Source organism: Corapipo altera, unplaced genomic scaffold, assembly GCF_003945725.1.
Source record: "Corapipo altera isolate COAL_440 unplaced genomic scaffold, ASM394572v1 59, whole genome shotgun sequence".
In the NCBI taxonomy this organism is placed as follows: domain Eukaryota; kingdom Metazoa; phylum Chordata; class Aves; order Passeriformes; family Pipridae; genus Corapipo; species Corapipo altera.
Genome location: NW_020884917.1, coordinates 3,569,981 through 3,714,159, shown reverse-complemented (window position 1 = coordinate 3,714,159; position 144,179 = coordinate 3,569,981). Strand labels below are relative to the sequence as shown.

At 41.3% G+C, this 144,179-nt stretch overlaps 3 protein-coding genes and 1 long non-coding RNA gene across 13 annotated transcripts in view; 2 read left to right on the top strand and 2 right to left on the bottom strand.

Moving 5' to 3' along the window:
* The window catches only part of BLVRA (biliverdin reductase A), a 38,642-nt gene extending 7,605 nt beyond the window's left edge, over positions 1–31,037 (top strand). For 3 of the 8 annotated variants that reach the window (XM_027655895.1, XM_027655893.1, XM_027655889.1), the window contains exons 2-7: positions 17,705–17,832; positions 19,527–19,646; positions 20,267–20,364; positions 21,687–21,794; positions 22,527–22,698; positions 27,739–31,037. In XM_027655895.1, coding sequence (XP_027511696.1) covers positions 17,714–17,832; positions 19,527–19,646; positions 20,267–20,364; positions 21,687–21,794; positions 22,527–22,698; positions 27,739–28,012 — 891 coding nt within the window. In that variant the 5' untranslated portion in view covers positions 17,705–17,713 and the 3' untranslated portion in view covers positions 28,013–31,037. Of the gene's footprint in view, positions 1–10,973; positions 11,087–12,316; positions 12,430–12,574; positions 12,653–13,967; positions 14,159–17,446; positions 17,581–17,704; positions 17,833–19,526; positions 19,647–20,266; positions 20,365–21,686; positions 21,795–22,526; positions 22,699–27,738 lie in introns of those variants that run through there. The other 5 variants (XM_027655892.1, XM_027655891.1, XM_027655896.1 and 2 more) reach the window with 5 other exon arrangements.
* Positions 7,789–13,288, bottom strand: LOC113953117. The gene is made up of 3 exons (XR_003529746.1): positions 13,255–13,288; positions 12,154–12,238; positions 7,789–9,466 (listed from the first exon to the last, which is right to left on the bottom strand). It is a non-coding gene; the product is annotated as an uncharacterized LOC113953117 (long non-coding RNA).
* A 28,429-nt stretch (positions 31,038–59,466) lies between the features above and the next one.
* VOPP1 (VOPP1, WBP1/VOPP1 family member) lies at positions 59,467–139,359 on the top strand. 3 transcript variants are annotated; one of them, XM_027656030.1, is made up of 6 exons: positions 77,088–77,525; positions 80,951–81,061; positions 119,828–119,886; positions 132,972–133,049; positions 135,090–135,226; positions 138,902–139,359. In XM_027656030.1, exons 1-6 carry the CDS (start codon positions 77,475–77,477, stop codon positions 139,081–139,083), a joined length of 618 nt encoding a protein of 205 aa, XP_027511831.1. In that variant the 5' UTR covers positions 77,088–77,474; the 3' UTR covers positions 139,084–139,359. The 3 variants fall into 3 exon arrangements, with proteins under 3 accessions (XP_027511833.1, XP_027511831.1, XP_027511832.1); XM_027656032.1 differs by lacking the exons at positions 77,088–77,525; positions 80,951–81,061 and adding an exon at positions 59,467–59,548; XM_027656031.1 differs by lacking the exon at positions 80,951–81,061 and having other exon boundaries at positions 77,205–77,525.
* Positions 139,360–143,820: 4,461 nt separating this feature from the next.
* Positions 143,821–144,179, bottom strand: part of LANCL2 (LanC like 2) — a 30,995-nt gene continuing 30,636 nt past the window's right edge. Inside the window, exon 9 of the mRNA XM_027655961.1 lies at positions 143,821–144,179. This exon is cut by the window's right edge and continues 2,794 nt beyond it. The gene's annotated coding sequence lies outside the window, so the exon portion shown is untranslated.

The following is a 144,179-nucleotide window of genomic DNA, read 5'->3' as shown; positions in this document are numbered from 1 at the left end:
TCTCCACTAAAAATGAACTGTCATGGTCAATACAAGTGAAGATAAATGGATACATTAACTGATCAGTTTTCAAATTAAAATGGGAATCACTTTCCATGTTATGCTTTGGTGTCAGGACTTCAGTAAGATGGAAGACTGGAATGCACATTGGCATTTCTGGTTTTTAATGATGACTCTGAAATAACCTCAGCTTCATCCATCTTGTAGAGAAGATATTGCACTGTATGTTGTGCAGATATGTTGTAGCAAGCTTCACTGGGTGTTTTCCATTACCACTGCTGCAGTCCATTGAAGCTCTGTCTGTGTTGCCATCCCTGGCTAGGTAAGCAGCAGTCAGGAGATAAAACTAAACCGAAGCTGGAAAGAAGTGGAGTAGATAACAGAAAGAGCTTGGATGGATTTGATAAAGCAGTTTTTGCAGTGGGAGAACAATTCCCTGGAAAGGAATTTCTGTGTTTCAAAAGGTAATAGAGCAACATCAACATATGCTGGACTGCAAATAACTTTTTCGCCTCTAATTTTCACACAGTCGTAGGTCTTTCTGAAACTTGCAGGTAGTGCTCGGTGTATTAAAATAACTTACATTATGCTTGTACTGCATGTTATTAAGCAAGACATCAAAAAGGTTGCTTCACTGAGGTGGGAGGGAATGGAGCTTAGGGAGGAAAACCAATCTGAAAGTCAAGACGCCAGCTTAATCCCCTAGTTAAAAAAAAAACCCCAAACCTCACTGGATGTATACATGTCATGTTGTAACTTAGTGGAACGAAGGTTGCTGAGGACCTATCCCACTTCTCTGGAGCTTGCCTTGAACTATGGTAAGTGTTCTCTCGCCTGTAAGGCCTAATTGTTGGGCTTACATCTTGAAACTTTATAAAATAATTTTAATTATAATAAAAAGATAAATATACATTTTACTTGGTTCCTCTCTACTAAGCAAAAGGAGCTTTGGCTTTTTATTTAACTGAACTTAAGTATTCCCTAGACTGCAACCCAGACAGAGCTCTACTGTCTAGTTAGAAAACATTGAAGAAAACACACCTGACTGGGAAAGATAATGAAATGCTTTCGCTAATCCTGTTCCTCCAGATGAGCACAATCCACCACTTTAACAACATGTGTTCAACAATTAGCATAAACAAAGCGGATGGGGTTTTTTGTGGGTTTTTTTTTTTGGTTTTTTTTTTTAAAATCTTCTTTCTTTTCAGTATACCATTACAAACCAGTTAGAAAGAGCCTGTTTGGGGCAACTAGTGTTCCTGTTGTGGTAACTATCCTAAATGCTAAATTAAAGGCTACACTACATTGGCTAATAAAACAAACTGTCTTGGCTCAATTAATGTTACCATGTTTATTAGCTTTCCCTGATAGTGAAAGGTATAGGCAAAAAGGTATATTTATTGTCTTGTCACTGCCTTTGTTCTGTGAATGAGAGGAGAGGAAAGCTGTGGGAAAGAACACGGAATTATTAAATATTCCCTAAATTACAGAAAGAAAGAAAGAAGTTGTACAGGATGTGAGGGGTAAAATTGAGACCACAATTGTTCTAGTTGAAATGCCATTCTTTGCTATGCTAGAAGCTATAAAGCTTTGTGACCCTTTCTGTTACTAGGGAGAGCAGCCCTTAGTCAGTATTTAGTGTCTTTTGTTGGCACCGACACAGATTAGCCACAGAAGACTGGTTAGTCTGTTATTTGGTGATGAACACAGAGACTGAGGTGGCTTGCTCATACTTGTCTTTGGAGTAATTTGCTAATTTTTCTCAGATGTAGCACAGTTGTGTGCAGCTGGAAGTGGGATCAGCAGGTTGGTATAGATCTCTCTGTACCTAGTCGTGGTGACAGAAGATACAAATGTATGAAAGACTGAGAATTTTTTTTTTTTTGGTTGCCATTACATCAGATTCATAAAATTTGGATGGAGCAGGCAAATTAGCTCCTGGTTTGTGTCTTCTTTTTTTTTTTTCATAAGTGGGAGTACATTTGAGTATCCCGGAGTGCACTATCTGTAAGAAACGGTCCTGAGGTGTCTGAGATCTTAGGTTCGTCATCCAGAAATCAGCATAACCGATCCCAGCAGCTGCTGAAAATGTTTACTCTGGGAAATGTGTTTTTCGTTTGGACTTTAGATATTTTTAAATCTATTTTACGTATACTGACTTGCATAGTAAAGTGAAATAGCTGTTCATGTATTAAGCCCAGTATTTACAAATTAAGGCAAACTGTCTGGTTTTATATGCCTGGCATCTGTAATGAGACCTTAAGACTGAGGGCTCTTGTAAAACTATTTTCAAATTAAATAGGTCATTTGCCTGACTGTTTAAAAATAGGAATATTCTGACAGGTGTTTCCAATGCAGTCCTTCCTGGATAGGTCCTGGTGACAGTCATCCTGGTCTAGTAATATTTGCAATATTGACACAATGAAGACACAGCGAAAGAACCATAAAAATAGCCATATTATATGATAATATAAACAGGACTTAATGTGGCTGGTCCCATGTTTTAGAGAAGATAAGAGCTTCACATCTTTTCTCCTCTTGCCCTCCAAGCAGGGAATGTGGCCATGTGATTCTCTGGCTGCTCTGAACCCAGTTTTTCTGTTAAGACTCCATCAGAGAGGATGCTGCTTTCTCAAGAGGGCAGAGATGAAGAACACAGTCTTTATTCCCTGGTGTCTTTAAAGAAGCCCTAATTTTGCACCAGGGATACGCATGAGACACCTTGTTTCCCTGGTGGAAGGTCAGCAGGTTTTTTGTATTCATGTACTGAGATTGAGAGCACCTTTCAGAAACAACTGCTGGTCTGTTGCATGTTACCATCCCTGTCATTTGGCTGGTACCTTTCGGCATCAAATGGCCTGTAATATCAGAAACAAAATGTTCCTCTTTTTAAAACACAGGAGGGAAAATCCTCCTATCCTAGATGCTGCTAAATTATCAACTTCTAAGAAGCATGAAGGTGCTGATAACACCAGAGATTGTTTCTTTTGGTTAAATGACTACTAAATGAGGCTTTATCTCTTCATCTTTTGCCTGTGGGATCTCATACTACTATGCTGACTGAGATGGCCTTTTTCATACAAAGAATCCTTATCAGCAGGGAGAACTCATGCAGTTGCCAAGTCACTCCATCATATTCAAAAAGTCATGGCAATCAGATGAAGCCCCCAGTGACTGGAAAAAGGAAACATCACACTTGCAGCAGGGGGATTGGACTAGAAGATCTTTAAAGGTTTCTTTCAACACAAACCATTCTGTTGTTCTAACAAAGTAGATTCCTTTACAGTGTGCCCATTATTATTATTTTTAATTTACAGCTCCTACATTACCTTATTTTTGTTTATTGGCCTATCTGGAATAAACTTTCCTATTCCAGATTGTGGAACTAAAATCCATTGGAAGGAAAAAGCATCCAACCTTACAGCAAGTGTTGTCAAATGGCTTGCCATCTGTAAGTCTGTCTCACAAGCCATTTTTGGGCCATTTTTTACTCTTTTTCTGACCCAGTCCTAAACAGAGCCAATGGATCTGAGTGGTCTCAGAGGATTATTACAGATTATTACAGACAGTTGTCATTTACATATTCTGAGCTGCTGAGGCTCCATTGCTGCCTTTATGTACACAAGTCTGACCATAGGAGGGAAGAACAGAGATTTAGTGTCCAATATCTGACAGGCATCTGTAAAACAATGACAGCTTACAGATGCCCATGTGTAGTGTTTGTGTTTATCATATTAATGTAAGATGCCTTGTGTTTTCCATTTCTAATAATAAAGAAAGAGATTGTTTGAAACTCATTTTATGGAGGGGCCAGAGTCATGCCTGAGATGTGGATGGCTTAAATAATAGATAATAAACTTAAAAGGTTAACTTTCTTCCCAGAACCTCAAAATGCTTTCTTGGGTTATGGTAGCAGAGAAGAAGGGATTTAGATGGGTGTTTTAAAAAGGAGCAAGGCTGAATAAAGCAGTAATCAGGATTGCTGTTACATTTTAAAATTACTATTGGTGGCACAGGATGGTGGTAGTTCAGCACAGTCACTCTCTTCAGAATGCAGTGACCTCTTTGGCTGTTTAAAGGAATGGTGCAGTTAAGGACGTGAACTTGAGTTGGGGACAAATCTCTTCTCCAATAAGAGTAACTGTTAAATCACTTCACCAAAATATTGCAGAAAAAATGGGGTGGATATATTCTAGTAAAATCCGGTTAATAGAGAGAAATGTCTACATTACATTTCAAATGCAAGTATTGCCTCTAAAAAATCTAGTGCTTCCATGATCCTGTTATTTTTCTACCTCTTTTACAAAGTATATTCCCCTCTTTCAGTGCCCTGAGTATTGTCTGCTCCTGAACCTTTGCAATAGCTGTTTTAGTTATTTCAAAGTTAGGTGCTTGTGCCGATTCTGTCTTTTATGGAATATTATCCATTTGTTCAGCCACAGTTGTTATAAATAACGTAGGAGTCCACACCGAGTACAGCAGTTGGCAGAGGAAAGAAGAAGAGCGATACTGGATCCTTTTATCCCAGTTGCATGGCCATGCTAGATCTGAATGAGTTGTGTATTTAAAATACTCCCCTGAGCAAGCAGTCAGCTTCACTAAAACCTTCCAGCTCCACATCTTTGAAGGCAGATTGTGAGGAATAAAGGGGAGCTGGGGGTGTTTAAGTCTATCAGCCAGTTATAGTTATTTTTACATAAATTTTGGAGAGGGTCTTGAGTTTTTGTAAGCTCTACCAGCAGCTTCGCTGTCCCCAAACTGACAGAATTTAACAAAGTATGTAGTATCTATGATGCCCTTAATATACTGGCACAATCCATCCTGTACCCTTCTCCAGGCTGTCCCTGCATGGACTCAATCATCAAGTCCATTTATGGTTTTTGATGAGTTTTGTATTCATTACAGATTCATGTGCAGGAGTTGAAATGTATATTCGTCTTTCACTTAACATGTTTTAAATAATAGATAGTTTGGGAGTGGCTTGAGCCAAGTTGAATCTTCTACTTTGTTTGAAGTTGGACCTAACTTGATGGCAGTTTTCTAGGTCCTTTTGGAGACTTTTTGGAACAATAAATCTGGGGATTGTGAATCTGTAAAGAGGAAGACAGTTGTAAATAGAAACCATTTTGTAGGTTGTTCTTTTTCTTGTTTATCAAGCCCAAGACTGAACATGTCAGGCTCTAGCTTGGCATGCTTGAAGGATCAGGTTTAGACATGCTCAGAGCTGACTGACTGTACAGGCAAATCAAACCTAGTGGTAATTTAGCCATGTTCTTGGCATATAAAACTGCATCTCTGCTCACAGAAATTGCAGTGTTTGATGTGGGTAGACCTAAGAATTGGAAGAGGAGATGTGGCGTTTGCTTCTGCATTGTGTTCAGTTATACACAAAGAAAGGATTGTTTTTCCTAAAACACTTTGCATAGAACCTTAATTGCTGTACTGTGGGAAATATGCTTTTACAGGTTTTCTGTAACCTTAAATTTTTTTTTTTATTTCATTTTCTTATCAGGTTTTAGGTAGGATACCAAATACCCCCTCTAGTGGCTGATACTTCAGTAAAGGTGTTTTGCTTTTTTGGGACAATTATAACAGATGAGTAGCACATCAGGACTACTTGACTGCTAAAGCACCTTGATTTACAGACTAACTCTTCATGAGAGAGAGGCTGGCCTATCTCATTCTTGAGTTTTGTGTTGCCCAGTAACATGAAAAATACTGAGCTCTAAAGTTAGGAGTGAATAACCTCAATTGTTAATCTTCATTCAAAAGCTTCTTTTTCCCTAGTCTTGAGCAATGTCTGACATTGGTAGATTTCCAAAATGTAATATGAATGGAGAGAAACCATTGCATTTTTCAGGCCTTACTACGGAGTTGTAGACTTGATAAAATGACAGAGGTGTTAGAGCATGATTTTTAAAAATAGAACATTATGCAAAACTTTATCAATTTCCTAAGTTGTCTCAATCTAGTTATTAAAAAAAAATCACTTTATCTTACTCTCAATTTATTTTAGAAGAGTGAAAACATTTTTTTACTGCTGGATAGAGGATGAGAAAGCTAAAAAAGTATGCTTGTCTGACTAGCTAAATTTTGTGTATATTGTTTGCTCTGAAGAGAGTATGGGGCAGGCCTCTGGTGTTATGAGTTGCTCTCATACTAACGATGCTGGCAGAGGATTTCATCAGCCATGGTAAGCAATATCTTTATGGTGACTGCAGCGTGTAGCAGGAGTGCTTTTTTTGTTTGGGGAATTCTCAAAATAGGTCAGCCTGTTACAGATCTGGGATGCAGTGACCTTTAGTGGACCGGAAGATAGGTATCATCTATTGGGTTGAGTCCATAAAGATATTAATGGAACATACTTGTAGCTGGATATGTGTTTTGTTCTTATGCCTACTAATATTACAGTAAACAGCAAGAGCTCTTATTTCTTAATGGGCTCGTAGGAGTATTCTCGTTGAAATCAATGGGATTACTTGCGATTAAAGCTAAGCATGCATATAATTCCTTTTAGGTTTCGAGTTTCAGATTAATTTAACAGCAAGAGAAGGGAAAGAAGAAATCTCTTTTTGTGTTATGCATTATAGGGCATTGTTTTATATAGATATTTCAATACAAACTTTAGTTACAGTCATATTTTCTAGATGTCTGTTCTGTGTGGGATTTCCTACAGAGAAGAAGAGAGGTTGTAGTAATACCTACTTCTTACATTACACTTATTGTCAGTAGGTCTGAGAATGCTCTACAGAGAGAGAGGTTTCTGCTGTTCTGGAACTGGGAGGAAAGGGGGTGTGATTTGCTTGCTTTAGGTCACCCAGTAAACTTCTCGGATAAAGTAAGAATACAGCCTGGAAATATGGGTTTCCTTCATCTGCCCAACACAGCTCTGTGTTCTTTAGGCCCTCTGAAGAATTAAGAGCTTGTAGAAAGGAGTGCAGTAATTGGCAGGAAAATTCAGGGGCAGATGTAATAATTGAGAAAATATTTCAGAACATTTTTCTGTAATTGTTCATCATCACTTCCAGTTGTATTACAACAAAAGGTTGGAAGCCTCTTTCGGAATTGGAGTTTACCTGCAAAGTACTTGTGAATCTATCAAGTGATGTGGAGAAGCCTCTTCTCTCAGTAGGTGATACAGCAAAAACACGATGAGCAGCATAAGGGAGGGAAGGGAATGGGCTGAGATTCTCCGGCATGTCTCAGCATCTTGCCCTCGTGATTAGCTCTGAGTAAAGTTTCCCCAGAAATGCAGGTATGGATAAGTAGTCCTCCAGTCATTGTTTTTACCAGAATATGAAAAGCTCTCAAAAAAAAAAAAAAGTGTAAGAGTCAGTACAAAACAATAATATCTTTGTATGAAATAGATGTTCAAGCAGTCTCAATTATTAGTGTTCAGAAACTTAGCTGTGCAGACACTTTATGCTGGGGGCTTTATTGCTCTGCAGGGAAGCCAGGAAACATGGTTCATGGTCCACAGGGACCTGGCAGAGTTCAACTTTGTGATAGCTCTAGTGTTTTATGTGGGTGTTAAATCAAAAAAAAGTGGTGGAGGATGTGTTGCATGCCTTTTTTTTTTTTTTTTTGCCTTTTTGAGTTAGAACCGTTTTTAGCTTTACAGGGGTTATTTTCTCAGGCACAGATTGGGACTGTAGCAATAATATTGTTTGATCTCATGGAAAATTAGGATCTGTGAATTGTTGATAGCTCCAAAACATAGCTCATTGTCCTGAATAGACTTTACTCCAAAGTAATTGGCTTGTTGCTTGTAAAAACACTCTTCTCTTCTTCTATCACTGGCTTTCAAAAAATGTTATAGCACATTAAAGGCTGAAATAAGTTTTGGGGGCATTTTTTTGTCTCTCTTTGTTTTAGGCATGTGCTAATTAGCCACATACAAGCAGCCTTTTGGTTAAAAAGTAGCTGTGATGAGGCTGCAGTTATGTGCAATTGTTTATTTGCCCACCAGAAGTTTCAGGAGACTTTCTGAAATTCACTCCAGGATAGTTCCTGGAAAATTACCATTATAAGTAAGGGTTTGCTTTTTTTTTTTTTTTTAAGGGAATATTTTTATAAAATAAAAAGTGGAGTCCTTCATGTCTTCCTCTTAATTAATTTTCAGGTGTCCCAAAGCAGGCTCAGTTCTTTCTTGGATAGTTTCAGCCTTAGCAGTGTAGGTATATCAAAATGTAATTTGACTCTCAGTTTTAAACAAAATGAGCCTGCCTGACCTATCTCAAAAGTGTTATTTGTCTTTGTTTTTCCTCTGCATACTAGCAACCAAATCTGAACCACAAAGTGTGAATACAGACAAGAGAACAGAATGAAATGGTCATTCATACCCATTCATGTCCCTCACAGAACTTCTGTTTCAGTCCTCCACAGGGTGGAATATATCACATATTAAAACCAGATCTTCAGGTTATTCTTTCAGTACTTCTCATGGTGTTATATTACTTTCATGAAATGGTTTTGCTTCAATTATGGAGTTGCAGGCTGTGGAAAGCAGCCCTACTGAGATGGGAGTCAGAACCACTGCAGACTCTGGAGTTAGCAGATTTAGCTTGCAGAACTATGTTCTAATAAAAGTTTTCCTTCTACTCAGGTATTAATGTTGGAGACAGCGTATCTGGTACAAGTGCAGTCCTTTATTATCAACGATCCACTGTGTAGACTAAAGGTACTTGTTTGGCAGCTGTAACACAGCATCTGGCCATATCTCAATATAACTATATCAACTTCGGCTTTGGCAGCCAGGGAAAACTGTAATTTAATTGGTGAACCTGCATAAAAATGTGAAACAATGCACGTGTATTGTTCAAATGGCATTTAAAATGCGGGAAGAAAAGTCCCCTCTGGCTCTTTCCGCAGTGGTGCCAGTCAGGATGAGAGACTGTTTTCCACCGGCAAACCTGTATAAGAGTTGGTGCCTTAAAGTTATAACTCATTCAGCAGAGCCTGTGTGCCTGCCAAGAGACTGTGGCCTGGGTTTTGATAGCCTGAAAGATGGGCAGGAGAGATGAAGAGGTGCTGGGAAGCATTGACATTTAAGGCTGTAACAAACGGCTTTCGAGGAAAACGTACACGCTTGCTGTACAACTTCTAAGTGCTGCTGTTTTCCTCTGAAATGTGGAAACTGTAAATGGTCTTGTCAGGTTTTCAAGACAAATTCTGACTTTATGTTCAGTTAATGTTTTGAAGAGAAGTAACAAAGAGTGTTGGGGGTTGCCTTCCTGTCTGTCTCTTTCTTGCAGAACACTTTACTTTTCTCTCTCTGTATTGCAGCAAATGCAGAGCAAAAACAATCCAGCATTTTGGCATTCAAACAATAATTTTCTTTGCCTTCATTTTTGCTTTGCCTTTTTCTTCAAGTCCTGCCTTTAGTGAGGATTCGTGAGGCCCGTACTGGGTCTACTTCCAGCAGGTCCTTCAGTACATGCAGAGGTTAAAGTGCCTAAATGGTTTCCTGCAGAACAAAGGGTATTTATGCGTCTGAATAGGCTGCTAAATTGGAGCGTTTGTGAATTTTTTCATACAAAAACCCCAACACTAACAGAAGCCACTCTGTTCAGCTTCTGCTTTCCCTGCTCCAGGCAGATGTTTCTTGCTAAGAGTAGACAATGAGAGTAAGATGTGATGGCACAGGCTGTATCATGTACAAACAACCTTGAGTACAGCATCTTCCATTTCTCTGGGTGTTTGAAATCAGTGAGTTAGGTGCGAAAGGAACTTCAAATTTTCAACTTGTTGAGTTTATAGTGACTGCTGCTGTCTGTCTGGTGTTCCCCTGAAAATTTCTGTTGAGGTTCTGCAACCCTCATCTCGGAGTGTCACTGCAGTAACAGGGAAAACATTTTGGAGGATGTCTAATCCACAAGTCTGTTCAAAGGGAGCTCCGGAAAACTTCCTCAGTCCAGCCTGGTTTATATTAGAAGAAAAGATCAGGTGGAATCCAACAGCCTGAAAGGAGCAAGACTTCGTATGACCTGTGGTCAGTATTTAGGCTGAAAACATATTTCCAGTCAGCACATGCACGCAGAACACACATGTACACCATGTATATGCATATATACATGGTCAGTCACAGATCACAGAGCACTCACAGAAACACAGACAGCACCAGCAGTCTCATCTTGTCCCCTTTCTGACTGAGCAAGCTGAAGGTCTGCTAAGTGAGAATATGTAAGTGAGAATATATGTGTATAAGGTGGATCCCTCCAGCAGCCAGCTCAAACACTCATGGTTCAACTTTTGACTATGCAAGAGTGAACTAACCTTGACAACAGTTTTTTCAGATTAAGTACTCATCTGTGAGGTTTCTGTTACTCTTGAGATATTTGTGGCGCTTGAAGTAGCACACTTAAAAAGACCCAGATGGCAGTGCTTCAGGAAAGCCTCTTGCATTAGTGTTATTTGTGACATGAACTACATGTTATTATATGTGACATGAACTACAAAATATTTTGATTTCTGATGTGAGTCACTCATTCATATCTGTGGGAACAAGACTGTGAAAACTGCAGGGAAAATGCATGAGGCTTACTGAAATTCTTTATATATCATGAGAGAAGGTACCCGTTCTCATTCTGTAATGTCTAAGTATGCCATGAAAAATTTTATTGAAAAAGAAATTGTTCTTAAGTTCTGACTTTTATCTTGCCTCTCCACGGACTTTGCACTGCCTTAGTGATGTTGCACAAAATAGAGGTAAGCCTCACTTCCCTTAAGCTTACCTCAGTAAGTGTAAACAGTTCTGAGATGTAGAGGCTGAAGTCCCAGTGTGATTGCATGGGGAGGAACACGCTTGCTGGGTGACTGATCCCTTTGGACATACTCCATTGTTTGCTTTGCTGCTGAATATTCTTGTTTCATTGCTAAATTTTGCAAGAATATTTGGGTATGGAGCAATTTTTTTTTTTTTTTTTTACTTCGGAGTAGCATAGATCTACTGCAGGAAATACACAGCAGAAGCACAGAAAGCTCAAGAGCAGAGGAGTGATGGGACAATGATATATCATGTAGGATAAATGATCTTCTTCAGCTGGATGCCTTTCTCAGACCTGTCATGCAGGGCTTGTCTGCATTGGTAAGAGGAGCCACTTGTGCTGGCTGTCAGTGGGGAAGAGCTCCCACTGCATTCGGCAGCCTCCATCCCCCCTATCCCACTTCAGAGGGCACCCCAGCGAAGCTGGCAGGCCTGCCTGCAACCTGGCCAGGGCGGGTCTTGCTGGGGTGTGGGAGGAATTCCCCACTCAGTGTGTGAGCATGAAGGTCATCTTTTTCTAATCTTCTCACCAGCCCCTTTGCTTTTGTACAGCCCATTAGGAAAGGGTGGGAAAAATGCTTTTGGACACTGGCTGATGTACTGTTATATCACTTATGGTACTTCTTTTTTTTCAGTATGATGGGAGCCAAAGTCCAGCAGCCTTGAAAATGCCTCTGAAATCTTTTTTGTCAAAGCTTTAGCCGAGGTCACTGATAGTAAGAAAAAAGCATGAAAGGCAGGCACAGCAGTTTATGATTTGGGCTTCCTACTTCCTCATTTTTTTGCTTGAAAGATAACTGTAGCTGTTATCCTCATGTAAAAGGTTTGAAATAAGGAGTAAATTTTTATATATTCATCAGATGAGTATTCTCTATTCTACTCTTACCTGGTTTGTAACAGTTCTGAAAAACATCTAATTTACTTTTCTCCCTGAGCAGCTGCAGATTTTGTTGTGTGAGCAAAATAAGGATAATAAAAAGTGGTAGCAGGGATGCAAACATAGCAATTTTTCTCTTAGCTATGTGTATAAGCAGTTGTTCTATAATATACATTTAGTAGCTGTCTCTTTCAGTATGGATACAGTATTAGCCTCCAAACCCTTAACCACCCTTGACTTGGACCAAATGGCTGGTTGCTATGGCAACAGGTTGCATAGTAACAGGTTTTGTTCTTAGCATGAAATAATCTTGCTTATCTTAAATATTACTTTTGAGGAGGTCAGAAGGTGTTCATCAGATTAAGCTAGGAAAGTTTATTTTCAAAAGAGGGGCAAAAATATTGATATTCAGCAACCTGAGCATCTGCAGAGAGATGTTCTTTGTTCATTGAAGAAGGTAGTCAGCTCCCCCACTTTATCCACTTAGTTGAAGCAGAAGTCAGCAGCTCACCAGCAAAAAAAAGCAGTTCTTGGAAACGAGATGACTGTAGGAGGTTCAGTGGAATTTGTTTGCTGTATGACTCCAACTCCCAATCCTGCTGAAGGCAATAGGCAAATATTAACAGCTTAACACTCTACTAACCTTGAAAATTTCTGAACTTAAAGTAAGCTCCTGTTTTCGAACTGTGCTACTTCTAGATCCTACTGACCTGGTCCTGATGCACACTTGGAGCTCTTTATGGATATAAATTTTAAAGAATTGCAACCATATACTTCAAAATGGCAGGTATTGTGGCTTTTTGATGGCTCTACTTGGCAAGTTCTAATGGAAGACTGCCCTGGGGGGTCAGAGAGGCTGAGTTTGATCTACAGGGGTGATCTCCCCAGAGCACAGGTGCCTGACTTCAGTGGGCAGGAAGCAGAGACAAGCATGGCAGAAAGCTGGCATGGATCAGCAGGGTTCTCCTGACTGCCCTCCAACACAAAACCCGAAGGCTTTCACTAGTAAGGTTTGTCCACAGACCTCCAGGTTTTCTGAGTCTACTAACAGACTCTATGGGAATGTTGTATTACTCACAGTAGAGGAAGATGGTGATATAGCTCTTGGATGTACAGCAGCCCCTGCCAGCAGACATAGTACATCCAAGAGTGGTAGGGACTTGCTTGATATCCCTATGAAGCCATTTGGTGATCAGGGAGGATCCTGATGGCTGGAAAGGGCAAGTATTGTGTTCGTCTTCAATACTGTTAAATGTGTTTATTAACCACCTGCACAATAGCCTGGAGTGTGACTTTGGTAAGTGTGTAGCTTTGGTAAGTCTGTGGATGAAATCCAGCTGGAGGGAGTGGTCAATACATCAGAGAGGCCTGGGCAGACAGGAACATCATGATGTTCAGCAAAGGCAAATGTAGAATAACCCTGGGAGGGGTTCGAGACATGGTGAAGCCTGAAAACCATACACTGTTAAAAGCTTAACAAAAACCAATATTTATTACCAAGAGGTGGCCAACAAAACGAACAAACACAAAAGGGAGGAAGGAAGAGAGAAATAAGCCCCCAGCACGACCTCCCCAGTTACCCAGCTGTTGCCCATAAAGTTATCTTACCGACCTAGCATACCTATAATTACCCATAGCAGAAGCTGCATCCTTGGAGAGTCAGTAAGTTCACAAACTGGCAGGCGTCCCCACCAAAAGGCAACGTTGTCCCTAGTGTGAAGATTAGCTCCTCTCCAATAAAGCACTATCTGCTTTTATACAATTAACTGAGTGACCACAACCTCCCAGGTGTGGCCAGCACCGCCCAGCCAGAGGCCCTCAGCCCCACCTCCTGGTTCTGTAAGTGCATAACCCCCTGGTTCTTCTGCACGCACGTGAGAACTTTGGAAATCCCCTCACAGACGCGCAGTATGCTTTGGAGGTCTTTCTTAGTTGAGTCTGGGGGCGAGCCTTCCTCCCCTCCTCATCAAATTCTCTTTCAAATGCCCTTGGAAGAGATTTAGCCAATTACAGAACACCAATTAAAATAGTTTATACAGAAGTTCTCCCTCCAAGGACGAATTCACTGTTTTATCAGTGAACTTGGCAGGGAGTATATAAACTACTGCAGATGGCTGGGGCCAAACACAGACCAAAAGTATCAGCAGAAATTCACCCTGGTACACCTTTGCATCAGTACAGGTTGGGCACTACGTGGCTAGAAAGTCAGAAGCTGCCCTGCAGCTACTAATGGACAAGTTGAACCTCAGGCCACAACATGCTCTTGTGGCATGCTCTGGACTGCATTAACAAGAGTGTAGCTGACAGGACCTGGCTACATCCGTCTGCAGTGCTGTGTCCAGTACCCTGGTACGAGAAATAAGTTCAAGGATCACCTCCTCTGAGCTCAGGAGTGATGCATCTCAACAAAGAGGAAGTCAGGCAAAAACACCAGGAGGCCTGCATGGATGAACAAGGAGCTCCTGGACACACTCAAACACAAAAAGGAAACCTACAGAGTATGGAAGCAAGAACAGGTAGTATGGAAGGAATACAGAGACATTGTCAGAGCAACCAGGGAGCAGATTAGGAAAGCTAAAGCCCCGATACAATTAAAGCTGACCAGGGCTGTCAAAGGCAACAAGAAAAGCTTCTACAGGTATGATAACAGTAAGACTAGAGAAAATGTGGGTCCTCCCTGGAAGAAAATGGGAGACCTGGCTGGGATATGGAGAAGTCTGGGACATAATGACTTTTTTTTCCCTGGTCTTCATTGGCAAGTGCTCCAGGCACACTACCCGAGTCTCAGAAGGCAAAGGCAGGGACTGAGAGAATGAAGAACTGCCCACTGTAGGTGTTTTTGAACCTGACCTTTTCCTAAGGAACCTGAAAGTGCACAAGTCCATGGGACTTCTGAGGCTTTTGAGGGAACTGGCAGATGGTGGACCTGGCAGGGCCAATAGTTCCTGACATATTTGATGGCCTTCTATGATGGAATTACAGTGTTGGTGGATGGGGAAGAGCAACTGATGGCATCTACCTCGGTTTGTGCAAAGCATTTGACACTGTCCTGCACACATCCATGTGTCTGAACTGGAGAGACGTGGGTTTGATGGAAAGATCACTCAGCAGATAAGAATTGTTTGGATGGTTGCACTCAACAACATAATGTCCACCAGTGATGAGGGGTATTCCTCAAGGGTCAGTATTGGGACTGACACTGTCAGTCTTTGGGACATCTTTGTCCCAGGACAGTGGGATCAAGTGCACCTTAAGCAATGCACTTGCCAATGACACCAAGCTGGGTGGTGCAGTCAGTATACTGGAGGAGAGGGATAATGCCATCCAGAGGGCCCTTTTCAGGCTCAAAAAATGGGCCTATGCAAACCTCATGGAGTTCAGTGAGGCCAAGTGCACCTGGATTGGAGTGATCCCAAGTGCGAATACAGGCTGGATGGAGAATGCATTGATTGATGAGAAGCTTGACATCACCTGGCAATGTGCACTTGCAGACCAGAAAGCCAACTGTATTCTGGGCTGCATCATTCTGGGCTGCGTGGCCAGCAGGTCAAAGGAGGGGATTCTCACCATCTACTCTGCTCTTGTGAGACCCCACTAGCAGTGCTGCGTCTGGCTCTGGGCCTTCAACATGAGAAAGATATTGACCTGTTGGAGCAGTTCTAGAGGAGACCATAAAGATGCTCAGAGGGCTGGAGCACCTCTCCTAAAAAAACAGGATGAGAGAGTTGGTGTTGTTCAACCTGGAGAAGAGAAGGCTCTGGGCAGACCTTATAGCAGCCTTCCACTACCTAAAGGGGGCTACAAGAGAGCTAGAGAGGAACTTTTTACAGGGGCCTATAGGGGTGAGAAAAGATTAGATTAGATATTAGGAAGAAATTCTTTACTGAGAGGGTGGTGAGGCGCTGGAACAGGTTGCCCAGAGAAGTTGTGGATGCCCCATCCCTGGAAGTGTTAAAGGCCAGTTTGGTTGGGACTTTGAGCACCCTGGTCTAGTGAAAGGTGTCCTTGCATGTGGGGGCTGGAGGTTGAAAATAGAGGATCTTTAAGGTCCTTTTCAACCCAAATTATTCTATGATTCTCTGATGAAATACAGGAGTGAGTCCTGTGGAGAGCTATGATGATGGTAAATGGCTCAAGGAGATGATGAATGAGGGCAGGCTTAGGGAACTCGGTTTTTCCCACTTGCAGAAAAGAAATGTAAAGGGCATTATTATTGCTGCCTACAGCTTTCTGATGGAAGCATGTAGAGGAACTGGAACCACACTCTTTTGGAGATGTGCTATGAAATGGCAAAAGGCAACACAGGAAACTTTTGTAGATGCTAGGAAGAAGTTCTTGTTGTGAGAGCGGTCAAACACTGCAGCAGGGGCCTGAGAGGTTGGAGGATTGCCAACCAATGGAACAGAACTCAGAACTCAGCATGGCCGTGGTGCAACTGAATAGGTTTTGGATCAAGTGACCTTCTGGGCCTCCTCACAGCTGAGATCATTCTGAAAGTCTCAGTCTCTTTTCTCTTTGGCCACAGAGAAAAGCAAATGTAACAGAGTCCAGACCAAGACTCTGCCTGTGGCTGGTCCTGAAAATGGGTTGTGTGGTTATATTGCCCTCCTTTCCCCTCACCTCTCTCTCAGCCCTCTTTTCTCTGGTGAACAGTGTCATCATGTTATACCTCAAATATTTGGTAATGAAATGTCACTGTAATGCCCATGGAGGACTCTTCAGTATATAATTGATTTTTTCTTTTACATTAAACATGCTGCTCTGTGTTTTATCTTTGTACCCTTTTGGCATATATGAAGGGAATGGAGTTCAGCCCTGGTAGGAATATAGGCAGGAGCTTATAAGAAAACAAAATCCAGACAAGGCATGTGATTGGAGACAGGATCTTTTTTTTCTTTGTCCCAGTTGATGTAATTTCTTAGCAGCTGTCAGCCTCTCAGACTACCAGAACAGTCATTTATGGCTGTGATGCTGCACTGTCCATCTATCCGTTTCAGTGTCAGAAGGATGTAAAGGGCTGCAGTAAATCTAAACAATCTAAAGAGTTCACTCAGATGAAGGGATTGGCAGTGGTGGGAAGGAGAAGACCAAGACAGAAGAAATAGAATTTGAATGGGTGTTTTCTTGGGATGGAAGGAACAAAAAATACAGAGGACATGATGTGATTGTTTTAGGCCATTTTTCCTGTAAATTTTCAATTACTTTACAAAGTGTTGCTAGTTGTCAGGGTGCTGGAGCAGTACAGGTTTGAAAGGTTTCACCAGTTGCTCAGTGCTTCTGCAAATCAATAGCAAATCAAAACCAACAGAAAAATTTGTTACCTGTACCCAGCAGCCCAGCCAGTGAGTGCAATACCTGTCTTGCCCTCCACGTTGTGGCAGAAATGTGCATTTGGGAGATGTAGATCTTGAAGACATGCCTGCTTGTCATTAAAGAGTTGGCAGAGCTTTCTTTGTGCATGGAAATGTGAAGCAAGTATCTTCACCAGATTATTAGATGGTTGGTTACAGCTTGACATTGTAGGACGTGCCAGTGGTTACATGGGACAAGAAAAGATGCTCTTTGCTTCCTGTCCCAAAGTATTCCAGCTATGCTGCTGTACTCTGTGACTGACTGTGTGGCAGCCCGGGGCCCACTGTACTGCAGACACTCAGGAAGTCAGCAGGGTTTATATAAAGCTCTGCTGGTTTTGCAGAACCTTTTGGCTCCTTTCCAGGGTGGAAGTACCAATATAAATAGAAGAATGTCTCACTTTTAAAGCCTGCTTTCTATTCACGGAAAGGAAGAACTTTGCTGGAGCTGTGATTTCATAGCTGTTTAATACAAGTCTCAAGACCAGTCCTTTGACAGGCTGAACCGCTTGACCACATTTCAATGGGATGCAAGTGAGTTCAGTAGCATATAGCATCACATCTCTGTTAGCTGACATCTCAATAAGGTTTGGCTGTATGAAAGCAGAGTTCAAGAATAATCCATTCTCTCACCTTCCTTCCCAGTTGCTCTTCTCCCTGCTTAAAAAAAAAAAAAACAAGGTTACCTTTTTTTTTTTTTTTTTTGGACAGTCTAGCAAAATGTTTGGGACAGTAGTGGTTGGAGTTGGAATTGCTGGCTTAGCACGAATCCGAGACTTGATGAATCCGACGCCTTCCAGCCCTTCTGAGCACCTGAAACTCCTTGGATTCGTATCCAGGTTAGAAATTTCATCTTATCATGTTTAATATGTATATTGCAATGTTTCATTTTTCTGGTGCATGTATCTTTCCAGGTGGAGGACAACTATCTGAGGGGGTCAGGGATGAGATCCAAAGTTTTATTTTTCTCTTATAATTAAGGCTGGCTGAAAAGGGAAAGTTTATGCAAGTATGCCTATCATTCTAAGTGGCAGCTCAGAAATGAACACAGAAAGCTTTGCAAGAGGGAAGAAATAGGTTACCTTAGTGAAATACCTTTCAGAAATTACTAAAGTAAAAGCTGAGAGATGTTCTTGCTGTAGGTTCTGTATGACAGGAAGAAATTGCAATTCTGTCTGACTGAAATTTCCTATTGGTTTAAGGTAGTGCGACAACAACTACATTAATGACATATTGTTTGAATAATGTTTGTAGAAATGTTTTTAAAAAGAAGTTTTACAGAGTTTAAAAAAGCTTTTTTTACAAAAGCATATGCTGTAAAGCTCCCAATACTACAACTTCATCACAAAATTGTATTTTTTTAAAAGCCAGATATTGAACCTGTAGATACCTTTAAAGAAAATCCCATGATTTAGTACATACAATAAGGTTGCTTCTTAGAGATCAACAGTTTTTCTCACTAGGTTGGAGCTAGTGGATATTTAGTGGAAATTTAGTATGTATTTCCTCTGAGCATTCCTGCTACACTGTCTGCCCCATTACAGTGGATCATAAAAGTTTTAAATAGTTAGGCAGTACATGGATGGGTCTCAGATTGTGAATGTGTATTTCCAGCTGTGTTTAAATTATGCAGGGTTGTCTGAGACTGAATCGACTCATTAGGTCACTCCCTTTATCTCCCTGCCAAATACACTTTTGTCCTCTGATGCCTCTGCCAGAGCTACAGCTAGTCTTGAAGTGCACTGAAGACAGGGTTTCCACTACTTCTTTTAAGAAACAGTGCTGTTGAAATGCATGATTCAGCGTAATCTTGCTTGTATCCCAATCACACTCAAACATTACCTGTCTGCTTTCAAGTTCTGCTTGTGGCCTGCTTTCATGCCTTCTGTCACCTATCCTAATACTGTCAAGGTGCCTGTTCCACTCTTTAGTAATGCCAAGGGCTTTTGGGGAGAGTGTGTGTGTTTAATTTTCAGTTGGAGATGTGCTCAAATTGCTGGCCAAAAGAGCTTTCCCCTTAGCACTGACATGCTGTGTATGTTGCCAGGTGCGAGCTATCACAGCCAAACATCTGCTTTGTCCTTCTCCTGCTTGTCTGTACTTGTAGTTGTGTGTGGCCCTGCCAGCTCAAGTGCTTTTGCCCACTTTGTCCAGGACAGTGGGGAGAAGTTCTCCCATAGGAGCACTGTGCTCTTTCAAGTCACTCTTTTACAAAGGCTCTTTGGTAATGATGCTCATTAAAAACTAAAATGCCAGAATCAGAAAGCACTTTACACTTCAATAGCAGGCCAGTGTCTGTACTGATACCACCACCTACACACTGGCACATCTGTTTGTTTCTCTTGTGCACTCCACTTCTGTCTGTAAGTGCTCACACTCTTCCTGGATAACTGAGTTGCCTTTGTTTTACCCTGCTTGAGCTCAGTGAGGCTGGTCCATGGGAACAATTTTTAAGTACTGCTATACAACATGCAGTTGTGAAGAATGGACTGTGACAGTTATAGTCTGGTTGTATTTATGCTAAATAATGCAGGAGAAGTTTTGGAAATATTAATGAGGCCAAGCAGATTAGCCTGGAAGATGCTCTAAGAAGCAAAGAGGTCCATGCAGCCTTCATCAGCACAGAGAACAGAAGCCATGAAGAAACCATCAGGTATTTTGATGGATTTTGCCCTCCTTTTCACACCCTTTCCCTTGTATTTTGGAAGCACAGAGGAGCTGTGTAAACTGTTGCAGGAGAGGATGCAGACACTGAAGAAGAGACTGCCAGACTAGAGGCCTGAAATGAATGATAGTGTGTTCCCTAGAGCACCCAATAAGCTCTGGAAGAGAATAGGATTTAAGATGCATTCATTTCCCAAGTAATTCCATTTGCATACATTTAGGCCTGTGTTTGATGGACAGGCAGCTTAAAACAGGATTCAAAGCCTTTCCTCACAGATCATATAGCAGGAGGATATGCCAGTGCCCCTCTCCAGCTACTTAGGTGTCTGTAAGTTAGAAGTTGTAGTGGTCAATTCTGTGGTATTTTAGCAGCTGGAGTGAGGGAATTCTGTGGAAAAAGAAGACTTAAACCCCAGTTTCTGTGCTGTTTAAATGTGTGATGTAGCCATCACACCATTCTTGCTAGGAAATTTGCCATTTATTTCTGTTACTCCATATTGAGCATTTCTCCTTATGGAGCTGGCTGTGGGAATGAGAAGCAACTTGCACAGTGGTAAGAGATGATTACAATAAAATTCTCTGTAATGACTGATCTTTTATCCCTTTCAGAATGTTTTTAGAAGCTGGGAAACATGTCCTTGTTGAATATCCCATGGCTTTGTCTGCTAAGGCAGCCCATGAGCTCTGGGAGATGGCTGAGCAGAAAGGTAACACATTTGTTCTCAAGAGTGTAAAGTACTACCTGTTGAGTAGTAGGCATCAAACTCAAAGGTGTCTCCAGCCTACTATAAGTCATCACATTCAAGAGAGTATTCCTGTCTCAGAAATGTGTGAATCTAGGATTTAAGACATGTGCCAGTAAGGAAACAAACACACAAATGTCAGTGCTAAGAGTAAGTTATGTTTGCCCTCACAAAAACATGCTCTCTGTTTGTGACACTGAGAGTGCAGTTAAAGAAGAAAACTTCTGTCACAGTGATAGTAAAGCACTTGGTGAGTGCAGCCATTAGACTTGAGCACTTCCCTGTCCTCTCTCTCCCTTGAAATGGAACTGTAAACAGCTCCCTTAGCTTCTAGCATTTGTGATGTGCTGGTCACATACAGCTGCTCATGCTATTGTGGGGCAGCAAGGCATCCCTGTCTGAAAGACAATTTATCTCTAAGTAAAATCTTTTTATTTCTGGGAAGTGTGTAGTACCATCCCTTTGGTGACAAGGGTCAGAAGCTGGCAGTTCAGTTGAGGCCAGTGGGGATGAATGGGGCTGCCAGGGAAAGAGCAGTCCTGGGTATACCACTGCTTCTTAAAAATTTCCTTTGTGACTTTTATCCTGAAACACCAGAGGTATAGGATTTCTGCTACGCCACTTACTGTCTTGTTGCTCACCAAATGGTTTCCCATTGAGCAGAATTTATGCATCTTCTCTTGAAGCAGCAGCAGTTACTGTCAACAGCCTAAACTGACTCTCCTGGAAATCTTCCACAAAAACATATTGAATGAGGGCCACATTCAACTCGGATAACCTCTATTCCAAAGCAACTCAATTAATTGCAATGGAGGGAGGTACTCCTTAACATATTGTTCCAATCTGGGTCTGAGCATTATACTATTTTTTCCCTTCCCTTTTTCTTTCCTACTACCCTGGGAGGAAAAAGGCAGAACAAGGAAATGTGAGGAAAAAGAGGCCAAGAATTAATCCATCCGTTACTCTGAAGACTCATGTGTCAGCCTTAGTTGGGTATTGAGTTTCATTACAGAGTTTCTGTTAAACATAAACTACTGTTTCCGTAGTCTTTATATTTGTTGTCTACCGAAAATCCTTAACCCAGATTGATGCCTCAGCACAGGGCGCATGTTTGGTTTTCTTTCTGACATCACTTTGCCAGCCATACATGAGAATATTTCTAAGTGAGTTCCCACTGGTGGTTGGTGAAGTCTTCACTGTGTAGACATGCCTTTGATTCACACAGAAAGCTTTTATTTAATCTGTCCTGATTTTTGGCTTGTTTTTTGTTTTTTTTTTACTGGCAGATAAAGTGCTTCATGTGGAGCACATTGAACTTCTTACTGAAGAGTACAAGCAGCTGAAAAAAGAAGTGGCTGGGAAAGACCTGGTGAAGGGAACGCTGCATTTCACAGGTCAGTAGCTCTGAGGAAATCAAAGTACATCTGGACTTGTGTGCCGGCTCCACAGGGATGCCAGTCCTTCCAGGCTTCATTCAGTCCTTTTACACATGAGTCTGTCTATAAACTGAGTAGGGACACAGGTTTTGGTTCTGGATATTTCCATGAAACAATGGAACTGTCTGGAAAGCAGCTTTGCCTTAACAGTTGTGTTCTAAGGACTGTTGCTTTGCTACTTTCTTTCTGCTATCTGGTGAGGGGTGCAAGCCCATGCCTTGGTGTATGGAGGAGAGAGCACTCCTTCAGACCTTCTTGTACCCTGGTGTGAGTGACAAATTTCTCATTCATATTGGCCTTGAAGAGGAGGTTGAGTGCTGAGGAAGCATTCCAATTTCTATGGGGGACCTTTAGTCTTCAATACTGATGTTTGGCCACAGAAGACCTTGAAGAGATTTTTTTTATCTGTTTTTTTTCCTCCCTGCTTTATACCCTTGTTGAATCCTCCTGTCCTCAGCATGTCCCGAAGGGTTTGTTGTATATGTACTTTGTGCAGCCTTCTCTGCCACAGGTCACCAACTTGTCCGTTTCAAGGCTGTGTTTGTTGACTTTCCTACTCAGTCCATCCACTCGTGACCTTTCTACAGTCAGATCTCTAAGTCTACAACTCTGCAGTTTCTTCATCCTTTCCTATGCAGAAGGCATTATTCTTTTTCATATTTCTCAAGAGTTTTTATTATGTTGCACCAGGTAGTGTCCTTGATGAAAACAAATCAGGATTCCCAGCTTTCAGTGGAATTGCCCGGCTGACTTGGCTGATTGACCTCTTTGGAGACCTCACTGTTACCTCTGCCACCAGAGAAAAACAGAAGGATAAGAATTATTCCAGAATGACTGTTCACTTCCAGACGGCAAATAAGAAGTGAGTAATGGCTGTGGCAGCAGGTGAGCCAGGCTCCTCATTGTCTGCAGGAATTCTGCATCCTCTCTTCCTCTTGAGGAAACAGTGGTTGGATGCTGACATGAAAGTGTACAAGAGAAAACTCTTTTGATGATGCATTTTATAGTATTGAGTTTGATCTCCTTTTTACCATATGATAACAATATCTTTTCTTTCAAATAGGATATTTTTAATGGCCTTGCTATAAAATAACATATTTTAAAATATTTTATGACTATGAAGTAGGTCATCAGTGTTTCATACTGTGGATTGAGTACTCAGCTTGGTCCAAAGTCTGGTAAAAACTCTCAGGTTTGGTTATTCTGGACCATCTGTACAGAGATTATGTCCTTTCTGATAGGCTGAAGTTACTGATGATGACAGATTAATGTGTGCTATAGATGCAACTTGAGAATTATCTGATGTGAAAAGGTACAGAGAAGTTACCCAAGCTTTGCGTGTTTCCTGGGAGGTAGAAAGAGTGATGGAACAATTTGTTCCTTTCTTTTTACTCCTATTTTCTTAGTTTTCTATATAGGATGCTCTGCCTTTGAGATAGATGACCCCTTATAGGCATATGACAAGAAATATATTGAAAAGACTGGAGAGGAGGGGAAAATAAGACCCCATGGGAAAATATTCTGGCCTATGTTCATTTGTAACATAATAGCCCTTTTTTTGTTGCATACATCTTGCTAGAACTCTTAAAAAAACCCAAAGCCAACACAGAATTTTAGGAAACTGTTTAGGTAAAGTAATAACCTGAAGGACTAGTATTTGGGGAGGGAATAATCAGGGCTCCTTTGAACTGTTAGTTTCACCACAGGTCTATTTAAGCATTTTATCAGCCACTCCTACAAAGCCCACTGGTGTTTATCTTGGGATTGACATCTTGTTTTAGCAATTTTGCTCTCTCTTTAAATAAAACATCCTTTCCAATTCCTTTTAAAATGTGGTTGTGAGAGGACAGAACTCTGTATACAAGCTCTGTTTACCCTCTTAGCAGTTTGCTAGTAACACAAGTAGCTGTAAAGATCTTGATAGAGTGAGATTTTGAACTAATTCCAGCAGGTGGAACTAGCGGGTGGTTTAAACATTTCCCTTGCTGTCCTGTCTCCTGGGTAGTCCTTAGCTGCTATATATGAGATTTGCTGGATACAGAACTGCTTCTGTTTTACTGGGTTTTTTTTCCTGCTCCACACCACTAACCAATACCTGCTTTTCTTAGCCCTTGGATGGATCAGTAAGTGTTTTGTCACCATGAGTGTTTTAATGACTTTGGAGACAGTCAGTTTTATGCCTCTGGGATAATTTATGCCAGTTGGAAAGTTACATAGTGTTCCTGTATTCTGTTCAGTGCTGAGGCCATATTTCCTGCTGACCTTCCCCTGTTGACGTCAATGGAGTTACTGCAGCAGAGAATTTGGCCCGCTCTCTGTCAAGTGAGGTTATGGCCCAGCAGCAATGGTGATGGTGTTACAGCTCTAATTTGCCCAATCTTCATTTTACTGAAGGATGGGAAAGGTCTACCCCTTTCCTGAGAGCTATCCCATACTTTTTTGAAAGACATGAATGCACTATCTTGAGAAAACAGATTAATTCATCCTATTTTCTGCCTTGGAAAATACAGCAGGTGCAGAGTACAGGAGCCTGTATTCTGCTTGTTAAGCAGGGATTTGTGCAAAGGGTATAGCCTGTCTCTGCTGCACAGCCCACCCTGGCTGCTTGTCTGTCTCTGGGTGAATTTTGGAGGTGTGTGTTAATGCCTGGCACCCAGCTATTTGAGAGATGACCTCTGCCTCTGTTGTGTTTCCAAGAAGGCTGAGCTAACAGCCTCTCTGTGATAAAACATTGAGCAATCATGGAAAAGCCAAACCTCTACTGACAGCGCGTCTGGTTTGGGACTGCAGTTCCTGTCCAAGGATTACAGAGCTTGGATTCAGTAAATGTCACAAATCAATTTTTAGTGCAAGCTGGAGAGATAATGATTTGGACAACATCTCTTTTGATGTTAACCAGGGGTAGGGTCCAATTGTCTAATTCCCATCCAAGCTGAGGGAGACCCTCATTGACTGCATGACAAATAAAAAATATTGGCATTTTCAAAGAGTGAAAAGGAAAATTTTTAAAAGAAATTGAAGACATTTTCTGAACACATATTCTGACAGTAAACATTTGAAATTATGTTTTTATGGACATCTAAGCTTACAGAGTCTAATAAGATAGCTTCAAATTGAACTTTCATTGAAAATCATGTAATACATGCTTTCTGCAGAAGTTGCTGCATAAAATATTAAGCTGAGTGTACCCAGAATTCTTTCAAGCATGAAGCCAGCTTAATTCTTCTGGAGATACAAAGAATGCTTGCTTCATTTTGGTTTATTGAGCTAATGCAGTCCAGCAAGGGCCACTCATTATTTGAGGAACCAGGGAATCAGAAAAGCAGAAAGTCTCTTCCTATCTCTGAATAAAATGTAGCTAGGATATCTCTGCCAGTTTGCAATCTGGAAAGACAGAAAGTCAGGGTGGTTTCTTCTCTGCAGACTGCTTTGCAAAAAGTCGGTATAAAAGTGGTTTGTTAATGCTTGGTAAATTTTCTTTGTCTTCTTCTTCTTTAAATATCTAACATATTTAATGTGGCCTTATTCAGCTATCAAAAATGTTGGATTTGTTGCTTCTAAGTAACACTTCTAACACTTCTAAATAACTAAATACATCTGTAGCCAGACAATACTTTAATACAAAACTTTAATGAAAGTGGGTAAATTGTCTATGAAAAAAGCAGCAGCCCTTCACAGTTTTCTGACATAAAATATAAGCCTGTTTCTTAAGCTACAAAATTGGTTAAATAATGTGTGGACTTACAATACACTTATTTTTATAGCAAAATAAGAGACTAATTTTAGAGTAGAAGTTGTTGTCAATTAAAAAGAATATGTTTTGATTACCAATCAAGTAACATCAAGCTCTCTTTGGGAAGATGACTATAATTCCAATTGCAGAAGAAGATAAATCTATTAGTAAACCCAGCATTTTCCTGCTCACTGATCTAAATCAGTCATTCTAATAATTTTGATTAAATTCTGCCTGCTCTGCATGATTGTGCTTCTGGTTCAGTGGCTTACCCAAGCTAGAGCAGAAGGCGTACACTTGAGCCTGATCACTGATGTGCATCTGCTCTAGATCATCCCAGGGAGGTGACTCTGCATTGACAGGGCCTGTTTTGGATCATATTGTGAACTCCTTGCTATTACATGATGGAGATCTTTACCTGTACCTGCCCAGTGGTTTCTTCATATCTGCCTACCTGAGCTAAAGCAGCTTTGAATAACAGTGACCTGAACCCTCTGTGGCTGTTTGCTATCATAGGAATATAAAACCAGCTCTGTCAAGTCAGAGCAAAGCCTTGCTTGCTCAGCAGCCTCTGACCCAGATCAACAGCCTTTACCTCAGGGAAGGAGGATGAGAACACAGAAAACACTGAGTGATATGGCCCTCAAGCACCCTTCTGGCTTGCAGCGACATGTAGCCTTGAGACTTCCTAAAACCCGTGGTGTCTCTGCATTTATTAGTCCTCTGAGGATTTTTTTGGTGTGTTCTTGCAGGCTGTGATTTAGGTATTTCCCCCCCCTCCAGTTATTTTATTCTGTTCAGGCAGATTCTTCTGGCCATGCTTGATTTTTAGAGGGGGTGTGGTGTGGCAGTACAGATGAGCAAAGAATAGTTGATACAATGATGTAAATATAGAAAATGAATCCTAAAGTATAAAAGATGAGAAGTGCAGAATCATTAAGCTGAGTGCTCTGCAGAATGCATTTAGGGTAGATTGACAAGGACTTTCCTTCCAGATCTAATGATACCGAAGATTTAATGGGCAGTACTTGGAAACAGAATTTTTTCTTCCAGGCTATTGATGCCTTCATAATTTGTGAATGGCAGACTAAAGTGGGATATAAAGGACTGTGGAAGGGCCATCAATAACCAAGTAAGAAAAATAATGTGCATCCTCTAAACAGAGGCAGTAGTGAGTGCTGATGAATGAGCTGCAGAAGGGTAATGGCATGGTTCAGGCAGTTGAGAAAGAGCAGGAAGGGAGGACTGTGACTGTCGCTAGTGTTGAGGACCATTCCTCAAAGCCTCTGCAAGCACTTGCAGTGTTGCTTCAGGGAGTCTGAGTACCCTGAAGTGATGCAGCATGTCCCATGGCTCCTCTTTCCTCAGCCAATATGGGAAGCTGGGGGGGAAAGGGCAAGCTATGCAGGTCAATAGCCAATACCACCAGCGCTTGGTTTAGAGACTGTGGCTATCAAGTTGGCATAAGACAGGACTCTACTCTGATGAAGAAAGATCAGCCTGAGAACTGAAATAGGAAAAATTGTCATTTTCTGGTATAATTTTTAGGATCAGCTCAGTGGTCCCAGTGTAGAGAAAGAAACATATTTTCAAAGTTCAGAGAGTATGGACACTTGTGTCTGTGTGAGTGAACTTGCCACCTGTCCAGCTTATCCCAAAGGGGTGAGGTTCAGCTCACTCTGTGGCACTTGGATCATCATTATGTACCTGATCGACCTGAATTTATTCTTGCTAGAGGAATGACTAGATATTGAGGGGCTTGTGGGATTAGCTGTTATTGAATCATGTACAAAATATTTGAATGTTTCGCTGCACTTTTCATCCAAGTCCACAAACAAACAGATTAAACTTCCCTTTTCCCTGTGAGCTGGCTAGACATTACTGGCTTCACTTTGTGCATGGCAAAAACAAAGCTGGAGAGAGCTTAGATGGTGTGCTAAAAGTCATGGAGTGAAGAAATGGCAGAGTTAAGACTCTTAGTTGCTGTTGAGCTCTGTAACCACAAGGCGCATTTTTTCAGAACATGTTGCCTGAATATGCGATGACTGATATTTAAAAATGGTGCATTTATTAGAGCACTTTCTGTAAATGTTGAGGAAAAAAGCACATAAATTAGAGCTGTTGATTCCATTTCTTAATAAATACTCTTCCTCTGTTCCTTCACACTAGACCTCTGACTTGGATTGAAGAAAGGGGACCAGGGATGAGACGTGAAAAGAAAATCAACTTCTGTTTCACAAGTGGTTGCCTGGAGAACTTCCCTGAAGCCCCAAGGTCTTCAGTGGGACTTTTCATGCAGGATCAGAACCTCTTTGCCAAAAAACTGCTGGGCCAGGTATCCAAGGAAGAGCTGGCTGCTGAGAAATGGAGAATTTTGCGGTGCCTTGACCTTGCTGAGGTGATCCAACAGTACTGTGAAGAGCCAGAGAAAATCTATTCCTGAGACTGCTCTTAGGGAAGGAAGAACACGGCAGACAGAAAAGCTGTAGGGCTAGAACTCACTGTTGCCATCAAGCAGTTGCTATTTCTGTTTCATTACCTTCTTTTTGACTACTTGTGATTCCTAGACTCTCTGGGTGGTCTGGAGAGCCTGGGCTATACCGTGTGCCTTCTGGTTTGCACCCGAACAAAGCAGCATTCACCTACACCGATGCATTGCTGTCCTTTCAGGTAGATAGGAACCTAGCAACAACAAGCTTTCTTGTGATTCAGTTGGAAATATCCCTGAGAGCAGATCCTAGAGAACTGTAAATACTATATATAATTTTCTCTTCTAAGATGTGTTCCCCCACTCCAGATATGTCTGAAAATGAGATATGTCTTGGTAGTATTCATGTACTATTTTCTAGAAAAAAGTATTAGCTACAATGAAGTTCTTGTTGAGTTTTCCACCTCTTTACTTGATATGCAGAACTTGTGCCACCACAGTTCTGACCTTTTCTTCCAGATGCCCTGAATTGTTCTGTGTGTTTGCTCTAATTAGTTGTTGTGCCTGTTAGGTTTGGGGGTGTTTTTTGTGTGTGGTTTCATTTTTTGGGGAGGTGGGTAGTTTTCACACTGGAAGTCATCTACCTTCAAATAGAATCCTTATTCGTATCAAATCAGAATAGGAGAAAAATCTTGTCTCTTGATAGTTGCCGTGTTAGTTCACTCAATTTCTCCAGTGTCCTGTGCCAACACAGAAATCTTTTCCCAGCAGAGATTAGGTACATACATTAAACTAATGAATTGCCTGCTTGCTTTCTACTGAATATAAATATTTTTCTTCTGTTGTACTGGAAGCAGCATATTATTGTGCCTGATTTGTGTTCTGTATCTAATTTAGCATGTGAATGGGTAACGGTGAAAAATAATAAATATCCTGCCTTTAAGAAAAAAAGTAACTAATGTGCTCCTGGAAACAGGGAAATTCATTAGAAATAGTGATAAATTTAGAATAGAACTGTAGAAAATGGAGCAATTTGCAAATATAGCCAGACAGTTATGTCATGGTTCAACCCCAGCTGGCAGCTAAGCACCATGCAGCTGCTTGCTCAGTGAGATGGGGAAGAGAATCAGAAAGGTAATAGTGAGAAAAAAAAAGGTGTGTTGAGATAATGACAGTTTACCAGACAAAGCAAAAGCCACATGTGCTAGCAAAGTGAAACAGGGAATTAATTCACCACTTGCCGTGGGCAGGCAGGTGTTCAGCCATCCCAAGGAAAGCTGGGCTCTATCGTGAACAGTGGCTACTTGGGAAAACAAATGCCCTCATTCTGAATATCCTCCCCTTCCTTCTTCTTCCTCAGCTTTATATGCTCAGCATGACACCCTATGGCATGGGATATGCCTTTGGTCATTTAGGGTCAACTGTCTTGGCTGCGTCCCCTCTCAAATTCTTGTGAACCTCCAGCCTACTTGCCGGTGGGAGGGGATGAGAAACAGAAGAGGTCTTGAGGCCATGCAAGCACAACTCAGCAATAACTAAAACATCCCTGTTTTATCAACACTGTTTCCAGCACAAATTCAAAACACAGGCCCATATTAGCTACTGTGACTCGATTTAACTCTACCCCAGCCAAAAACAGCACAGGTTATAGCATGTGACACTTGTGGGAATGCGTCTTTAGCATTTATACTGTAGTCACGGGATCACATATGAAAATATTATCACTTCCCTAAAGAAGCATTTTAGTTTTAGAAGCCTAAACACTGCACAAAACTATTAACAATTCCTCTGGTTGCCTTTTACTTTCTAATTCCAGCATCTCTTGGTGCTACATTAATATAGTAGCAAACTGCAGTCTGTGCAGTTATTCTTTCAAACCAGAAGCATTTTTTTTTCCACCTTATCACTTGGGCAATCTTTTAATAAGGGAACATATATGTTGTGAATGTATTATACATAATTACAGCCAGTCAATATTGATGGAAAAAAAGTCTTCCTTTGGATAAATTGTGTTCATTCAGAAGTTAGATACTGTTCAGTTAGCTGGAAACAAGGAAGGAAAGTCCATATATTTTCTTCCAAATCAGTCAGGTTTTAGGAACGACTGGAGTTTGATGTGTGAATGAATTCTGCATGTGGCATTTGTTTAAATCTACCCTATCTGTTAAAATCAGTGAGAACCCTCCTATTACCTTCAATGGATTGAAACCCATGTGGGTTGGCAGCAGATTTGTGCAGGCAGATCCTGTGGTTGTCCACCCAAATGGACACCCTACTGAGCATTCACAGGGACTTCTGTGCCAATGTGATGGACATGGTGTGGGCAGATCTGATGCTGTATGAGGTGGAAAAGTGGGGTTTTGGCAAAATGCAGAAAGTCCATCAGGGATTAGAATGAAATTAGAATTTTCTCTGTGTGTCTGTCTCCTATGTATGACAGCCTGTGAAAGGTCCTGTTTCTTGATAAACTCCTCATCTGTGAATATGGGGTGAATGCCACTGGTTTACATGCTAATTCAAAATGGGTAGCTGTGGAGGGAAGGCAAAGGGAACAGAGATTCACACATCCCTAGGCATCAAAATTAGCCAACACATTTCCCTGGGCATGCTCTGCATTTGCTGGTGAGAGCATTAGTATTCTTCTAAGAAACAGGAAATAAATTCACAAGAGCTCTGTAGAGCAGCAGTATAACACTGTGCAGTGAATTGCCCTCTGGAGAAACTTGTTTCTGTAGAGAGTACCTGGGGAAATTAGTTGGCTAATTTGAGCTAGGGAAAGCAGATGCCTAGAGCTGGATATCTCACACTCTCCTCCATCCCCCTTCTATTAGTTAGGTAAGCTAACCTGCTTACCTACTACTGTCTGCCCTGCTCCTGGGAGCCTGCAGCTTTTAAATGGCTTTTCCTTCTGCACTGTGAATTTGCCAAGGTACTGTGATGGTTTGTATATGAGAGCTACTGGCTGCCCAGTTTCAAATGTATGTATGTATTGTTTAACCAGATTCCAAACTCACCAATAAAGTATTGGAACTCTTAATCATTCCTTTTAGTTCCCTTTTTCCTTCATTAGCAGTTCCCATTGCCTGTGCTGAAAGTGTCTCTGTCCCAACTGGTTCTTTTCCCCCCTTTCACTCCTCAAGGCCTGTGAAATCCTGCCAGTGACTACAGGCTGTGATAATATCCTAAAGCCCTCAGCTGCCTCCTTCTCCTGTTTCAAAGTTCTGAATACAGGTGTGGTAGGGTGTGAGACCTTACCTCAACTCACGAGCTCTCCCGCAAAATTCCTGCCCTTCCTATACCATCTGACACCTGCCCAAGAGTACTAGCAAGTCTAAATCTCACTGTACACTTCCAGTTTCCCATTCACAACAACCCAGTGTATTTGAGCAACGTTTTTGAATCTGCTAGGTAGAATCTAAAACAGGTATTGAAATGGGTTTTCTGGTGCTTTTAATAAACAGCTTTGTCATAGCAGAAATGACAGAGTTTTTTAGCTAGCATTTGGCATAACCTGAACCCAGACAGTTTTAGAGTTGCAGAGGTATGGAAAGGAAAGTAGAAGATGTGACATGGGCGGGTTAGTATATCACCCTCTTTGGAGGTGGCTGCTTTTATGCTCTTGCTGCTGGAAATGGGTGTGATTTTGGGATCAAGTGTTTATCCAAAAGCCTGTTTTGTGGGTCCTGGGAATGGGGACTTATTTACCTATGTGATTACTGAGGAGTATCAGGAATGGTATGGTAACATTGGAGGTGGGAAGAGGGGGAAAGCAAAGAGAACCAGGGGACACCTCAGGAGCTGATTGAGCTGGCATTATTTATGAGGAGGACGTCATTGGAACTGCCCCCAGAGCAGATCAAACAGACAAGGAAGGAGGAAGGCAAGGGTTGGCAGCTGTGCAGACCAGGGGTTTTCAAAATGTCTTACTGTATCAAAATGAGCTGTTTTGAAATGAGCTGTATATATGGCAGCTGAGTAAAACTGCAGGGCTGAGTTACAGAAAGTGTTTTGGGGATTGCAGGTCCTCCAGCAGCCTGTAGAGGGGTCAGGGTGGTAAGGACTGAACTGTACACCTATTTGCAGTTGTCATTCAAAATATTTGATTCCTTCAGGTTGGTGGTATGATCTAGAGCCTTGGACACCCTCACAGTTTGCTGATGAGTGATCCCCCAGAAGTGATCTTGGCTGGATGTTGGCTCCAGGGAGATTTGTAGTACTGTGTGCTGATGTATGTCATGCAGTAGCATTTACTGCTCCCCAAGGTATGTGATATGCTCTGTGTAATAGTAATAAAACACAACACCAGGAAGCTAAGGGTCTCCAGTAAAATAATAACTCCAGGCTTTTGACAGAGATAGCAAGATACTTGGTTAGCCTTAAATGCTGCAAGGTGGTATTTGTAGAGGCTGAATTAAATGAGGTTGCAGGACTCTGTTGAGAGACCCGTTAGAATTTTTGTTTAAAGAAGAAATGTAGCGGAGGTATTCTCAGTAGCAGACTTCAGGCCTAACCCAGAAGAACCAAGCCTTATAATGGGAAGACAGAAGATGTCCATGCAATACAATGTAGTTCAATACAAAATACTGGAGCCAGATCCAGTTCTTAACCACATTCTAAACCACAAGGGCTGGCTTGCAACGTAATTTCATCTGACCAGATGTGCCCTGATTCTCAGCAGATCTGGGTGGCCTGCATGGAGCACTGAGCTGAGTCATTAGGCCATGTATACATCCCCACAGCTCAGCCTGAAGTGCCCCTTTGGCTTCTGGCCTGGCAGCATTGATAGTAACTTTCTCCTGTTTACACTTACCTTTTGGGCATAAAAGGGAACCCAAACATAGCTTCCAACCTGTACCTTCTGATTTCTTCCTGACCAAACTTGTTAACACAGATAGCTTTTTTTCTCACCCTCAAACTAAACATAAAGCTCAGGAGTTACAGGGCTGCTGTGTGGTGATGCCCACAAAGGCTGCAGGGATCATTCTGGTGTAATAGGTAACAGAGCCCAGTGCTTGTCTTCCACATCTTGGCAATAAACACATCTTACTGTTACTATTTACCTGCACGCAGGTAAATAAGGAGGGAAACTTCAAAGCAATAATTTAAGTAAAAAAATACCACCATCAGAAGCTCTGAGTAGTAGCCTGGAGATATGCGTGCTAGAGCTTACAGCAGTAAATGTATCCTGACCTAATAAAAATCATTTAGTCTAGGTTACTGCTTCAAAAAACTTCTCTAAAACTTCGTACTTGGGGCATCCTAGATGATGCTTAATGTGAGCTAACTTTCTGATTTTACTACTGCTGTTAATGTTACAACCTGCCTACTAACATTCTTGTCTACCACACGTAGTGTGTTGTACCATCCTGCCTGACCTCCAAGGAGTTATTTATTTTCTCTGATAACAATTAACTTACAAAGAATGTGATAACATGTCTATAAAACAGCTAGATTACCTTAATGTAGTGAATAACTAATTCATTGAATTAGGGCTTTCTGATGTTTTGTGCATGGGTGTTATTCAAGTAGCAGATAAGTAAAAATAATTTTAAAATGCTAGGTTAAATATTAGCAGAAAGTCAAGAGACACTCAACAGAGGAATAATAATAATAATAACAATAATAATAATAATAATGTCAGAAATAATGTCCCTTTGTGAATAATCTGTCTCTGAGGAGTTCTAAAACAGCCCAAAAACAGATAGAATAAAGCTCTGTAGTAGTAGAAAGCAGAACCATTAGCTCTTATTTTTCTCTTACATAATTCAAATGTACTCTGCAATTCAAATACAGTTCTAATTCAAATAGTCTCTTCAAATGATTTGGGAAGGAGCACAGCAGTACAGTGTTTGGGTTTTTTATTTGATGTATTCGATACCAGGATTTACAGCTGGTGTCCCAAGCTGGGTAGAGAGCAGTATCCTCCTTCTTTCTTAGGGAACTGTTTATATCTGTATCTCTCTTTTTCTCCCCCACATCAAGGGCTCCTCCACCTCCACTGTACAATTCCCTTGTAAGTTGTCATCTCTCCTTTATTCTGGCCCTTATGATTAGCAGTACTTGTAGATAACATGGCTTTGCAAAGTCTCAGTGAGATTTTAAATTAATCAGTACACCTTTTCTCAGTTTCCTGTGATGTGAGATTTCATTTAATGAATTCTATTGCTGGTGGATTTTTTATTGAGTTCAATAGTTTTAAGCCTTTTCTTTCCAGTGCTGATGCAAAATACACATTTATTATAGAAAAAGCCTGGATGCTGACATTATCCTATCATTGACTGTACCGGCATTTTAATATTACCTTTTTTGTATATGGGGACTGTTTGAATTCCTAGTCTTGTTCGCAAAGACAGTGTTCATGTTTAGACTTTTTCTTTTACTATGCTGAAGTCTATTTGTCTCCAGATTTTGAATATTACAGAAATTTCTTTAAGACCTGTTAACATCGTGTGTTACAAATTCCTTATCACCATCTTTATCTTATTTTGCCCTATGGCAAAAACCAACCAATCCCCAAACCATCTATGCCCCTGTTTCTACTCTGTACAGCTTGATATCCTGTGCTAGTCTAGCTGCACTGAATTCTGGTAGAATGGGTTTATGTGTGGGTCTGTGTGTACACCAGGCGTGCTTTTTGCTTTGCACAGCCCACCTCTGCTGCAAACCTGCTGTGTTCTAACATTTGCCTCTCTTGTAATAATGCCATGTCCTGCTGTTGTACCTTCACCTGTGTGCTCATGAGGCTTTGCTCATATCTGCTTTATTACAGATACTTGTTTTACTATGTGACCACATAGGTCATGACTGCACACCAGAGCACTCCCGGGTGCTGTTATATCTTAAGTTTTTCTGTGTTGAATTACCAGCCATTAGAACCTTCTCTACTTTTGCTTTTGAGCTTGATTTCATTAGGAGCTCATCTTTCAGCCTGTCATCCCTGTCAAGGCATAGTCATCTTACTGCCAGCTGTAGCCAGGTTACACACTCATGAATCATTTTGGAATGTCCTTGATTTCACTCGTCAGAGAAGCTGTTTGCATGGAAGTGTTTTTCACTGGAAAATAATAAGGATTTGAGTAGCTCAAGCAGTGCACCCAGTTGTATTTTTTTTTCTATTCTGCTTCAGTGAACTTGTCACTGGAGATGCGGGGCTCTACAGATATCCCCACCTTTTTCCCTGGTGCATAGCATCATGTGGGCTGTATCTGCCAATAACCCTGAGATAATTAAGCCTGTTAAGTGCTCGTATGTAGTATGTTTCTCTGCAGTCCTTCCAGTTTGAAAAATCATGTCAAGCAACATGTTTCTTCCAATGCTTGGCATGAAAAGCCCTCTTTTTTCTTCTAATATTATGAAATTTGAAGGGAAGGATAGGGTAAAGAAAAGAAGTATGCCTTACATTTTTTGCTTGCAAATCCCCTTGCATGTACTCTGCTCTCAGAAATTCAGCCCTGTACATGACAGAGCATAGCTGTGGTGCTTTAGGGTGCAATTTGACACACATTTATTTGGGCAGGACCACCAAGCACCCATGGCCTGTCCCTGCCCAGCTGCCTTTATGCAACTGTAACACTTCCATCTTCTATCCCTACTGCTCTGCCTATTGAGGTTCCTCTAGATGTGCCGTACTGTTGCCATTGCTGCAGCCCCTTTTCCAGAATCTCAAGGTGTGGCCCTGAGGTGATTAGTAAGAGGATCAACAGAGGGCTGTGAGGAAAGGAACATGCAGCAGCAATTCTCCACCCAAAATCTAAGGAACAGCATTAGGGTTGGAGTGTATTGTAAAGAGAGGAGGCTGAGTAGTCACTGTCAGTGAGCACTTCACTAGCACACCCATAAGAATGTAGAAAGGTAGGATCAGTGACCCAGCCTCACATCCTAAGCTCTTGATCTCCTCCTTGGTGTCCTACTAGAAGTGGTTTTGAAGGGATCAAGTGTCGGTGAAGGGGGTTGACATCAGTCACGAGGGGAAACCTGATAGAGGCAGGCTCCCTTTGTCTCTTACCTCAGATACACCTTCCTCAGATGTACCTTGCTTTCTTTGGAATTTTAGCAAAAAGCCCCATTCCTTTCAGCAGCAACTTCAAGGTGCTCCTCCTTGCCAGCCCACAGCACCATCTGGCTCTGGTAAAGGAGGTAAGATGTGAGGGCAGTGCAATGTGAAATCCAGCACCACCTCCACTTTTTGGTGCTCTGAGTGAGAGTTACGCTTCACTGTGAGAGTAAGGTGAGTGGTGGTGGAGCAGGAGCAGGATTTCACCTGGATGCTGTGACCGCTTTTTCTGCCTACTAAGTTCCCATTGTGTGCTCTGCAGTATTAAGGGCTTGTCCTCTGGCTTTGGAAAGCCTGGAGCGGAGAACTTAGAAATTTCCTCATGGGGTTTAGCTCTGGAGGCACTGTGGGACTGGGCTGGTCACAGTCAATTTGGCTTCTTTTTAACACCCTTTGAGCGGCAGGATTTGTACCTTCTCTTCCTGACAGCTCTGCTAAAGTCACCCTCTGGAGGAAGTGGTGCCTTGACTGGCTGCATGAGTTTGGATGGCTGTGCTGCTGTGTCAGGAAAGTCCTACCTTCTAACAACGCCTTGAGGTAAGTGTCTGGTTTTTGCAAGTAAGAAATTTTGAAATTAGAACTTGATCTGTAGCATCACAAACACTACAGAGTAGTGAATGTAAACCTCACTATTTTCTTACTCCATAGTGTATAGACTTCTCTTCATGTATATTTTGTACAGGTTCCAGTTGCCAGCCCCAGTACAAGCTTGAAACTGGTTGTTCTGTAGAGTGATAAAAACCAGAAAACTAAATCGTTCCACCAGAGAAAGAGTAGGGAATTTTTTATCTCTAATTTAGTCACATCAATAAAATACTCAGCAAGGTTGATGTATCCTCTGCACATGTAGCTAAAAGGATTTTTTTTTCTGCATTGATATTCATTTTGTGACAGCTTATAATAAGATGTCACTTGCAATGCTCTGGTCACTGAGTATCTTCAGGCTTGTTTATTAGGCAGAAAACTGCAGTAAATCATAGTCAGGTATTATTACTGGCAGTATAATGTCTTGCTATTAATGCAGCTCTGATCTTTTGGAAATTCAGGACACAAACTAAGATATATCAACAATTCAGACCCAATCCTATGAATGTATCCCAGTGATTCTTAATACATTAAATAATCACTGTTTAATCTGCCTGTCTGCTTTTGGCCATTCAAGTCAGGGCACAGATTTGTTTTAAATGATGTCTTGCAGCTATTTTCTTTTGACTGTTCAGATCATTCAGACTGAAGCAAACAGTTTTCATACCTTAAGCCTCACATAGTAATTCATATCTGTGCAAAAGAGTACAAAGGGAAACCACATCAAAATGTACCACATCTCATCCACTTTCCTCTAAATGCAAAACAACAGAGAGCCTCTTGAGCTGGCATTTGTCTCATTGAGTTCCATTTAAAAGCCTCTCAGAGAAGCTGTACTGTTAACCCATCACAGCAAACAGGAAAAGTAAAGCTGGAAGGGACACCTGTTGATTGAAGGTGCAACAAAATTGGTCCCAGGAGCATCAAGGAGTGAGAGTTATTCAAAGGAGGTGTTTAGTGGAAACACATGGATGCAGAAATAGAACCATGTCATTCATCTGGCTGTCACAGAATAAACCCACAGCAAATAAAGGCCAACCTGAACATGTCTGGGGCAGAGCTGGCAGGAGGGTAATTCCATTTTGTGGCGCCAGAACTGATTTTTTTCCAGACTGGGAGAAAGCAGAATTTCTGACAAATTTTTGTGTACACAGACAGTGAGTTTAAATGGTGATTGAGATCTCTAAACCCCAAAGTAATGCTTTGTCTTATTCAAAACAGATCTATTTTTTTTCTTCTTTTTCTGAGATCACCCTGAATCAGGTCAAGCAAACATTTCACAGGACAGACTTTTTTGCCATTCAGTGTAGATGTTATGACTCTGTGAGAAAATATTCTTATTTAATGTAACAGAAAATAGAAAAAAGCTCCATTTGGAAATTGAAAGATACTTTTCCAGGATTAAGCAACACCATGTGGTCATTTTTTCAAGCCACTTCACTGTACGTATTTCAGAGGTGGTAGAGAAAACTAGTTCAATTACTTAAGTCAGATTATAAAATAAAAAAATAAAAAAAAAGTAATACAATCTTAAAACCTAAATCTAGTTAAAGTTGGATTTGAAAATAAAATGTAGTGCCTGTAGTTATTATGGAAGCAAAATAAAATAATGTGATAAAGCCAAAAAAAAAGTGATGCATATTTTCCACTTAAGTTTGTCTTAAACGTGGGGAAGCTCTTAGTAGAACGACTGGGGCCAGAGTTTTCTGATTTGGTAAAATAGCTTTCTGTAGCCCTAACTTCTCACAAAATGCTTTTTTCGTTTTAATGTATTTATTTCAGTATAGTTGTCTCCAGATAATAACTAAGCAATAACATACAAACTGACTGGAAGTTTAAAAAGCAGGATTCAGGGAAGGCATGGGCTGCTAGAAAGCCTCATAGTCCCCTTCTGTCTTTCACAGTAATCAAGAGAAATGGTAGCTAGAATTTTGCAGAGGTAAGGGATGTATAAATGGTTCCTGCCTCTGTCACCCAGGCCAAGCAAAAGTGGAAAGCATGGGGACCATTTGCCTTGTTTTGGAAATTGGCAGTACATGCTTTTACATAAGTATATGTGACCTATGTATTAATTCATGACAAAAAATATATTTCCTCTTAACAATATACTTACTTCCTATAAAGTGACTGTGGCATCAAGTATTTCTAAATTTTCTGCCCTTCTGCTCCTCTGAGATCAAGCTTACTCTTTTCATTCAGGCTTCTGCCTCTTTTCACACCATCTGCCACATGCTTTCCTCCTGGCCTGTCGCTGCTAATCATCCCAAGGGTTCTGTCCGGCTGTGCCCAGCTGTGCCCTCCACCTGTGGCTAACATGGGCCAGCTGTGCCAGAGACTCCTTTTCATCCAAAGACCCAGCAGCCAGGAGAGGGCTTAGCAGATGAAGGAAGGTTTTTCACATCTTTAGTCAGTCAAGACAAGTCCAGGCCATGCTTGGGTGCTTTTCTCTGAATGCTTGTTTAGTGAAGGAGTATTTCTTGAGCAGAAGCTGAGCTGAAGGGAAGGACAGCAGGGCACCAGGCATAGAAAGCTAGTCTTTTGGGACATGTGAGAAAAGAATTTCCTCTGAAGACTGAGGTTGGCTGGAGCTATGCAATGCCTTTCAAATATTTTGTAAGGAGATGTGTTAGATGGAGGAGTGTAGGAGTTTACCTGTAGTTCCTCATACCTGTGGCTTTGAGTTGGGTTAAATAAAGAAGCCTCAGCTGCGATTATTTTTTGTGGGAGGAGTCCCTCATTTTGAAGCAAGACAGCACAGTGACTCACATTAGAATCTTTTAATTTATTAGCACAGTTTTTCTGAAAAGTTGGATGGAAGAACAGGGAAACCTGAAGGCTCCCTAAATGGGGAAAAAAAAAAAAGAATTATAGTTATAAACTCCCTGTGCAGATCTGGCAGTTAAGTGGGTTTCTATGGAAAAGTTTTATTTGAAAATGGAAATCCAAAAAGATGTTATATTTCTTCCTGAATTTTAGGGTGGTTTTGTTTATAACAAATATATATAACCTTTTTATAATAAAGAAAAACCCCTAGGACTATTAACATTTACAGTATTACTAGAAATACAAATCTGCCATTGATTTCACTCCCTGAGTGGCAGCAGTTCACTGTGTTTTGCAAAAAGGTTCAGCCACGGCAAGAATTAATTGGATTATCTTTATTTATTAATGCATATTTTCTTTCACAGTAACAAGGGAGAAGGAAGGGGCAGAATGGATGTTCCTTCCTTGTGTGGGAAAAAAGGCATCTGAAAATTAGCTCTGTTTCCAAGCTGGGAGCTGACTCTTCTCTCCAGGGAGAATTCTTGCATCTGCATTGCTACTCTGAATAAGCAGATCTTCAGAGAAACTGGAAGAGCTTGTGGCTGGGGGCAGATTAGAAGAACAAGAAGCAACATGATGGTACCTCAAGGAAGATTCAATCTCCAGCAGCAGAGACCAGAAGAAGACTAATTTCCCCCTTAAAATATGGTCTTTGTGACTGATATCATCATCATGTCACCAGAAATTATTACCAAAAAGAGCACTGTTCAAAGCCAGGTAAACCTAGATGGTGCTAAGTTACTTCTCTTGTGAAAAGGGATGTGTCCAGTGGTACTAAATCCTCCTCACCTTCTGAGCTGTAGTATTTTGGCCTTAGGCAATGTCAGAATTCAGGTATGGTAGCCCTGTTTCCTGCCCACTGCCTTCATTTGAACTTACTATATCAGCCTTATTGGGAATGCAGCTCACAGACTGGTCTTCCCTCCTCAGAGGCACAGTTATGGTTCATCTTGACCCTGACTGGCTGTAAAAATGGCATCTCAAAGTTCCATGCAAAACAAGGATATCATGGATTGGCAAATTCAATTTGTTGCACTTGTCACATGAAAAGAAAATTTTTCCTGCAGTCCAGCACACTTCCCCTGCAGTGTGGAAGTCTGAAATTATTGATCCTGTTTCAACTTGTATGCAAATCCAGTAAACATCCTGTGTTTTGACTAGTAATTGCTAGTGTTAAGTGCTGTGGGCACCAGATTCTGCTCCATCACTTCAAACAGGTAATACCTGTATTTATTACACATACAGAGTGCAACTGAATTAAACCTCTTTGTGGAATGGAAACAGCCTAGGAATGCTTTAGAACAGAGTAGTCTGGTTTAATCCAATGAATTAGGATTAGTTTTACCAGATTTTTGTTTGAGTTGTGAATCCAGTTTCTTTTGAATATAGATGATGAGTCCTCCAATCATCCTTCATATCTTATATTGGTGTACTGCCTCCTCTTGCTAGTGTCTTTTTATTTGTTATCTTTGTCCTACTATAAAATGCAGATTCTGTTAACTCAATTTGAGCAAAATCCTTTGTAATTGCTGTAGCAATACATAAGTTTAAGTTAGATGGACTTCTAGTAACCCTCTTAGTGTTGTTTGTTGAAGCACAAAGTTTACAGTTTGCTGGAGGGGCTTAGAGATGAAACAAGACCAATGAAACACATGAAACATTCAGCGCTATTAGAACATATGGGGTTTCTAAATCAAAATGAAAAGAGCTGCAAAATGCTGTATTGAGCTGATATTACCATCATAATACATTCTTTTTGTGTTGGTTGTACTTGCTCCTGGTGTCAGTAGAACAAATCCCCTGATATGGTCACTTGTTCGTTAAATGAGCTGAGAATGGGCAGGGATGAAATAGTGTCAGTGAAACAGTGACTCACTTATCCTTTGAGAAGCTTTTGTCAACATCCTTTTGAGACTGATGAAGTGGATACTTCTCAGTATGAGCTATTGAAAGTTCTGGCTGGCCTTGCAGCAGCAAAAGGCTTGAAAAAAGCTGAACGTGAGTGAGCAAGGGCTCAGGGAGCTAAGGTAAGATGAGATTTTGACAGCAAGAAAAACGGCTGGGACAAAAGCTGGTGAAAGCAGGCTTTGAAAGAGATCTCAGAGAAGAGAGGAGAAAGGCACTTGTAGGAAGGAGAATCTGGAGTTTGGAAGAGGAAAGGGAGCCTGAGAGAGAGGAAGTACCTGCAATATGGCCTGGCAGGAGAGTGGAGAGTAGTGAAGAATGGTGTTTCTCAGGGGTCGATATTGGGACTGACACTGTTTGACACCTTTGTCAGTGACATAGACAGTGGGATCAAGTGCACCTTCTGCAAGTTTGCATTCCTATTGACCATTATGTATGATTTGTTTCCTGGGAAATATCTCTGTTTGCCTCTTGAGACAGGTGTTTCTCTTCCAAACAGTGCTGGATTCTTCGATTCTTTTTGCCAGCAGCTCTTTACAACATTTACAAACGACTGGAAATCCTTTTGTATTGGGGGAAATCTCATAGGTCCCTGGGAAATTCAATAAAAGGAGACCATTTGTGTACAAGAATCGATAAATCTGAATGCAATTGTAGCAAGCGAGATGAAATAGTGAATCGTAAGAAGGGGAAAAAGGCTAAAGTGGAACGCTGAGTGAGAATGCTACTTACACTGGAAAAACTCTACTATATCTTTTGCTAGAAAAGACTTTGCAATGCAAAGTAGTCATAACTGGCCAAAAATTAATTGGACCTACTGTGACACTGAAAGGTTTAAAGAGAAAGTTAGATGTTTGTACTGTAAATGTAGGCAGAGGTTTTGAAAGGGTTTATAAAGTTAGCAAGATTCAAGGAGGTCAAGAATCTGATGATCCTAGAGGGACAAATACGGTGCTATTTGTATCCAGTTTGCAGACTGGGCTCTTATGGATCTTGAAATTATAAACTAGAGTTATTGGGAAGTAAGAGATACAGGACACTAGGTCTTCTGGGAAGATGCATAGGTGAGTATTTGACAGCACTAGGCATTGAATCCCTCAAAAGGATTGTAATACAAATGAATCAGAATGTATTTGAAACAGGTGCTGGAAATCCCTAAATCTTTTGTGTGTGTGTCTGTGTGGTTTTGAGTGTGGGTTGCAGGGGGGGGGGGTTGTTTGGTTTTGGTTTTTTTAAACAACAGAATATTGACAAGAATAGAGCACAGCTACAGTTGTTCAGGGTTTGAGGTACCAACTATGGCTATAGCAGAGCCAAATGAGGCCTTGAAAGAGGATGTGAAAAGTTCACTGTGAAGATAGAGACCAAGGTGAAAATCAGAAATTCAAGCAGAAGATCAAAGAAGTGAAAGCTGATGCATGCTACAGCTTCTGATGCCCTGGCAGAAAAAGCTGAGAAATACTGTGACATATCAAAGAAGCACCTGGGTAATTTGGTAGCTACTGGAGAGTATGCGGAGGGCAGAAAGTTCATAGAAGCAGCTACAAAATAGAAAGTAAAGGAATTCACCTAGGAAATTGATGTTTGTCAAGCAATAACTCCTTCAGTAATGAGTCAGAACCTATCATAATTTTTCTGCTCTCTTGGTAAAATCAGAGAGGTAGAAATGTGACTATATAGAGAAGGCTTGGATACTGTCACTGGGATGAGGCCATGGAGTGTGTCCTGGAGTGTTTCGACACAGTACAGAGAAAAAACTGACTTTTGAACTTCATTAGAGGGGTAGGATTCAAGCCAGATAATTTTGTCTTGAAAATAATCTATCCACAGCCACTCTTGCACTCAGAATCCACTAACACAGAAATTAATTTGTAACACATCACAGTGGATATCCTTCAGATATTCCAAAATAGTGACAACTCCTGGGAAAAGATGGAGAAAACTGTAATATCTCCCTTGATAATGCCAAAGAAGTACCTCAGGATGCTGCTGAGCTTGGTGGTGTTTGAATGTCTGTGGGAAAGCAATCTGTGTTGTTCTGCCTGACCTCAGTCTAAAACAGGTACAAATTCTTTAGCACATTTTTGCCTTCTCATGAGCTTTTTATTCCTGGATGTCCCAGTAGGATCAAATACAAAATATAATGGCTAAAGCTGCTCAGGGAGTGCAGAGCAAATGTAATTTTTCATCAGAAAAGGAATGAATCAGAAGTCACTCTGCATATAGAGGGGAAGAAGCAAGCTGATTTATTACTTTATGAAACTGTTTATTAGGTAATTTTTTAATTCTTGAAAATTGATTAATTATTAATTTATTAATATAGGTTTTGTACCGTAAAAAGTTTTGTTGGGAGTTAAAAAATGGGGAATTTAAAAATTAGAAATCAGTCAATGCATTATAGTTGATTAAATCTTTTATCTTTCCACAGGGAAAAGCCTCAGCAGCCTCAGTATTCTTTCTTAGAGCAAGAATTTTTTTCAAGATGGAGTAGTTCCACTAATGTCTGAAGCCTACGAAGAAGAAAATCAGGTAACAGATGGAAAAATACTTGCATGTGCTTACACCTAAAGTTAAAATCAGAGAGGTAACAAAAAGTTCTCCCCACACCCAAGCCTCATTGCCTAAAAAAGTAAAAGGAAATTCCATCTGCCACCTATCAGAGACTGAGCCATATTAGTAATAGGTGTTCATAATTCATTTGAAATGGGAAATTAAATTAGTGAATGAAATGTCTTTACAGTAGCACAGATGCGTATGAAATACCTGGCTCTGTCAGGCTTATGTAGCACCTCTATGGGCTCCAAGGAGGGGAACACAGTATTGTTAGTGTCTACTACAGTTTCAGCTTGGTGTTATGGATTATCTAACTTATGTCTACATCTATCACCATGCATTTATTTGAGTCTAGTTGACCAAAATGTGAATGTTAACAAGAAATGTCCTTGAAAAGGGTTGACAACAGCTACTGTATGACATTTTTAGGGCTCACTAGATGCATGCAGAGGTGATTGTGTACCCTAGCAGCCCATCCTACTGAGGCTCTTAAGTCCATCCACCAGCTGAGCCAGAAAAGTATTGGAGACTTTAATCTCCTCCAAGTCTGCTGCAGGCATGACAGAAGAACACCCTCCTTCATCAACGCCCTGAAGTGATGGCAACTTTTCTTCCAGATGACAAATGTTGACTGAATATAGCAGTGGGATTTGGCAATGGAATAATTTGTAAGTAATTGGGAGCATCAGAACATGTTTAATAATATGTGGTTTTGCAGGTTATGTATAATGTGAAAACCTGACAAACTTCAAGTTGCCATGACAGCTTTGTCACAGAAACTCCACACACTTTTATATGGAAATGGTGACAGAAGTGCCACGTGAGTTTTAAGTAATCAGTAGATGAGATGGTATTGGGGGCAGGGAGAGAAATTGGCATCCCAAAAGGGAAAATGTTACAAAATGAAGGGAAAGAGAGATTTGGGATGCTGAGGAGGATGTCAGCCTGGGGCCTCTGTGCTGGAGGGACTGGTGGGAGGAGAAGCAGCAAGCAAGGGTGCAGAAGTGAAGGTTATGGGTGAGCATTAGTAGTTCTCAGTGGGAGGACATAGAAGATGACTTAAAAAGCTGTTCAGAATGTGAGTAGCAAGACACCAAGTTAAGAAGCATTGAATAGCTGCTAGGAGCATTGTATGCCAGCCAATACGTGTAAAACAAGCTCCTGCATAATGCACAGCACCTGTCACAGTACTAAGGTTACAAGCAGAATGTAGAGAAGCCCAGTATGGGGAGGGAGAAAAGTATTTGGGTTCATAAACCATAAGAAGCTGGAACAAAACAAAATAATAAATATGAATCGAGGAAGGAAAAAGGAGTTGTTGATGCTCCACTGTACTCAGGAGGAGGGTGGGCTCAAGGACTTATCACCATGTCTGTGGCAATGCTGGGTAATCTGCATATTTGCAGACACTGTGGAGGTGCTTCCAAACTGTGTTGTACAAGTCTGTCTTCCACAGATATGAGCAGAAATGCTCAATGGAGTTTGAGAAGACCTGGATACCTTGTGTTCACAGAGCAGTGGCTTCTGGAGGTCCTGCTATAAGGTGCAGGAGAGTGTATTGCTGGCAAGTGATTTACCTTGGTGAAGAGGCCCCAGCTACGCATTGCAGGCACAGCAGCTGGTGGAGGCAGGGTTATGCAAGGGCTGCAAAGATTGAAGAAAGGCAAGAATGAGGTAACCTGTGGTGTAGAGCATATCCAGTGTGTGGCATAAGCCTGCTGACATGATCAGTGTGGGCTTTGTTTAGCAATCAAACAAGTAACACAGGTGGGAGACACTGAATCCTTGGTCACAAGTCCCACAACATTCAGGTGTTGGCCTTTTGCTACTCTGGAAGCTGCAGATCAGCAGAACTGAGTCCTCCTTCATCTCCAGTCTGATGTGACAAATTTATGAGCAGATAGCTAAAGCAGTTGATAGCTCAAGGAGTCTACATCTCCATAGAGATGCAGATTTGTTAGGAAATGCTGGTTGGTTAGAGCTGCCTCATACATGCTCAGAGTATCTACTGTGCACAGTAATTTAGTGAGGTTTTTCTAGTAAAATGACATTATAATATTGTTTGTCATTCTCACGCTGAAGGCTTAGAAGGAAATTTGAAGAAATGTGTGGAAAGCACGGATCTTGAATCCCTGGAAAGGATTTGGAATTCCAAAACGTGAGCGTTATTATGAGAGCTCGTTGGACAGTTATGAATAAACAGGAATAAATATTAGCAAGGTTTCAGAAGGCTGATGTATGAAGAGAAAGTGGATCATAGAGGTGGGGATGCAGAAAAGATAGAAAATTCAGGAGGAACACTTGGAAAGTTAGCTGAAGACTGATGGGATCTAGCAAGGATTTTTAATTAACAAAAATAGAGCAGAAAAATTAGAGAAATGGTGGATTTAAAGAAAGGAGACATTGCTAATATAAAGAATGACTGGGATGTCAAGAAGTTAGCAATCAAAGAGGGAATTCCTGGAATTGATTCCAGAGAACTGTGCTTGTACTTTTGGGTTACTTTATATAATAAGTTGTTATCCATAGCTCATTTATGCAGTGAACTTTATTCCAAAAACTGTCCCTCCTGTGCTTGAAATAGCAACCCACAGCCCTGCCAAAGCATAGTTTATTCTCTAAGGCCAAGTTGACCCAAGTTTATCCTCAAGTTGCAGCTGGCTGTTTCACCTCCAAATAAGCTCAGCGTGCTGGTACCTATTTATTATTCCTCATCACCCTCCTGTCCCGTAACTGCAACGTCTACACCTTAGCGCATCAGGAGAGTGTTACAGAAAAAGTTACTGAGAGAGTTTTTGGGGAGAAATTTACCTGGTGAGGCTTTATCAGCCTTGGGTCTCCTCCATGCTGTCTGTCTCACATGTTCCAAGGGGAGAGAGTGCCTCAAGATAACCTCTTTGCTCCTCTGGGAGAGGCAGAAGCTGCTTTTTGACTCCTCGATGGTTCATCCACTGATGGAAAAAAACATGACCTGGTCAATCAAAAATCTAACCTATGCTCAGTAAGGTCTGTTTGTACACTAGCAGCTACCAATGAAGCAACCAAGACAAATGTACCATGTACCATTCAGAGTACGTTTTTTATGCTGGCAGCATGGACTTAGCTGTTCTTCCTGGTTTTATGACTCTGAGAAATAAATCTGAGGCTGCTTTTCATTTCTATTTAGTGTTATTTGTCTGAAGACTCTCTGGAGTCTTGTAGTGGCTTAACAGATGGAGCCAGGGCAGAGATTCATATTGTGATGCTTATTTATTAACATAGCTTTTCCTGAGACAGGGAAAAAATATGTTTTTGTAGGAAACCTTTTCCCCTTTCCTGGAATGGAAAAAGAATGACATCTGGATCTCTCCTATTCAGCTGTGCTTGGGATATGTATTTTCCCCAGATATGTATTTCTGAATTTCCTGATGATCTGGTTGCTTAGAAGTAGCTCCAGTAGCCAGTTCTTTTTTCCCACAGAAATCAATTTGAATAAAGAAGCAGTTTTCTTGTATGTCAGTGTCCCACTTCCTTTTTAATCTTGAGAAACTACTGCTCTTGTTTATCTACCTCAGAAATATAGAAAAACACAGAAGAGTAAAAAATTTATCAGGGGCTCTAGTTGCTTGATGGGTGCAATTCAAAACTGTTATTGACTCCATTGTCTGTAAGAGAGGGTTTTGAAGGAAGGAAGATTTTTAGGAGGAAGGTTTTTAGGAGGAAGATTTAGATAAGCAAGTGATTTAAATTATGACATTTACTTTTTATTGTCCTTTTTAAGACAGGTAGAATAAAGGAACATTGCTAGAAGAGCCACTGTGAACTCACCCTTCCATTCATCAATCCCCATGAAAGAGATGTCCTCTTTGGCTCTTTTCCCCAGGCAAGCAACCCTCCTTCTAGCTGGTATTCTGCATCACTGAGGTTTGAAATAAGCCAGAGGGGTAAAGGCCCAGAGTCAGGAGACACCGAAGGGGGAGGAAATAAGGAATAAAGGACTCAACACAGAGGCTGCATTTATGGGAAAAAGCAGATGAAAGATAAACCTGGAAATTTTTGATATTTTGCTCCCCTTGGGGCCTAATTACACCAGCTTTGTACCACTGTAGAAAGAAAATGATTAATCAGGAACATGGTATCTAACAGTTCCCATGGAGCACAAACCCTGGAGTAACGACAGTACCAGTGGCTTGACTTCTCAAAGATAGGCAATGACCACTCTACCAGCCCCCAAAATTTTTGGGTGGTGAAATGGTATAATTTTGGCATTCAATGCCAAGAGTACTAGCAGGTTTCAGGGAAACATAGAGAGGCCTTCACTGCCTTGTGCTTTGTGTCCTCTGTTTAGACTATGGGCCAGCATGGCCCTGAATCTGCTCTTAAGCCTGCAGGAATTCAGATCCTGATGTGTAAAAAACAATAAAAAAACAATTTTAGGTTTGGCAGATGACATTTATTGAGTTGGTATCTAGAAAACAAAGGTACTGTAGTGTGGGAGCCCAGCTAGCTCCATCTCTCTGCAACTTATAGCTGACATTCACGGAAATCTTTTCATTACTACTCAAAACTCTGGGAGCCAGTTCTGTTCCATTTGTTGATTCAGCTGGAAATTTCGTGTATACACAGAACAGACTGCTCCTTGGACTGGTGCTGACTTCAGATGTTACTTAAATGACCCTCTTGCGTCAGTTTGATTGTTCTCTTGCACTTTTTTTTTCCCAGGAGAAGGGAAGGGAGAGGGAATCAGGGGAACTTCACAATGCAGGAAAACCATCAGCTTCCTCTATCCTGTCACACACAAGGTTTCACAGGTGCATTTTTCTTCCTCTCAATGTGCTCAGTAGCTGAAAGTCCAAAGCAGTGAGAAAACATTTTTGAAAAGCCAGTGGTATGCAAAGAAGTGCTTAGGTGTTTCCTTGCTTGCACCTACATGATGCTGCATTTCAAAGTGAGGCAAACTGCTTTGAAATCAGCAATGGTCTAGGAAATCTGTGAGGCTAATACTGGGCTGATGAGGCTAATACTGGGCTGAGAGTCTCTGTGCTCTCTCATGCCTCTGAATTATCCTCCATCCTCAGATTTACCCTTCCTTCAGTCCCAGTGGCAAAGGTGACATGCAGCTGTGTGTTTCCCCCTGTGTGTAGAGAAGTAGCTGTGGTTGGTTCTGACAGATCAAGACCGAGCTATGATCATTCCTTCCTTTTTTTTTTTTTTTTTTTTTTTTTAATTTTTTCCAAGAATACTTGCATTTAGTTCAGGAAAGTATTACTGCTGAACTATGGTCTCCTTCTTGCTTCCTTCTGCCTTTTCCTCTATTGTCTGCATTTCCTCTACTGCTCCTGCCATGCACATCTCTTCCATCACCTCTCTCATCCCCTTTTTTCTCTTTGCTGATGCAGTTAGGCTAGAGAGAAGCAGCCTGTCTGGAAACAGACAAGTTGCTTTTTTTTTTCCCAGGCTTGCCACCTGTGCAGGTCAGCACCTACTCTCTGGAAGGAAGGATAATACTAGTGGGACATCACAGAAAATAACAAAATCAGTCTTTAATCTCACTGGCACACAGCAATGTGGGAAATGACTGAGTAATTGGAGAAAACCGAGTCTTTCAACTTGCTTTGCTTGTATAGTCTATGACAAACTCTTGATTGCAGAGTCGAACAATTGCATTTTCATATTACTGCTGACTTGTTTTTTAGGGTTTGGGTTTGTGGATTGCTGAATCGGGTTTGCTGTGCGTTTGCATTAAATGACTAAAGTAAGCATGTCTCCCAAATCCCATCACTTACCATTTCTTGGCTCTGAAGGCAACCTGTACCATCTAGAGATACCCATACTACTGTGGCTTGTTTCTGGTGTGCAGATTACTTTGGGTGCTTCTCTAAAGCAGCGAAAGGAGGATTAGAAGTGGCAGGAAGAGCAGAGAGAGTTTTATAGGGTCTGGAAAAGGGATTTAAGAGAAGATGGTAAAATCACTCAAACAAATTAAGCACCTATTTGTCCTAATCATGCATATACACCTAGGCCTGTCTCTCTGTGTTCTGGTGTTTCAGAACACCATCCTGAATGCTAGGGAATCATATGCAGGGTCCATAGCCTTCTGTGCACCTCCAAAGATGCCAGGCAGGGTAGTGCTGATTTCTCTGTGTTCCTCTGTGAGACAGCCAAAGCCCAAGACTTCAACTCTCAGTTGAGTAAGGTGTTATTTGGACAATCTCGTATCAGCATGTGAAGCCTTCATTATTCTGTGCAGCTGGAGATTTGCTTCTGTCTGTGTCAGCCTGTGCCCTTTCCCGGTATAAATTGAGGTGATCCTGGACCTTTTACAGTGGTGAGGTGTGTATTTTTGCAGCTTTTAAATGAAGTACTCTTGACCCTATCAGCAGGATAGCCCTTACTCTCAGTTATTCAGGGCTCTGCAGGAAAATAACATGACTCAGAGGAGGCAAAGACATGCATAATGCAAATCGTAAATGATTTAGACCAAAAGGATAGATTTGGTGTGTTAATCTCTGAAGAACACCTAAGGAGATCTCTGTTGAGACCACAGGAAGGTTGAGAGAGAGCAGCAGACTTGCTGAGGCCTGACCTACTCTACATCAGATCTCTCCAGGACACTTTGCCACAGCTGCAGGCAGTTGGGCAGAATGGTTGATGTACCACCCAGAAAATATACCTGATGGTACAGAACAGTCCATGAGGACAAAGGCCATTGCTAAGAGATGTAGTGAGAACAAGCCAGCAGCATACCAATTGTTCTTCCTCCTCTCATACCCTGCAGTATCTCATTGTAATTGTTTATCCTACAGGAAAATGTTATAAAGCTATGGGTGTGCAGCATCCTGAAACCTGATGATATTGATGACAAACAGAATCCATGTAGAAATAAGTGGCTTTACAAAGAGGAACAATTCTTGTCTTGTGCCTATGCTCTGCAACACAGATTTTGTCTGGAAGCCTGGCATTCTTCCATGCTCAGCAGCCTTTCATTCTTTTAGAATAATTTTCTCCTCCTTTCTGGGATATGAATATAAATGACATTTCTTGCTTCAGGGCATTTGGACAGGCTCCATAAAGATTCAACACACAAATTCATTGTAAACAATATGTCTGTGAAAGCTCATGCATGGATACTGCTCTTGATTGCACCTGGCTGTCCACTGTTCCATGTCAGGAGAGCTGACAGAGGAGGATGTGTGCCCCATAGCAAGATTAGGACCACACTGCAGAACAGCCTGGCAATTCATGCATTAGCACTCTTGCAAGATTTCCAGTGACCTCTAAGAACCATCATAAAAGAACACCAGAATGTTTCCTAGGGGTTTTTTTTATCATATTTTTGGAGAAAAACTGATGCCTTTATTAGGTTTTAACAAGTACCAGTTTTGCTTTCTATCAACACAAGCCTAAGGATGAAATCAGCCAAAAGCAACAGAAGTCTTTTAAGGGCCTCCTTAATTATTTTCATCAACTTTAAGAACAAGCCAACAAATAAAACAGTGTTGAGGCCTAAAACTAGGAAAGTTGTGAGAAATAGAAATTACTTTATTGCATATTCTGTGAGAATTTTTTACAGGAAAAAAAAGAAAGAGAGAATATAAAATAGTAACTCACCTGGTCAATACAAGCTGTTTAAACTATGCTATTCTTCTCTTTCAGCTCTTTTAGAAGGCAATTATTTTGCTCGCTTTCACGGTTGATTTCCTTACCTAAGTTATCTCTTGGATTCTTTTATGTAACAACAAGACAAAAATACACAAAATTGTAGAGCATGATTATATGTGTCAGATGGCATATAGCTGAACTGCCTTTAAACCTCCCCTGTCTTCATCTAAGACTTTTTGCTGAGCTGAAGATGTTGTTATTGGCTGGATAATTGCCCAGTGTCAAATACAAGTTGTTCTGTGAGCAGTAGAGCGAATGAAGCCTGCTTTGCCATCATGTTTGTGCCTTTTGTCCCTTAATTCCAGTTTCTGCATGGCAAGTTCATTGCAAAATGCTTACCACAGGAGAGACTAAGGTGCTGTGATCCTCCATGTCTCTTTCTAGCACCCTGTTCTTACCCAAAACTTGTAAGACTCCAGACAGGTATGAAGTGAATTCTTCTCCTTTTCAAATGTGATTGAAAGGGGTCTCCAAAAGCACTAAGGTTGCCAGGAAACACTAAGGAGCGGCTTGTCCCCAGACCAGCACAGTCATTATCAGTTCAGTGCTACTGTTGGTGAAAAGTGCTGCCCTGGCACCATATGCAGTATATTCTTGCCTGGCAGAGAGCTGGGTATGCCCTGACATTTGCACCAGTGAGTGAGAGAAGACTCTTCCTCAGCACTCCTTGGTATGGTGGGAATCTAGGAGAACGTGTGGGCCTATCAAAGGAAGTTGCCAACTGGAAAAGAAAAAGTGGGATAAACATTTGTGTTTGTGTGAGAAGAACATGTGAAGAGCTGGATGTGGAATGTGGCTGGCAGGCTGCAACGGACTGGGCTTGTTATTACCAGAGCAGGCATCCAACCCAAAGGCAGTGGCCTCCTGCTCAACTGCTGAACTGGAGCAGTAACACGATTGCCTCGTGATTACCTCAGTGTAGCCACATGCACTACATTTGAGTGTGATGCTTTACATGAAGAGCTACCCCCGTGCTTTGGGTCCAAAGCTTACAAGCCAATTACAGCAACCACCAGAGGAGAAAATGGTTATAGGATGCAAAACCCCCAGTATTATAGTCCCTAGAGTTGTCCCTAGATTGTTGTCACTTTCCTGCTATGTTGAAAATAACAATACATGTTATTCATGTCCTGAATAACTGTGTGGGTTTTCATTCATATCAGCAAGGATGACATAGGATGACATACTTGTTTGGTCAGATTTACTTTTTTTTTTTAATAGAGAATTAAAACTATGTGCAGTGCTAAAGATATTCTCATAATTTTTAGCAGATGTAAGAGTTTGGTATTAAGAAGATCAGAGTTTTAAATTAATCTAAAAACATGAGCATTATGTTAATTTGAGAAAAATACCAACTGACTGGAAATAATAAAAATAAGAGGGGAAGATAAATCTACTGGATAATTTCGGGTTTAGGGTTTTTTGAGCTAGAGAGAATTAACATGTTCTGAATTTATTTTTCCGGGTTGTGATGCTTTTACGAAGACATGCCAGGAGCACTTCATTTGGGGAAGCATAAGCAGCTGCCCTTTCATTTCTTCTATTCATAAATATGGAAGAGTTACTTGGAGAAATGGTGCAGTTGTCAATGCCATGGCCAATGACAGGGCTGCTGGGTCCTTTCTGTGGCCTCAGACATGAGGAACACCTGCAGATTTTGGAGCAGGAGGAAAATGAATGTGGTGCTCCCATGGGAATGGGGAAGACTTTATCTCACATTGGGTTAACACAGTGGTGCTCGGTTTCTTCAGATTGGGGTTTAGGATCCAGCTGTAAAGTAGGTGGCTGAAATATGAAATAGCAACCTGATGCAGTCCTGGCTTCTCTAGCAGGCTGGCACCTGGCTGCAGCAAAGGGAAAGGGAATTTGACCACATCAGTTATATGCCCCTGATATACAGAGAACTCATTTTAAGCCAGAGGAGAAATCCAGTTTAAGGGGCTGAGATGGAAGATTATGGCCTTCATGTGACTTGACTGAAGCAGAAAACACTTTTTTAAAATGACAGTGCATTTTATAAGCAAGAGTTTCCTCGGACTTTGAGGATCAATCTCTACAAGACTTTCTATTGGAGGCCACCTAAGTTTGAGGTGCATTGATCACATGGTTAATACAAGGCAAGCAGAGATATGAGGCAGGTAGAAACGATCAATTTATAGGATTCAGAAATCCAAACATTTCTCTTAAAGTTAGAATAAAAGGAAATTAATTCAGCAGTCACTGGGCTTTCCTGTCTGGGAATAAACCCTAGGTCTTCCCAGTAATCAGGAGGAAGCTGCACAGCTGTACCACTGCCAAGGGTGAAGAGGTGGTGGAGATGAAAATGAAAACATGGACACTGAGCTTTGCTAGTGCTGAAAGGGGAGAACAATGTAAAATGTTCATAAATGGGAAAACATCAGGTTAGGCCTGACTTCTGCCAGGCAACAAATCCCTGTGGTAGGAAAAATCTTTGCTAAACCTCTCCCTTGGGCAAGTTAACTCTGAGTCACATATATGACAGGTAAACCATGGGATTATATATCATGTAAGCATGACAGCTAAATCTTTAATGCCACCCTGGAAAATAGTGCTCTGAAAAGTGCAATGAAGAAAGGAATAATATGTGCAGTAATCAATATCCTGAAGATTTAATTCAGTACACTATTTTTGATGTTTAGTGTTGGTGAGGGACTGTCACGTTTACAAAAAAATAAAAACTTTCGTGTTGTTGAAATTGCTTCCCACTATGGATGCTACCTAGATATTACATTAATCAGAATTTTTTCCTCAAAAACAACCCTCTTTAAAGATTTTATCCTAACCTTGAAAATAATGGTTCTGACTTGAGCTAAATTTGTGCTGGATAGGCAAGGTCTAACCTCTGTTTTGGCCTCGCACGTACCTCTGTGCAACCACACTCAAGCCACTGAGATTGCATCGCAGTAATGGCAGAGAGAACCTCACTAGTGGGGAATTAGAAATAGGAAATGATGCAGGATATTCTACTTACATCTGCTCAGCTGGCACATATAAACAAAGAGGGCTCCCTGCTTGCAGTATGAAGACCTTAACAGAAACCATAATGCTTCCATTTTACAGTGGAACTACAACTCACATGGTTGTGAACATATTTTTTCTCTGTCTTATCTATTTTTGTTGACTCTTACTCTATTTTTGCCTCTCCATACTTTACAGGTACCTCCTTTCTTGCTTTCTATCATGATCTCCAGAACAGATTTAATCAGTATCCTTCCCCTTTCTCTATTTCAGATGATAAAAAATTTAATCATATTTCACCTAGTGTTCCCATTTGAGACCTGCAAAGCAGCAACAACAAGCTACTCAAGCCACAGGAAAGGTACTGTTCAGAGCCCGTGACCATTCTGTGTTACCATGCTGGAGATGCATGCTATGTTCTCTAAAGATGTTTTATTTTGCTTAACATTCTCACTTGGTAGCAGTGTGCTATTGTGAAATAATTTCAGGCTCTTCCTTGTTGCACCGTGTAACAGTAGGAAAAATATTTTTTCAACCATCTAGAAACTGCCAAAAGTTATAAATAATGGTGGATCTACACCCCAAAATGTAAACACAGATCTTAATCATTCAAATACTTACCATAGTAATGTGAAATTTAACAAAGAAACGTTTTCATTCTCCTGTATATATTTTAATTCAAGCTGTGGACTTTGATACACTTTTTCATTAATTACAAAAATTCTGTAAGATTTTCTTTCAGCCTTATGGTCTCCTTAGTATAAAAAATATACCTAATTAACAGCCAATTGAAGGATGAAAGTAAGCTCCCTCATGCACAAGTTCACCTGAAAGCAGAGTCTGATCTGCTACATTTTTGTTTTATTGACAAAAGAATCACGAAGAGCCAGGTTTGCCCTTGTATCACAGACTGGGTTTGTTATGGGGGCAGCCAAAGGAAATGCGTTAGTGGTAAATGGAGATGATACCTGCGAAGCTGGTAAAATATGGAACGTTGTGTCACCATTATGCAATTCCTTAGTTTCAATGAGGCAGTCATGCCTGTTTCTTCTGGAAGAGCGTTGTGCCCAGTAGTGGAGTCAGCCTTCTGCTCAGCACAGGACTTTGTCATGCCATCATGGTGGCAATCATTTCATAATCCTGCTTTTGCCTGTTCGACTACAAATGTACTGATGAGTAGGTAGCAAGCTGGCCTACAGCAAGCTTCTTCAATGCAGGTGTGTATTTACACAGAAAAGATGTAAGGAAAGAGTGGATACCTTGCTGTCGGAATTGATCATGATTTGAGGGACACACACAAATGCCATAAAATCTAATCTATATGAGGAAAAGCTCAGCCAAACTTTTGCTTCCACGTGGGATGCAGTCAGTACAGAAACTGAGGGCTCTACTTCGCCTTTTATTGAGTAAAAAAGATCATTAAAAGAAAAAAAAGAAAAAAATTGCTTAAAAGGTTGAAATCCTTATATGATTATCCCACTAGGCATAATGTAATAATAATGTTGGTTACCAGAAATACTTTCTCTTTTAACAAAAGCAAAACACCAGTCAAATTCTTTGTAGCATCTTATACAAACACTTAAGGAATTGTCAATAAGAAGACAAGGAGAGTGAAGAAGAAAAGAAAATACACACATAATGTAGGTAGGGCTTGTATTGCAGCAGGAGAAACTGGAAGGATAGGAGGTGAGGTGGGAATATTCAGTATCTGGGGTTAGAGAGAAGCAGATATCTACTGATTGAATGTAGTGTAATTATAACTGATTGATTAAATGCTGTGAGTGTGGATGTGGCATGCTGATGGAAGAAATCCCTGTTATGGAAGGTGCAGACACAGAAAGAGCTGCTAGTTGATCATGGAGTGGAAGTATGTTTCTCAAGCTAAAGGCATATTTTCATCAAGAACAGTGAGCTTGGAGGGGAATGAAGTATAAAGATGTACTGGTTTTGTTGTGCCTGCTACAGCTTTTAACAGATGAATTAGTTCTGAAAAACTTACCCCACTGCCTGCCACCAGCCAGGAAGTTTTTTTTTATTTTATTGGTTTTCTTTAAAGGAAGATTACATTTGGAGTTTGGGCTAAAATGCTTAGAATTGAGAGACTATTAAGTACCCTGTATAGAAAAAGGAGCTGTTGCTAGCAGGGATGGGGAGACAGCTCTGACAGAGGCCAGCCACAGAAGGCTCCAACACTGAAACGTCACTGGCTTCATGAAGGGCTCAGCAAGAGGCTTTAAAATAAAATAAAAAAGTTGGTCTTGATATGGGTCAGGATATTCTAAGGGCTCCAGAAGAATGGATGAAGCTGTGTTATTTAGCAGTTAGAGCTTAGCACTTAGGAGTTTTGATAACACTTTTAGGAAAAACTGCAGTGTAGAGCAGCTGGCCCAGGGTTGGGGTGACCCTGTTTGCCACCCAGCCATGATGCAAAAATAGACATGCTTGGCAGAAAAGTGTTTCTTGGCTAAAAAGGTAGAGCATTGCTCCCTGGAACCATATGTGTGTAAAGAGAGACAGTATGCCTATATAGCATTAACACAAGGATTCACAATATGGTATTGAAAATGGAAGTATATGTAGGAGCAGCAAAACTCTCGACTTTCAAGGATCTAGGAGGCAGTGGACAAATGCCCTAGGTCAAGCTTAAAGTAAATGAGTGTGATTTTACAACATCACAGCAAAAAGCAAAGCTGAAGCAGCCTTCCTGTTAGGGTAACTTATCCAAAGGTATTTCGAGGTAGTGGTAATTAGGTAGAAATTAGGATCCAAAAAAACCAGGCTGGACATGAGGAACATTGAAAAGAAAAATGCTGAGCTGTATTTAGTAGTCATATACTGATAAACTAATTTCTGAATTCCTCTAATCTAGGTCTGAGGTACAAGTGCTGCAAAAGCCTGGCAAAAAGCACTTAAACAAAATGTAAAAGCAGAGCGTAATTTCTTCTGTGGAATTTATGAGAAGGGCTGCACTGATTGCAGGTGCTCCAAAGAGTGATGGCAGCTTAAGGAGCTGTGGGTGCAATGAAGTCACTGTAAATCCCAGCTGAAATGAATCAATATCTTCTTCCTAAATTCATTCATTTTCAGAACATGGTGGCTGGGCAGAGCTTACTAAACTATCCTCACTTTGTGTGTCTTTAGAGTGAGTACTGGAACTAGAGCTGAATACATTTCTAACAGTGAACATACATGAGAGACTATTTCAATGTGAGCAATTACCCTATAGCACAGTCAGTGTATTTGCTTATATCTGAGAGTAATGAATTCATGACTTCCAGGATAAAGGTTGCTGCCTGCTGTTTTATGGCATAGGACTAAAGAGTTAGAAGCAGTCAGACATTTATAAAACTGAGGTGGAAGTTCTGCATTCTGCCTCACCTCAGGAAAATAGAGTGTGTGTGGATAGAAAAGGAAAATATGGTTTTTGAAGAACAGTGCAGTTGCAGGGAAGAATAAGCAATTGTTTTGGGTGGTGGTTGTTGAATATTCATTCTGTCCAGAAATGAATAGGAAGCTCTCCTGTAAAACTAGCTAAAGCAGTATCAGGTATGAGTTGCCAGCACAGTCACTTTTGAATGAAGGTCTACCACATACCTTTGAAGTGTGACAGGTATTTGTACAGCAGGGGATATTTAAATTGGCCTCACTTTGGATAACAAAGTACTTTGTACAGGCTCTGAGAAAGGCATTATGCAAAGATGATAGAAAATCAATCAGTCCCAGAGACTATTCCAGCAAAGAGATTCTTATACAGTGAGAAGGGATTTGATTTACTGCGAGTAGACTTAGCAAAGGACTCAAGGTGAAAATGGCAAATGGAAAAAAAAAAAAAAGGCTCATAGACTGGATCTCCCCTTGTTTTGCTGCATAAATCAGATAGTGCTGATACATGACTGAAAGGAAGGAGGGAGAGGTAGTAAGGCAGTATGGTAGAGCAGATATTGGGATGGGTGACATTTTTAGCAGTGGAGGAAAGGAGAGATAAGAAAGAAGCAGCTTAGTAATTGCTTGCAGATAAAACCAGAGGATAGTTATGGAATATGTACCCTGACATTAATGAAAAATGGTCACAAGCTTTCATAAGCTGCAAGAGGGAACCAGGACATGGTACTGGGAAGTAATAAGCATGAAGCAATGAGGAGGCATGTTAGTAATCATCGCAGGAGCCAGAAAGCAGGCTCTTGCTTATCACATCCCCCAGCACAGCTCCACAGACTTCTATGCTCAGCACAGGCACACTGAGCAGGAAGTGCTCTGGTTGCCAATTAATTCCCTCTGCCTTCCTAGGGAAGGCCTTACAGCCTGTGGAAGTGCAGGTGGGATGTGGATGAGTAGCTTGAAGAAGGAAATATAGCCAGACCATCCTCTAGGCAGTGCCATGCAGGGAAGTATGAGCTTGGGTCCTTCCTAAGGATGGCTGTGGGACCTGGCATTCCTCAGAAGCTGCAGCTGAGTTCACATAATGTGGATGCAAGGAGGGTTTGAACACAGGCATGGAATCTACCTTTCACTTTAGATGCAGAATTCGATGAAGACAGGAATACTTGAAAGTAATGGCCTCAATAAAGAAGCAATAACAAGCAGTGAAAGAGCAGTTTCTCCTCTGACCTTGTGCCCCACAGTAGTTCTGTACAGCTAACCTACGGAGTTTTGCATGAAGGAATGGTTTCTTGAAAGAGGATCACCAGCAAATGCTGTGTTAAGCCCGGGACTGCTTGTTCTGCCCTTGCATTTGGGCAGCAGTCCTTCTGCTACATGAATGATTTGCAGAGCTGCTTTGTGGACTGGATTTGTGAGGATGATCTGATTAAAAAAAAGAAATAGCTGAGGGGAAAAAGAAAGTTATTTTTAACCCAGATGGGTTTATTATTCATGCTTAACAGGAGAGCTTTACCAAGTCAGGAAGGTACAAGTGGGAGGGAAGCATACTGCAGAGCACTGTATGGTCTCAGCTGCCTCAAGTGGGGCTGTGTGGCCTGGCCTCTGCTGTGAGCTCAGCTTCTAGAAATATGGTAGCTTTCACTCTGCTCCAGGGTTTTTATTTTTACAACTCAGTGTTCTGAATTAGAAAGTTTAAAGTTTAAAGTTGTTACTTTTCCAGGAAGAGTATCCCTACTTTTTTTTTTTTAATTTTTTTTCTTATTTTTTTAAATTATTATTATTTTTATGACTCTTGTTTCAGGAAAAAAATAAAGTTATTTCTCTTTTTGTTATTTCTTTTTTTCCTCCTTTCTTCCCCCATTCAAAGGCTGTGTTTTAACTCACAATTTCTCCAAGTTCAGCTTAGAAATTGCAGTGGGAGAGAGAGCCCTGCTGAGGGGGTAGTGGGGAAGGCTATTTTAGGAGAGGAAGCTGATGGTCACTTCTGGACTTCTGCACTTTGACCCTCTAGACAGGTGTCCTGGGGAAGGCTGGGCTCAAGGCTTATCGTGTGAGCAACAGAAAGAAGATAAGGCAAAAGTAAAATCCTGGCTTTGAAATTAATAATAATCCTATCTCTTTATAATTGTTGGTGTCACAGTTATGCAAACCATCTCCCTGGAGCAGTGGGATGGCCAAGCACAACAGAGACAATGCCCAACTTGGAAGGAAATAATGAAAATCATGGATTTGCTGCCATAAAGGCATTAGCCAAGACAGGCTGAGGCACATCTTGACAAAGGCCAGTATCCTCCTGCTTGTGGGTGCCTTTTATGGGAGCTGTGAAAACAGAATATGTTTCTCAAGCCTTGCTGCAGTGCCCGAAGTACATAAACTAGTTTCTCCTCTTCTTTCCTTGTTTTCTTTTATCTTGGGAGATTACCGAACTGAGAGTCTGCCTTCTCATAATGAGGCCAGAGTACATTGGAATTATCTGCGGGCATCAGTTAATAAATAGCAGAATAAAAGGCAAAGAGCTGGCTGAGGGTGATGTGTGTCAGACCTGCACAGAGCAGCAGCCCCTTTCTGTGCGGGGTGGGAGCAGGGGAGTGCAGCTCGGCTGCACACCTACTGCAATTAAACTGAATTGCCTCTCTCTGTAATCCTCCTCCCTGCCTCAAAAAGCAAGGGTATAAACTGCTGTCAGGCTACAGCTACTAATGAGACTGAGCTACAGGCTGGCATGTTCAGCTGTGCTGGAGGAGAGTAAAGTAAGAGACGGTGGGTACATCAGTGGGGACAATGAAATCTCACAACCTACTCTAACAGAAAGTTGTCAATTCTGATTTATTACTTGAGTAGCTGTAGTAAGACACTAAGCGCTTAACACTCATCATCTCAGGAGGAGGAGGAGATTGGACCAATGTAAACAAAAGCATTATTTGCTTGATATTCCTTTTTATTATTATTTCATGCAGAACTTGTAAGGTTGCCTATCAGTAAGATTGCCCAACATTTTCCTTTGGAAAAAGCTGTTTTCAATTGCTTCTAGCAATTCCTAACCATTTGGATGGCAATTTTCCACACCAGATACCTGTAGTTTTGGAAAATTTCCAAGATGTTGTGGTTGGTGGATGGGGGGTGGGGTAGGTTTTGAGACATTACCTGGGGAATATACATTCTTTTGTCCATGCTAAAATTTTATATTTTTTAAAATACTTTTAAGTGAGAAGGTAGTATTTGCTGTCCTGTGGTGATCTGCCAAGATTTGGCAATATTACAAAACCATGGAAAAAAGTACTTAAAAAAATCAGAACTGAGTCAGCTTCCCCTGTCAGCTCAAGGGTAACGGGATGTTGTGCTCTGAGTGTAACTGAGCAAATAATTATGTGCTGTTTGTTTCCTGAGTCTTCGGTTCGGTTTTCAGAACAATGCTTGTGGATTTCTGTGTTTCTGTATGTGTTCATGTGGCAAAAATCAGGCCAGCTTATTAGTTTCAGCTCCCAGTAATTTTCTGTTGAATAAGGACTGCAGGATTTGGCCTTCAGTGTGTAACTCAAACCTGTGTCTTTAATACAGGATTGTATTTATTTTTGACAGACCTGGGGCAGGAAATAAAAAATGGGAAGTGCCTTTCCCTCCTCCAGAAAAACATAATAATGAGTCAAAAATAATAATTTCTATAGAACATCACATGTCCAGGTATTCTTCTAGTTGCAATCTTGTGACATTAGCAATTCAGATAAAATCTTGTGGTTTTATCTGTGTGGATCAAGGACCCTAGAAAGAGTGACAGTCTATTTATTTTTTTATGGTTACTGAACCTCTGTTAAGAGGTATTATGCATGGTGTTTGATTTTTCTGCCTTTACATCCTCACATCCCCATGGTTACTCTTTGATTAAACTTTGATCAAAGAAAAGACAAATTATGTTGTTAGTTATTTAACCCTGTGTGGAAAGGGCTCTGTAAGTCAATTCTAACTCATCTAGGCACAAAACCTGAAACATTTTTTCAAATAGAATTCTCACTCATAGAGTAAAAAAAAAAGTTGTTTTTAGCGGACTATGTATGATATAGTCTTTTACTTTGTTCCTAGTATAAACTTGTCATTCCTTGTTTTTTCATCTATTGACTGGAGCTGCCTGCTTGAGAAAGAAAGAACACTCTAAGGTTGAAAAAACACCCTTTCGTTCAATGTTAGTGACATTGGGCAATCGATGCTTGATTAGAAAATCAAAGCCACTTCCTTTTCATTCTTTGAAAATGTTTGCTTATTTGCATCTGTCCAGACTGAACATCAAAGGTGGGATAGGTTGGTTATGTCCTTGCAATGCTGAGCAACTTTGCTGTATTGCTAGAACAGAGAGGTGACCCACTTGTAACACCAGAGGATGTGAGCAGCCCTGCACTCTTCATGTACCCATAATTATATACGACATGGGGTATCTCCTGTTGGACCAAGTAATAAATGCTCAGCTGGATTTGAGCGTTGGCAGGGTATATTTTCCTATCTGTGAGTAGCTGGCTCAGGTTCAGGGCATGCTGCTTGCAAGTCTTGATGGAGTAGCAACGTATATGTCCTACAGTACCAAGTACATGGTCAGGGAGAGACATCCAGGGTGCTTGGCCTCTGATGGGACCTGTCTGGGTGTTTGTGCCTTTAGTTACAGTGTGTTACAGCGTGACATGACTGGCTGTCTTGTGTACAGGGCTGAGTGGGCAGTTTCAGGTCAGCCTGAGCTTTGGTGTATTGGACTAGGGAGTGACAGAGGGATTGTGTGTAAGTTTAACAGGCAAATGTAACTGGAGACAGGCTGTAGAGCTCAGTGTGGGAGCCTTGACAAATTTGGTTTTAGGAGTCTGTGATATTCATCACAGTATTTGCACTGGCAAGAGAAGAGGAAACTCCTGTAAAAGTAAGGAGTATGGGACTCCATTACAGTCAATGCTGTAAAAACAGGACTGTGCCAAGCTGGGTGGAAAAGAGGGATTCTCATCCACTTCATAGTGCTTGAAGCAGCTGGAAAGAAGTGTTAAATTTGGTTAAAACCGGGAAGCTGGCACTCAGAAAAACCAGAGAGAAGCAATTAAAATAAATACTACTATTGTGGCAAAATTATTCACAACCAGGAAGATTGTTTGAAATATAAAATAATCCTGGAATAAGCACCATGAGCATTTAGGGAAAAGTCCTTCAAAATAATGTGGAAAATGAGACACAGAGACAGAAAGGAGGGATTTTGCTTAAGCTGAGGCAGCTAGCAAACTTGATAGCAACCTGGCTAGCACTTGAAACCATGAAACGCACAGTTATTTTGGACTCTTACTTATACACATAGATTAATGTGATAATACTAAGAGACCTAGAAACAAACAACCTATTCATCTGCAAGGGGAAAGAGTGACTGGGGATTTTGCATCCACTTAAAAAGGCAATTGCACTAGAACTGTAGACCTGTGTTAAGCGAGCAAGAACATTTGACAGACAAACAGTTGATCTGGACTTCATTGAAAGTGAAAAATGTATGAGATAGAAATGTGCTTGAGAGCCATATGGTTTGTGGCAAGTTAGGATAGCTCCCTTCCTCCTAACATGAATCAGGAAACAAATGCCTTATTCACTTTTACATAACAAGCTGAGGTTCATTAATCATCTGCTCCTACAACAATAGGAGACGAAAATATCTTGGAAGCGTCTCAGGTGAATTATAGTTGAAATCTGCCATGAATTCAAACTCAAGAAAGTTGTTAAGGTATGATTTCTGTATGGATAGATGACTCTTGGTCTTTCTCCTTTGCTCCTCTCTCCAGCTCAGCAATGGATTATCTCCCAGTGATGATGGACAATGACATTTAACTGCTTAAGGACTAACTTGTGGGGAGACTTAAAAAATTAATCAGGCAGGGGTAAAGCCCTCTTGCACTTTCAAACCATTAGTTTTTTAGACCACATGGGAAATGGCATCCAGTTGTCCACACAATGAGTTCCTCTCTTCATGCAACCAGATGTAGAGAACTAGGAGGAAGAAAAATATTGCAGCCTTTAAAAGAGGGAAAGCCCCCATCAGGAGGCAGTTTTAGGCTAACTTCAGAACATAAATTAAAGTGAGTGAAACTTCATAATAGCTAAGGACAGGAATGTGTCATAAAAATTCTTGCTGAATCTTTAAAGTTATCTTTTTTCCCTCTCTTTCTCCTCTCCCTAAATCTCAGGGCATAAACTTGCTGAACTAACCAAAATGCTGCTCCAGCAAGAAGAGCGGCAGACAGATGCCTGGATTGTCTGTGTAGCTACTCACCGCTTCTTCTGGTAATCTGGAACTGAAAGAGAAAGAATAGGATTTAATTTTAGACTTCTTTGACTGATGTTAGAACTTCTTGAAATGTACGTAACTGCAAAGTACTTTATTAAGCCTCTAAACTTTCCACCCAGATGTCATGCAGTTCAGCTGCAGATTCTTACCAGATGGATTTGCAAGCATATGTCTTTCTTGTTGGTTAGCCAAAGGAAAATGACTGAACAAGTCAGTTTATAAAAATTACTTAGGCTGATTGTGCCCTTCCTTTCACACCATTGCTGGAAAAATGTGGGAGAGAGAACAACTGAGAAGCAGACAGCAAATGATTGTCAAATAAGAAGTTAAAATAAAGTCAATGAGAATTCCCAGCACTTATTGTTCTCTGCTACAATAGCTTGATGGTTATACGTACCTGGAATCATACAATATGCACACTCAAAATGCACTTACAAGGTCTACTCTTGGCTCTCTGGAACATGGCCTCCTCCTACTTGATTGCTCATCCTCTTTTCTCCATCCTCTAAGGAAACTTTTTGAAGTTTCTCCACTTCTCTCTGCCATCCCCTGATTCACCCATGCTTTGACACTTCACTTGCATCACTTCCTCCTTCCAGCATCCAGAAAAGCTTTTGGTTCTTCCTCCAAGCTCAGCACTCGGACGGGCTTCCAAAAACCCAACAGCTCCACAGCAAACCCAGAAATCTTTCTTTCTGTTGGTATCCTAGCACATGGTACAGCTGGGAGTAGGAATAGATATATTTACAAATGGTGAAAAAAAGTAAAGATGTTCTTCTAAAAATGAGATCAGAGGTGTGAGTCGCTACGGTAAAAGTTGTCTATCACACATGATCAGTAAAGAGAGACTTTCCACCATCTGAAAGAAATGCAAACCTGCACAAACTGGGCTAAATCCCCAGATACTCACAGTAGATACACAAAGGGCCCAGGTCTTATCACAGGACCTTTACCAATATTGCAAAAATTATCCATTTGTGATGGATAATGAAAATGGAGAACTCAGAATTGACCAGAGTGAAAAAAACCCTCTTGAGAAAGTTTCCATTTTAGCTTAACCACATTTCAAACCTCTGGGCGAAGATTTTAGAAAAAAAAGTACTTAACAGACCGTGAGAAATCTCAAGGCGAGAGCACAAATAATTCCAGGGAAATGAAAATGTTCCAGCCTCCTGCAAGTGAAAACTGATAACACAGTGATGGCAGCTCAGGTTGAAAGGAGGCATAGTAATAAGGAATTCTTTCACTGAACCCCAAAAGAAACTATGAAAATAGTGGATGTGTATGAAGAACCCTAGGAAGGCATTTCCTCTCAATTATCTGAGCAAGGTTTCACACAAATGCTGGATTACTGTAGCATACTGAGTTGTGCTAACAATATGCTGGACTGTGGACTACAGCCCATTAACCCCCACTTGGCTGAAACACAGGCTGGTAAAATGGCAAAAAGGTTGCAGGATATCTGTTCTGAAAGATAATTAAGATTTGATGTGACTTTCCTAACAGACAAACATTGAGTAATGAGTTTGTACAGGATTTTAAATATAATTGTTTTCCCTGTTTTTCAACACAATTTGATTGGAGGAAAGATGTCTTTTGGTAAATTTATGGTTGAATTGAGTGAGATTCTTGAGATAGCAAGAAACTAGGCTTGATGACTCAGGAGATCCCTTTCAGGTTAATGGATATAGCCCATGCATACTGATAAGCTATAGATAAATGACTTCTGGCTAATGTTAATGTTAAACCTGATAGGGAGTAGTCTTGAAAACTCCTTAATCTGGGTGGATGATGCTTCATGAAAACCTGAAAGAACTGCCATTTGATCTGCTGATGTTTAAAGTGTAGGAGCTGCAGCTTCATTTGCCTCCTTTGGGGTTAATGTCGGGTGTTGTATGTGGAGGTGGCAATGGGAGACCTTAAATCCAGAGGTCAAATGCTTTCTCTTTCAGGTCAAACAAGCCCCTTTGTGCAGTGAAAACAGCAAGGGCTGGGAGGATATGGGCTTAAAGCAGACAACTGAAGCTGCTTGGGGATGCAGGTGAGTGTGATGCAGCATGAAGGGTAAGACATGACCCTGAGGACTAGAGAAAGTTTCTTGGCCTCAGCACTGATGGATAGGCAGCTGTGAGACCTAGCACAGTACAGAAGGCAATTTCTTCTGCTTTGCTCAGGAAAGCAGTCATTGCATACAACACTGTAATGAGACTAGACTGAGAATTATTCTGCTTGTTGGCATGTAGAAATCTTATCCTTCAGGTATGTCCCCGTGAGACCTATACTGAGTGGCTAACCACATTCAGGTGAAATGAGGCAATAGTGTTTTCCATGTGAACCTAGAATGCAAAACTGTCTCTTTTTTGATAACTTTGTTTTCTTGTTAGAGATGAAAATCTAAAAAGTGTGACACATACTGTGTGTGGCTACCAGGACAGAGAGGAATTTTCCCTGGGGTGCCCCTCACAGAGTTTCTATATTATTTCTCTGAAGAGTCTGTCCCCCTCGCAAAGACCGTACTATTGCAGGAACTGAACAGCTTATGAAGGCTCATCAGAGCACCAAACATCTTTCTAATTACTTCACTACATGCAGGATAATTATAGAAAAAAAAAGAATGAAAGCCTAAATGAAGTACGGAAGCCCATGAAAAATGCCACCAGGTCAAACATTGCTGCCATCTCCTCCTCCTTTCCTACTGACCTGTCCTTTCATCTCAGCATTAAATGCCCACTTCCTTTAAATAGCTTTTTATCCTAACCAACTCTCCTAATTAACAAAGCTTCTTGAACTTCATTTTTGTTGACTGCCTGCAACAGAAAGCTTTAATGCTTTGTTCCTTGTAACTGAGTAAGCTTTCTGTGCTCTGCTTGCATTGCTTCAAGCAGCCAGGCAATGGTCATCTACCCTGGCAATGCTAACTTGGCTTCTTCAGCCAGAAACAAAACAGACTCCGTGAGTTTTAGGTGTAAGATGGGTGAAGGAGAATAGGCACTGTAAGACATGGACTGTAAGGGAGAGCATGTACTTTATATCAGTAAACACAAACAGAAAGAATTGTGCCTTATTTATCCACAGATTGAGAAAGCTGCTTGATATTCTTCCTCCTCAGCAGCAAATGACAGCACAAAAAGTGGTTGCGTTATTAATTTAGATGAATAGTAGCACACATCCCTGCATTACATAATTATTTCATTAAAGTGAAAGATCAGTTTAAAACATCATTAAAATCTAACCAGCAGAAAATAATATGATTCCACGGACATTTGATTTAATTAAAACCTGTGAATTAGGAATATTGAAATGTGTATTAGCTCTAGAAGGTCTCTCTGAAAGCATCGTCACTGGTACCTTATCCCTCTATGTGTGGTGCTTCTCAGAGAGCAGGGGGTAGCAGACAGGTGCAAGAAGTTCTGGGATCCCAACTCTGTTAATGATCAGTGAAGCCAGCAATAAAGGTGGCCTGCACACAGTTGTTCAAAACATCCTTGAATTAGTCAAGCAGGGTTTCCACATTATCAAAATAAGTATTACTCATTCAATTCAGTCTCAAGAGTCAAAGAACCAAACTGATTCTCTGAACTTCGAGAAACAGTGGCTCCCAGCCAAAGCCCACTGAAACCAAGACAAAGATCCCCTGCTGAGTTCAATAGCTTGCTGGATCTCACCCAATGCAAGTAATTCCCTTTTTTTTCTGGAGTGAGTTTCTTTTTCCTGTGGCAGCTTCACACAATATTTTCCATTGTGGCTACCTTCATTTGTACACTGCTGTTCTTCGACTTACAATTTCAGACTCATATTATTTCCAGTATTTTATAATTTTGCATTGTCAGGATAGTTTTCTCCATGGTTTCACAGAGTGAATTGACCTAGTTAAAATTAAAGGTTGCCAGCATAAATTAGATTAGGTTGGTCTGGTGGACTGAAAAAGCACTGTAACATGCTGTGTTTGTCTTTATTTCTGTCAGTAAGAATGGCTTGGTGAAAAGACTGCTATTAGAGCTACTTGGTTTACACTGTTATAATTGCAGGTCTGATGGTATCCTATTAGAATGCAACAAGACTGAGTGATCAGTTATTTCAACTAGAAATATAATAATTCCACTTTATTTTTAGCTATGAAATTTCAGATTTCATTTGAAATGCATATGAATCTGGTTAGTAATAAAGTAATATGACTTACTGACAGTGAGGATATTTCTACCTTCTTAAGACCATCTATACTGTGAACTCTCAAACTCAAATAGAACAAAAATTTCTTATCCCAAACTATGGAGATTGCAAGAAGTGGATAACTTGCTCACCACATTTTAGCACAGGCCCAAGGTCTCTTATTCATGAGCTGTGGATACAGCAGACATAGGAAGGATTATTAATGTTACAAACCTCATCTACCAAAAACATATCAAGTCTGACTCTTTCTAGGCACAATGCAAATACTTTGAAGCTGAGCTACTATCAGCTGTCTCAGTCTTCTTATGCTTGCCCTTAAACCTGTCGGGTTTTTTGTACAGTGAAAAGCAGACTAATATTTCCCTAAGAATGATATTTTCTCCTGTCAGACCTATTGTTCCTGTAAATACCTCTCATCACTACTAAAAGGGGACAACAGTAGGATGGATATTCATCCTGAATAGAGCCCAGAAGCACTTCAGTTTGGGAACTGCATCACTCTGCAGGCAGAATCCCTGCAAATGTCAAAGCGAGGTCTATTAACAATAATGCATAGATAATAATTAGTAAATAATTGATGTTGACATTGCTATTTGATGCTGTGTATGACTCTACTGTGTGCATGGTAAGCTGATTGGCTGGCTCCACTGGTAAAACCTGCACTGCTTTTTAGCTTGTTGATATCCAGCTTATTCGTCATTCCACTATCTAATGAATGGGTGTGTAAAGATTGCTATGCTGAGCTGCAGGTTACCAACACTTCCACGATATACGGGAGAAATTCCCCATGACTTTGTATCAGACCATAACTGTTTCTTATCAAGCCCATTTTTAACACAGCTGCAGCCCAAAGAGACTCTCTTTTGGATCCTATTTTCAATGGGGAAGGTGTTATTGTTTTAAACCTACATTCTGCTTTTTTTCATGCTTTGCTGTTTGTTACTAGGAATTCATCCTATCTCCCAAAAAACATACCTTGGAATGGTTTTTGCACTGATTGTAGAATGGTTTTGTTATTTTTGGAGCTATGGCTGCATTATGGCTGTCATCTTAAAGGACACTTCAAATCCGTTATTTTCTTTCATCCTTGTGTATAGTCAGTTGCTATTTTGAAAAGAGAAGAGGGAGAAAGGAATGGGATAAGTGAAGATGGAAAGACTTGGGACAACGAATAGGGAAACATTTTTCTCACTTTTTCTTTTAGAGGAACCCATCTTGTGTTTGTACCATTTCTATGTGGCTGCAGCAGAAAGTTTCTGCTTCTCCATGGGGTTTGCATGATCTTAGGTTTCTACCTCAAATATCTCACCAGATTAAGCTGCTGGGACAGCAGCTTATGTGAATGCTGCTGTGAATGCTCTGTGTGAATGCCATGTAGTCCTTACTATCAGAGAGAAGCACTAATGAGATACTTGCCCTTCATAGCATCCAGCGTTGTGTAGCAGTGGTTGCTACAGTGCCTGGTAAGATTATCAGCTTCCCTTGGCTTTTGGTAGGACCATTTTGTTTCCATCCTTGCATCCTAGCAGTGTTATTTACCCTCGCTACATTCTGCCCCCTATGCTCCAGAAACAGCTTTATTTCTACATCTGGGCGCGCACTGCCTCTTCAGTATCAGCAAGCCTAGAAGATCCAAGTCTTCTTTCCCAGAACATAAAGACAACCCTGAAGCATGCTCATAGAGGGGTTTCTCAAAGCTGAGCTTGCAGGAAGAGGAAGCATTACAAGAAATGGGCATGGGAGCACAAATACAGATTTTAATGATCAGGCTTGAAACTGACTGAGGGTCAGGAAAATGTGTGCTAACATAAGGTAAGTTGTGCTGGTGAAAAATGTAGCATAGTTGAAAATAGAACAGCTTGAAAGTTATTTAACAATGCCCTGCACACTGCAGTGGTTCAGAACAGCCAGGAAGGAGTGTCTCAGATAATAAATGCTGTGGTGGAGTTTAGGTAGGTGTGAGATGTTTGTCTGCACTAAATAGCATTAGCAGCTTGTTAAGGCCAAGTGAAAAATAAATCACTGACTTCAACAGACTTTACTGTTTACTAAGTCCTTACTTTTAGATTTACACAGTGAACTGGACTGCCAGAATGCACCTTGAGTTAGTGAGCTGGTACTCCTCAGCTGAAGGACTTAGCTTGATTTGTGTGATAAGCAGTATGCACACTTAAAGAAAATCATGGTATTTCCTCATGCAGGGCCTCACAGGTTTCGGTGCATGCTCCCTTTTGCACTATTGCCAGGGAGAAACTCCTGGCTCTGGTCCTCAAGTTTCCTGAAGAAGGTATAGCAGATGGTTGGAGTAATTTATTCCTTCTGAGGGTGAAAAAATCCCACTATCTAGTATCTCCACTGAAGAGATATTATACCTATTGAACTTATAACCATTTGGGCTTCTTTCTTCACTCTTGACATAGAAATCACCACAGTGTTCATATTCCAGCAAGCCTAAAGATTTCTTGTCCACAGTCTCTCAAGATCCATTTAGACAGTGAAACCTGCTCAGATGCCAGCACTCATATTAGTACTGCATTTTGTGCTTGAATGGTTTAGCACTATGAAACTTAGCTCTGAGACAAGTGCTTGAAAACCCTGCCCAAGGGACAAAACCTACATTCAACCTTCTGTATTCCTCATATGCCTTCCTTGACTCATCATCTCTCCTGAAAATTTCCTTGCCTGTCAGTTCATTACCTCATATGAGCATATGGTGGACAACCTTGTACAGAGTTTAAAGAACATGAATCACGACTGTGCTATACCTCCTGCTGTCTATGCCACACAGATTTGCAGATCTATCTGCCCTATATTTTTGTCTAAGCTGTGTATCATATGCCATCAATACTGCTTCACAACTTTGGTTGGTAGTTAGACTTTTTATCATTGAAGGGCTTAGGGTCAACCCACTGGGCATTTTTGAGGATCATCACTCAAGTGAGAAGGAAAGGTTATTCATCCACCACCACTAAATTTCTCTTCTCTGTTTTAGTCCCTGAGGAATTTTCAGGAAGCCAGGAGATATGCTTGAGCCCCTCTTTTTGTTTTGTATGCAGCCGTGGTAGTGGAGGTGACAGTAGTAGCAGTAGTAAAATGTAGGAGAATAGGTGGATGGAGACGCCACTGGCGGTACCATTAAGGCAAATATTCCCTGACTGTGTTGTGTGTGTGTGTGACTGTAGATGGAGACAGCACATCTCAAAGACAGTTGATTAAAGGTTAAATAATCTTCCTTTTCATAACGGACCACATGAGGCTCTCTAGGGTTCCTACAACAGACTGTGTGAACAACACCATTGCACAGTTCTTCTAGTAGCCCTAGATATTTTCTATAATTGAAAATGGTTTGTCTTACAGATCAGATGCCTTATTAGTATTGTTATTATGTCTTGTCATTCTGACATCAGTTGCATTTTTATCCCTTGTGATTTCTAGAATATATCTAATGTTGGTTTTTGTGGGTTTTTTTTCACTCCAGCAACAGCTTAATCCTCTTCCCATCTCATTACAATATGAGAAAATTGAGATTGCTTAGGGGACATTAGTTAATAAACCCATTTCCTGTAATTTCCAGACTATTGATGCATTTTTCCATCTTTACTTAGTGGGATGTTATTTCTCACATTGAAATATGCAACCTATAGTGGTGGAGAAATGCTACAGATAAATTCACACTGAAGGAAAAAAAAAACCGGAAATGGTTACTATTTTAAATGAAGAAAGAAAATCCCTATTAGGCAACTTCCTTTTTTTGGTTTGACTTAAAGGTGAAATCTAAAACCCTGTTCTCCACTTGCACTGGTTTTATATTTGTCCCATTGGCTTCAGTGGAATTAGTCCTAATGTACACTGGTATGAGAAAAACTGGATCACTAAGGTCTCGTTATTTCAGACTGTAACCAATGACCTGGTAGAGCTTTTAATTCTCTGGCTAGAAGGATGCTGTAAAGGTTGAGAGGTTGTTCGTCGCACAGGCAGGAAGATGAGATAAGACAAAGCAAAAATAAAGTGCTTCAGAATATTTCATTCCAGGGGGCTTGTCCTCACAGGCCACAGGGGATTGCCTTGCATTTACATTAAGATACCATGTTCTTGGAATTGCATTTTCCAGGCTTTTTCTCTGGAGTGCTAAGAGAGCTCACTGACAGTGCCCAGATTCACAACATACTCCTGACAGTGATCAGGATTAGTTCTTAGTCTCTGCCAGTATCCCTTTCCTCTCTTCATCCCTTTTATTTTAACACATAGGGAGAATAACGATGTTTTTAAATCAAGTGGCTTCTCTATGGAAGGAATTAATGGTGAGCAAAGCAAGAGCAAGTAAGCACTGACAGGAACACATAGACATTCAGCTAGAGCATCCTTTTTTCCATTTGCAGTTTACTGTACAGCCTAATAAAGACTCTGGAACAAAAAGCAGTTTGGAATATTACATATCTATATATAAAGTACAGCTGGCTTGCTCAATCTCAGTGATAGCAGGCAGCAGCTCTTGGCTCTGTGCTTGGCCATAATGGGAGAAGCACTACCTCCTCTTCTTCCCCTACCATTCCTCTGGAGCAGGCTCTCGCTTTCCCAAAGGCCACAAACTGCCCCACACCACTACCACTCTATGGCTTGGAGGCCATCAGTGGTACACATATCACCACTAGCAATCTCTATTTCAATCCATTTCCACCTTTGTGCACCATAGTGCTTATGTCTACCATGCTTTGTGCACCATGTATTTCTCTTCAGAGTCTCATCCTACTCCCTCTTGTGGCTTTCAGATACTCCTGACAAAATCTTACTTGTTTTCTGTCTCTGATTCTGCCTGGCCAAAGATAGGTTGCTTTATCTGATCTACCTGTTTCCTACATGTGCAATTCAACCCTGCCCTCCTCCCCTGGCAGATTTGATCACCTGCCCAGACCTTTTCCTTCTATCTCTTTACAAACCATTTGCAGGCAGCTTGGAATGTTACTGCTCTAATTTGACAGTGTTTTGTGCTTACCATGTTCATGTCTGAGGCAGCACAGACTACATCTAGCTTCAATAGCATGTGTTTAGACTTCTAACTATTCACTGAAATCAATAACAGGAGTCCAAATAGGAATTCAAAGCCTAAATGTTTCATTGGCGATGAGCTTTGGTCCTATAACAGTACTCTGAATGAACTTAACCTTCCTTAATCCTTCCAGCAAGCCAGAGTTTGTCCTTTCACCATGGACTGCAAACAAAGAGTTTGCATTTACAAATGATCCATCTTACAGGAAAAAAAAAAAATCCCTCTGAGCTCCTGAGTTCTCTAATACAAAGCATTAGTACCTTTGCTGAGGGGATAAAACTTCAGTCTTGATTGAGAAAACTGAACAAAAAAGCATTTGGTCTGATTGACACAGCTATTCTGGTTGAATTGGGTATTATGTTTAATCAATAAACTTTGTCCTTTAGAATACTAACACTTATCTTGTAGTTGCTGCTTCTCAAAATACTGTTTGCTATGGAATTATTACTTTAATATGATGGACAAATATCTGACTCCATCAAGAAAGCCTGAAAGTCACAGGGTGTGAACAGTGGGGCTGTTCTTTGGGAGCCCAGGTAGGGTAGCTTATAGATAATTACTCCATCCTTCATTTCTTAGCATATCTGTTAAATATGTTATAATTTCTTGTAAATGGTGTTTCAAGTGGCCACAGATTTCTAGTGTGCTAGCCTACAGTGAGCATGGTTACCATGGACTCTCATTTGGAGGTCTCAAAGTACAGTCCAATAAGCAGTCATCCTGTTTCAGTTTAGTGAGTTTTACTTAATGTCACTAGTTATGGAAAACTGACCTCTTCATGTACTTTTCAGATATTAATGAAGATTGATGGACGTATAAGAATACTAAAAGACAAATCGGGTTACATCTTTTTGATCGATGCCTCTCAGCTCAATAACATCCTTCCACAGAAAAACTAAGTTGTAGGAGGTATAAACTTTTACATTATCATTGGAAATAGAGCTACTATGTCTGGATCATCCCTTTAAACCTCCACAGACACTTACTGAAATATAATTATTTAGGATGGAGGCATTGGTGTTAATATGCTACTGAATTTGGAGTAGGTTGTTGAAACTTCAACGAGTCCTTAGTCGTGTTTCATTTAAAATCAATCACAATGAGTAGTTAGTGGTGCAAATCATGAAAAATATTTAGTCCTTATTCTGGGAAGTTGAACAATAATTTAACTATTATTCTGCCAAGAGATACATCTTTGTTTAAACAGCTAGATAGTTAGAAAAAATTGGTATTCCTTTTTTTTTTTTTCTTTAAACACACCCTGGAAAAACAAATATCTTTGAACAAGATATGGAAGCTACAGAAATATAACATTATGTTTGTCTTGGCTGGTTATTGCTGCATTCATGAATATTTTTCCTACCTGTTTTTAAATGAATAATGCTAGTGTGGTTTCTCAACAGATACCAGCTATGATTAGACATTTACTGAATATTTTATGTAATTTAAAAGGGCTTTCTTTTACTTACTGACAAAGGTTAGTACCATTTACATAATTATAAAGAAAAAATTCTCAAAATATATTTGAGGTGATCCGACTCTCAAAATGCAGAGTTTGGAAAACAACTATGAATTTGGCTAATTTTTAATAGCCTGTGAAGAAGGTGGTGGAATATTTTAATAAAGACAAAACTATAGTCATTCATAATTATTTACAGTTCATATGGGGAAGCAAATGAAAGTATTGTATTTGTTTGTTCATAATAAAGTTGTTACCTACTTCACACACAGCCCTTGTGGAATTGAGTATTTCTCAATAGTATTAGATTAGAAACAACTGTTTCAACATAAACAAGAAAGTGTTCAATAAAATCAATTTATAAGTACTATATTCTTTAAAAATATTCATCAGTCTTAGTTCAAAATAAATAATGTCTAGAGAATACATGCATCTATATGCACTGTGGGTGCCCCCTAGGAATTTTTATATCTGTTACTGAATTTGAAAAAGAAAAATTGACAGAGGAGTGGCAGTCTCAAAAATAATGTATGCTTTTATGCTTCAGGAAAGAGAGGTGGCTGAGTAAAAGAAATATGTTAATATTGGCACGTCTACTGAGAGAAAGATGGCAATATTATTGAAAAATGCCTAAGATTCCACAGAGAAGAAGGATATTAGGAATATTTCAGCTGTAGTACAAGCCTTGATCAGATAAAATAAAGCTTCATTACTCTTACTGCTCCTGAAACTATTTTATTTTATTTTTAAATATATATATTTATTTCTATGCACAGATTCTGGGAGGTCTGGAGTCGAAAGGTCTGAAGAGAGACTGGAATCAGGATGTGAAGGAAGGGGCTGTTTTCTACCTAGGGACCTTGCCTCCAACAAAAGCCTTATCTTCTTTCTCTGCTGTGTCACCATGGCATGGTACATGTGCCCTGCCTGCCTTGCTGTCAAGCTGCAGCACACTGGATGGAAAGTGTTCATTTATTGCCTAGACAAGCTCTAAGGGGCTCTGTGGCAACTTGCACTTTTGCTGAGAAAATGCCACATGCTGGGCTAAGTTCATTTGTACTGAAACTCCATTAAAGCTAATGGGCTTTCCCAGGGAATGAAGATGGTTCCTTGAAGCTGGGTGGAAATGAAAGAAGACATCACTTAGGAGAGCTGAGATATGACTGAAATGAAATACAAAACTGTTTATTCCTAGGTCAGGAGATGGTTTTCCTTTTTCAGCTTATCTTGGCCAGGAAAGAATTTTATAGCATGGGATATCCACACCCTTATCTAGGCTAGATAATGAACTATGCACTAGGATGTATATACTTCCAGACTGTGCGCCTTCCACTTCCTCCAGCTCATTGCTTCAATCTCACTCTTGCTAATATGTCTATTGGTTAAAACCAGCAGTACTTTTTCCTAGCTTTTCTTGCCCTACCTGAGAAAAAAAAAAAAACCAAACTAATGCTTTATTGGTTCTCAAGCTAAACTCGGTAGCGATGTGTGTGTTAATAATTAACTGAAACATATTTTACAGCTAAGCCTAGACACACACCTACTGTTCCCCCTCACCAGGCTGACAGAGGCAGCACCTCATAGAATCACAGAACCACAGAATGATTTGGGTTGGAAGGGACCCTCAAAGATCATTCTGTCCAACCCCTCTGTCACTGGCAGGGACATTTTTCACTACATCGGATTGCTCAAATCCCCACCCAACCTGACCGTGAACACTTCCAGGGATGGGGCATCCACAACTTCCTAGGCAATCTGTTCCAGTGTCTCACTACCCTCCCTGTAAAAAAATTTCTTCCATATGTACATACAATATAAATCTACTCTCTTTCAGTTTAAAACCATTGCCCATTGGTCTATCACTACAGGTAAAAAGTCCATCCTCGTATTTCCTATAAGCCACCTTTCGGTATTTGGAAGGTTGCTATGAGGTCTCCCCAGAGTCTTCTCTTCTTCAGGCTGAACAGCCCCAGCTCTACCAGTCTGTCTTCATAGGAGAGGTGCTCCATCCCTCTGAGAATCTTTGTGGCCTCCTCTGGACTCGCTCCAGCAGGTCGCCCTCCCGCGGAGGGGAGTCGCCCCCGCGGAGCCCGTTGCCGTCCCCTGGTGGCAGGTGCGGGGGCAGGTGCGGGTCACTCACCCCGCCGCCGCCGCCGCCGCCCCCTCCCGGCCGGGCAGGGCGCGGGGCGGGGCCGGGGCGGGCCGGCTCCGCTCCCCGCCCTCAGCAGCGGCGGGGTCCGGCCTCTTTGTGCTGCCCGCCCCGGCACCGAGCCGTCCTCCGCCTCGCCTCGACCCCGACTGCCGGCGGGGACCGGCGGGTCAGCCCGCCCTCGCCCTGCCGCGGGGCTTCCCCGCCTCCCTCCCCTCCCCACCGGCGCTCTACCCCGCCTCGTCGGTCTGCCTCCGGCGTGGGCTGCTCGCCGCCCCTTCCCCCGGGCTGCCCGTCATCCCGCCGTGCGCGCCGCTGCCCGGAGCTCCCCCGCCGTCGGGGATGGCGGGGCTGGCAGCGCCCGTGCGCGCCTGAGCCCGAGCGGCGAACCCCCCGCCGCCGCCGCGGGAGGAGGAGGAGAAGGAGGAGGAGGAGAGATGAAGCGCTTCCAGCCTGGGGTCGCGCTTCTGCTCTCGCTGCTGTGGGAGGTGAGATGGGCCGGGGAGGGGGCGCTGCCCTGCGGCAGCCCTGGGTTCGCTCCGGGGGGATCCGCTGTCGGTCTCTACTTGGAGCTGAGCGGCCGGCGGGGGGAGGCTGCAGCCCGCACCCAACCGGGGGGTGTGCGGGGGAGATGGTTTACTTTGGGGTTAATGCCTTTGCCGGAGAGGGGTGGCTCCACTGGCTCTCGGGCAGTGTGCGGTCAGGAGTGCGTGGGAACGGCGGGGAGGTGCGGACCGGGCCGGGCCGGGCTGGGCGAGACCCGGCGGGGCTGCGCTGCCCGCGGGGGCTGCGGTGCGGTGGTTTACGGGCTTAGCGGCGGCCGGGCTCGCCTCCTGTCCAGTGTCTTATTGCGGGATCAGAGGAAGATTATACGCGGTGTGATGGAACAGAGTAGCGCGGGAACCGTAGGCAGGGGCATGGGCTGCTGGAACCTGCCCGTTCCCAACAGGCTGGCTGACTCTCCAAGGGTTTAGAGGAAAGTGCATCTCTTGTTATCATTTTAAGTGTCCTTTCCTGGGCAAAATGTCCATTGCGGGGTAGATAAGAGGTGCGGCGGCATCAGCTCAGGAGGAGCCGTGGCGGCACCGAGCAGCGTGGGTAAACTTCTGGGAAAGCCTTGGTAGCACAGCGGTCGTAGTTACAACAAACAAGGAATTAGGAGCTTTCATTAACTGGAGTAGGTATTTGTCCCACGCAGTTACGGAATCATAGAATAGTTCGGGTAGGAAGAGACAAAGATCATTTAGTTTCAACTTTCCTACCATGGGCAGTGATGCCACTCACTAGATCACGGGATTGTGGAAACCAGCTGTTTTTTTTCAGCAGGAAGATCCTCAGATGTTTTCTGTTGGCGAGCTGTCACTTGGTCTTTGGTTTAACCTTGGGGCTGGGATCAGGCTGGGTGACCACCCTGGGACAGGTTCATGGCGGGCACGCTGCCCTGTGCGGCTCCCGGTGACAGGTTTGCCAGCGTGCTGGAGTCATCGCCAGGACACGTGCGGTGGCAGCTTGCCGGGGTGACTTCGGAAACACCAGTGGGCTTGTTTTAGGTACATCTCTACATTTATAAAGCCCAGAGGTGGTGTAGCTAAAAACGTCAGAGGTGGAGAGCTGTGTTGCCTCTGTGATGGAGCAGTTTAGACAGAAAATGAAATATTTCTTTTTAAAAAACAGCATACCACCAAACCCATACATGGAAACCAGAATGCTGGCTGTGTAATTACTGCTTTCAGTAATGGATATAATTCATGAAAATTATGTTTACTACATGTTTATGCCACCTACGTAGATGAATGATTTCTGATGAGTTGCCCACTATGTCATCCAGCATCATCCCATTAAAACGCTCAGATCAAAATCACCACTTAATGTAAATAAATGTAACTCTTTGCCAGTTAATTGGTCTGCATCTCCTTACCCCGGCTGTAAACCTGGCCCTGATTCTGGCTCACAATTGCTCTTGACTCTGCAGAAGCTCTTCAGAAAGCAGGAATAGCAAAATGTCAATTAAAGGAAACGAGCACCACCATTTCCCTGAGGGATTCTGTTCATCTGAGGCTGTGAAAGGTTTCACCCCTCCACGATCTGTTTGATTAGATGTCTCTGGTCTCTTAATGTGTATTCTGCTGAAAAAGATCCTTAGTGCCTGAAAAAAGTAATTTGCATAAATCCTCTTTGGATGTAGCCAATGTTGCTGTTATTTAAGCTTATGTATTGGTTTTAATTGTGGGGTTTTTTTCCTTTTAATCTAGAATGTTTGTTTTGCCATCTGGTTTTGTGAATTTTTTTTTTGGAAATGCTTAGGATACCTATTAAAATGAGATGCTATGTAAATAAGGTTGTATTCTGCAGGAAAAAAAGGCCCAGAAACAGGGTGTTGGGGGTTTAAATAACTTAAACGGAGACATCTGGTTGTTTTGAAGGTTTTTGATATATGAAACTTTCACTGTCTTCTGCACAAAATTCTGTACTGGATATTATCTGCAATTGTTTAAAATCTGTTGGCAGCTTCAATATGATCTTGGTTATTATTGAACAAAGCATGAGCTGAGGAATATGTTTTTCATTCATCATTTTGCAAAAGGCTTTGACTGTTACCCAAATACTATGAAGAGGAAGCCATTTAGTCCTTCAGAGCAATTTGCAAGTTTACTGATTCTAACCAAGTTTTCCTTGGTTGAATGACACAAATTACATGTTGCAAGGTGTTCATGTATTGTCTGTTTGTATGCATGCAAAAACACTGTTTCTGGTTATATTGATAAAAGGAATAAACTGCTTCACAAGTAAGCATACATCAAGTTCATGGTGGGTGTGAGTTTGGATGTGGGGAGCATGTGTGTTTGTGGCTTTCAGGTTGAAGCCTAGTTGGTAGCTGACTGTGCCAGGTTCCCACAAGGAAGTGATGGTTTACTGTTCCTGGTTTAAAGGCAGAAGGTTCAAAAGAAGGACTGAGGGACAGGGGAAGGTACTTGCCGTGTGCTGGTGGGTCATTTCACAAAGGTGACTAAAGGCATTGCTATCAAAGCAGGATTTACACGTAAGAAATTGCTGGCTCTTGGTGGAAGGGTGCCAGTCCTTTCTCTAGAAGAACTTGAGATACGCTAATTACAGAAACACTCAGAGCACTGTGGTGGTAGGAGAGGGTAATTAATTTTGAATTTTCTGGTTTGATGAGGGTTTTTCACTGTAACCACAAAGACCGTGAGGGAAGAAAAATCTCCAGCCCCAGGTTCCAGGAGACTCTGCTCTGAGAAGACCTTGTTGGGGGAGAAAAGCCAAAGATGCCATGGGTTTTGCTCACAACGTAATTGCAGTTGAACAGTTTAACGAGTAAGCCAAAATGAGGTGGATAACTTGACAGGTAATTTTGGTTCCTGCAGGAAGAAATGAAGACTGTTGAATCTTTATCTGTCGTTTTCAAATTAATTTGACTACTTGGAGGTAGCAGTGTGTTATTAACTGCAGTTGCTTGAAATGCCCTTTTTCACACAGAGTCTGGATGTCTGGTATACCAGTGGTACCACATTATGTGATTTCAGCATTCACAAATAACCAGTGGTCTTGCTAGCATGGCTTTTGGTTCCATCAACAGGACTGTGTTTTGTCTCAGTTGGCTCTCAGTTTTATGGAAAATTTTGAGGAGGTCCTTAAAGTGATGTCTGTTTTGGGTATATATATCAAGATTTTCTGCTTCTGTTTTATCAGTGATCCCAAAGGCTTTGGCTGTCTGAGCTTAAATGTGACTTTAATGAATAGTGATATCTTTGGAATGGGAGAAAATAAAACTAAGTAGGCAGTTCCCCCACCCCCTTGATGATGAAGCGAGCTTATTTTCAGCCTGAATGAGGGCATCAGAGTGTCTCTGTGGGGCTTACTTCTCAGACTGAGTGCTCGCTTTCTCTCCCACCAGCTGCAGAAGTGCTGGATAGAGGAGAGCTCAGTGGCTGAGAGTCAGCTCAAGGATGTAGAAGCTGAACAGAGCTGTTTCAACCCAACAGAGGACCCTGTCTGTGCTGCAGTGGTACTAAAGGTGTTTTATTGTTACTGCTGCAGAGTAGACTGCTGGGTAGCCTCAACTTCCAAAATAATTTATTAATAACACATGGGCCTCCGGTTGGCCCATGTGTTGTGTCCAGAGGAATCTAAGAGCAAGTGTAACTGAATATTTAAGTCAAGCTTTTTAATAGTCTCGATTAAGATAAGGTGACATCTACAGTAGTCACTGTAGGAGGTGTGAACTGTGGGTGAGAATCCCTCTGCAAAGGTTTCCACCTGGCTATCCAAAATCGAGAATATCACTTTTGGATATAGTGGCATTGATGTTTCTGCACACTGAATTTCTCATTACTGAGAATTCTAGTGTGGATGCTGATGGAAAGTGATAATTGGGTGGTTGAAAAAGGTGATCAAATTAGTCCTTTTCTTATTAATTTGTCAGATGAAAGATAATGCATAAGATCCGAGTGCCTTTTTTAAAAGAATAAGAGAATGGACATGTCATAGGAACAGCAAAGTGTGTTATCTTGAAGGAAAATTCAAATACTCCCGACAGTCTGTCATACAAGATTTGTTTAAATAAAAGCAAAGTTGGCTGGTGCTTCTCAGTTGGGTAACTGATGTGTTGAGCTTTTTCGTATTATTTTTGTAAGTGGACTTCAATAGGACAGATTTTATCAAATCAGAGAAACCTAAAATTTCTGTCCTTCGTGAAGAGGTTTGTGTTAGGTTTGTTTTTGTTTGTTGTTTGGTTTTTTTATATATCCTTGTAGGAACAAAAACATTAAGATCAGCAAACCTACCATTCTTAAAGAAAAGACCCACACATTTTGATCATAGTAGGCACAGGCAGAGTTGAGAAAGTTGTGAGGATTATGGGGACCACCCTGCCCACTGCATCTCCTGTTTCTGGCATTTTTTTTCTATCCATTAGCGGTTGGGTTTCCCTTTATATTTATGTGTTATAAGAATGTATGTACCCTTGAATGCATGAATGTGTGTGCACACCACGATTGTTGTCTCTGTGATGTCCCTCTCTGTGGAAGCCCTCTGATACTGTCCTATTGATGTTTTAACTCTTGTGGGTGTTGTATCAGTGGGAACTGGGAAAGAATAAGGGAAGAAGTCTATTCTGAAAATTCTGCAAGAGAACTGTTGATGTAGATGTGTCCTCTAACCCTCTCCTGCTTTTTGGTTTTAGCTACATAATGCACTTAGCAGCTTAAACGATTTTTGGTGGTTTTTTTTCCTTACCCTCCTCTAGCTGGTTGCAAAGGAGCTCCTGCATTGCTGAGTGAAGGCAGGAAAGAGCTTACTTATGATTTATAGTTTGAGGATCCAACTGGTGCTGGCAAGTCTTCCCCGTCTCTTGACAGCAGGGAGATGGGCTGTGATTTCCAGGCGGGAGGACTGAGCTTGCACACTTTTCTCACTTTGCTCCTGCTGAGGAGAAGACAAATTCGTGTTCACTGTGGGAAGGGAACAGTGGCTGAGTGCCATTTATATTCTCTAAGGGGAGATGCAAATAGCTGTGAGATGCAATGGGTTTTTTTGGGCTTAGTTGGTTTTTTTTGTTTGTTTAAATTAGAAAAAGCATCTATAAAATCTGTTTATTTTTTATGGCAGTCAAAAATATTTATCACTTTCCGTTATGCTATCTCCATAAAAGGGAAGTCTTCTGACTCTCTTTTCTCTTAGTACTTTCCACTCAGCTAATGAAGGTGGCTGAAAGGATGTGTTAAACTTGACCAAAGCAAGCCTTTAGACTTCAGGTGCTCTTTTAAAAGGGCACCTTTTTAGGGTTTAGCTAAAGTCAGTGAAAAATGGCTCAGTGGAAACTCTTTGGTTTAATACAAATTTATTTTTGTTTACTCCACTAGGAAGAGGCTTAGGAAAACTGGAATGAGTATGCCCATATATAGACTTGCTGTGGTCATCCGTCTAGGCTGAGTTTACAGGCAGGAACAGATTAATGCTTGAGTGTATGCTACATAATTTAAAGTAAAAATTTGTATCTTGCTGGGACTTCAAATTTGTTGTGATATAAAGTAAAATCTATATGAAAAATCATTACAAAAATCTAGCACATTTTACTTTTTGGGTCTAATTTTCAAAGATACTGTGTTGCTTTGTATCCTCAGCAATGCAGCTGTTTCCAGAGTTTGTTTTGCTGAAGTTTTTTTTAAAATCTTGTCAGTTTGTTATGGCAAATATAAACTCTCTTTAGACTAGCAGGAGGCAAAGCCTTTTTAAAACAATTGTGTTTTCTTTGCCTGAATAGTGCTTTTTGGAAAAGGAATCTTAGGTCTGTCTGAAGTCTGGTGACACAGCCTGGGATCTTGGGCATTAAATAGCACTTTCAGGACAAGGGAGAGCTAAGGTCTTAAGTAACGGGCATTATCACTTTAGTGTGTTGAATGCTTTTTTTTCCTTTTTGAGAACAGTGTATCTTGACAGGTGTCTCACATATTAAGTGAAAGAGTTTACTGGTGAGTTAAAAATGTCTTTCTTCTCAACTGTGTCTTCAACTTCGTGCTAAATAGTTGTTAACTGAACCTGTGTTTTAAATAGCTCAGCTAAAAAATCTCTTCCTCTTTCTCAATGACTCAGCTTTCAGTCTGGTAAATTTTTAAAAGGAAAGGAATTGACAAGAAGTGTTTTCTAGTCTGTATCTCATCCAGTGAAGGCACAGGTTATTGCTGGCGAGCATGGTCTCTAATCCATTGTTTTATGATTTCCCCAGGTCTAGTGACCATGCAGCCACAAAAGGATTGTATCAACCCACTGATCCTATGAACGAGTAAGCCACCAAAAAGAGGATGGTGGGGGGGGGAAAGCATGAGGCAATAGTTTTCCATTGGTTCAGCAGGGGTTTGTGCAGTGGTTGTAGTATCACTTGCTGCAAGGGAGGAGGGGGAATGTATGGCTTGGAGCAAGACTGTTCATTTTGGTAACACACTCCTTGTTTCAATACATTAGGTGTTTCCTAATGGAAATCATAAAATCCTCTTGTTTGGAAAAGACCTTTAAAATCATTAAGTCCAGTGGTAGACTTAACACAGCCACATCCACTGCTAAGCTGTGTCCCTAGACAATACAAAGGCAATCATGCAGACCTTTTCCATAGTCTGCTAGAAGGGAAAACTAGCAGAGTCTGATTTCCCTCACTCTGCTCTGCCCCCCCCGCCCCCCTAAAAGATGCCATTAGATGAGACTAACTTCTCCAGATGATGTCCTATCATTTTCCCAAATTGCTTGCCAAGTGTCTCTCAGAGCAGAAGTGCTTAACCAGGAGCTAATGACCTCCCCAGCCTTTCCCATCTGTGGGGTGGGAGGGGGTCGTGGCTGGAGACTGTCCTTCTGGAAAAGGTCCAGCATCAGTTGCAGCGTGAGAGAGACCATTGCGCTTGAGTTCAACCAATGGGAAACTACAAACACAGCAGTCTTCTGCTGTACACTTCACTCCATCACTCTTGTTTGGAGGTCTGAAAGAAAAAACCTTGTCCTTTCAGTGGAAGTGACTGTGAAGTGATCTGGGCCTTAGTTTCAAAATTCAGTGGCAATGGGAAATGGTAGTTTGTGAAGGCTGATGAAGAGGGGTGGTGGGAGTGTGCCTGTACTCCAGCCCTGGCTGCACTCGAGCGCTCTGTAAGCAGCTCATCCTTTCCAGCTGGAGTAGGAATGATGGTATGCCAGTTGGCTTGGTCTCTCACCTCTGAAATTGATAGGCATCATGCAACTGGCAGTAGTTTTGAGGATGAATCCTTCCTTCTCAGGTCTTGTGCTGGTGGAATTAGAAGTGAGGATCATGAACCCCAAGTATGCAACCAGCACCTCAACAAATCTGTCTTTCTAAGGCAATTCCATTTAATGCTTTCTTTATGCCTTTCTAGTTACATGCATTCCAGTCCATTTGGATCTTCCCTTAGAGCATGAAGAACTGGAGAACCTTGAAATGAAATTAATATGAGAGGAATTTGGGCATGTGGGAAGGTGGCAGGAATCTCACTGACAGCAGACCGAAGACCGCAGGCAGTGTGTGTTATACTTGATGTGAGAGGAGTGTTTTGTTGCACATGTTCATCCTCTTGGAGCTCTACCACCCAAGGCAAGATGATGCTTTTGTAGACCTACTCTGGCTTAGCTTGGTCTTGCCAGCAGTGACAGGCTTGTGCCACTTTATGGTTAAGACCAGATAGTGTGCCCGGGATTTTTTTTTTTTTTTTTTTTTGCTTGCATAGTTGTGCATGCATGTCTGTGGATGTAGGTAGACCAGCAAAATTATTTTGTGTGTCCTGGTCTGAGTCTTTTTGGACAAGAGACTCTCCTTGTCTAACCAGAGATGTCTGGGTGTTTATACATTGCTGGTTTTAGTACAGTCCCTTTAGTGTCAACACAACAGATTGATATTCAACTGTGCAGTCCCATTTAGATATGACAACAGACAGTGTAAAGGGTCTGTGCCTGGGGAATTGCTCAGGTTTAACTCAGTGTTTTGTTTCTCCCAATATCATTAAATCTCTTTACTGGAGTGGATAGAAAACCTGTAAACGTAGTAAATTCCTTTCTGCTTTCCTCATGATATATCTGTAAATGTGGAAAGTTGGAGCAGGCACTTCTCACTGTAGTGGGTGACTGTGTGCTTCAGCTTTTGATGCAAGAACCAGGCAAGGATGAGTCAAGGAAGTATTTTCTTTCATTTCTGCTCCTTGGGGAGAAAAATGCATTGCTTATCGCTGCAGATAATTATCTCAATACCGGTGTGAGATCGGAGAATTCACTGCTAGCTCTCTTACAGTGTGAGTTCCCAGCTCAGGGCCCTACTTCTCTGCTGCATTTGGAGCCAGGAGTTTAACCCAGTACGGGAAGGGTAATGGGTATAAAAGTTCACGTTCATTTGTTCAATTGTCATTAAGTTTAGCAGGATTTCAGTCCAAAACAGAGGACACATGCTGTCTAAATATAATGCTTTCAAATGGTCAGGTAGTTGTCTAGCCTAAAAAAAATAAAAGGACGGGAAGAGGAAGAAGTAAGAAGTTTTAGGTCTACTTTTACATGGTTTGCTTTTCTTTTATGCTGACATAAGCTGCTCCTATCTTGATTGTTCTCTTGCCTATCCCAAGCATAGGGATAATCATGATAATCATGATTTTCAGTGGCTCAGCAAAGGTGCTGAGGATGCCTGCTGATCCTGAGCTGTCAAGCAGTGCTGTCACCATGGGTACTAACATGCACAGTGGGGTTTGGTGTCAGGGACCCTGATTGTGCTCTGATCTGCCTTTTGCCTAAAGCAACTTGCATCTCCTGGCTGGGATACAGAAATAATAATAGCATATGGGATTGGGTTAAACCTCTTCAGAACTGGGTCATCCTGTAGTTTGAGATAGTGTAAGATAATATTAAGCTGTTTCAATATTCTTTTTCTGTAGCTGAAACAGTAGTGGTCTCTGTTCCCCAACTTGTATGCTGTGTGTCCCTGCATAAAGCATACTGTGTTACGCTAAGGCTGGGGGTTTGCCTGTGTATTTCTTAGGATGACCTATATATCTAGGAAAGTTAGGGAGCAGAGGAGGTGTAAGTGCCTAATAATGACCAGGTACTACAAATTACATAATCTTGAGAAAAAGTTAAGGCAGATGCCTTGGGTTTGAGTGTCAGTTGGAAGTGGCGAATTAAGATCAAAGTTGTTAGTCTGTTCTGTCTTCTGTTCCCTTGGTATTTACAGAACTATGTCTTTGGTTTTCAGCAATGTTAATACCTTGTTCTTGAGGAACTTCACAGTTTGGGGCTTTCCCATAATGCCAGCACCATCCAGCTAGCAGAACTTAATGCTGAACTTGCAGCATGGTGATGGAAAACTGTTTCAGGATCTGCAGATGATCTGTGGATCTTGGAGCTTCTATTTTCAGAAGTCCAGGACTTAAATTTTGTCTTCTCATATGCTGTGAGTAGTGGTTTTGATGCTGACTTCTTAAAACCTTGGGTGAACGTTAGGAAGTTGGGTCTTGCTACACTGTCTATGTGGCAGTCGTCTGTGTAGGTATCTGCAGTGTTCCTAGAAGGCATTTAATGGGATCCTTAATATGCTGTAGGAGACACATTAGAGTATGCCTGAAACCTGGCTGGTGAAACTGCCCGGAGTGGCTATGCTGACCCACACTGCCAGCTCTGTGTGTGCCTGTCACGAGGCACCATGTGGGAACACGTTTAGGTTGCAGCTTCACCTGGCTTTCCCTGTGGATGAAAACCACAGGCATGGCTGTGTCACAAAGCCAGGGGGATTAGGATTAAGCTTGTTTTAATTCTGTAGTAATCTTGACTTCCTATTTTTATTAAAGCCCTAATGCTGGCCCCCATCCAAAGGCAATGGAGACATCCCACTTGCTTCTAGTGAGTGCTGGGACAGGCTGCCTGGAGGGTACTGGGTACCTTTGATTTTGGCATCTCAACCAGCCTGAGGTGCAGGTGATCTTTGCTCTGTGCAGCTTCTGGAGCACTGTGGGCAGGGATGGTGGTGTCTCCCCTAGGCTGAAGGCACATGTTTATACATTGCTGGTTCTGAAAGGTCTGGTTGCCAAGGCAGCTCTTGCTGTCGCTCACCCGTGCAACTGCAGTAGCCAGCACGTTCACCCATGGTGCTGCTGGTGGAGCTCTCCTTGGGGAAGCAGCTACTTCAACTGGTTGTGGTCACTGTCCATGTTGCATAAGGAGAAAAGCATTGTAGTGATTATATAAAAGATTATGTAACTGGGTAATTTGGTAATCGCCTCTCTGGTGAATGCTAAGAATAGCCTGTGAATATGCATTTATTTCTGTGATAGCCATCCACAGTGATTAAGTGCTGGAAACAGTGGGTGCTGGGCAGTGGGACAGGGTGAAATACTTGTGCCTGTGATGTGTGTGTTTGCACTGAGACTCCCCAGCTTCATCACTCCTGTGCTGCTCTGGTGAGACACATTAGCTCCTGTTCCCCTTGCCCCATAGTGTGGTGTGACCTGATCTGCAGGTATGGTGAAGGTATAAAACTGCTCTTGATGAGCCTGTGCTAGTTGTTCATGGCATCCTGATGAGGACATGCAATGCATAGGCAGAGCAGATGATGGAGGTGGGAACACATGTTGCTTCTTCATGAATTTGGGCTGTTTCAGCTTTCTCTTGCTTCCCAGAATATCTGTTTTTCATGCTGAAGTTGCCAGTACCACCTGCCCACGTTCCCCTCCCCCCTGCCCTCATGAAGTGTCTGTGAGGGGCTGGACAATTCTCAGGGCTGGACAATTTCCAGGACCCTGGTGAGGAGCAAAGACCCTCCCAGGCTGGTTTGAGACAACTGAGAAGACCATGTGTGCTTCAGCCCAGCTCCTACTTGCTTGTGGATTTATTTCTTGCTTACAGAAGAGAAGGTGACTCATGAAAAAATCAGATGCAGCCAAAGCTGGTGAGAGCTCTACAGTGCTAATTGAAGTCTTCAGAGAGAAACTGGGAAGGAGATGGGTGCTTTTCCTTGTAGTCTCTTAGCCCTGGGAAGATTATGCAGGGGTGAGCTAGGGATAACTTGGGAAAAGGCAGGAAGCTCCATGAGAGGTTGTAGCGGGAAGTGAGCAAAAGAAACTCTGTGAACGCTAGTGGTTCATTTGGGAACATCAGTCCTGGCTCTGAAAATGTTCCAGCAGTTCTCAGCTGCTCGAGTCTGAGTGGTTGCTGGTTTTTGGTGGTTTTTTTCCCTTTTTCTTTTTCTTTTTGTGTGATTTTAATTTGCCCTCCTGTTCACTGTCCTGAAGGTACAGTTTGCCACCTTTTCTCGTTTCTACAGCTATAATGTCTTCTCTTCCTTGAGTTGCTTTATCAACTCCTCATCTCTAACTGCCTGAAGCTCAAGCTCTTTAACCTTACGTTCAAGCTGCCACATAATCCACTCTCCACCTACAGCTCTGACCTGGTTTCCTCCTCCCCGACCTCGCTCTGGACTTTTGTTCCACCCTTTTTGGCTTAGGATGGCTTTCTTCTCTCTTTTCTGTGTTATTGATTTCATAATTTGCAATAGTTTCCACTTCCTTGGCTGCTGGGTCCCTGTTCACTTTTTAAAGTGCTTTTTCTGTACTTTCCTCTTCTATTTCTTTTCTAGGCTTTCTTAAGTTCCATCTATGATTCAGCCCTCAGCACTTCCCACATGGGTTTTGCCTCTTCTATAATTTCTTTATTTTACCCTACTTGCAGAAGGAAAGGCCATACCATCTGCACTTAAAAATGTCTTATAAATCCCTTTCTCATGTATTGCAATTATGCGCTGGATACAGGTTAAAAAAATATAATTTAAAATCATTTTTATTTGAAAGAGATCGGATTTCCATCCTGTCCCTTTTGCCTGAATATCTGTTTCCTTGCATACTTTTTCTCCTTTTTGGATGTTAGGCTAGAGATTTGAGGGTTCAGCTTGCTGCTTCACCTGAGAATTCCCTTTGCAGAATGGGTGACTCCTTGTTACAGAGGGTTGCATTTGTACAGACCCTTTCTCCTTTGTATTTATGCCTCCTCCTTTTAGTAGGATATCAACCCTGGAATGCGCTGCTGTTGCTGTTGGGCAAAGGAATGTCAGGGGAATGTTTTTAATAAACATATGGTTGTTGCATAATGTAGATGGAAAGTAGGCAGAGGAGACTCCATTTGCAGCTCTCTGTGAACTGTTAAGGACAAGGACAGGCACAGCCCATGGATAACATGGAATTATTATGACACCATGTAAATTCTCAGATGCTTAATGGACTTAATTTTTCACTCTCAAACTACACATCTAGAAAAAGATGTCAGTGAAGTTGAGAGGTTTTATGCAAAAGCATATAAGGAGCTGTGAGAGCTGTTGTGGGAGCTTCTGTGATGTGAAAACTTTTTAATTTGCAACTGTGCAGCTACATTAAGAATAATTCTATCCAGTCTGATAGGCAAGTGTGAAGTAGTGAAAAGACGAGGAAGCCAAAATTCATTTATTGTAAGTTTTTTAAACTGGTGAAGCCGAAATGATATCTCATTTACATCAATTGAGGTATATCTGTAAACTTCTGCCTAGGATGAAAGAAAAAGATTAATTCTTAGTTTCATTTCGATAAGAGGGCTCAAGGTATGTAAATATGATATAAAAAGATATGAAGACAATTTTTAGATCTGGTGCAGAGACACGGTACAAGATTTTGCTTTACTTTTGTCTGCCTTGCCAATGCCACATGCAGCATATATAATCTGATTCATTTTAGTAGGAGTATTATGTTCTATGTTCTGGGACCTTCAAATACAGGCTTTGACAATGTGGATTGCTAGTTTATGACAGGAACTCTGGAGTTCAGCTGGAGTGTGCCAGTTGAATCGGATGTGATGGCACAACTCTCACTGGTGGGAAGGAGGATAATGGGTTATATGTTTTGGAGTTTTAACTTGGATCGTAATTGGTCATCTGTTCCCTTCGAAGAAAATAGACTGTAAAGATATTAAATTCCTTATGAAGGTTCAAACTCAGTTAAATAGATTTCCAAAAGCAAATCTGACAGAGGAAAAAAAAAAGAAAAGGGCAGTGTCAGCAAATATCCTGTTGTCTCTGGAAGTGCCTGATGGAGCCAAATTAATAACTTTAAGAAGTTTCCTTTTGAAATGTTCCTGCAGCAAGCTTCTAAAAAAGATCTAGAGAGGCTTGAAGCAGGAACCCTTTGTAAAAAGTCTTTCCTTCAAGCAAGAACATTTAAACATGATGTGAAGCAAGGACAATTAATACTGGCTTTCCTGATACTGCCCAGAGAATGCTTACAAGCCTTATTTGCAGTGGTAGGGATGGCACTTGAAATCACACTGTCAGCAAGAGTTGCTCTAGCCCTGCTAATGACTCCCTGGACATCTCCCTGAATGTGACTGCCTTGCTTATGAGGGTTGTAAACAGCTGGGTCTAGAGGAAGGACTGAGATATGACTGTAAAGCTGTCTGTATGAACAAATGACTCTTCCAAGGTGCTTATCTCCCTGTCTATGCAGGCTTGCCCAGTTTGTCTGGACCTGACCCTCTCTCAGCCTGGTAGATAGTTTTGCGGCCAGTCGATGGTGGGGACATGCCACCTTTGTGCCTGAGAGCTTGTACGTGTGTCAGTTTAGCACGGAAGTGCCTGCAGAGCCAGCGTGATGGTTACAACCAGCAAGGCTGGTATCCTGCTGCTGGACTGTGTACAGCTTCTACCTGGAGGTCTGCCAGGACCTGCAGGGACAGAGGTGCTCGCACTTGGATACTTGTGCCTAGAACTTGTGCTAGAGGTGGCAAAACTACATCATGTACCTGACTTGAATATCTGGCTCCTCAACTGCAGAAAAAAAATCAACATTCCATTCTCTTTCAGTGCTTTATGTTGTTGTGGAGGAGAAATTCTTTCTTATGATGTCCTAGACTTTGATATATATGCTGTATTCATGGTAACAGCTTCTCCAACTATACATCTTCCAAATTAGATTAAATCTATTTGTACATTTGTGGTATTTCTTCACGCTTTATTCAAACACAAGTAATCAAGTAAAGAACAAATCAGGTGGTTATGCCTCAGAAGTCTCTGACAGTACTTAGATTTTTATGGGAAACCAGAATTTTGCAGTTGTTTGTAATGACAAAAAGGATGCTTGCCTGGTGCTTCTCACAGAAGTACTTAAGTACTTAAGCAATATTAAGTATGTCGTAGCACGTTCCAGTCATGTCCAGTCCAGATGCACAACCGTTGTACAGATGGGTAGGTGGGCAGAGAGTATTGAAAGAGTCATGCAGGGTGTTTGTGGCAGAATTAGAAACTTAAGATTTCTGATTCCCAGTTTCCCACTCCACTATGAAGAATCTGCTTTGACATCACAGTAAATGCTTTGCAACTAGTCCTTCCATGAACTTTGGAACTTGGGCATTTTTTGGAAGTCCCATGCAAGATATCTCGTACATGGGGGATGAATCTATCCAGGCATATGAGTGGTCTGGAGGAAAATTATTTGGACTGGGACTCCTTTCTATGTGGAATTATCAAATTGTAACTGGAATGTTTGTTCAGTGCATGTTAGTAGTGAATCTGAGATCAATAGATACATCCAGATTCTTACCCTTAGTGTTTTGATTTATGCATTTGGACATTTACCACTGAACTGTAGTTGTATTGGGATTGTATAGTACACTTAATGACTTTTGATAATCTAATTAACCTCAGACTGTTAGTGATGGCAATACTTATTTGGGTAGAACATGAATTACCAAAAGTGTCTACCTGCATGTCACCGCTTGGATAGCTGGCTGAATGTGTTTAAGTTATTTTTGTCTTCTTACTTCTGCAACTGGAATACTGTAGGAACTAATGCTTGCATGTGAGGTTTTTTGTTCTCTCCCCCCCCTTTTTTTTTAATCATTCATTGAAATATGCAGTCCTAAGACTGCATAAAGTTTTGCAAAATTGGGTCAATGCCACTGAGTAGATTTAGTCAAAGTAGAAATAAAAGCACATGAAAACAGTTTCAACGCTTTCTAAAGCTGCTTTTAAGTACTTCCAGAAGCTAGGGAATTGAAAGTCCAGGTTTACAATATGTGATCAGAGTGAAACTTTTTTCTGAAAAGCTTGGCATTCTCCCAGGGTGTGCGAGGCCAGTTTTATCTCCTTTGTGTCCTCTGGAATTCTATCCTTCTTCTCTTGGAAGAGTTCCTAGCCTGAAAGAGATAGGGTATACTAGAATTGATTTAGGTCAATTGTTGACATTATCCCTCTTCTCCACTTGTAAAGTACAAAGGAAATACGCACCAAACTAGGTGAAAAGCTACACCATAGCTCAGTGGTTGAGATACTGCGAACACAGGTCTCTCTCTCCAAAGAGTCTTTGTTCAACTTACGCCCTTTCAGAGACTGAAGAACATAGAAATTCAAAGACAGAGAAGGTTGACACATTAGGTGTATTGGTTGCAATTAAACAGCCCGGGCTTGACTTGGGAAGTGCTTACATGACGAATTTGAGGAATCTGCTTGGGTCTGTTGGAGAAGGAGGTGATTCTGTCCTTGCTGCTTTTTTTACGCAATGTCCCCCAAATTTTGCTACTATCTCCTGATAGAGATAGGATGCTGGTGAAAATAGGTCTTTGCACTTATATTTATGCATTTCAGGTAAATAGGAACACCACCACACCACAGGAGATGCTGTCTCCTCTGATCAGCTGCAGCTTAATGTTTGTTCACTTCCAGGAGAGAGAGAGAGGTTTCAGCCCTTCTGGGTGGGAGACTTGAACACAAATTTGCCATATCCCAGCAGAGTACATTAGCTGGGTTGGGTGGATCTTGACTGCAAGGTGACAATTGCTACTGTTTCCTTTCCCTTACCTCTCTTCTGCAGATGTGTCCTTTTGGACACTTAATGGGTGCTGAAAACCCCAAAGATATGTTTTTGTTTTGTTTTTGTTTTAGGCATTTAGTAAACATGGTTTCAGAACCCCAAAAATTACATTCTTGTGCCCAACTCCTCAATATGACTGGGTTTCTCAGAAGATTTCTGTTGAAGTTTCAGATCAAACTGGCACTATCTGGAATTTACCTGCTGCTACATATTTAATTCATATGCTGATATGAAATATTTATATTTAATAAATAGCTCATAAAAAACTGTCTTTCCTCTTTTTTTTTTTTTTTATGTTGAGAGCATCTCGAGGCGGTGCCATGAATGTTGTTGCACATCCAGGCAAGGACTGGCAATACAGAAGAGATGTATTTCAAATAATCACCATTTCTTTCCAATAATTAGGGAGATGGGAAAGTGGTACAGTGAAGGCTGCAGAGAAGGCAATGCCTAATATGCCTTTTCCAACTTTAAAGACTATTGTAAAACCGATCTGTATAACATTTGGGCTTAGGGTGTTGGTAGTGTCTTTTCTAAGCACCAGATTTTTTTCAGGGTTGTTGTGATGCTGACATTGCTGTGCCAGTTCACAGTACCTTCCTCAGCTCCTTCCTGGTAAGGAATTCATGCTGAGGCTGATTTTGGGACTGTCCTTTTCCTTAAGGCAGCCTTGGATACCTTTTTCAAATTCTATTTATATGATCTGTTGAAATGTTCCTGGCACTGGATGTTTAATACGTAAAGTGGTGACTTTATATGTTCCTGTCTAAGTCTCTCATATATGTTCTGCTCTAATTGGTTTATTTGAGAGGTTTTTTCCTAATATTTCGAAATAATCCAATGATTTAAATTTTTTCTGGACTGGTTCAGTTTTCCAATCTTATGTTTCTCTGGCTGGTGACAGGGCTGGCAAATTAGGATTGATGTAGCACTGGCCACCTCTATTGTTGAGATGCCATCCAAGTGCTCTGTGCAGTGAAGTTAGTAGAAAAGAAACAGTTTTCAAATAAAAGCATGCATATCAACAACATCAGTCCTAAACTTTCTTGTACCAGTGTATAGAATTGGCACTCTGGGTTTCCTGTTTCACACTGTGGATTTAAGCTCACAGGAAACCCTGTGTTGTGTCTTCAGACTGTGATCCCAATTTTATGTGCATAAATAGTGCTGGACCGTACAATGTCCCCCGAGACTCCTCTGTTCTACTCTCAGGCAGACACAGTGCAGGCAGGCCTACACATATGCCTTGCAAATAAGCCTCAAATCTGACCCAGAGGGAATACATCTGTGGGTGGATACACCGCCTAAGTTTATACCTCCTCAGTCCTTTGCCCCTCAGATGGGTCTGTTGGCAAAGTTGAGAATGAATCCTGGTGATGTGGATGACTTTTCGTTGTTTGGTGCAGAAGAATTTCGTTTTAACTGTTGTTTAAAAAAAAAAAGCTACTACTTTAGAGCTTGCCTTATGTTAGAAATAATCATTTACTTCATTCATTTCTTCATATATTTAAAGATATTTTTCCAGCTAGTGTTTTTGTGTTATCTGCTGTACTCTATAAGAAGCAATATAAAAGTATGACCCCATGGCTAAAGGCAGTGTCACTTAGGAAAGTGGTGTTCTGCTGTTGGCTTTGCTGCTAGACCTGGGCACATTTCTTTGATTTTTGTTGCATGTTTTTCTTTTAGCACTTAAGAAGTGATCAACTTCTATTTATAGATAGTCTTGGAAGCTATGGATTTGAAACCATAGGGAATACAGATAAGTTTGACTGAACTGCTTTAATTGAAAGCTGGGTTAAATGAAATTGAGCAGATTCTACCATTAACAGAGGTGAGGAAGAAGGATTTCTGATATCCTTTTGATGAGTACTAAGCAGGATGGCCAAGTACCACAGAATTTTTGCTTGCCATGTAACATGTTGTTTCTCGCATCAAGCAATGCTCTCTCTCACTGTGGGCTGAGGGTCCTCTCTGTCAGTCCTCTCTTTCATGGTGTGGGTGGTTTGTTTTTTTTTTCTAATGAACTTAAAGCCCTTTCATGAAACCTTGTTTTTAAAAAAGTAAAAAATCTGGATATTGGTTTAATTCCTTCTATTGAGAAAGATAAATTTCTCAGTTTCCCTTTGTTTAATGTCCTTGATCAGATCAACTTTTTTCTTGGCCTGAAAAGCCTTAGGCAGTGCTTGACTTGTGATACATTTAGGACTGTACCTTAAGGAGCCACAGGCATTGCCATTAAGTAGTCTTAAACTCTCTTCCATCATTTGGAGCCAACTTAGGTTAGGTTGTTGCTGCACTTGCCCTGCTTCTTATAACGGCTGTGCTCCATTGGTTCAGGTGGTTTCTGCTATAGTAGTTCCCATAACATACAAGTCAAATATTGTGTTACAACACTTCAAAGGTATCTCCATTGCAATCTCCACTGCTCATCCCTTTGTAGCAGACCATAGGGTATGGTTCATAATGCAGTGAACTTGCTCCTGCTCCAGTTTGGATTTATCCACAAACTGTGGTTCCTTAGAGTTGTATCTGCTCCAAGTGCAGCCTTATCTGTGAGCCGCAGTTTCTTCAGGGGTATACCTTCTGTGGTATGTTCTTATCCACAGTTGCTTTGAGATGCATCTGTTCCAGTGTGGCCTTTTATCCATTGGTCATAATCCCTTCAGATGTACCCCTGCTGCAGCACAGACAACCGTGGCTGCAGACGCTCTGGGATGTACCTGCTCTGGCATGGGCTTATCTACAGCCACAGACACTCTGGAGTGTTCTGCTCTGGTGTGGACTCATCCACGGGTGACAGTCCCTTTGACTTGGGTTCACATGGGAATTCCAGCCTGTCCAGCCCGGCAGCAATACCCTGGCCATCTGCCAGCCCAGGCACATTGCCATGGCTGTTATCAAAATGTTCCTGGGCACAGCAGAGGAAGATAAGCAGCAGAGCAGTACAGGAAGTAGCTAAAGCAAAAAGCAACCAGTAATGAGCACAGACATACAGTAAAGCAAGCAAGCCTTGCAAGCACAGGAGCCTGCTGATTAATACCCAAAAAGCAATAACAGCTATAAATTTCACCTAGCCCATTGCAGTCTAACCTGTTGTTATCTCAAAATGTTCAAGTCCCAGGCTGGGAGCCGAAAAATAGGGGTTGTGGTTTAACTCTGGCTGGCGACCAGGCACCATCCAGCCTCTCCATCACTCTTGCCCAGTGGAATAAGGAAGAGAATCAGAATGGTAAAAGTCAAGAAAAGCATGGGCTGAGATAAAGACAGTTTAACAGGCAAAGCAAAAGCTGTGCACACAAAGCAAAACAAGGAATACGTTCACCACTTCCCATGGGCAGGCAGGTGTTCAACCATCCTTGGGAAAGCCAGGCTCCATCACTGTTACTTGGGAAGACAAAAGCCATCACTCTGAACGTCCCCTTTTCCTTCTTCTTCCCCCAGCTTTATACGCTCAACATGGCACCATATGGTATGGAATATCCCTTTGGACAGTTGGGATCCGCTGTCCTAGCTGTGTCTCTTCCCAGCTTCTTGTACACCCACAGTCTCCTCACTAGCATGGCATTAAAAGAAGCAGAAGAGGCCCTGACCTTGTGTAAACACCAGCTCAGCAATAGCTAAAACATCTCTGTGTTATCAACACTGTTTCCAGCACAAATCCAGAACTAGCTACAGTGAATCAAATTAACTCTACCCCAGCAAAAATCAGCGCACTTCATCATGATGCTTTCATGAAAAGAACCCTCAATAAGCTACTGCATAGACCCATCCATGTGTTATATGTGGCTGTTTGGGAGGTGTTGGTCAAAATCGAGCACCTTTCTAAATCCTCATCTGGCCAGTTCATAGGCCATAAAGTTCAGTGGGACATTTGCATGGGTGAGAGGAGATGCTCTTCTTATTCATCGTGTTGTGTTTAATTGGATGGTCTGCATCTTGTAGGCATAAGATTGTCTTTGCAGTTGCTTATGGATTTATAAATCTGCAGAATTATGGGTTTTGTATTCTTTGACTGCACCTTTGTTGAGGGAGTCTGAATATTTAATGGCATATTGAATATTGCATAACTTTTCCATGTATGAACTTGCAGAAGGTGTTTTGATGAATTGGCAGGTTTGTTTCTCAAACTCTCTGTAGAGTCAGAGTTCATGTGTCTGAAATGTTTTATACATGTTGTGTAGGTTTTAAGTAATTAATATTTTATGCTTACCCCCAGCTATGTGGTAGTGGTTAAAACTCAAATTAAGTGGTGATTATACGGAATGATGAATATTTCATTTATTTGGTATGAAATAGGAAATAAAATATGTTGCTGCCATGCTGGTTTTATTTTAAAAGACTTTGTCAAGATTAGCACATTAAAAATCTGTTTTGTGTCCTAAACTTATTCTGCTGGAAGAATGCAAACATTTCTTTGAGGATATTTTTAAAGGGATTTTGTTGTCTTGCTTTATAAGGATACTGCTGGCACTTTTTGTAGAGGCTTTTTGCCTTGTTGCCTTCAGATACACTAAAAAGTAGTGTTCTGTTCAAACCATTTATTAATTTAGCTCTTGCTAATTGCATATTGACAAATATATGTGACTACAAGACTGAATGAAATAAGATGGGTGAGACAAGTGTCTGTATCTGTACTCTGTCTCAGTCAGTGGCAGGTGCTGTGCAAGGAAAGACCATGAGCCTGCCCACTGTCTGAGCTCTGATCCCTTCATGCTTCTCCAACATATGGATCATTTGGATCAGAAATATGAGGGTGTAGCTCCCTTTTACTTTCTTTACTGGTTTGAATTTGTCTTCCATAGATTTTGAATCCGTCTTCTTCTGCAGTCTCTTGCAACAACAAGGGATTTTAGGTTTTGTCTGTGTACTGTGTAAAGGAGTACTTCTTGAATGAATTTTCTGCTAGGACAAGGGGCACTCATTGAAACTAATGCTACGGGGCTTGGCAAATAATAGTTCTGTAATCAGTCTCATTCAGCTGCACATTCAGCCTTGCTCTTGGTCATCACCCAGGCATCTGTTTTCCAGGTGGAAGGCTCCCAAACCTTCTAGACTTTTCTTGAAAAGCAGATGCTCCGTCTTACTTGTTGTGGTTGTCTGTCTCCATACTTTCAATTTCTAGGTACAAGCACTTCTTGGAAAGCAGAAAAAGGAACTTAGAGGTGGATGTTAAATTCCTAAGAGAGAAATTAGTCACTAGTATCTGCTGAAAATTTGGGATTTCCCTTCTGTAGGGAAAATGAGCTCAAACTGATCTTTAAAATAAAGCTAATTTTAATTTCTGAGCTTTTCAGGAACTGTAATAAAATAACTAATTGGTTTGAGCTGGGTTTCAGTAGTGTTACTGACTTTTAGTTGTACTTACTCTGCAAGGGGTTATTAGTGGTGTAAGGGACTTTTCAACAGAGAGAGCTAAAGGCCATGAAACCTACCTGAAAAGCGTGTATTGACTCGTGCCTTGTGGAGCTTCATTGCTTTTGGTGGGGCTGGACAAAGGGAAAACTAGTGTGTGTTCACTTCCTGTGAGGGAAACTATTATAGCTTAATTTTCAAATTTCAGCGTGTGGAGGCTTGATTGAGTGTACTGTAGGAAGAGATGGACATATTTTAGCTTGAAGGACTGTGGATAAGTGCAGCTGTCAGAAGATGGTTGGAATACGTATACTGCTTCTGTAGCAAACGCTCATCTCTCTTCTGCAGCGTGAGCATAAAGGCTGCTTATCATCATGACTGACTCTGTACTACAGAAATGGAAGTTTTATTATGTAATTTGTAACCCACACTATTATTTAGGATTAAGTTTTGTTTCATATAGCTGTCCCACCACCACTGCAGTGGTGTCTTCCAGTGGTGTACCAAACAACATGGCTAACGTCTGTTCTGGGTCATCTTTCAGTGAGCTGAGACATTTTTCAGATAAGAGGCTCAATGTTATGTGGTATGAAACTTTGATGTAGACAGTAGAGAGAAAGTAGAATTTGTTTTTTATGTTTGTGGTGAGTTTTAGGTGGGGGGTTTTTTTGGGCAGGAGTAGAGGTGAAGCTGTTGATATTTTTTTCTTTTCTATTTTGTAACCTGTGTTGTTGAGAGAGTACACTTTGATACTTGGTGCCTGTTAGATTTTCTGAGGCACTAATGCCTTTATGGTATATCACAAACATCTGTTAGTACCATAGTTGAACTGAGAGATGGCAAAGGCACCCATGCCAAGACACAGGCCACAAGATGAAGTGGGACTTCCAGGCTGTTGGGGTCTCTTAACTGTACTCTGCCTTTGAAACTGTAGGCAAATTTGACCACTTATGGATATATATGGAGAGTCAGAGATTAATGGAAAGTTCTCAAAACACATTTTATTCTGCATTTTGCCTTCTTTATCTGACTGTCATCACAGTGGTGAGATGCAGGGGGAACTGAAAATCATCTGCAGGTTTGTTAGCATTTGTATCCATGTCATTTTTACCCATTTCAGTATTACTGTAAATAAAGAAAATTGATCCTTTTGAACCCTAATTTGATTATCTAGACACAAACTACTGGCAAAAGAACTGGATTATAAGCTTTGATTTGTATTGTCAGTCAGATTACATAGTTGGGCTGTTACCAACTCAAGCTTGAATGTGTCTTACATTAAATGCTCCAAATCAGAGTTTAGCTGCTAGGGATCTTACATGGTGGGTTAGTTGTTTTTTGTTTTCAGATGAGCTCCAGGTGTGGGCCTATAGTAACTGTAAGTTTGTACATCAATGTGGAGTTTTTTTCATAAATCATATGCCCCTAATTTTAATGTACCTTGTGGGAAACCATAAGAACTTGGGTACCACTTTCTCAGAGACATGCTGTTTCTCCCATTTGCCTGTTCTTTTTCAATTCAAATGTGTGCAATCCAGTTCACATAGGTCTTGTAGATTTTAGTTTGCCTGCATTTTGCTGATGCATGGATAGTCATATTTTTTTTTTTGAGAAGGGCAGTTTTAAGCACATCTGATACTTTAGGTCAGTGACCTGTGGTTTCATGTAGATGAAGAGTAGTTTAATGCTATGCTTTAGACCTGAACTAGTTGAATGAATGACATGTGAAATTCAATCACCGAAATCTTGACTCAATCCCAGCTGTAAATTTTTCTGAGACTTTGAACCATGGATACACCTATTCTACTTGCTTTGTGATGAATTGGAAATAGTCTTGTCTATTTGTTTACCTGGATAAACAGGTAGCAAAAATCAGGTAGCAAACTTGCCAGTGTAGATGAGATGTAAAAAACTTTAAAAAAATCACTGTTTAGGTAAGAATGCCAGTAGTGGTGACTTGTTGAGAACTAAATCCCAAATAAAAGTACTTGTAGGCTTGCAAGGCTAATGCATTCACTGTGGGTAGTTGGTATTTGTTGATGCTACACTCCAAGGAAGACTTGCAGAAACACAGGGACATGAACAGTAATGTTAGTTTGGGTGTTTGCAAAAGAAACTGGTATCCCTTGATGCTCCTTGATGCTCAAGGAGATTCCTTGATGCTCCTGATGCTGCAAAATGTTCTTGCTTTGCTGCTGCTTAGATGAAAACCTAAATAGGTAGTCAGAATAAGACTTTTTGCATCCCTGTCCTATTGTCCTGGTCCTAGTGTTTCCTTCCTAAATCCACGCTAACCTTCAAATAAATTTGTGAAGTTCTTGCTGCCTTTTCTCCAGGCACTGGGAAGGGCTTTCAATAAACCCCTTCAATTTTCTCCCTTGCTTTTCTACAGGTCCTAGCATGGACTCTGTGCCATTGAATGCAAAATGTGACAACCGTTGAGCAGCTGGATCTGAAACCATTTGCTGTCATGACAGGAATTTTGCTTCATTGTTTGCTTTTCCCCTCTATCTACGTCTTGATTTGTTGTGTCTTTTGTTTTATACTTTGATAGTCCTTATTCCCTTTTTGTGAAGTGATTGTGCAGGCATGTTCTGGTTCCTGATTAGGGCTTCTAGATGCAACCGATGATAAATGTGCAATAACACTCATTCTGGTATACTTTCTATCAAACTCGACTTCTGGCAAATTTATTTCAGTTTGATTTTTTTTCTTTTTTTTTCTGTAGTGCTAAGTACAGCAAACAGCTGCTTCTACCAGCAGAAACTCTGGAGAACTGACTTTCCCACTGTTGATTTTCCCTTCAGTCCATATGGATTTCTCCTTAGACTGAGAGGCAGATACACTTTTCCTGCTCAGTTATATAACACACCATTGGTTGCTTTTCGGCCCTGAACTCATAATGAAGTAATCTAAATGATTATAAAAGCTTTAGCACCAGCTTCATTTCATTTTAACAGACCAATAAAAGCAACCAGTGTGCAAGCTGCTGGCTCCAGTACTCCTGCATAAACCATTAGCAAAACAATATTACTGGCTCTTGACAAAGGAAAATGGCAGTGACAAATCCAAGAATTTACTCTGAAGTCAACCAAGTGCCAGTGAATCCAGAGACCCACTTGTATGCATGCTGGCTGCTGTGAGCTCTTTGTTTGAGGCTGAGAAGTTGGCACTTTGTCATAATTTGTTTTACATTCTGGCTTTGTCTTCTGTAAATATCCTTTGCAGTGTTTCCAGCAATGCTGGCAACTGCCTAGGCACCAGAGGAGCTTGCAGGAGACTTGACAGGTTTTGCATTATGTGCGTGAGACTGGCTCATCTGGCTGCCTCCTGTGCTCTCCCTCTGCAATACTGGTGGCTAAAGTATTTGCAACATTATACCCCACATGGCAGGTACAGAGTGTTGTCTTTGAAGAGCAGAGTCTCCCCACAAGGCCCAAAGGAGCCCCAAGATGTCTAGAAGGCCCCTGGTTACCTCACTGGTTGGGGAGGGGGCGGGGCGGGAAACGAAGCATCACCGCCTCGTGGGATCCAGCACATGGAACCTTCTGTACTGAGCAACAACAGAATCCTCCGAACCTTCTATTTACCTAAGGTTTGTTGAGTGTACCTTGAAGGATGCCTATACAACTGGTATATTGTGTATTTCAAAGTATACAGAAAATGTAAAGCTATCTACTAACCCCAGTCAGATTAAACTAGTACCGTTTGTTTGTATGTTATCCTCTACTGTTTTGCTGTGTTTGATAAACAAAACCACTACTCAATTTTGGTACTTGCATGGACAGACAGTGGTCTGTTATCAGACATGGCAACCTGTGAGGATGGCTGCACCCTGGTGCTTTCTCTTGAATGGTAGACCTCCCACCTGGGCAGGTCAGAAGACCTCTGCTCTGCTGACATCTTTTCCTGGGGTGGTTTGTGATTATGCTTTCTTTGCCTGAACCCTCTGCAAGGGCACTATGTGATACTGAGAGCTTTGGTCCCCTCTTCCCTGTCTTTTTGTTTGTTTTCCTTCTTTCAAGCTGAAACCCCCCCAAATACCTTTTTGGTTTCACTTGCTGAATTTAAAGGTGTCATGATCATTCTTTTCCAGTAAAAACTTTCAGCATTTCAAACTGTTCTAAGATATTCATTGAGTATGGGTGCTCAAAAAAACCTCTGGTCAACTGAAGCAATTTTAAAATGTAAGAGCAACTAGAACAAGACAGATGCTTGGAGATGCAGATGACCTCAGGGACAGTGAGAGTATAGGGGAGAGGATGAAATTTCCTCAAACAGAGTTTGGGAAAAGAATTAATATCACTCTCTGTGCTATATTCTGGTAGTTATACATTAGGTATGAATAAGGGAACTGAGACTTCTTTCTGTGCCCCTATAACCTGGAAGAGGTTATATTATACTTTAATAAATTTGTATGGACTTTTCCTTTCCATCTCTTAGCTTTTGCAGAAGTTGATGAACAGCACACCATCATCACTTTTCCCATTCTCCAGATCTTGTTTCACTATCCCTGCAAAACATCTGCCAACCATCTAGGTGGATGTGGTTGCATATATACATTTTTTTTAATTTAGATTATTCTGTGATTCATTTGTGTTCTTCAGTGTCATTGGCAGCAAGCTGGTTTGCTGGCACCACGTGCTTCTCTTCTTACTTCTTTTGACTGATCTTTGTAGTTGTGAACCTTTGAAGGATGCTCATCCTATTGTTTTTAGCCTCCTGATGTCTGTTCTGATTTAAAGCAGATGTTTCTAACCTATTAAGAATGCCTTTACTATGATAGCTAGACTTTCAACTCTACAGAGCTGATCTGAAATAGGACAAGAATTTCCAGATGATTATCCTTAGACTCTTGGTGCATTGTGGATTTGTTATTTTTAGTAATCTTTCCTGTTTAGTTGTCAGTCTCACATTGGTGATCTTCTTCTCCACTCCCAAGATCAGCTGCTAGAGTCAAGGGGTTATGATTACTTTAAAGACTGAGCAGGGAGCTTTGTAGTCTGATGGCTGCAGACAAAAAAGTTTGATATTTCATTCTCTTTGAACTATAACAAATCAACACAAAAACACGTAAAGAATTTCAACAGTGTACCACTACAAAGCCGTGCTAATTTCAGTTTCAGCGTGAAGGGTTTCTCCTGATAATGTTTTCTTTCCTTTCTTTTTTTCTAAATGAACATTGTACTGTTCTAAGAACAGTCCACGTGGATGTACCTGGAACAAGTAATTGAGTCGTCTCACAGATATAGTCATTCTGAGTGTAGGGCTGCATTTTGGTTTTTCCCCTGATAAATATACTGTATGGCATATTTTTTTTCTGCTCCCCTCCCGCCCCCACTACTCAAAAGAAAACATAGTTAACCCTTTGGTAGCATTACCTGGTAGTGTAATTGCAAGCCCTGAAGTCTCACTGAAAGCTTCTGGCTAGACTAGGCTTGGAGTGTGCAGAAGTTTCCAAACTGTTATACAAGCAAGCACTACTTGTGTATGTGTAGGATCTGTTCATACTGGTGTAATACCAGCTAAGTTCTCTTTCCAAGACCGCTGTATTAAGTGGATAATTAGAGCTCAGTGATGGCTGGGGTCTTGTTTCACCCATTCCATGCATTACCTTCATGTTGCAGTGTGTGCACAGGCATTGCTGTGATACCAGCTGTACAATTCTGTTTCTGGAGGTTTTACCTAGTTCTGTGATTGCTCTGTGGCCCTTGTGATTGCTCACATTATTGGTAGCTCTAATACTAAATTTAAAAGCTGAATAAAATCACTTCTGGGATCTGATTTCCTTCTTTGTAGAGAAAATGAAATGTGTCAGGAAGCTGGTGTCTTGTCAGAGAATATAGGCCCCTATGCTGAGTAGCAGCCATGTCTGCTTCAAAGAGTGAAGGCTCTGTCTTTTAGCACCAGGGACTATAACCTATAGGTCTTTTCCTGGCTGGATAGGTGCCTGTATCCCTCAATATATTTACTGTCCTGTGATGTGACCTAATATGCACAAGTATCTTCTTGTCACAGGAGCGGACAAGCAGGGACTGAGCTGTGAACAGCCAGAATAATTATCTAACATAAATAATGAGTTCAGCTGTATTACTGCTGTCTCTGCAGACAGCAGAGGGATATGGCTTTGCTCTGTTAGACAACAAGAGGAAGGGAGCAGGAAGGAGGCAAGACACCTTCTATGTGCAAGATGAAGTCAGGGAGAGCCCGAAAGCCTGAGGAACAGCTGGACACCAAGCTGTCTCCAAAAGACTCTCCTCAAGTCTCACTGATGCTTTGTCCCTTTGCAGAAGATTCTGCCAGATCCACATGGTTACTCTTCTCCACTTTCAGGCTGAGGACAGGAGCACAGTGCTGTTGGCACTGCCAACCTGCTGTACCTGCCTTTAGGCGCTCAGCAGTGATAGGCTTCACCACATCTGCATCATTGGTCACCTTGGGTTTAAAAAAATCCCATTCTTTACCTGCAGGAAGGCATGGGACCACGTGTAAAACTGCTATTTATGTCTGCTTTTCAACTGAACTGCCCCATTTTCTTCCCCACTTCAGTTACATTCGCCAGGCGGTTTTATTTATGTAGAGCGATCCGAACCAGAGTCTCTGATCTGTTGAGTGTTGGATTGAGCCTTTGCTTTTGCAAGGAAGGATAGCAGTGCTTGTCTTGGCCAGCAGTAATTGTTGGGCCAAGGCTGGATTGTTGGGGCCCTTTTTTTCCCCTCCCTTGAGTAGATTAAAACTATCTGAGCATAACAGAGGGGTCTTGGCAATGTTATGAGCTTTGACTTGTTTTAAAATTTCTTTTTTCCTCCTCTTTAAAACTTACTTACCATGGTTTAAATTTTGGTCTGTCATTGGGCCCTTAAGAGGAGAATAGATTTTTTTTTTTTTTCACTAGCTATTACCTCCTAAGTACTCTGGCTTTGTGACCTCTAACTGTGTCTTCATGCATGGGAATGAGGCAAATGAAGCCCAATAAAGATAGAAACTCTGTATTTCCAATTATAATCAAGTTTCCCAATTGCCCTTTCACTTCTGAGCCTTTGAGTTTTACTCCTGTACATAAGTCTTAATTTTTCTTTTGCACTTCGTTGCTCCTCATGTCTGTTGTGTGTGAATTTATAAGCACTGTCTGCTTGCTAATTCTGCTCAGTCTGGTTTGTAAGTGGGTACACATGAGAAGATGCTTAGCAACTGAATGCAGAGCCTCAAGAGGTGTAGCTAAGAAAGCATTTCTACTGCGTCTGACTTCAGTGTTTCAAAAGTGGTTTTAGTTTTTAGATTCTTCTTGCCAAGTTTAAGAGGCATATTTTGTTTCATTTCTGTTTCCTACAAATACCATGTACTTTATTACTTTGTTCTGTATGAAACTTGGGAAATCCGCTCATCCAGGCTACAGACAAGTTGGTTTATTCAGTGAGATAAGCAAGCGAAACCTCTCTGTGTTTCACACTCTAAACACCCTATGCTTAAAATAGAAGGAAAAACCAGCTCTTCAGCTGTAAAAATGTTTTCCACTTCATGAGTTTTTATTAAGCACATTTTTTTCCTGCTAAACATGCTAGTAAGTCTGCGAGCCTGATATAGCCAGCTGGGAAGTTGACTAATAATGTTAAATGAGAAACAAAAAACAGGAGAAAATGTTTGATGTGGACACCCAGTGGTCTACATCATGTTGTCCTCCTTCCCTTTCGCTGCTTGCTATAGTCATTGACTTGCCTTTGGCATTCACATGAGCTAAAATATCTGCCTCCTGCTCAGATAGCCTTGTACCAGGACTGAAACTGGAGCATATTGTTCCATCATTAAATGGGCAACATTGAATTCTTGGGAAATTAACAACAGCTGGAAGTTCTTCAGCTATTTTTATTTGTACTGTGGCTATAATTTTTCTAGTGTGTTTGTGCTGAAGTCAGAAGAGGAAAGGAAAATAGATCCCCCAAGAGGCTCACTTTTTGTTTTTAATTGAAAAAAGACCCTGCTTAATAAAGGCATCCATAAAACAAATAGTACTGAGGGTCGCTTATTTTATTCGGTGTTGTGTGGGCCCTTAGTCTGGTTGCTGGTATGACTTTCTGGGGATTTTAATGGCACCTCGGCACATAGTGAGGTCACTGGTGCTCTCCACAATCAACCCTCTCCTGTAGAAGTCCTGCTATTAAGAGCATCTGTCTTAGCCTTTTGTAAAAATTGCTGGCAGCAAATAATTTGATTTATTTATGTTTTATGCTCTTAGCCAGAGACATAAGCCTAAATCCACGGCAGCCAGTTCGGTGGTCTTTGGATGAGAGTCTAAAATCAAGCTTGGGAAGCTTTAGAGGACGATTGTAAAACAAGATTTCTTAGGTATCAGTTAATAGTCCAGTGACTCGAATCTCTTCCCAAAAGTCACATGATCATGTGTCAGGAATGACAAGGCAGAGCCCACACTTTAAAAAGAAAGGTCAGTGTGGATCCATGATTTGACCAAAGGGGTTCAGGCTCCTGTGCTGCTCCTTCCGCCACAGTGTCAGGCAGGTCTGTGGCTGCAGAGGGGAGATGGAGAGATAATGCTGGGGGAGAATGAATATCACAGTGTTGCTTGGTGCTTTATTTGAGCACCTGGAATTAATATCCCTCACATGGAGTTAGGATGCTGTCTTGAAGTTTGAAATGTAGCGAGAGAGAGCAGCGGGAAGGGTCACTGAGGGCAAAAATGAATTTTTCACTTATTCTATGGGCTTTTTAATATTCTGACTAAACACTTGGTGAATGCAAAAATGAGAAGAAAACCACACTGAAGCATTATCCTTTCTGAAAGTTCAAGAAGGTGCTCCTTAGAAGCCTTGCCATCGAGCAACTCTAGGAACCAGGCATAAGTGCATTGTTTGTTTACTTGAAAAGCAGTTTAGCAAGGATGCTTTTTTTTTTTTTTGTCCTTTAGCTGAAGAGAGAGGTGGTCCGATTGTTTTGTCTTTTCATGTGACCTAAGTCATGGCTAGACATCCATTCCTTAGTCTGGACATAATTTTAGAAAAATGCGTACCACTGTGGGAATTCATAGCCATTCCTTTAAAAACATTGAAAATGGGTTGGTATATTTCTGAATTTGAGTGGAAATGAATAAAGGAGATGGTTTGCTATTTGTACTTGGTGACCTAAAACTTTAAGGGCAAAGCTAGCTCTGTTGCCCCTAACATTTGTGCATGTGCTTACCTTCGCTGCTGTGAACAGTAATAGAGTCTTCTTTGTATATGGAGTCCTATTCCCATATTTGAAAGACTGAGACTATTTGGTATCTGGTGTCTGATTTGGGAGTCTCTAAAGTGGATTAAAGATTTCTTCTGCTTTAGTGAAGCATAGTTTTATTGACATGGGTTAGCACCATTACAGTTAAGCTGTTGGAAGTCTTCATCTTTTCATTGAAAAAGAGCAATAGCAAGTGTGTGCCAAAGGCAAGCAACCTCTCAGGGGTGAGGTGCTAGGCTTTTCCTCTCCCAAATTAGAGGCTAAGCACATTACAAACCCAAGGGTTCATTTTTTTGCCTTGCACTGTGGGAAGATAAGATTTCTGCCCCGGACTGGCATTAGGAGATGTAGCTAATTCATGGTGTCATGCTTCTGTGTCAGAAGGGGCTCCTGGTTTGAAACTTGGTTATAGGTGAAAAATTTTAACTACTGCCTTGCATGGAGGGGACGTGCACCATCTGTCTGCAGTGTAAAAGTGATAAAGCCAGTGGAGCTGTCCTGTCATCAATACCCTATGCAAGATACTGTCATTCCTAAATGGTGTCCTGTTATTCAGAGGCTACCTCTGATTTCTTTGGCTACCACCCTGTTGGTTTCTGACCTCTGAAGCCTGTTTGGAAATGGACTGTTGCTCAGTGTCACTGCCGTTTATTCTGGTTAGCCCCAGGTTTTATTCTGCTTCTCATTTTGCTGGTTATCTTGGGCATGTCATTGTCTTCCTTGCTTCTCTGTGCTGCTGCTCCTGTTCCATTTCTTTCTCCCATACGTGAATTTACGTTTGTGGTTGCAGTCTAGAGTGTCTTTTTCCTACTCAGAACTGCCCTGGAAAAATGTGGGAACTGTGATGCTGCTTCGTACTGCTGTAGTGCATTTGTAGTGCTGTTTCCCCTGTGACATGAACTTGGCTCTTGGAAAAGCATCTGGCAGACTTGTGAAGAGAAGGGCAGCAAGCCAAGCCATATCCTGTGAAAGCAGAAGCAATGCCCTTGAAATTTGTGGAGTTGCCCACTGCCTGCACAGGGATTAAATTTTCTCCGAAAGTTCAGTTTATGCAATATTATCAACACTGACCAAAATACACAAGTATGTCTGTGCTTGTCTCTGAACTGTTGGTTATATTTTCATCTGTTAGTGTGGGCAGGCACTATTAAAATCCTCAGTGCTTTCAATCTAGTTGAATAATTTTCTAGCTACTAGGTTTATAAATTAAACATTTACAGCCATATCACCTGATATTATCTGTCCATAGCAATACCTCCAGGCAGGGATCTTGAGCTTTTTTGGAGTGTAGGCCATGTGTTAAAGAAGAGCGAATGTTTCATTTATGCCTCATCTCACTCTTGCACTTCTCAGTTACTGAACATCCCTGAGGTAACCTCAGATATTCTTTGTGAGGAAATAACCTTAATAAAGAGATTTTTGGTGTCTGTGCAGTCTGTATCAAAGAGAAGAGCAGAGTTCATTGCAGCATCCTGAATTTTTTTTTGTCTTGTCAGGTAACTTCCCAATACATGAATATGGTCTGTCATCTATAACCTGGAATAAAGAACGTAACATCAGATGAAGCACAGATCACAAGAGTGGTAGCTAGAGGTCCAACAGTGATAACTAGGACACAGCTGAAAGCTTGATGAGGTCTCAACAAAATCCATGTATATGGACAGGTTTTGGAGCAAGGGGCATGCACTGAATAACAGGAGAGGAGGAAATGGAAAAAACTACCAACATCTAGCATGTCCTTCATCAAGTTGTGAAGTGAGGGGTTTGAGGGGTGAAAGAAAATGTGAGCCAAGTCATGGCTTCTATGCCTAACCAAAGAGGTTATATGAATTTGTCTGCTTATGTGTATCCAGTATCTCTGTCTAGATGGTCAACTTTGGAACCTTGTTTTTTCTTCTCCTTCCAGGAAGCTATATTGAATCTGAAAAAACTCAGGTGATAACTCAAACCAAGGAAATGATCCTTTTAGAAAAATACCAAAACTCACATGCTTTTGATTTAAATGAAGAGATTTGTCACATTCTTAGTGGTTTATGTTGAAATTGGACAATTTGGGACATTGCAGATTATTGTTTAGGTACATTCAGGCTTGTAATAAAAGAAAAACAAATGTTAAGGTCTTACGTAGGAAATTCCTTCATTTGGAAAATTAGAAGGCATTGTTACTTGCCTGAAAGTGTTATCTATTTATTTGCTATTGTAGTCCTTTAACAGGAAATACTCCAAGGACAAATGCTTAGTATTTCTTCCTGCTCAAATAAGTAGTTGTGAGGTACAGCTGTTGGATTTGTCTCACTGGAATTTAATAATCATACGCTATTGCTGTGGCAGTGTATTGGACTGTCTGAGTAGGAGTCAGTTTAGGTTCTTAGTTTAAATTAAAAGGCATTGATGTTTCAGTCTACCTGAAGACCACAATAGAGCATCTCCCTGAAAGCTTGAATTGACTTGTTAAACAAATACAAATTACAGTCACTTAACTCTTCAGTTGTTTCTTTCTCTGAGGAGAGTTTTGACCTGAGAAAGAGAGGTGTTTGCTGCCAAATCAGTAGGAACTTTAATAGACTGCAAGAATAGAAAAATGTGATTATTAGTCTGGATGAACCCGAACCCATAAACTCCTCCCAGTGTTCCAATAACTGTGTCCCAGAGCAAATGGTCTTCTGGACTCCAGTGTGGAGATGGTTGTATCACAGTCCTGTTCGATGAGCTAGGCTTGCAGACCAGACCATGCTCACATTTGCTGTGTTACTTTCAAAGTTTTGGTGTTTACTTCAAGGTAGTTAGTCTAATATAGCTGAATCAAATGAACTGAAGTTTCCTTTAGAACAGTTTCTCCAGTCCTAGTTTGGTCATTAAACCAGACTGGACCTATACCATAAATTATACATCTGTGCTTTTCCCTTGAGACGCTGATTTGCCTTGTGAGGATGTGGAGGACACAATAATGATGGCTGCTATTGGAAGTTTCCATAGGTAAGCATTGACTTCACTGTTAAGCAGGTGGGGGTTGACCAAGAATGAAGCTTCTCCCAGCAGAGCATTCAAGTAGATGCTTCTGTTCAAAGAAGTACCTGGATTCTGACTTACCAGGGTTTTTTAGAAACTGGTTTTCAAATATCAGAATGTTTCCAAGGTAACCTCTTTAATCTCCAGTGTGTTCGGATGCTTACTAATTTAATATACACATGACGTGTGTAATCTGATTTCAAATTAACAGATGCTCCTAAAAACAATCTAATGCTAAACATGGTGGGTTTCTAGAATAACCTCTTCAAGGTGAGAACTTGCCTTGGCCTTTCATACCTTGCAGGGGAACAGCACGTAGATGATATTTCATTATTATCGATTTCTTTTGTTCCCTGCACTGGGCGTGTGATTGGTCATGGATTCTGCATCTTTTATTTTTTTTTTTTTTGAGACTAAGTAGTTGCTAACTTCAGTGTAACAGATGTTTTCAGGACTTCTGAGCACAAAGGATTTTGATCTAATATTTGCAGTTTTTGAATAAGTATCTCAGAATGCAGACAAGGGAAAAGTCTTAGTTGAATAAAAAAATATTTTGTTTTCCAATATCTTCTCATGAGAAGAATCTGAGGAAGGTGTGCATCCCTGAATTAAATGTCAAGAATGAAAAATAAGAGTATTAGGGAGGGGAGCAAGAGTTGCTGTGATTATGCAGCTGTGCTCTGTTCTGTCAGCTTGTGCTCTCTCTCTGTGGAACAAACGAGCTCATGGGGGATGCATAACATCAATAGAACAAAGCCCAGGAACTCCCAAAGCAACTGCCCTGTGTCCTGGTGACCATCAAAGAAATCTATTTTCCTGCAGCCTTTGATGGGCTGTCATAGCTTAACTAACTGGCATCTGTAGCACAATGCTGTTAAGTGCCTTGATCTTGTCTGCGCTGCAAATGACTAAGAAAATTGAGTTCTGAATTCATCTTCTTTTGCTCAGTCTTTCTTTGCTTTGCTTTTATTATTATGGGAGATGAAAAACAACCCCTGAGGATTTAAGTACTAGGTAATTTAAAGGCTGTTTTCATTCTTGGGATGGTAAAGTGGAAGAATGAAATGCATGTAAGAAACTGGCAAATTTGCCAGTTCAGCACGGACTGAAGGGAATGAATGCTGGCATGGGATTAGATAAAAATGTGGAAACCCCAAATCTAGACTTTACCCTTAATAGTACTATAGATAGCATCAGTTCCTGTGAGTAGTAAGTCTCCACCGAGGGTTGAGGCTGGAGATGAACCAAGCTTCCAGTTCTTAGTCAAAGGAAAGCAAGTTAGTGCTGACATTGAAAGTTTATTAATGTTCATTAGAGGCTTAAAATTAAAACCATTGTATCGCCAAATCATTTTATCTGAAAAAATTAGAATTAGTTTTGTTTCATTTTTAAGGAGATTGAAGGTGGAAATAGTGAATGTCCTCAGTCTTGGCATGGTCTTCCTTTCAATTCCTGACAAATGATCCCTTCCCCCCATGCACCCTAATTTATAGGTTGTTTTACGAGGTGACTTATGACTTGCTCTGTAGCTAAAGAATGCAAATAATAGTAACCTTGGTTTTATTTTTCATGCACGTATAAAAGGAAACAGAGTAATTGCAGAAGCTAAATTCAATTTTGGAGCTGTGGAACCTGCCCAGTACAATTTGGAACAGATCAACTGCTTGTGGTGGATTTGGGAAAATGTTGCATCTGTTTCCTTGCAGTTGGAACAAAAAAGTCTGCCACTTACTCCCTTGAAGCTCCAGTGGAATGTTGAGTCTTTTTTGCTTTTCTTGGGTGAAAATGCATTCAATATGTGGCATGCCTCATACTTTCTTGCAGGTCTTATATTACAACTTTCAATGTAAGGTCAATTCCACCAGGAAAGTTTAACTACCCCTCCACTCCCCCAGCTTTTATGTTTGTGCAAATATTGCTGAGTTTGTGGGTACAGAAATAAGAAGGTAAAGCAACTCTTAACCTTCTTTGGTACTGAGGATCTCTTGGCACTTCATAAACGTCTGGCTTGACATTCTGATGGAGATCCAAGCTGAATATTTCACATAACTGTGACAACTATCATAAGTGCATTTTCCAAACAGTTTGAAAAAGGTTGAGTACAGTTTTTCCATCCAAGGCAGTCAATGGTTGTTTGAGTTGATAGCAAGTAGAATATGAGTCAGCAGTGTGTCCTGGAAGCCAGGAGGGCCAGCCATGTCTTTGGGTGCATCAAAGACAGCCTCACCAGCCAGTCCAGGGAGGTTATTGTCCCGCTCTATTCTGCAATGGTGTGGCTCCACCTTGAGTCCTGTGTGCAGTTTTGGGTGCCACAGTATAAGAAGGACATAAAATTATTAGAGTGTGTCAAGAGAAGGGTGACTGAGATGGTGAAAGACCTTGAGGGCAAGAATTATGAGGAGTGGCTGAGGTCACTTGGTTTGTTGATACTGGAGAACAGAAGGCTGAGTGGTGATCTCATTGAAGTCTATAACTTCCTCAAGAGGAGTAGTGGATGGGCAGGTGCTGATCTCTCTCTCATGATGAGCAGTAAGACATGAGGAGATGGAATGAAGCTGTGACAGGGGAAGTTCAAATTGGATAGCTGGAAAAGGTTCTTCACTGAGGGGGTCGCTGGTCACTGGAACAGCCTCCTCAGGGAGTTCCAGGTCATGACACTAAGCCTGAGAGAGTTCAAGGAGCATCTGGATGGTGCTCTTAGCCATATGGTTTAGAGTTAGATGGTCCTGTGAGGATCAGGGACTTGGACTGAATGATCCTTATAGGGTCCTTCCAAGTTGAGATATTCTGTGATTCTATGATAGTTGTGCTTATCAGTTTCTCATATTATTGCTCACACATGTGAAGAGATAATTAGTAGGTGCGACTGCTGAGAATTGAAAGAGAACTGAGAAGTGAGTGAGGTGATATGGGTAAGGTTTTATACAGACGATTTGTCCCACCGGAGCGCGGTACAGCCGGGTGGGAGGTGCGGAGGGTGCTGTCCGCGGTGCTGAGGGCGCGGCAGAGACCGGGGGGTGCTGACCCCGCACCCTCCGTGTCGTGGACTCTGAAAAATAAGGATCTCTTGCTTTGCCTTTTATTTCTTCCTTTTTTCCTGTTTTGGATACGGATGAAAGAATTTTATTCAATTGAAATTGTATTGTTCTAGGACTGAAGTGCATTTGCAATTTGCTGCATAATGGCAAAAAAGAAAAAAAAATTAACGAAATAAATGAGTCAGGTTCCTGAAAAGAAGTTGCACACAAGGGATATTTGTATTCCTTTTGTGGGAAAGGTTAATAGATCTAAATGTGAAATAATGCTTTGTGATGGGAAGCTATCTAATGCTAAAGCCACATTAATTCTAAATAAAAATATGATGATTAATGCATATGCACTGAGCACCACAAGAAATGATAAGAATTAGCTGCTTGGGCTGGAATCTTTTACTGTTGCAAAATGCACACTGATTAATTCAAGGTGGAAAAGTTGTTACTTTTAAGAATCCTATGTGAGAATTATTCCCTTCTTTCTTAGAGAATAGGCAAAAAGTCTAATCAAAACCAGCTCCTCCTGAAATATATAAAAATAATTCCTTATACTGTGAGTTATATGACTTTGTAATCTTGGTGTTGATGAAACAGGTGTATAACTGAAATAGTATTTGTTCTTTTTATTGTTACATGGGAGGGAAAGCTTGGTAGAGAATAGGTATCCTTTTATACAAGAACATCCTTCTGTTTCCTTGTTACCTCAGTAAATAAAAATACCTTAACATAATCTTGGGTTTTAGTGAGAGTTGCTTCTGTCTTTTGTGGCAAGAGTATAAGTTGAAATTACTGGTAACACTCACTGGCTCGTGCGCTCTGTTTCTTAGAATAGTTTTGCAGATGGGATACTTTCAGCTGTGAGCATCAACAGGGAAGAAGTAGGAATTAATTTGATGCTTCCACCTCTTGCCTAGGCACGGAAAGGGATAGTGTTCTGAAAACTGATGCAATTTTAAAGATCAGATCCTGTAAAACATTGTGATTCCTAGCCAATAATGTGCTTTCTGGAACCGCTTATTTAGTGTGGAGTTGCACTGTAGACTTTCCCATTCTTTTGTCTGGGCTTCATTGAGTATTTGCCAGGTGCAGTGACCAATAAAACTGGGAAAGATCCGAGTTTTGCAAGAGGCCTTCTATAACAGAGTCAGCAGGTACAGACAGTTGTTTCTCAGATCCTGTGGAGCCATATGGTGAGAAAGGTGTTGTCCTTCCCATTTCCTCAATTACTAGTTTGATCTAGCTGTATGGAAGGCAGAGTTTTGGCTCTGTGTTGGAATAGGATTATGTGATGCTCAGAAACAATAAGGTCTTGTTTAATGTCATATATACTTCTAACTCCTTCTTATTCATCTGTGTATTAGTCCTAGCAGGGCCCCAGAGGCTGTAGCCACAAGAATGACATTTAGATCAGCTTGCACACTACTAATGTATAACGTATACCCAGCTAAGTGGGATGTAACAACCAATAAAGAGGTCATCTCAGAATACCAGGAACTATTTTCATCATGTCAGTATAGCAGGTCACTGTTAAATACCTGCCTTTTTCTTTCTGAATCTACCTACTTGCAACCTTATAACTGTAATACATAGTGGAAAAGAAAGAAACTTGCTCTCAGTTGCTGATAACTGACAGGGTTTTATTGACCTTGTGATTGATAGCAGACCCGTGCCTCCTATGAATCTGTTTGAGCAGATGTCACAAACTCTCTCTGAATGTCCCTTCAGCATACAGATTGCAGTTGCCCTCCCCCTGCCCTCCACAAACAGGGCTGTCCATGGCAGGCTGCTTTTTCATTGGTGCCTATAACAAAAATGTACTGTACTCATACTGGAAAGTATTTACTATTTGCATATGGAGCTTTAATTGCTTTTGCTTTTTTGTTATTAATTCAAGCCTCCAATAAAGCACACTCCAATAAAGTGTGAATCCACTGCTCCCTTGATTGCAAAGAGTAATTAATTGGTCAGATCTATTTTCTTTTTGTTGTCCTGTGGACTGAGAGATAATGATGTGCAATGGGGAGGACATTCCTGCTACAGATAGTATTTCTGCAAATCCTGCAAAGCATAGCTAATGATCTGTGGAGTACCATCCAACATTCAGTGAGCAGGCTGCCTGCCTGCTTTGTCGTCCCCCACACCATGTGCATACATATGCATTTGTGTTGTGTATTTTATGGTGTGATCAAAACCAGTCTTTGGTTAATGTTTTAGTAACTCCTATTTCTCGTCATTCTTACTAGCGGCAGTAACATTTGCAATTTCGATCTGTGGCAAGAAGCACATTTCCTTTCTTAAAAGAAATCTGAAATAATTTAGAGGCCACAGAAAAGGGTGGCTTGCAACTTGCATTGCTGCAGTCTTGCAAACAGTCTACAAGACAGATGCTGATTTATTTAAAATCAAACAAACAAAAAAATGAGGCTTGTGTTTTTTCTTTCCAGATATGCAAACTTAAGGAATGTATTCAAGCATCTGGCTAACTCACATACCATTAATTCTCTAAAGAATACATATGCACACCCAATTAGACCTGCATCATATATTTAAAAAATGAATGTACTCTTGTATTTATATTTTATAGCTGTGCCAAATTGCTAAAGGACATAGAAGGAAGAATTTTATAAGCAAAATGTGCAGAGCCATTTGCCTAGAAAAGTTGAAAGTATCAGCAAGGCTGTACCTGGTCTTAGTTTAAAAACTATTGTCGTACTATTTTGCTATTAGTGAATGGGTTAGTGGCTTTTTAAATACAGGAATGAATGCTTGTTAGGAACTGAGATACGACCTGTCTTTGTACTGGAGCTAGCAAAGGGGGCACCGATCCTGATGTCTGAGGTCCTATCGTATTGCAGTAGTATAACTACTCTTCCCTTTGTTTTGTCGGCTGCAGTGAGTTCCTGCCAGCTGTGGTTTCTTGAGGTTTTAATAGTCTAAAACAACTATAAGGATGTGACTCTCCAAAGGCTGAGAGCCTGATGCTGATGGCATATGTCTCCTCTCACTCTTGTATGGCTCTCCACCAGCTCAGCTATGAGGCCAGTACCAGTCAGAAGAATAATTTAGATCTTGGCAAGAGGCGGATTATCATAGCCTTTTTCAGAGGATGTGTGTGGGATGGGAGAAATTAATCTGTGCCCTGACCACCTTGTTCATCTCTCTGGTAACCTGAGCGCTAAAGACACTCAAATCCTTAGAGTCAATGACACTCTTGTCTTATTCTTAGCAGCAAATTCCTGTGAGGTCTGCTAACCAGCAGTAGAGACAGTGGTTAGTAGTCGCCTGCCTTATGTCAGGCTTTGCTGGAGTAAAGTTGCCATGGAGATCGGCAGGAGTTTAACTGAGCAGGGACCGCAGCAGTTCGCCCCATGCGTGTAAATCTGTTCGACATGTCACGTGTATCAGATTTGGCTCTGCTGCTCACATTTGAAGTCCACGGGCTTTTTGTGCCCGATTTCCTTGTAGGAGAGCTGAACAATTGCCATGCAATATTCATAGCACTGTGGTATTAAAAAAAGGCGGAATTGGGATTGGTGCCCGCTCTTCCAGAGCCAATATTAAAGCAAATTGGGGCACCAAAGGATGTTTAGTACAAGTAACTAAGCCCTGTAAAGTAGAAGGAACTACCCCAAGCTGGAGCCTTTCTTAGGACAGTAGTAAAAGTATTACCTGTCTGAAAAAGAGAATTGTTTAGAGGCAGAAACAGAAGTCCTGTAACTTGGGAGATGTTGGAAGGAGGAATCTTTCCAACTTATTTTAGAACTTGTAAAGTAGATTAAAATATGGGGAAGATTGCTGAATATAAATGTCTGCTTTACACTTGTAAAGGATCCATGTGCTCAGAAACATTGCTGGGAAAACATTAATTAAAATGCTTGGGACTGACAAAGGCTTTAAGGCTGTTGAGGTAAATGGTGACTCATTGGCTGAGAAGTAGGAATGAAAAAACACTTAATGGCCTACACCCCAAGCTGTACTCTGGAAAGAGGCTTCCCAAGGAGTCAACCTGCAGGCACTGGGATTTTAGCCAATGCCTGCTGATCTACAACCCCCAAAGGTGAAGAGCCAAAGTACTTTTCAGTGATTTAGCAGCACGCCTGCTGCGTTTACAATGCATGTATGTTTGCAGGGTGTTATAGAGAGAAACTTGACATATTTCTAATTTTAGAATAAGAGACAACAGCCATCTGGTGAAAATATTTTGAAGGAAGGGTTAAAAATTTGGAAGCCTCGAAGCAGGAAGAGTGGGGGAGGGGGGAATAGGGCAAATGCAAAGATGGATCTTTGAACACCGTTTTCTCCAGCAGAAACTATGGAGCCCTCCAGAATATACTGCCTGGACTGTAGTGTCAATTTGAGAGGGGAACAAGGCTTCTGTTGTGCTTATCCTGAGGAAAAAACTCTGGTTCTTTCAGAAGAAGCTAAAGCTTGTGCATCTAGAAGACCAGTGTGAGCTTGTTGTATTAATGAAAAAGGGCCTGATCACATGCATCAAAAGAATCTTCCCCCTCTTCCTCCTCCCCCCCTATCTCCTGTACCACTCTTAACAATTTAATCCATAGCAGTTTGTCTTCATGGGTTGTAATTGATCTGTCTGTGATTTAGCTCATCAGATGCTCATTAAAGAGCTTGCAGCCTTTTTTATTCATGAGGAGTGAGAGTCAGGGATCTTAAAACACTTTGTCTTTGTCTTAACTGGATTCATTTAGTATTCTGGGATTTGGGGAGGCTAATAAACTAATACGAGCTATTATTTAAAGGTGAACTGCCAAGTGAACATGAAGGATGATCCAAGCACCGTCAGTGTGCTGAGCACTCTCCAGCAGTGGGTGTCAGGTGGGAGCAGCAGAGGGAATCATTGCTAAAACCTCAGCAAGATATTCCTCACTGCTCTGTGGCTGGTGTCCCACAATGCCCTGCCTGTATGCAATCGGGGAATGCAACTTGCAGTGGAGCTCCTGGAGCTATGTCTGCAATGGAGATGGCATTTCATGCTAGGGATGCCAGCAGGATGCACAGAAATATTTTGTGCTTTGTAGAGTTTGTGCTTGACATCTGGTTTTCTTTCTTAAGCACCGCTATTGTTCCGAGCTGCCGTCTGTACTCTGGCAGTGCCCATAACGATGTGTGCTTCCCACGTTCCTGCCACACACATGCTGAGAAAATGCCTGTCGCCATCCTTTAACAAGGATACGCTGACAATCTGCAAAAGAGAACAATACCCCTGGGCTGCAGAAAGTGGTTTCCTTTCCCCAGCACTTTAATGAACACTTGAGATATTTCTAGGCTGTAGGAAGAGGAGGTGGGATAGATGGTTCTTCATTCTACTCCTTTCTGAGCCTGGCTCTGCATGCCAGACACTTCCAAAAAGATGAATAATTCCCTACAATTATTGTATTTACTGTGTAGTCGTAGGCATAGTGTCATCAAATTGCTTATGCCTTGGAGTTCTCTTAAGTGACTGTAATCACAAGTGGGCTTTTATGTTGTCTGTGACCTTTTAAGGCAGGGAACATATGCAGCTGGATCCTGTGCCTGCGCCAAATGTACTGACATTGTTTGTGAACCATGGGAGGCTGTGAGGCTCCCCAGACAAAGCCCTGCATGAGGGATCTGAACCTTGGCAGGATACGGTGCCATTTACTTCCCAGTCACTGTTGTATCAGGATTGGAAAAGCTTTGGGAATATAAACCTTTCCTAACTGCTCAGAGTCACAGTATTTATAAATACTCTAAGCTTGTGTTTATAATTGTATGTTATTCTATGCAAATACTAATACCATATTTGTTCTTTCTTTGTAGTGTACAGAGGCCAAAAAGCATTGCTGGTACTTTGAAGGATTATATCCTACATATTATATGTAAGTAATCATCACTTTCCTTGTTCAAGAGAGAATTAGATTCTGTAGGCTCTTAGACTGTTGTTCTTTCACTAATTGTACTTCTTCCATAACTTCTTTGAGACTTCTATAATAAAAATGAAGGTGCAATAAACTTCCATTTCCCTTCTTCTCTATGACCCATCTCTTTCCCTTTCTCCTTATTAAAAGAAGCGTACAGATTCATTTTGCCATACGCTCCAGGTGACCTTTCCAATTGAAAACAAAATTCAGGTCCTTAAACAGCTCTTATTTCAGAACACTGAAAGGAAACAGAAGTAGAGCTGTGTGAGGACAGTTCTCCCTTTGTTAGGAACAAGGACAGGTAATCAGACAGAATACCAAGAACGCTTTGAAAGTAACTTTGTTCCTCCTGCTAATGCTGTTGTTTAATTTAGGGAGTTGAGATGATTTGTTATCCATGGCATAACTGTCCTTTTGATGAGAGACGTCTACATTCACATAAGGCTTGGTTGTGAACCAAATGTAAATGACCTGTGGGTGTACGATTGAAGATCTCTCTGAACTGCAGTTTTCTGTTTCATATTGCCCACAGCAGAACAAAAACGGGGGGGGGGGGGGGGAGTGGGGGAGGGGGTACGTGTGGTGTTGGGCGCAGAAAGGAGATAACTGTAGTAAATTTTGTTCCCAAGTTGTATAACTTTATAATTGCAAACACTTGTAAACACAGGTTTAAAAAAATAAAAACAAAATGGGGTGGAAGAGTAGGCAGCAGCATTAGATTGTCTGTTCCCTGAGCAAGCTCTTCCTTGCTGAAGGATTGGAAAATACTGTAATCCTTATGCTACCCAAGAACTTTCCTCCCTTTTTTCTCCACCTCCACTTCATCTGCGAGAAGTGGGAGAGAAATGCTAGACAAAAAGCAGTGAGGAAGCTAGGCAAGAAACAAAGCTCACTGAAAGAATGAAACACTGTATGACTTAATCATCCATAATCCTGGATATTAACTACTTAGGAAGTGTTTGTGCCTAGAACTCACAGTATTTTTTTCAGGTGACTGAAATGTTGAGAATTACTCATAAATGATTGGCCAGAACAGATGGGGGAATTTAAATAAGAGAATTTTCTTTGCATGCTAATAACAACAGGACTTTGGTTCCACCTACGTTTTATTCTGTTTTGCTGCAATTTGGGAAAGAAGCTGGAATGTTATGAAATTATAAAAATCCCACTGTACCTTAACATTCAGAAGCGTGTTATTCATCGTCACCTTGGTGTTCTGCTTATGTTTCTGCCCACATGCTTTCACAGCCAGTGTTTGTTTCCCTTGGCAATGCTTAGATATTGGGTGTTAGTTCAGACCGTATGTGCCCCAGGTAAATGCATACAGAGTCATGCAAAAGGAGGGGGTTCAAAAAAAGTCCTGTTGTACATTGGCAATGTCAGGTCAATCAGAAGACTGTTTTTGTGTGTTTTTGTGGTAGTTACTGCAGCACCATGTTATCTGAATCACTGCATAAAAGTGTTGTGATTTCCAGTCTCCTGCACAGTGTAAGTAAATGGAAAAAGGAAGGGGAAAGGGGTGGGATGTGTGTGCTAGGTGATTGTTTAGATGGTGATGAGTGTCATGTTAATGCTATTGTTGTTGTGATTATGAGTTTAAGGGGAAAGAAGAAACACTAAGGAAGGACAATAAGGATTTTGGAGTCTGGTAAAGCTGAGAGGATAGATAATGTATGACAAGTGAAGAAATTTGGAAAGGAGGGGAGAGAGGGTATTTGAGGACATTGGAACCCAGTAGGTTTAAAGGGGGCATGATCAAAACAATAGGAAGGTCATTTAGATCTTCAGTGCCTGGGGTTTCCTACTTTGTTACTTATGCAATTTCTGTTTCTGTTGTCTAGGATCCCCAGCTGCTTCCTACCTGAGCTGTCTTTTCACACCTATATGGTGGAGAAGAGGCGCAACACCAATCTCAATATCTTAGGGTGAAGCCCCATTGCTTCAGCAGTTGTTTGACCCTTCACTGAGTTAATTCAATTTGCTAATCCCACAGAAAGTTGCTCATTTTAGCACATTCGAGTCAGTGTTGAATCAGCATGGTATAGTTTTTGGCAAACGCTGGTGAAATGGGAGGAAGGGAGTATTCTGCATATTATGGGGGAGGAGGCATGAATAACTTTGTCTTCATTAGCATATGGTTATATGTTAAATCATCTGGAGGCATAATATGTAACTTTATCCTGAGAGTGCCTCCTCTGTGCAAATCTAGATCTGGAATGTGCTGTAGTGAAATGGGTTTTATTTTATCTTACACTTTCTGTAGCAACAGTCCATAAGAATTAGATATATTTAGTTAAATGATTTTGCATTAGATTCCATTTCTTTCTGTCGGTGGTTTTCTGATAGAGCTTTTTATCTACCCAGTTAACATATGTAGTCTTTCCTTTGGTCTTGAGACTATTTTTGAAGACTTATGAAACTCGGCAACCCTTTTTAATAATTTCCCAGTGATTTCAGTCCAGTGCTGGCACTGTGTAACATCTCTCACAAAGACAGTTTATGTTATAATGAAAAAGTTGGCACGTCAGCTCAGAAATGCCAAATCCTCTGTCAATTCACAAATGTAGTGTGGAGTGCTGGGGCTGAGGTATACCTGGACTGGCATGTCTGCATGTCTTATCACTTCTGGGTAGGCACATCCTCCTAGAAGCTGCCTCTTTTTAAATTACCCAGAGTAATAGAAATCCAGTGGACCATCACATAAAATGGTGGTTTGCTTTTATCAGGAGTTTAAAGGCAAGATAGCTGAGTTAATCTTTCCTGTAAAGGCTCTGCTTGAGCCATCCAAAGACAGAGATAAGAATGTGTCTGCTGAGCAAGAGGAACATGGGATAAGAAATCAGTGTGCCAAAATAAGTGTTCTGGAAATTCAGCTAGATTTGAGGGAAGGGAGGTAAAAGTAGCAGTAATATGACTGTTCTTTCAGAGCTTAAGTTTTTGGATTTTTTTTTAGTTTTTTAGTCAATCTGTCTTTCAGTGTAATTATTTGAAAAAGGAAAATCTGTTAGAGATGTTGCTCAAAACTTTCTTAAAACACGTTGGTTATACTTTCTGTCTTAACAGCTAGAGCAATGGTTGAAGATCGCAGTTACAGAACTGATACATCTTTCTGTCCAAATATTTAATAGTATTAGTACCTTTTAAAAATTATTTTTCAACTGGACATAATTGTTCTATCCTTCATATGTCATCATATGAAGGATAGCTTTAGTTTAATTCAAACATACTTCTTCCAAGTAGAATTCCATTTCCTAAGACTTGACTGAGGATTTGATAATTTTCCAAACTTTTCTTCCTCTCCTGTGTTATTCAGGTTATTCAGAACCAGAAATGAACATGGAAAGCTTACTAGGAATCTGAGAGTCATACATTAGTCTTATACTGTTAATACAGAGAATTTCCAAGACTGCTCATAACTTACTTCACTAACCAAAGTAATCATTTCTCCATATCCTAGTTCCGAAAGTTACAAGATATTGTTGCCAGTTAGATACTTTTCTCCTGTTTCAGCAACATGTTTACTATATGGCCTGGAAAAATAAATAAATATAAGGAGGAGAAAGGAATTAGCTATTGAAGTCTAATTCTTATCCTTTGGAAAAGCAGGGACCCGACTTATTCCTGACTTTGCTTAAAGAATTAGATCGTATATCTCCTTGTGTGGATGTAGAGAAAGCAATTCAGAAAGCTGCCTCAAAAGACTCGACTCTGATGCTCTACAAGGATCCTCATCCTACTCTCACTTAAGTAAGACAGCTCAGCCTTATTCTGGATGTGTTGATGGTTGGCAGAAGAAATGGTCAAGGTACTTCTCTTTCATGACAATAATCTGAATAGTAACATAATGAATGCATTAAATTGCAAAACCACCTCTTCTGTATGCAGATGCCAGCAGTGGTTAAGATACTCCAGATGTTTTTTCCAATTCTGAACTGGGAATGAATAGGAGAGAGAAGGCTGCCTTACATTTTGCTGATGAGGAGTAGTTTGACTAGAATGACTGTGAATGTCCCCCTCATTGCAGAGTGAAATATGTTCCCTGGTATGACTGATCAATCCCATAGGTCTCTTTTGTTTATTTGTTCTTCAGTTGAGTCAGAATCACAGGATATTCTGAGCTGGAAGGGACCCACAAGGATCACTGAGTCCAACTCTTAAGTGAATGCCAGTTGTTAGCTGCCATCACATCGGGGCTTTTAATGAGGTGATGAATTCCAGATGCTAGAACCTGTGTGTTTCTAATCCTCTCCTTGCCAGGCCTTATGGCATGTTTATAGGGCAGCACAAATTTTTTTGAGTATGAATGATAAGCATGTGTCTGCAGCAATAGAAATATCATGGCTGATGTCACTGGGTCAGTGAAGTAGTCGCCCACAGGGTGACTGACTTAGAGTTTTGATATTACCCAGTGTTAACATTATTTCAGCTCCTGAATAATCCTGTTGGATTATTGTGTATTATGCTTTTAAAAAATGTGATATTCCAAGAGAAGTAGTGAGGAAAACAGAAGATTAGGAAACAGAATAACTCAGGTGGGAAGGTTCTCGGGAGACATTGAGTCCAACAACTTGCTCAGTGCAGGGTCAGACCAGGTGGCTTAGGACTTGACCTAGTTAGGTCTTGAGAAAACTCCAAGGAAGAAGATGGCACAACCTCTCTGTACAACATACTCTGCTGCCTAGCTGTCCTCTTGGTGGATAAGTTTCTTCACATACCTAGGCTGAACAAGCCCAAGTCTGTCACTCTCTCCTCACAGGGCAAATACCACAGCCCCTGTCTATCTTGGTGGCCTTTTGCTGAGCTCATTCCAGTTTTATTCTTTTTACTGGAGATGCCAAAACAAAATGTGGTGTTTTACATATGGTCCAACAAGTGCTCACAAAAGATAGTTACTTCCCTTGATCCACTGGCTAGGCTTCTGTTGGCACAGCCCAGGATGCTGGCTCATGGTACACTGCTGGCTCATGTTGACTTGCTGTCTACCATGACCCCTGGTGCCTTTTCAGCAGAGCTGCTCCACAGCTAGCAACATCTTAATTCTTCCCACAGGAAAGACTTTTCATTTCTTTTTGTTCAAATTTCATGAGGTTCCTGTAAGGCCATTCTTCCAACCAGTCTAGACTTTGGCAGCCCTGCTCTTGAGCTCACTGAGTAATCCCCAGTTTGGTGCAATCTCCAAACTTGATGAGAGTACTCTGTCACTAATTCCAGCAACATGCTTATCTACAGGACTAATCCAGACCTCTGTGGTACTACCAGCATTTATTTCATACTCTCTAGGAAGAGTATATGTCTACTGCACTCTGAGCCCCACCATCCAGCCAGGGGCTTTTTGTTTGATCTTTTTCTTTTTAACCCATTTAGCTGTTCACCTGTCCGGACTGTAAAGTCTGAACTTGATTACAAGAATATTGAGGGAGACGGTATGGAAAACCTTTCTGAAGTTGAAGTAAATGACATTTACTGTTCTCCAACTTGTCCACGGATACCATCCACTGCAAGTGTGGTGGTAGAAGCTCTTGCTGGACTTGGTGTCCCTTGCAGCTGATAGTTGTAAGTGAGGTTCAGCTTTCCTAACATCACACCTACTTGTATGTGTGATGATTTCCAAATGCCTCCTTGGTAGCCTGTACCTGTTCCACCTCCTGAATACTGACTTTTTGCGTTGGAGCTCAGCCATGGGTTCCTTGTCTAAGTATGTTTTTACTTATCAAAGGTGTGCTACCCTGTGAAAGAAACATGCACATTCCAGGAAGAAACATGCACATTTTCTCTTGAAGAAAGTGTTAACCATTGCTGTTGGTAATTATGTGAAGAACAGAATGAGCACAGGGGAATGCTATCTTGTAATGTCTAATTCTTATCCAAAGCAGGACCTGAATTAATGTTGAAAACATGTGAAGATAGAAGTGCTATATTTTTTGGCTAATATGTTTCTGCCATAGAAATCAGTTTACTGCATACAGCAGACAACTGTACACCACATGTACACATTTATGTTGATTAAATCTGTTTAATTTTTCATTTAGAGTTAGTATAGGAACATTAATGTAAATCTCAAAAATTAATGCTTGCTAATACTCTTCATGTTAAAGCATGTTCCTGCCATGCATGGGAAGAGTCAATTATTTTTCTGATTGTGGAAAATACTGAATATATTCTGTTTGTGGTTTTTCATGGTTTTTGAACTAAATTTCTTGTGTATTTCCACATGCCTCTCTTAACTTTGCAGGTTAAGTTTTGTTGTATTTATCACACTGTCATATTCATCTGGCTTTTGAATGTAAGCCCTTATGTTCTTGGTGGTCAGTCCATAATAATAACAACTCTGTGCATTATCAAGAACCTGCAAATGTTCCTGATAAAAGCATTAAAAAAGCAATTTTTCTCTTACTATTACTCAAATAGCTTAGAGGGCACTTCTCTCAGTGTGTGTAGAAGAGGCTGGGAACTCCCTGTCCCCTCCCAAACTATAGACACCTGGTGTGTTGCATGATGGTAACTACTTTCTGTGCTCCACATCCTGTTATGTTTACTGCTTTTAATTAAGTTGGCTTTCCTGATGTCACACTTAGCTTTCCTTTTGCAATTACAGCTGCATGAAGTGTCAGCAGGTGTGTGCTTAGGGCAGTAATATAGCCGCTGATTTATTCTTCCATTTGATTTGAAGCCAGCATGGAGGAGAGAGACGGGAGGCAGTGTAATAGTTCTGCACACTTCCAGGCGCCTTGAATGTCTGGGACTCTACAGAAACGGAGACCTGGATTCAGGCCAGGGCCACCAATTTAGCATTGAGCAGCCACAGGGAAGGCCTGTTCGCATATGTGGTTCAATGCAAGAACTAAGTGCGCAGTTTGTGTGGCGAAGGAAGACAGCAGTAATTATCAGACCATCTGTATAAAAAAGCAACAGAAACTGACCACCATTGCTCAATTCTATGTGGCCTTAAACAATAACAGTACAAAACATCACAACTAGCTTCAGTAGTCAGTGCCCTTAAGGTGGTCTATTCCTTGCTTCAGATAAGGGGCTAGATTCCCCTTGATTTTGATGCAGCTGTTGAGGTTGTAGTCCTGACTGCTGTAGTCTCCCAGCAGCTAGATGCTTTGCTGTGCACTTGAATTTCCTTCAATGGATCAGTTGTCTAAAGTACAATCTGGGGAGAATTAGGCTACCAAATTAGCACCCAACTCATCTTGCTAGGAGCGAGTCCTGGGAAGGCGAGAAGGATTTAATATCACAGCCTACACAGGCCATCAAGTTGATGACTGACCTAATTTGAGATTTAAAACTCTGAATGATTTTGGAGCTGGAGACTGATGAGGCATAGGCAGCTTATTCTGAGAAAGGTGAAGAAAAAGAAAAAGAGGGCAGTGTCTCTGTCATCTAGTGGAGTACTCCTGTGAGATCAGACCCTCCTCTGGCTGAGGTGGAGTAGAGAACCCAGTCCCATCCCCTTTTCATTTCTAGAGGATGTGATAACCACAGTTTTGACTTATCATGAGTGAGCCTCAGTTTTTCCTGTGGAGGCTCTTTGAAGTACTCACCAGATTATTATATCTTCTATGTCCCAGGCAAACCCTAATGAGAGGATGAGAATGAATTTCTTCTGGCTTCCTGTCAGCAGGACAGGAAGTTTTGTACCTGGTTTGACAGCAGGTGAACAGCATCAAGGTGCATCTGACACCAAAGTCATCTTGAAGCTTTCTAACCCTTTCTAGGTAGGGAGGCCCTGAATTAAAATTTTGAAAGACTTGGTGGCACCTAATAACTGGCCATTAGTACCCCTGTCCTTCTCTGTATTTGATCAGGCAGTGGTTTGGTGAAGGAAAAAATGATTTACTATGCATTAGTGTCTTAAACTGAGGCAGACAGCAAATTCCTGGGTACCAATTGCCCCCTGCCAGCAGACTGCTTATGGTTTCCCAAAGCAGGGGTAAGATGCAGTAGGACTGCTCGCCCACTGGGAGCAGCTTGAGATATGAAGAACTAATTGTCTGCTTAATAAGGGGACCGATGATTAACTAGAAGTTCTCATTCCTGTTGATATGAGAAATTTACAATTCCACCTCCAGAAAATTCAAACTTGTCATACACATTATCTGTGGCTTACTTTTGTGAGAGCCTTAAGCTATGTTGTTTCTTTGCTTTGTTCTATGAAAGAAAAGCCTGCAGCCTATGTTGAAAAATGGCTAATTAAAGTTCTGTATACCAGAGGATAAAGCCCAAATCATGTCAATTCTTGCTAGGTTCTGCCACAAGGGGAGCAGAGAAAATTTCTTGATGGATAGGTGCTGGCCAGAAAGCCATGTGGTGAGGCTTGCTGCCTTTACAGACAACAAACCCTCTGTAGGGTGGCTTTCCTCTTGGGGTCTGAGAAGAGAGGGCTGGGGTTATGGTAAGCTGTTGGGTAGCAGCAGATTGTGAGAAGGGTTGGTTTCATAGGAGCAGCTGAGCAAATACTTCCCATCCCATCAGAAGTGGGTGAGGATTTGCCATGTTCTGCTGAATTCTTGCACGGAGACAGTGTTTATAGGCTCTTCACCTAAAGAGTAATTGAGAAATAAGCCCGTTTTCAGGTGTTTCCTGCTCTTGTTTTTCATGTCTGTGTGAAGGACGGGAGCCAAGTGTCTTGTCTTGTTGGAGATTTTAATTGTGCCAAAGCAGACAGGACTCTAACCTGAGCAAATATTGTTTCTGTTGCATCTGTTCTCTAGAAAAAAAATTACCTGACAGACCTTTTCTTCCTTTTTGTCTTACATTTTCTTACGTAGTTACGGGCTGGGCGATTTATCGAGTGTCTGGATAACTCTAGTGCTCTCCTGGGTACCAGCAGCAGTGTTTTTACTCCCAAGTACAGATGTGCCACTGAGGTCACAGTTGCATTCATCTATGAAGCAGTTATATTTATTATGATCTACTTATCCATTCACCAAAATCAGACCTACGTTTTACAAGGCACTGTTCTTGCATGCGCTGAGATCACCTTTGCCATGTATAAGAAAAGAAGTGCTTTTTGGGTGCTGAGAACCTGTAACTGCAGGTGACTGGAGTTGTGTCTCTGCTGAAAATTAGGCCATGTACATGCCAAGCAGACACAAACAACTGTAAGACCAAGGCTGGAAAGCAGATGTTGCCTATCACTCTGCTCCACCAGCCAAGGGCCTTGCTTGTGTTACTGCTCCTCAAGAGCTTAAGTGAATGCCAGTGGAAGAATGTGGCCTTTGTGTTGCAACATCTTTCTGGAGGGAGATTAAACCATTTTGGGACTCAGAAATAGTTACTTAAGCGGGACTTCTGAGTGCAGAGTTGGTCTGTGTTTTGATTTCCATTTTCAGTGGGCACATGTAGCAAAATGAGTTCCTTGGGATAACCTCTCTGGGGTGCTTGTAGCATTAAACTCTTCTACAAGTTGTTAGACATGCAGATACGGTCCTTTCATTCTACTGAATTATGAAAAGATGTACCTTTTAAATCATACATCACATTGCAGACAGTTTTCAAAAGAGAGACTGTATGCTTGGTGAAGTTGCAGATTAGTAGAGCAACTAATGGATTATATCTTATGCTATGTCATGGGTTAACTTTTGATCAATGAAACAAGCATTGACCTAGAGAAATGCAATTCTTAGGATCATGATGTGTGAAAGAGGGAAATCGGCTTTAGAAAAGTCTCATGTAAGAGATGGGCTCGGGCCAGTTTGGGTCGATAGTAAGGTTGTTCTTCTACTGGCATTGGGCACAACAGTCCTTCTCTGTAAAGCAAAACTAAAACACAAGTGTAATTTAAAGAAAATGCAACCAATTCAATAAACATATATTTGTGTGCTTAATCATGTTTTGCGGGTGGGTTTTTTTGTAGGTTTTTTTTTGTTTTCTTAATGAACCAGGATCTTAATTTTGCTGAGATTTGCTGTCAGGCAGTAAGAGATCAAGGAATGATTATACTTAAACTTCTATGTTACTCGATTAATAAACTGATTTTATTGTTGTTTTTTGCCTGCTAATAAATCTGGCTTTTGCAAGTAAGTTAATTATTGTGTTATTTGAATTGATATTGTCAGAAACTGTGTTGTTTTTTCATAGCACATTAAGTCAGGAACAAGAGATCAACAGAGCTTTTGCTGTAGCCTGAGAGCAGTATCAGCAAACAGGCTGTTTGTTCTTCCAGTCTTTTTTGGTGCTGCAGTCAGGTGGTGGGGAATAACAAGCTGCTGTTTGTATCATGGCATTGTCCTTGATTCCAGGCTCCTACCTATGGGTACATGTGTTCATTCTCACAGGCACACAAAATAAAACCCCTGTTTGGTTTTATGGCTAAAAAGTGAAAAAATTACTAGTGTCAGATCTCAAAGGGATTTGCCTCTGAGTTGTGATACAGGTTTACCTTCATAGATCCACCCAGCAAGTACAGTGCTTAGCCTTGGATGCAGTTGGCTCAGAAATTGGATTATCAGGAATTGGAGCTTCTCTAAACATGGGCACAATGAGAGACTCCTCTGTCCTTTACATCGCTGTTTTCAACCATTTGGAAGTGCAGTCATCTGTGTGGAAGACAAAACTTCTCTTTGATGGCTTGTTTGTTTGCCAGTCAATGGTCTCAGGAGCTTCATAAACATTCAGCAGTGTAGCATTTCTGACTTCCAGCTGGTACCTTAGCTCTCTTTTGCCAGAATAAAAGCTAAACCATTGAGACTTTTAAAATGGTGCTGACTCATAAGCCTAGATAATTTAAAGATTAAAAATAAAAAGTAAATTCAAGTACTATGCTTCTCATACAGATGCTCCTTTAATTTTGGTGATTTAAATGACTGTAATTACACATTTTAAAATAGCTGTTTCCCTTCTCTTCTGGTTCTTGAGAAAACAGATGCAAAATAAGCAATGCAAGGGTTGGGCATAGGAGAGGTGTACGTCCAGCTTCCATGCCCTCTCTGTTTTAGTTTAAATTTTATTACAAGTTAAGCTCTTGGGACTCTGGGAAATGGTGCATCTCCTCCTTATCCTGTGTATGGTCAGGTGTAGGTGTCGGAACTGACAAAGCCAGTATGAGGAGGCAGAGATAAAGACTGCTAACATCCCTAAAATCCTTCTTTTTATTTTTGCCTTAATGGCCTCAAGAAGGGCTTCTAGATTTATCGGTGCTGTTTCTTCTCTGCTTTTCTGGCCTGACAAAGTCCTTAGTGTGCAGCATCAGCTAAGGGGACAGGTGCCCATCGATGTGGCTGAAATGCTTCAACCAGAAGCATGTTGAAAAGCAAAAGGGTCGTGGTAGACCACTGGTTTAACAGAAGGCAGCAGTTTCCAGCCCATTTTGTAAGGGACCTGAATTCTGTCCATGCATTTGACATATGTCTTGAAAGCTCCTGTTGGGTTGATCCACTGTGGGAGTATGGAGGAATGCTTAATTTCTTGGTCCTGATAGGACTGAAGTTAATGCTGAGTTGCCAAGTCTTATTAGTAGTTTTATGAGGTCTGGTAGCTTTGAGTATGAGCAGTTGTTAGGATCCTGGCAAGCTTTAAAGAAGAAAAGTTGGAGATGGTTCGCTTTCAGGTTCAGTGACAGCAAAGTGGGTGTCTTCTCTTTTGATATGAGCAACTTCCTTTGCCTGAGTCTCAAACAGGGTACCTGAGTCTATTAATGAACCTTGCCATAGTGATCATGTCAGAGCCTCCAGCTTGCTTAAATAAATCCTACTTATTTGTCATCAGAAGAGTATGTAACTGTTTTCACTTGCAAAACAGCTGATTATGTATCCATAGAGCATCCTCCTCTGGCCTCAGTTAGAGAATGAAGCCTATGTGACAATGTGTTTTGTGAGCAAAGGCTTGTTAATTGAGCATGTAAATGTGTAATTGACTGTACAATTATTCAATTGAAGATTTTTAGTTTGCATACAAATACGAGAGCACACTCATGCGGTTGAGCAGATTTTCTAGGATCGGATGCTTAAATAAATATGTGCATTAAGCAAACAGATGTGAACACCCTTACAAAGACCAGTCCAGCTGGTCACCTCTTTTTTTTTTTTGGTATGTGGATATGATAATCTGCATATTTTCATCTGAGTCTGACACCATAGTTTCTGTGTTAGCTCGGTCCTTTTCCCTATGAAACGTGTCTCATTGGTGTGGGAAATGGCAGTTACTATAGAAATTGTTCAGAGGTTGCTGTTAATGTATGTTCTGGCTTTTAGTGAAGGTAGTACCTTGTGCTTCCAGTTATTGGTGTTGTAATACCTTTAATATTTCATATGAAATAGAACCATTTTTAATTTGAAATGTTGGGGGTTTTAGGGGAAAGCCTGTGTTAGTACTGGGAGTTGTTGGCAGTTGCAGTCCAGTGCAACTTCTGAGAAGCAAAAAAGGATGTTAAACTTGCAAATAACAGTACACTTTGTGTTTCTTTGCACTCAGTAGTTTCTGTGTTTGGAAGCTGCTGATTTGCAAAGAATGGGTGATCTGCAGTTTTGTCCTGGCAGTTCTTGTCTCTTGCAGTGAATAAAACCCCAGATGTCTGTTTGAGGTCTCCTGTGTTCATTTACTGTGAAAGAAAACACAGTAATACTGCTTTTCTTTATAACATGTCCTTATTTATACAGAATTGAACACTGCATTCAGTCTTTTTGAGGTGGTTTGAGATTTGGTATATAGGAAGGTAGTTTCAATAACACTCAAAAATTTCCTGAATAGTGAGAGAGCTGTTCCACATATGTGATAGACAACTTCATCCAGCCAAGGGTAATCTGTTCTTGTTCATAGGCCCACAGAATGGTTTGGGTTGGAAGGGACTTTTAAAGATCATCTAGTCCAACTCTCCTACCTGCCCCTCTAGTGGCAGGGGATCTTCAACTAGACCAGTATGCTCAAAACCGCATCCAGCTTGGCCTTGAACACTTTCGTGAGGCTTTGCCTCCTGGACTCATGGCAATGTCATAAATAATGCTTTGGTCAGGGGTGTGAATGGTGTCAGGGTTGAGAATGCCATTTTAAGCTGAGTGACAACCACTCCCCTTATGCCCCATCTCTTTATTTCTCTGCAGATGTCGCTCCTATGAAGATTGCTGTGGTTCAAGATGCTGTGTAAGAGCTCTCTCTATCCAGAGACTATGGTATTTTTGGTAAGTCAGGGCATGTGGGAATTTTATGTTTGTCCTTAACTTGTCTTGTTTGTTGGACTTAAATCAGGGTATTGCCAGCCCTAGCATTTTAAAGTACAGTAGTACAAGTATGCGGTAAAGTGTACATGTACATAGAAATGCAATGATTTGGGGTTTTTGCTTATAAAATTCTCCCGATGTAGTGAGAAAACACTGGAAAAGGTTACTCGTGTCAGGTTGACCTTTCCTGCTTCTGTATCCTGTGGGTTTGTACAGGCAGTGGTCCCATTTTTATCTGAAATTGCTGAATTCTTTATGCCTGTCCTAGCTACTACAAAGCAGTGGTGTTCATCTGTTTTTGTTGGGCACTCAGTTTTAAAAGAGGATTGTATGAGGAGGATTGTGCTTTTAGGCAGGGTTTAATATATTCTTGCCAGCTGAATTGAGGCTTCAATTAAAAAGGAAGAGAAGTACATTTATGTCTATGAGGATTTTACTGGAGATGACAGCAAGGGAAAAGAAGGCAGAAAGATTTGAGCTTGTGAAACCAGCAGCTCCGTAATCTGGATAAAGCTTAAACAAATCACTGTTATATACATAATGAAAAAATAAGGTAAATTCCTTTTGGAGTGGAATTTAAGAAAGCACCTGAATAAAACCTTCTCATTGTCTCATTGCAGTAGATAGAAAGCAAATAGTCTCCTAGAAAACCTGATTTCAGGCATTTTTATGTAGAATTTGAAGTCTGATTAAAAAAATAAAAGCTTTAAAAATTGAAACAAATAAACACTGAAAACCAGAAGCCTGATATATACTATAATACAGAGATTTCCCAAAGCTGACTGTAGGATTTCAGTGTACAATCCTTACTGATGTAACTGAAGAGCTCTCTATCTCAATCCCTGGGGTGACGTCGTAAATCTCTGTTTTTCTGTTTGGAACAAATCCTTTGCAGGAGTATTGCCAAAGGGGAATCTATTAATATTGGCTCAGGGAAACAGGACCTCCTTCTGCTCTCATTTCTAATGTAGAAACAAGAACAGAGTTTGACCCTTTGCGTGAAATTACTCTTGCTGCCATGCTGTGCCACACGCTTCCTCTCAGGCATCTGGGAATTCTTCAGAGGAGATAAGCATGGTGTGTAGGCTTGCCTCTGGCCAACTTCCTTCCCTTCCAAAAAAACACAGTTGTCATTGTCCAAGGGCCACCAAATGAGAAGGCACTTACAGCAGAAGAACCATGTGTATTTAAAAGAGCTTGCATGAGTCACTGGCATGTCTTATAACTCGTCAAGAAAACACAGTGAAAGCCACTGTCAAAAGAACAAAATCTCGTGTGCCCTTGCTGCATATTCCTACTTTCACAGCACCAGGGCAAGGGAATGATGAGGACAGTTTAGTTAGGTCAAAAAAGCAGCTAAGAGGAGGAGAACTGAAGCAAAATTATGTCCTTTTCCTTCAGAATTTAATGACCCATCTAGGAAGCACAAAGCAAAGCTTGTCGTCATCGGTGCTGAATGCTTCAGTCTTCTGGCTTGAGCTTAAATGCCAGCTACCATATTTCCCACAGGAGATGGAATTACAGTGTTGGGTGGTTTAAGAACATCTAAGAATCTTCTTTTAATGGCAACTGCAGAATAGTATTCCTCTGTCTCCCACAAACCTCCTGACCAGCCTAGATGCTGTAAGCCTGAAGCCTGCATCCAAGATGCACAGTTTGAAACTGTACTTACCTGGAATTTCAGTTCAGCATCCTGGTGGCAATGGTCAGGTATGAACGTGAACTTTCGAAAAGGTCAAGGGTGTTTTTGTTTCAGATTTGTATTTTACATGACAGAAGACATTGACAATAGTACAAATCACTAAATACGTCCATAATGCATCCATAAGTGCCCCATGTGTGCTGCCTTAAATGACAGACCTGCTCTCAAGAGACATCCTATTTAAGAAACCCTGTTAAAAGTCGTAGGCTGATGTAAGGTGTTTTCAGTGAACAGTCTGGGTTTGAGAGCTGCCTGAATGCAGGTGGGTTTTGACTTCCCTCTTTTTTTTTTTCCCCCAGGTTCCTTTTGATGATGGGAGTTCTGTTCTGTTGTGGAGCTGGTTTCTTTATCCGAAGACGGATGTACCCTCCTCCATTAGTAGAAGAACCTACTTTTAATGTGTCTTACACCAGACAACCAGTCAACACTGCATCAGGTCAGAGACTGCTCATTATAAAAGTTTCACTAGTTTCTTACATTTGCCAAAGTATTTTAAAAGGGCAGGCTTTGAGCTTTTGTTTGTTTGCGTTTTGGGAACTGTGGGATTCTGACAAGGGATTGCACTTGATTAAACCACGCAGCCACCTCCTGTGATGAGTGATGTCTTCAGCCTTTCAAACAGCATTATTCAGCTGCAGTGTACAGAAGTGGTTTTGAAACCCAAGATCAGAGGACTTTGAGTTCCCTTCTGTTTTGGTTCCTAATTCCTTTATAGCTGTGTATCCATGCATGGAAGGAGGCTAGCAAGCTCCCCCTTTGCAGTGTAGACAAAATGATAGGTATCCAAAATGAACAGTACTGTGAAGAAAGAGTTTAAATACAACTGATAACATCTGGCAGAGGTGAAGGAAAGCCTAGCATTTTCTTCCACAGTCTGGCTGTCTTGCAAGTCTTTTTATTTGCCTTCAATACTCTGTGCTACAGTTTTTCTGTGGCAAAGTGGTCCATCTCCCGTGTTAGTCTGCTTACTGTCTCTCCAGTCAGTACTGGCTGTGAGCATCAGGAGGATCCTACCTAGTGAGGGCTCCTCTGACAATACTGCTTTCAAAATTTGTAATTTCTTCCCCTCTGTTAAATAGTTCCAGTTCGGAGAATCCTGCAAAATGTGACTTACCTGTAAGCAGAAGCTGTTTGTGCCTTATTTTAAATGCAGCTCTCTCTAGTTGAAAGACCTTCTACAGTGCTGAGATTTTATCTGAGTGCACACTCTGGTGCTTTCTTTCTCCCTGCCTCAGCAGGGCCAAACTGAGACATTTTTAACTGCTCTCCACATTGCACAAGTCAGTGCTAAAGTGTGCCAGCGAAAGTACACACACATACACATATGCAGGCGTGCTTGGGACACTGGCACTTTTTCTCCCAGACCATCACGGAAACAAGACTGAATATTTTGTAATGAGAAGAAGGACCTCTCAGAAAATATGGTGCCTAAAACTTCTCTATCGAAAGTCTTCCGAACTATTACATCTCTGTGCAATACTGCATCAAGACAGCCTCCTTACAAAAGTGTCCTAAAACACCTCCCCCAGCTTGCTGTGACTATGAGTGTTGTGCAGAAATGCAGCATTTGGGCTCTGACTGCTCTAGTGCCAGCTATTACACATCCATGTGCCTCGTGTAGACTTTGGAAATGTTCTTTCTTTATCCTTAAGCATGGACTCATAGTGCATTCCTCTGCCCTCTCTCAGGTCTAAACGGTTAAAAAAGTGTTACAGACACTTTATTCACCCTCCTTGTTTAAATCCTAAGAGGTATTTTTTAGGGCTTCTGTTCTGCATCTGTTTTTCTCCTTGACTGAACAGAGAGTATTTTTCAGCTGTGGGGAGAGCCAAGCTGACTAAACTGATATTTTTAAGCCTGAAAAATAGCCTTGAGATTATGTGAACAGGGAGTGTCTTTGGCTGGATTGGTAAACACTGGATTTAAATTTAGAGCACTGTTTTACTTTTTCATGATGCTTCATGGAACACAAATCATGGACAAATATAAAATAAGCACAAGCTCTTTGACCTGTTTTTGGCACTTGCTTCCAGACTGTTGTTACTGTTACTTAAAAGCTTTGGGCTCTGAGGTAACTCCATCTTTTTTTTTTATTTTATTTTTTATTTTTAGTTTTTCTACTAATCTAGGAATATTCAGCAGATAATTTCCAGGTTTGGTAGCAGTAGCCAATTCACTGTTGAGGTCGATGGAGCCCTTTAAAACATGTTTCATTGCCAGTCTCCTTCCTTCTCTGCAGTGATAGAAGCAGCGTTTTCTGCTGGGAGTGCTTTTTCTGTGGGCCTGATTGGGAAAATAAATTGAACACCTCGCCCACAAGAAGCAGTTTGCAGATCTGGTGGTATCCCTCACTTCAGTCCTGGCCTACATAGCCCCAAACTGGTGGTTCAGGTGCTGGCAATGGTCAGGTCCCTTTACGGTCACTTACCAAATGCTTGCTCAGCTGATCCCACAAGGACGTTGATATTCAGATGTTGTTTTCTTCTGTGTTTAATGAACTGAAAGATTGGTGTCCACACTTCCCTCCCCTCTCTCCCGCCACAGATTCAATATTACATGTAAATTTTAATGCAAATGGTTATTTTCCTAAAGAGCAAGCTGCAGAAAGCTACCTCAACCTCTCCAATTTCCTATAAAGATGGGAATCAGCAACCCAGAGCTGGGCAGGATTTAACTGTCCATTTAATCAAAAATGCTTAAGAAAAAGGCTACAGAAGAGGGTAATAGCCCAAATTTTGGAGAGGTAAGATTCAGCTCCTGGCTTTTGGACAGGTTAGCCCAGCCTGGCTCTCCTGCAGTCATGAACTGGATGCAGAGCAGGGGTCTTGTTACTGGAGCAAAGAAGGGATGCTGTGGAGCAGCTCTCTTCACTCACACAGGCAAAAGGAAAAACTATTGTGATGGTGTGTTAAAAATTACTGTGTTAAGAAGGAAATAGCTTCATTCCTGATCTTTCTATCCTCTTTCCTCCTGAGTGTCCAAACACAGCTCCTTTGGCAGACACCTCAGGCTCTAGGACAGTTTGTGTCCATGTTCCCTATCTGATTTTAATATTGTAATAACATGTTTTGGGATTTGGCATGTAGCTCTTTCCTGAATGCTTGAGGTTGTAGGAATGCTTAAAGAAGCCTGTATTCCTTCTGTGGCAATACTGAGCCCAGGGTCACAGAAAGGAATGATTGAGGGGGAGATCCCTTAGAGTCTGTGTCATTTTAGGAAACACAGATTAGCATCAAAAGAAGAAAACTTGTTGGTCAGACATGATCTTTTTTTCTCAGTCCATCTTTATTTAAGTAGACAGGGAGAAAGAGAAGAAAACTAATTTACTTCTTAAGATAGAGACAGTCTGTGAATTCAATTGCATTAGGTCATCTTCACCACCCGCTGTGATATCTGAGGAGGGTTACACACCACCTTGGTTCCTAATGGCAGCAGTCTCTGTTACTCCTCGTGTGTCATAGCCACGGAATTTTGTGTTTGATCATACATTTCCTTTCCATGTCCCTGCAGGCTCAGACGTCATTTCTTAAATTTAATCTGTGCAAAACAATCTTGTCCCATTGTGTTAGCCAGCCGTAACTGGCTTCAACTTGGCCTCTTGCTTCCAAGCTGTATCATACCTAGAAGGGAAATTATCTGAGATGCACTCTGACTTATCACCAGATCCAGTACACCACAAAATAATCTATGAAGTCCTTTTGTAAGATTTGACACCTGAGTCAGGGCCACAGTAGAAACTCCTTTGTCCATCTGGGATCCTACACCTCTCCTCTCTGCAGACATAGTAGCTTTTCTGTCAGTGCAACTGAACAGGGATTGCTGTTTTCCCTTTCAAATGGTTGTTGCTTGGACTAGTGGTGCCCTTTGTTTCACTAAGTGATTTCAATTGAATGCAAAATTGAAACTCTTGGTGATATCTGAAGAAGTGAATGTAGTCCTGCAAGGCTGTGTTTTCTCTGGAAGGGAGAAAGATAGCTCCTTGTCTTTACTCTGATGAACACTTTGAAAAAAACTTGAATTTATCTGGTTGCGCAGAGCACAGGCCCTGGGAGACCACAACCTGATGTCACTGCTGTTGTTGACACCTTTTCTTTCCTGTTCTTTCTTTCAGGGTCACAACAACCTGGAGTGCCGTATTACACAGATCCAGGTGGACCTGTGATGAATCCCATGGCTATGGCTTTCCACGTCCAGCCCAATTCCCCACAAGGAAACCCGGTTTACCCACCCCCACCTTCCTACTGCAACACACCACCTCCCCCATACGAGCAGGTGGTGAAATCCTCCACGTGAGGACTCTGGCTCTCTAACGTGACTGTGCGAGAAGAAGGTGCAATTGCAAAATGACCAAGATGGAGGGCATCTGCCCCTTTGAACACTTGCTAGTTCTCCAAGTCCTCTCTCCCTCCCTTCCCTGCACCTTTCCTCATTAAAGTTATTTGCAAAGGGGGTGATTTTTAAATTTTTTTTTCTTTTGTTTTCAGTAGAAGTGGATTTTTTCTTTGTCTTCAAAATGAGAGAAGTTGTCTTTGTAATGCTTTTAATGGAAACCTATATTTAAAACCTGTATGTCTTTCTCTTTATTTATTGTTCATTTTAATCATGGTTTTAATTGCATTGTGGCACGTTACTGATAGCAGTTCTTTCTGCAGCCCCAGAGTGATGCACCCTCCTAAGACCCCACAGCAGAAATGCCCTCATCTAAGGGAAATAGAGAAAGAGGGTAGAAGTGGGTAGGACAATGCTTTTATCAGAAATTGTGAAGACCATGTTTTTCTTTTATGATTTTTTCTTGTACAGTTTGGTTCTGATGTATAACAGAAAGATGCTGCAATAGAAGTTGCTGTGACTGGAGTACCAGCATTGGTTGAGCCATGGCAGGGGTTCTGCCAAGTGCCCTAGAAAAGAGGGAGTCATTACTTTAAATGATGCATCCAAACAGTGAAGGACTGGGACTTGAGTGTTTCTTGTTGTCCATCACCTGGACTCTGCCTGTGTGATTGGCATCCTGACTCACCTTGTTTTGCCAGCAGTGAGATTGTATGAAACAGATAACCTAAATGTTTGTGGTGAGAGGGAGGTGTCATAACTTCAGAGCTACTTGTGCCTCCTGACAGAACGGGTAGAAACGCTGAAATCCGTTGGTTTTCTTCCCTAAATTGGAAAATATTTACAGTAAGAATGGATGGGAGCATAGTTACAGGTTTACTCCCTTTGATGTTGATGGGAGTTTAGTCCCAGAGACATAGTAGCTTTCATTATAGTCTTACTGCTGCCACAAAATGTACCAAGTGGAGCTGTCATCTTCAGGTGACATATCTGTAAATCTGCTCTCCTCTCTAGGTTTTTGGGACAGGTGCTTAATAGCATTATTTGACCTGATGCACAGATGGTTTGACTTTCAGTGGCTCAGCTCTTCATGTGTTTTGCTGTGAGTGCTCATGGCCAACTCTGAGTGACCACAGGTGAACAGCTTCAAGTAAACACAGAGCCCCTTTAGCTGTCAGAGCTCTTACACCCCTCTATGTCTAGCAAAAATGTGAAGCTGCTCTGAAACATGACAATGTACTAATGGGACCTTCTCCCTTTGTGCATATTCAGAGTCGTGCCACTGAAGAGTGACCAAAAAACAGATGCCATTGCCTCCTGCTGCTGAAAGACCTGCAAAAACAGAGTTAGGAGTCCAGTGTGGACCTTTGGGTACGCAGTAAAAGCTTAGTCACTGCCCATACACAGACTGCTGCTGTGTCACGCCACCCAGGGCACAGAGATCACCAGCGTGGTTTGGAGTAATGTGTTGCACAAGGAGCCGAAGCTTTATGGTGGCATTGTTACATGCAAGTGGTTTGTGAGAACTTGTTTCTAGGTGTCAAGCTGAATTTGCAGAGCACCTTTTTTATTGCGAATATGGGTGTCTTAGCAGAAAAACTTCTAAGGGCCACTGTTCCTAAAAGCTGCTGGCCGTTTGGAGGAGTACATTCCTGCATACCTGACTTGGGTGAACCTGGAACTAAGGTTTTCCCTTACTGTGCATCATAATAAGGGAGAAAGCAAAGTACTTCCGTGTGTGCAGTCAAGGCTTGATAGATACGTAAGATAACAAAAAAGTAAATTTTCTATATGAATACTAGTTCCATCTGCACACCACAACTGTATATATTTTCTAAATTAGTGTGCATTTGAAGTGTAAAGCTGTGTATGTCACTGAGTATGGTTATGTATACAAGACGATTTTTTAAAAGCAAATCCAACCTTTTTCTGTCAATAGAAATGACAACAGACCTCATGTTAGTAGATAGATGTTGTTAAGTCCTTTTATATTATGAAATGTATCTATGACAGCTGGCATTGTCCTGGACACATTGAATAGAAGCCTTTGTACATTGAAATTCAATTTCAGGTGAAGTTTTCCTGAAGTCTGGGTAGTTTATTTCCTAGTGTTGATGGATGACACCACCTCTTACAACACATGGACTTCTCTGCTAGCAAACTTGCTTGGTGCTTGGTCTTTTCTTGAAAACACAACACCTGTGTGGACATCCATATGAATTACTTTCAGATTGTTTACACGCCTTTCCTCTTGTTGCCTCGCCAATTCCAACAGGATTTTACTTGGCAGTAGTGATGCCCTAGGAGCTGCCAGCTGCTGCAGCTTTGCTAATGTGAACTGCCCCGTGGTGATTTGGTGCTTCGTCTGTTGCAGTTCTGAGTGCATCTACTGTGTCCTTTCTAACACAAAAGAGATTTTGTACCTCGCTGATGAGGCAAGGTGGTGTTTCAACTGCAAAATAAGGTTGGTGCTGGTGGCTGGGAGACTTGGAGATGTGTGGGGCACTCTCCTGCCCTTTCCCAGAGGCGCTGACTCCCTGCCTGCCTTTGAGATCGCCCCATCTACATCAGGAAAGTGATTTAATGTCTTGTGGCAGTCCATTTCCTGGTTCTTTCAGAGGTGTTTGATACAGGGAGGGGGGTGTGTGGGGGTTAAATGCCTTGAGAGGACTTGGCCAGAATGGAGATACTTTACTGGAACCACTGTACCTGGGTGAGGAGCCAGGAACACAAGCAGTAACCCCTTGCGGTCTTCTTCAGTTGCACATACTCAAAATGTGTCTGATGTACCTGTGAGGAGGCACTGAGCAGGTGTGTAAGGAAACCTTTGAGGTCTTCCTCTGCTGCCATGACCCTGGCAGCAATGAGAATGAGAAGGGGGTCAGTCCTCTTCTGCTACAATGAAATCTCCAAGTATACTGTTTTAAAAGGCACTGCAAGGGACTATTAGTACATGTTGCCTCTAGCTCTGATGTGGCCTGTGTTTCATCACTTTGGGAAAAGATAATGTAATGACAAACTTCTTTTGTTTTGAGGGTGGCTTTTTTTTCTTTTCCTTTAGAGCCCTGTGACAGCTTACACTGCTGTGACAACAAACAGCTGGGACTACATTTTCCAACAAGCTCTTCAGACCATGTGAAGAAGCAAAGGCAGTATTCCTCTTTCTTCTCCACTTCAAACAAACAAACAAAAAACCCATCCCCAAAACCCTCACAAGGGTTAGCTTTAAATGTATATATCCAAGAAGCCACTTTTTGGCACACAGGTCAGCAAAGAACACTCCTTCACAGACTGAAGTGTTTGGTTTTTCTTTTTTTTATTATTTCTCTGATCTAACACTGCTAATTCAGTAGGTGAGAGAAGTGGGCCAGGATGTCTTTGTAGGCCCTGTGGCTGTGGGAGCCCTCCCCCCTAATGCCCTGTCACCACCTGAGCTGCCTTCTGGGCTTTTACAGTTGTACTATTTGGCAGGGAAATGACTACTGAGACACCATGCAGAAGAAGATCCAGCATGAGACAGTTTCTACAAAGCAACTGCCAGATAATAAGGCAATTAAAGAGGAGAGGTGCAACTGGCAGCCACTGTTCCAAGGTACCGTGTGCTGCAAGGTAAAGGGGACAATGGAGAAAGCAGAGGGAACAGTGACAAGCAGCCCTCTGACCCCAACCCCTGTAGATGAAGGTAGCTGCCTTCCTGCACAGATGTGTTACTTTGGCTTTATGCAGTGAGACAAGTCACAGGGATTGTTGTATCTCTAGCTGTGTCTCACACTATTTCTCTCCTGCTGCCTAGCCCTATCTTATCTAATAGCTGCAGCTGGATTTATAGCAGTCCACTTGCAGATGTCAAGGAGAAGCTGTGGCTCTAAGTCAGGTCCCTACTGCTCCCTGTGTACAAATAACAGCTGCCCTGCCTGTGAATCAACATGAAACCATTGAGAACAAATGGGAGAAAAGTGAGCAATTTCACCAGGAAAGACTGCTCTATAAAACACCCTAATGGGACAGGGCTCAGGCAGCAGGCTGCTGCTCAGCTATTACGTGACACCCTGCACCCATACCTCCTCCCACTTCTCTATCCTATGCTGTTTTGATGTTGCAGAGATTTATTGTGCTAGAAAAGTCCCAATGCATTTATCTAGCTACAGCTGAATTTGTACTGAACTAATGCTCTTAATTAAAAAATGCACCGAATTTCTCCCGGTGGCAAAGACAGGCACGAGTGGCACAAGGGGCTTTGAGAAACAGAAATACTGCCCGTTGCTTGCAGCATACCTGAAGTTTCCTTCTGTTAAAACCTAGCTAGAGGAACATCAAACTTTCTCAAAGCTAGAAAAAAAATGTTAATCAGCTGGACAGGGATTTCATACATGTGTTTTAAAAACCAGGTCATCCTGAGTCAGGCTTTAGATGCAAACTCTTCAACAGGACCTGTGTGACCAGAAAGAAAGCAACGTTTTGCACTAAGCAATGATCGCTAAAAACCACCTGGGAGAAGCAGCAGGAAAGGGGCCTCCAGTGCTAGTAAAATGTGAAGGTTAAAGAAAAGCAATTTGCCCACTTGCCTACTTTCTGGCATGTGTTTCATCCTGAAGGACTATGAGATAGGGAAGTGGTTCAGCTGTCAGATCAGTGGGACAGCTCTCACCACAGTGCTGGAGGGAAGGAAGGAGAACAAGAAGGAAAAAAAACCCACACAAATTACCACCACATAGCTTGATCTTTACTAATAAAGCCAAAGAACAAAACATCAGCATTTTTTCCTCTTTTTCTGCCCAAAGAGCATCTCCATTTTTAAAACTACTGCTTTTTGCAACAGATGGACTATTACACACAGATAAAGCAAACCAGGGAATATTAAGACATTTTCCACATTTTCCACATTTTTAGTTTGATGTCATTTTGGAAAACAATGCCTTGATGAAACACATTTTTTTCACCTTCACACCATATATCCTTTCTTAATGGGCCACCTAGATATCACAATGCTGTGATGAACAGAAAGGAGCCATGGGGAAAGTCACGCCAGGAAGACGAGGCAGATGCACTGTCAGATGCTT

Bases quoted from the DNA above. Each gene is read 5' to 3' on its own strand.
- VOPP1 (XM_027656030.1), top strand. From the start codon at position 77,475: ATGAAGCGCTTCCAGCCTGGGGTCGCGCTTCTGCTCTCGCTGCTGTGG. The intron at 77,526-80,950 runs GTGAGATGGGCC...CTCTCCCACCAG, and splicing joins TGCTCTCGCTGCTGTGGGAG to CTGCAGAAGTGCTGGATAGA. The intron at 119,887-132,971 runs GTAAGTAATCAT...ATTTCTCTGCAG, and splicing joins TTATATCCTACATATTATAT to ATGTCGCTCCTATGAAGATT.